The sequence below is a fragment of the Echeneis naucrates genome, chromosome 9, assembly GCF_900963305.1.
Source record: "Echeneis naucrates chromosome 9, fEcheNa1.1, whole genome shotgun sequence".
NCBI lineage: Eukaryota > Metazoa > Chordata > Actinopteri > Carangiformes > Echeneidae > Echeneis > Echeneis naucrates.
The window spans coordinates 7,000,219-7,144,397 of record NC_042519.1 but is presented as its reverse complement, the minus strand read 5'-3'; the positions used below and the strand labels follow the sequence as shown (position 1 = coordinate 7,144,397).

General features: G+C 41.1%; 2 protein-coding genes across 3 annotated transcripts; both read left to right on the top strand.

Annotated features, from left to right (window-relative positions):
• Positions 1-50,920: 50,920 nt before the first annotated feature.
• On the top strand, positions 50,921-92,725 carry LOC115048784 (multivesicular body subunit 12B-like). Its single transcript, XM_029510536.1, has 11 exons — positions 50,921-51,047; positions 55,901-55,996; positions 57,775-57,865; positions 58,910-59,039; positions 59,190-59,300; positions 65,412-65,470; positions 76,151-76,206; positions 76,624-76,683; positions 80,437-81,079; positions 81,462-81,597; positions 92,599-92,725. Exons 1-9 carry the CDS (start codon positions 50,955-50,957, stop codon positions 80,482-80,484), a joined length of 744 nt encoding a protein of 247 aa, XP_029366396.1. The 5' UTR covers positions 50,921-50,954; the 3' UTR covers positions 80,485-81,079; positions 81,462-81,597; positions 92,599-92,725.
• A 1,189-nt stretch (positions 92,726-93,914) lies between these two features.
• On the top strand, positions 93,915-138,723 carry lmx1bb (LIM homeobox transcription factor 1, beta b). 2 transcript variants are annotated; one of them, XM_029510535.1, is made up of 8 exons: positions 93,915-94,053; positions 94,560-94,746; positions 131,722-131,954; positions 133,982-134,157; positions 134,679-134,756; positions 135,139-135,205; positions 136,357-136,518; positions 137,603-138,723. In XM_029510535.1, the coding sequence occupies exons 1-8, from the start codon at positions 93,915-93,917 to the stop codon at positions 137,758-137,760; spliced, it is 1,200 nt and encodes a 399-aa protein (XP_029366395.1). In that variant the 3' UTR covers positions 137,761-138,723. The 2 variants fall into 2 exon arrangements, with proteins under 2 accessions (XP_029366395.1, XP_029366394.1); XM_029510534.1 differs by having other exon boundaries at positions 135,139-135,244.
• Positions 138,724-144,179: the final 5,456 nt, after the last annotated feature.

Sequence of the window (144,179 nt, the reverse complement as noted above, 5' to 3'; positions counted from 1 at the left end):
ATGCATGGCTGGGATCCAGGTCAAATCAGAGCGAACACACTGAAGTTGGGAAAAGTGCAGGGGAGGAAACTCGTGTCCCTGCATTTCAGCAAACTCGCAGTGAGATCCAGCTAACAGCTGATACTGAAGGACAGTTGTGTGAGGATGGCAGTCAGAGGGGAGAGGTACAAGAGCAGATGATAAATACAAGAGATTTACAGGTCCTGGGAGTGTCAGATGCACGGTGGAAATAGTGCTGGGTGTGCTGTTATCTAGATGGGCCAGTTAGTGGCTTTTGGAGGATCCCCTGTTCTGAATAGGGCTGTAGTTTCGGAGGGCAGCCTTTATGGCTCACCAGTGCACTGACCACAGCCCATTAACTCAAAGAGCCTCCACAGGAGCACTGGAGCAGGGAAAGGGGCCGTGACCTGCCCGAGACCATCTTATTACTTTAACACATTATGTCTCCCACTGCGATCTTTTTATTTAAGTGACTTCAGCAGAACGCATCATCTCGGGCCATGTCGGGGACAGACAGGGGTTTCTAGACATGAAGAAGGAGGAGGGGGTCAAATGATTTATTGGAAACGTCTGCTATTGGGTGCCACAGAAAAGGAGTGCAAGGATGGACAGTGAGCAAATGTGTAAGTGGGAAACAGTGATGAACCTGACTGTGATGGGAGCTGTTTATGGCGTGGGGAGGCCGAGCTGACCCCAGAACAGCTCCTGGGAGGATTCTCAACTTCCCACTGATGAGCTTTCACTGTCCTGTGATGGCCACATGGCCCAGACAGTAAGGAGCAGGAGGGGTGAGGGTGGGGGTCGGGGTGTAGGGGGTTGAGCGAGTGATTTATTTTACCATCATGTCACGCTTTATGGGCCACACTACTAGAGATGGCCTCAAATGTTACTGTCCTCAGGAGGAAGATCAGTGCGCTTTGCCTAAGTGTTACAGCAGCTCGGACAGACTTACTCACATCAGCCACCCCCCCCCACCCCCCCCCCACCTCCCTACCTCCCCAGGCGTTGTATGTTTGCATCAACCAGAGTTCACCACTAAAGGGCAGCTGACACAATGTGCATCTCAGAGATGCATGGAGGAAGTCAAAGGTTAAGTTACAGCAGTGCATTTAAATCTTGTGGTATTTTGTCAACACAAAGAGAAAAGGGTGTGTCCAAGATCTCTCAAGGAGTCTACAGTCTGTTTGTTAACTTTCTGACCCAGCATCCTTTGGAATAACTTGTTTAACCGTGCCAGACAGTCCTTCACCTCATTACTTCTTTTATTGGCAATGTTAAGAGCTAAGTGCAAAACTGAAGAGACTACAGTTCACATGCTGTCCTTTAGAAAATTCATAACAGAATGTAAAAACAGTCTTCCTGGAGATATGGCATTGGACATAACAGCAATCATTACCAATTAATTAGCTATTTCTATTAGTTATTTTGTTTATGAAAGACGCAAAAATATATTTTTTTATGCATAACTTGTAACAACCAACAAGACAATGATATATGACAACTGAATGGTCCAGAGCCTCCTACGTCCCCTCCCTATGGTGGGGATAGGGTTTGGGTTTAAAACCTACACACTGAAATTAGTTATTCACGTTAGAAAAATTGCATATTTACACCAGGTGCATTCTTGTTTCCTGGCAGCCTCGGAGCCTAAGGAGTCCCAGAGCGGATACACTCCCCTGGAAGAGCTGGAAACCGTTTCCTCTTTCTGCTCAGAATCTTACAAGGCCCCTCAGGTTCATGACATGGGTCATGGACATTCCACTATGGCTGATTTATTTCAGCCCATTAGGATTACAGAGACAAATCTCCAATCCTCCTATTTTCTGACACCGTCCCCTCTTTTTCACCGAGCCCTCCCCGACAAGCCACACATCAAAACTACCATTACGTTCTTGTTAGTTCACACTGTCGATTAGAGAAGGGCAACACAGATTCATGCCAAGGGCTAAATGTGTTTATTCTAATTCCTCCCCCGTCTCTGCTTTGTCAGAGACAGACACCCACAAACACAGAACATCTGAACAGCTCCAGCAGCTCACATCAGAAGGACTCAATCCTTCAGGAAGTGGAAGTAACCGATTAGATTATGTCATTGCCACAATCTGTTACGAAAAATAAACACTGGGCCTTTTCATTAACCTAATGAAGACGAAGCACGTTGATGAGCTCTTAAGTCAATTAACGATATTTAAAAACAGGCGGTGCAGCCCCAAGGTAAATTAGCATGCAGAGAGTGAGGAGGACCCAGGTTCAAACAAATTGTGCGTGGAACCCTCTGGTTCAAGCCGCTTGACTCTCTCTCCCCTAATGTACACCCCTCCTCTGCTGCTCAAACAAGCTTTCATTAGCCATAATTAACTGCATGCATTCTGTCTTTGCAATACCAAGAGAGTTCAAGTTGAGACTGAGGGTGAGGATGCAGTGAAGGAAGCGTGCTTTGATGCTCCCCCCATTTATACTGGCTGGCTGTAGTCTTCAGTCAATGTGTGCTTTGATGGGAGAATGATGCAGTTCAAGAATAATCTATAAGATCACAGTACACACAGAGCATGTTGACTCAGAAGTCTGCTGGCTTTGTTTTCATGCCTTTCTTCTCTTTTCCTGTTTTTTTTTTTTTCTTCTTCTTCTTTTTTTTCAGTCAACTTATTTGAAATGCTCCTGAGTTTTAAAGCTCTCCCTCTTACTCTCACTTTCTCTCTCTCATGCTCTCTTGGCTGCAGCAAGGTCTGAAAAGATTGCAGTTCATTTCGACCCACAGTGGATGGAGGCCTCATTTAGTGGCTGCTGGCAACTCAATCAGCCTGCCTCACACTGATGAGTGAGTGACTACTTTCAGTGCACCAGTCAATATGTGTCTGCTGTGATAGAATGTCAGCACCCATGCCCTGTGTTCTCCTGACCCAATGTTATGGCTTTTTTTATTTTGTCTAATCAATGATATATGAAACAACGCAGACACATTTCAACTGCAGATCTGGGGTTGGTTTTTCTTTCCCTCCTCACATACACATGCCCGGTCCGATTTCTTTTCATGCAACTGCTGCGATGCTCAGGATTAGATAAGCAGTTAAATTTTTTTGTACCTTTTTCCCGGCTGCCCGAGTGCAGGCAGAATTCAATATAGCTGGAAAACAAGCAATAAGCTGTGTGGCTGGAGCAATCCAAATAAATGAAACACTTGCCTTTTTTCTTTTATCCGACTTCCTTCAGAGGGGCTGTATCTGAGGTGGCACCTTCTACTGCACAGTTTTTGCTAATTACAAAGGAAAAAAGATACAACTATGATATTACTGAAATGATTACATATCCTCAACGTGTCAAAGCAGTAACAACAACAGTGTGTTGGAGCCATGCTGTTCAATATGAAAAGCAATATCGGTATTTTCTTCCCTAGTTTGTTTATTCTGTTTTCTGTGCTGTGAGTAAAGAGCAGCCCATATTTTGAGGCTGGTCAGATGAGCTGAGCTCACTGTCCCCTGTGTCCTTTATTTCACACAGCCCACTGCACATGCTCTGCAGTCTGCTGACCTCTTGACCTGCCTGTCACTGTGATGGCCTCTGTTATCTGGAAGTAGTTATTTCATATAGACGGTTTCCCTTACTGCAGGTCCTTTATTGGAAATAATCTTTAGAAAGATTACCCCGGGAGGAGTTGTACCGATGTTCTTTAAGACAATATTTTACTCAGCACTGAGCGTATTTTTTCAAATTTAACTGTCTGTGCACCTTTATAAATCCACAGGCAAAGTCGGCCATCAGAAATTCTGACTGCAAGTTTCCAGCGTTTTCAAAATGTACAGATGTAATCAATAATAAATAGATTTTTTCTTTTGGATATTTTGAGGTTGTTAATCACATTTTGGACTGTGACATGAGGTTTGACATGTAATATACAAAGTTTTCCCTTTTGTCAACCAAGCATCTCTCTCTTTCTTCATGCACGCGCACACATGTACACAAACCACAGATATGATTTAGACTCCAGATGAGCAGATATATATCTGTTTAAAAAAATGCAAAGGAATGAATAGTAGTTTTGATTCAACTGTAAAAGTCTGAGGTTAAATTAGGACAATTAATTATACTTTTTGTTACACAAGGAAAGTTAACAACTGTGTGCTGTTTTTTTATCAGGAAGGTGGCATGACACAATATCCACTATAACCTATTAAACAATTATTACTACAGTCAGCAGAAATCTTTGCAATGTCATTTTCAGTTTTCCTGACTTCCATGTTTGCTTGTGGTTTCATGGTTTGGCCATTGACCTTTGACATCCGCAGCAGCAAAAGCTGGGGAAGCAGCGGGAACATGAAAGCTCTGCAAATGTTGCAACAAAATAACAAGATGAAGCCATGCTAACACACACACACAAAAACTGTTATTTGTGTAACAGGGAATAATTCACAGCCAGAAGAGAAGGCAATATTAGTCAGCAGTAGGACATGGCAGTCTTACCCTGAGAAAATGACCTGATTATGTACAGACTATGTTAACTTCCTGTTATTCCCCAAAGAGCTGGGGTGCTTTGAATTCATGTGAGGCAGGGTTGGAAATTATATCACTGGAGATCAAAGATTCTTCACCCAGTCTGATTCCTCCTACAGACCTTTAGGTTTAATTGAACATTACCAGTGATGAATACAGACATGCAAGATAAATCAGAATGAGTGGTCAAAGGTCAGAAACCTGCACGAGAAAGACATATGTATAGGAAGAGAAGGCGAGGAGCAGTGAAACCACCATCAGTGTCCGGCTAGATCATTAGGCTACAGCAGCATGAGACCGTCACTGTCATTCAGACACTGTGGGCTAATAGCACCGAACGCCCAAACGCTTTTGATTCAAGTGCACGGAAAGGTATTGTAGATACATGACATTAGGGACAAAAAACACTAATAAACAGAAAATCTATCAACTTCAAAAGTCATCATCGATTTGCTTTTTGGATGTCCCAGCTTCCTTGTCTGTCTCCTTTGGTGTGTCTATCAGTAGATGCATTCAGCGGAGATTTCCAATTTATTTCTAATCAAGCTTTATCTAATATTCTCCCAACAGGCAATTAAAATTCAAACTACCCTGAAAAGCCATTGCTCACTTTTCACTCTCTCCCAGTGTTCATTTAAGGATGTTATTTCATTAAAAGCTCGTGTTGATGAGGTTGAGGTAATTTGCAAGCACATTTGATTACCTTACACTGCGTTCAGCATCACCACGTTGTCGGCTATTGTTTTATTTTAGGATTTATTTTATTTTTATTTTTTTCAAAGGGGGGGGCTGCTAAACTTTGTATCATCTGAAGAAATATTAGCAGTGTCACACTTTAAAAGGTCTGCAGTTCAAGTTAGGGTGACAAGGACAGCAATAATACCTTATATACATCCGTTTTATTAATTCGAAATGCTACCTTCAGAAAGTATATCGCCGCCGTGCCTGGTGCACCACTTCGCCATGTTTATGGCCAACCATGCACCGATTGAATCCTCTCCCCACCAGATAGAGCTTTGAAATGGCAGCAAATAATTGCAAAGGGTGAATTTGTCATTACAAGTCATAATGAGATTCTCCTGGCAAGAGGCTTTGTTTGGTGGTGTGAGAAGCTGCTCCGTTTTTTAAAGCATCGTAAACAAAATGCCACAATGTGCTTTTCTCTTCCGAAAGGATTAGCCACACACTCTTGTATTCGATACATAATTCCAACTTGTTTATTTAGAGAATAATTGTGTCCTTGTTTATCCTCTCAGGAGTGAAATAATACGGTCACAATTAAATTAGCAATAAGTCTAGAGTTGGTTTGGATTCGTACAGAGTAATCATTCGATGTTAGACCTTGTTAAACTCCTTGTTTTACTCAGGATGACAGTCGTAATCTGTGTTTTGGTTTGTTTTTTATTCCCCAGTTTAATGTGGTGTTGGTAAGTAAAATCTATTTGGGGAAACTAGATAGATAGATAGATAGATAGACCATACACTGCTTCGTCCAGCCATGATGTTGATCACAGGGGCGTGCAGGACCTACAGCTAATGTGAAATGAATGCCTGGAAGGGCCTTGATCAGTATGTGGTGGAGGTGCTTGAAGGGGGATGGGGGGGTAAAAAGAAAAAAAAAAAGACACATGGAAAACAAACCACCCTTGAGTGCTGCACGCTCTTCGCCTATTTAGGGCAGCCATGTCCAGCAGTGGATTTGAATATGCATGACTATCCCAGCTTCCCTCGCAGCACAACTCTGTGTCCAGGCACCAGCCTCTTTTCAAAGAAAGAATACACATGCATCTCATTTGAATACGTTACAGCCCCTGTCATTCATGATAAATACATGTCCATGTAAAATATTTATTGGGTAAATGATGGTGAAATAACCCAAAACTACTCCGAGCGACACATAATTCTCAGAAGGCAGAAGTGGACTATAATTTGATAGTTCTGAGGTTTAAAAAAATAAATAAAACTTCCGTAAAAACCGTGGAGATTTTCCGGTAAATGAATCCCATTCACATAGATTCTGGGAAACAGGCTAATTAGCTTTTTTGCCAAGAGAAGATTGATACCACCCCTTTGTTGCCCCTATAGTGACACTAGCATGAGCAGCATCCTGGTTTGTCTTGGCTTAGATACTTAGTATCTTTGTGAAAATGCAACACATCGCTTTTACACTTTGGTTGTTGTCCATGTTAAACAGAGAGAAAATGCACAGCACTCTAATTTGTTTCTGATTAGTGAGCTTTAGGGGTGTTGTTACCTGAGAGCAGAGTCCTGTCAGTTTATTTGGCTGCTGGTACCGGCTTCAAATCTACCCCGCAGATATGATGATTGGTATCAATCCTCAACTCTCAGCAAGAAAGCAAGGGCACAAAATTCTTCAAATGCTAAACAACCTCTTACACCATATGAGATTATGACATAAAATCACATGTTAAAATGTAACAAGTGTCAGCAATACAAACAAAATTACTAACTCTACTCTCAAGTGAAGCCACTTACGTTCCTCAAAGAAAACTTCTGCCAGCAGTTTCAATTTTGTGGTATGTTCATTTCTGCTTTACTGAGGTCATGTCTCGATGAGTGTATCAGCACGGCCATTGCCTCAGATCCCTCTTGAGCACTCAGCAAAGATGAATCTTGAGGGTAGCTGGTAGTAGAGGAGCCAAGTCTGCCACATTGTACCTCAGAGCCACAGGGTTTCTGCAAAGGATCCGATTGCATTCCAAGCAACAAGTATTTGTATAATACACTACTTGTAAGGCAGGGAGCAGGAGACCTCCAGTTTACATTTTGGAGACTTGGAAGGTGGCAACATAGTGGATGTGAAGCTATCTTCCACGGTCCCTGTGCTAGACTGGCTAATTAAATACGAAGGAAGGAATAAAATCTTAATGAGAAACACAAGCTTGTTGTGGTGTTTGGCACTGACCAGCTCCCTCTTATTAGGTGTACTTGCCCATATGTGCTTGGGTGAAGTGCCCATTAGAGCCACTCTAATGGATCTTCATCCATGGCACTGAGATGCTGGTGGAATGTACATCTCTGCAATTTCCAAACTTGGCAGGTGAGGGGGCCCTGCTATGAAATTTCTTCCCCACAATAAATATTTTATGCAAATCAAAATTAAATTCTTTGCTTAGTTTAAGCAATTTCTCCTGTAAGTAGTGTATCTGTGAAGGAGATTACAACATTTGCTGGTTTGTTTATAATTTAATTTTTTATGTTGTGGCTGGCGGTGGGGAAAGACAGAACACCTGTGAGTGTTTATAATGTCCCATCTCCCTCACAGCTGCTCCTTTTCAAAACACCTCACTGGTGCAATAATTTCATAAAATTTCATGATTTACCATCTGGTAGACTGAGCTATAAGCACATGCAATAAGCATTTGTATGGCGCTGGTCCCAGAAAGGTACAATAACTGTATATTTTAACTTAATGGCTTTTCGGGGCATGCAAATTTCCACAGAGCAGATTGCAGAGATGCTACAATGTAAGTCTGGTCCCGTCTGTCTGCCTCTGTCTCTGTTCCTCTTTCTCTCTCGCTCTCTCTATCTCTCTCACACACACACACACACACACACACACACACTCCCTCACATTTCTGCCTATACAGTACATACCTCGCCTATCATGTGCTATAAAACATCCACACACAGCAGCCCTCTATTGCCTCTTGTCTTTGACTGTGAAGCAGCCCACATCAAAATCTAGATATCAAACTCGGGAGAATGAGAGACACAGTAGGAGGTAAAAGCAGATTATTTTCCTTTTAGCATCTAATGTCTCTGCATTTGGGTAATTAAAATGATTACTACAACAATTACACCAAGTAATTAGAAACTAATTACACTGGCATTTTTTGTGATTACAGGAGCAGATGAAAATAGTGTTCAAAATTAAATTCATTGCATATTCATGGAAATGAAATTAAATAGTGCTGGGTGGATGAGATAATAGAGGCTCAGAGAATGGTGTTCTGAGGGGTTTGGGGGACCGTCTGTGGCTAATGCTCTGAACAGGCATTTTGTTAAATCAGTGATAATCTTTTAATGGCCTTAAAAGAAGTTCATATTTAGAATACTGTCAAATGCACTAAAGGGTGTGATGTTTTTCTTTTTCTGCCTCTTCTCTATGGCACTGGGAGTGAGTAAACCTTTCAGCTGTACAGCACAATAGAAAACATTAAATCATTATCTATTCAAATGAATGAAGAACCGCAACTCTTTATGCCTGCTTTATGTTGCTTCATGCACAGTGATTAAATTAAATATCCATTCCTGGATTCATTTTTTTTCCCCGCGCATCATCTTCTTTCTCTGCGATCCTTTCCTTTCTTTCTCCCCCCTCCCTCCCACCCTCCCTCCCCTCCCACCCTCCCATCTATCGACAATAGTCAGGGCTTTAGCTGCTGCCATGATCGTGTAATGAGATTCTTCAGATTAAATAGATTTCCTGTTAAACTTGGGGCTGGGTAGATAGGGTGTCAGGAATGAATGGTTATTAACATTTAAATATATCACAGAATAAGAGAGAGTGGGGTGTGAGTGAATGAGTGAGTGAGTGAGTGAAAGGAGGGAAGAGTAGAGGAAGAGCGACAGGGAAAGATGGGGGGGAAAAAAGCAACAATATGAATTTTTCATTGTTATCGAGTATGGATTTTCCTCTTCACCAGATTTTTTGTAGGACCTGATGAAACCGAAGTAATTAGAGAGACACAAGTGGGCCACACAGGAGCCCTTACAGCAAACAGAGCTCAGTGTTTATGGAATAAACGCTAATACAGTTTCACCAGTTAGAAAAGTAAAATGTCCATTCTTGTGCTGTCTGCCATCCCATCCCTGTGCTGTAGATTATTACATAATATTAACAATGTTAATTCCTCCGACTGGCTTTGCTTGTGAGGGGACTCATAATGAAATTGATAGTCTTGTGATCTATCACCATCTTGTCAGTACAGTTTTCCCATTTCACTATTCCTCAAAGGCAGGACGGAGCTGGAGAAGGGATTGAGAGCGATTGCAGTTGAGCATCAACACTTGACTGCGATGGAAAATGACAGCATTTGTCTGTGTTAATACCTCTGTGAACTGCTAATAGACATTATTACAACTAATAGCACCAGCACAGGTTGTAGGTCACGTCAGTTCATGTGACAACCTTTCATTCAGATGATTTTTACACAGCCTTGCTAGCTGTAGTAAACATTATTATTCTATTTACAAATAAAAGTTTGACTTTCTTTTCAGTTTTACCTTCATTTAATTATTAACTGATGGTAATTTTTTATGTTTTGTTTTGTTTTTTTAAGTTGAAAGAAAATAATATGGGGAACGTGAATGGTTTTGCGTTTTGCGGCTTGTATCTTTATCCCCAGTGCAGTAGATAGAGAGTAGGAAGTAAAAGGTCCAGTCAGGAGTTGAGCAGGCAAACTTCTGTTCAGGGCTCAGTGCGTCCACACAGTACACAACTTCACCACTCAGCAACCACACCTGCTTTTTTTTTTTTGCCCTTCCCAGTAATTTTTAAGAACTCCCTTATTCAGTGTGCTCACAGATGGTACCAAATGCTGTGCTTATACAATATTTCAACCCCAAAAGACAGGTTTTCTATAAGCCAGGCACATCAATGAGCAGACAGGTGTGCTATTTACATAACACTGTGACTTGCCGGCAAGCAGCCTCTGTAAGTAAATGTCACATAGCAGTTTTCACCTCCAGTCTAACAGTCCCAGCTGACATCCGTCCAAATTTAGTCCAGTCCAGTCCGTGATGTTTCTGCATCCTCTGACGTTGTTCACTGAGTAAATATCAGGTGTGGTATTTGATCCAGAGGGGTCAAAAATAAATGTTGCCTCTCATATTCTGTGTCTGTCAATCTAAGGAAAAACTGAGAGCACTTCTTTTTTTCAATTTCTGTATTCTGGAGAGAGGGAGGTATATTTCTGAGGACGATGCTATGTTGGGTACTCTTCAACCTGGGATACATATATGACTGCAGTGACCTCACCTCCTTCAACACTCAACTCAAAAATGTATCTTTTCCGCTCTGCATTTAACTCCCACATTCACCCTGTCTATCTGATTATTGCTTTGCCTTTGCACTGTTATCTGTCTGTAAAGCCTGTTTGAATCCTGTTGAGCGCTCTACATATAAAATGCATTATTATTATAATTATTATTTTTAACATTAACATTAACAGAGGTAAATCATCTCAAAATCCATCATATCAATTGATGAAACATGACAGCGGTTAAAATTTTTGCTTATTGTAACAAAATTAAGAGAAGCCACAGAGTATGAAGCTGATAGAACCATGTTTTGAATGGGTTCAACATTTGGATTTATCTCTCTTCAGATCTAGAGCTGGCATTCAATCTGACACTGTTATGTTTTCACTTCACATTGGGGAATGTGTTTTCTGTATTTACATAGTAAATGTAGAAAATGTTTTCTGTATTTACTATGTAAATACAGAAAACAAAGTGTCCATGTAAAACTGTTCTGTCATAAGTAATATTCTTGCATATTATTCTCCTGGAACTTGTGCACAGTGTGTCAGAATACTGACAAATCAGACACGTAGACATACCCGTCATGTTCTCCAGTGACAAAAACTCCCATACCAAACTGAAAACTAAACTGTAATTGTGTCGTCGTCAAAAACAGTCCTGTGTCTGCTGTTTTGATGGGACTAATGATGACAAAGCTGCAGAATTCAGCGGTTTTTGTGGTCCTTGGCTATAGACTGTTGTCAGAAGCTCTTGAATTATCAAACAAACAAGACAGGAGAGCCTGGATTGCTTTCCCTGGAGTTCAGCTCACTACAAGTCATCCTTCATGCCCAGCCAGCCTGGCTCTGCCGGCCGTGTGAATGTGGAAGCAGGTGTGGCAGCAGGACAGTGGAAGGCCTCTCTCCGGCTTTGCCTTCACTGCTGCCCACTTGTTAATGACCGGGCTGTGGAAAGCCAGTCCTTTGTGTATGGTGTTATAAAGCACTCAAAGCCTCCAGGATGGCAGCGAGCTCACTCCTTGGCCCCAGGGCACACTCTGTAGAATAAGACACACCTCATGCTTTGTTTTCCTGCACCGCGGGATCCCACACCAGAGGAGGAACAATGTCTCAGTTCTCTCTGTTAAAATTATTCCTCTGCTTACACATTCTCTCGGGGAAAGAAACTTTTTTTTTTTTCTCGTCACGCACTGATTCTGATGTGTGAAAATATGGATTTAAAAAATTAGCTTTACGAGTAATTGTAAGAGTATTAAAACATTAACACAAATTCCAGCTGACTGCTTCCTGAAAGTTTAGATTGCTCTTGACAAGCTACAATTTCTCTAATAAACTTTTGCATAATTTAAGGTCATTGCACAGATCCAAGACAGTCAGGTAGTGCAGACTGGCGTTGGCATCACACAGTTAATCTCAATTATATCTTAGCATCCCTCGGTTTTATGGCCATAGCTTCAGTGTCATGCAGACAGCATACACTTTTTGGTTTCAGTCTCACTGTTGTAGCTTTTGTGCTTTTTTTTTTTTTTTTTACAGCCAACTGTTATTAGCAACAACAACACACAAAAAAAAAAAAAAAAAGAAAGAAAGAAAAGAAAGAAATGCTCACCAAATACCAAATGGCAACAGCAGCAACTCAACAGTCAGCAACAGTTTGCAGCTAATTGGGAAGCACAGATGAGCATTTAGCAGCAAAGGAGCCTCAGGAGTGGGCAGAGACCAAACACAGAGCTAAAAGAGCATGATTATTAGCTCCTAACCACTGGATGTTTAAATAAGCAAGGCAAGAAATTTTCTGATGCTGCCGCTTTAAAGATGAGATGTGCCAGATGTTATGTTTATTAAGATTATTTCCTCGCTAAGGGGATGTGACTAAGCTATTATAATTAGCAAGTGTCTGCCACACCTTTGGTTATCCTCCAGAGACTGGCCTGTAGGTCGGTGCCATTCAGTTTTACGATGTGATGTTCAGGTGTTCTCAAAAGTGTGTGCCACAGATTCTTATAAAAGTGTGATCTCATTGGATTTCCAAGCTGTGTGTCCCTCTCAAATTTTCTCATTTTCTGTGGATCAATAACGGTTTCGGTACAAGTTCATCAAGTTCAGCTTCTGTGTTTTGTTTTTTTTTTTTTGGTTGTTTTTTATTTATTTATTTTTTTACCACCCATCACAGACTGTGAGTTTATTCAATTTATATTTAGGCTGTAAGAATTACACCCATACATTCATTTGACATTGCTATCAATATTTATCGCATTTATCGCACAAACATACAGGAGTTCACTGGTCAGTTACAGAGACAATAAGACTGCGGACCAAGAACTCATAATATTTTGGTTCCAATTACTATTGATTTTACAATTGGTTTGCAGCAGGATGTTGTTTTATTACTAATATATTTAATGTGCAAATCAATATGAACACTTGCTTGGCTTATTCATAGCAAGGCCATAAAATCAAAGATACGGACTTCAAACAGCTGTGGACGTTTTTGATCCTTCCAGTAAATGACCACAGCAGATGCTTCAATGCAGTTGTTAAGGGCTTGGGCCTGAATAAAAACAAGAAGGACTCATTTAACCGCTGGATTATAAAACAAACACACATTTCAGCAAATTATTATCTTTACACTATGCAGCTAGAGAGTAAAAGATGTGTTTTCGGCTGGTAAATCGTCGCATGTATGAGGAGCACAGTTACTCGATTGGCTCGTAGCACGGACTAACAGAGAGCCAGCTGTGTGGTTTATCTCAACAAAAGACCGTCAAATGTAAGTGCAATTACTGCCACAACCAATAAAACAGCCACTGCATTCCATAGCAACGGAGAGAGGGTGCATAGGAACCTGAGAGCTCTGGCCTTCCCGTGTGGGCCTCAGTTTGAGTGATGACGGCACAACATGATGGAGTAATGCATAGAGAACCAGACCGTGTGGAGTACATTTATAATCTGTAATTGATAATGCAATAAAGGCTGTGAATAGGCTCAGAGTGGCTTCTCTCTGTTTGCAGTCACTGTCATGGCAGACTTGTGTTTTTCATGGCTGGATGGAGGTTGCTTGGCGATGCGGGTTCATTCTTCCAAAATTACCAGCGTTTCTCACTCTCTATCACTCTGCTTTCTGTCAGCTAAGGCTTTATCACGGGCTACCTCTACCTCTTTTTTCGCTCCGCGGACTGTGTGACACGGAATTGACACGTAGGTTCAGAGGCAACATGATGCTATTGAGTTGTGATGTAAAGGTAGCTACCAGGCTTCCTAAACACATCCATGCTAGAGCGGGCATGGAGCAGAGGAGTCAGGCAGGCAGGCAGGCAGGCCTCACCGCTGGGTTTAGCTCAGCTGTAGGCCTGTTAGATCAAATGAACCGCTCTATGCTTCTGCACCAGCAAGGTCAGGCCAGGGATCTGTAGTGGAGGAGGTCGCGTCACCGTATGGGATTTGAGGCTGCCGAGATGGAAGTCAACATTTATGAAAGCTGACAATTATTAACTGTGTAGGGGTGTTGAAAATATGGACTTTCAGAGGGTCCATCGGTGTGACACAATGGATGGCACTGTTATGTAATTGGAGACATTTGGATAAGATGCCTGGGACATATAAATGATCGTTAAAAAGGAATGGCGCACAGCTGTGTGAGTGAGTGCCAATGGACTCTTCTGAGGCCGCTTGCTATTTGACAGTGTGTCTCACTAAAGTGTCGAGGTTGGGGGTGTTGGTTGTAGGGCTCTAAAGTGAGATGGAGGTGCACACTGGTCAAATCGAAGGGTAAAGTGGTAGCTTTGGCTGCACTCCTTCCCTAATGCCCTACGGCACCTCCACCATTAGCATTCCCCACTGCGACTTGAGTTCATAAGACTAATGGAGTTGCTACCTGGGGACATTAATTGTGCGTGACACCACTCGGGGGCTTTTGTGCACTCACACTAATATCACTGCGCCTGCCTGACAAAGCGCCCAAAAAGATTACAAACAAAACCCAAATAACTGCCAGTGTTGTGTTGCTATTTGACAGGAGAGGATGTGTGAGTTTGGTACATGTGTGCGTGAAGGATTTGGGGGTAGAAGGAAACTCAGGTCCACTTATGGGATGTTGTACAACCTAAAGAGCCAAGTGATATGTTAAAGGGAAAAATAAGTGTCTTCCCCGAGCGTAGGGATGACTTCATCGTTGCAGGGCAACTCCCTGACAGTGTTACGGCTCACATCAAACTTCTCCTTCGCTGTGACACGGGTATGACATCATACTGAATCAGGCTGCATGTAAAGCTCCTCTAAAAGCAAACCTCAGTCCGCAGGGCTCAGCAGGCAGACGTGTAATGGAGGAGATGTACTTCAGCATCTGTAAAAGTTAAAGCACGTGAATAAACACCGCTCTCCCAGTTTATTTGGATCACTTGTGCAATCTTGTTTAATCCATTACAACAGCCCTGCAATAAATATGTAAAAGCGCCTCACATTTATACTTCACTTATACTGTGTCAAACTTTGAGTGATTTCTTTTACTTGTCAACTCTTGTTTATTTTTCCACCTTTGCGTACATGAAGGGGAATGATTATTAGTAACACCTCTTGCATCGTGTGCTGTTAAGACTGATGGATACAGGTGTCGCAAATAAACTGTCAACGGATCATACTGAACTCATTTTAAAGCAAATAAATAAATAAGCAAAAACAATAAAATGAAATAAAAGCTGCGTTGTGAATGGTAAGCATAGGTGGATAAGTGGCACAGCGTTATGGGATAACTGCTATGAGGCATTAGCATTAGCAGGAACAATATAAGTGTTTATATCGTATGGCATCCATGTGATCATGCAGCAGTATAGCCTTTTCTATAATCTATACCCAATAGACGATATACTGTAATTCCCAGAATATGTCCAGTGACGCTCTCAAGATACAAAATCTACGTTATTTTATTTCAAAATCAAGCCATCCATCTATCTTCAACCACTTATCTGAAGTCGGGTCACGAGGGTAGCAGCTGTAGCAAGTAGCCCCAGACTTCCTTTTCCCTGGCAGCCTCGGCTAATTCTGACTGAGGGATTCCAAAGCGCTCCCAGGCCAGTGAAGAAATGCAATTTCTCCACCTGGTCCTGGGTCTGCCCCGACGTCTCCTCCCAGTTGGACCCACCAGGAGCACCTCCCTATGGAGACAGCCTATTGGCATCCTTATCAGACGCCTGAATTGCCTCAACTGGCTCCTTTCCATGCAAAAGAGCAGCAGATCTACTCCAAGACTCTCCCGGACGACTGAGCTTTTCACCCAATCTCTAAGAGAGAGCCCCGCCACTCTGTGGAGAAAACCCATTTCAGCCACTTGTATCCATGTTCTTCTTCTTTCAGTCATGACCCATCGCTCTGGACCATACGTAGTCCTTCTGGCTCCGCTCCCTACAGCGAATGCAGCACCGCACCAGCTGTCCCGATTCTCCAGCCATCTCACTCTGAGTTCCCTCACTCATGAACAAGACCCCAAGATGCTTGAACCCCTTCATTGGGGAAAGGACTCATTCTCCACCTGGATTCGGCAATCCATCGGTTTTCTACTGAGGACTGAGGCCTCAGATTTAGAGGTGTTGATCCTCATCCCTGCCGCTACACACTCAGCTGTGAGCTGATTTAGTGAGCGCTGTAGATCTTAGGCCAATGGGGCCAAAAGGACTACATCACCCGCAAAAAAAACCATCCAGCTACCGACCTGCAACCCCTCACCACAGCTGTGCCTCGACATCCTGTCCATGAGTATCGCAAATGGAATCATAGAGGCCAATCATAAAGGCCAGAAACGAGTCCGACTCACGCTTTGGGCATATAAGGATTGGCTTGCCCTCAAAAGTGACCCCTCACCCCATACTCCCACAGCACCTCCCGCAAAAAAATCCCAGGGAACCCATACATACACATTCAACAGATCCACAAAGCGAATGTAGACTACTTTCACAGGGATCCAAAATCATTCCATTCAGTGTAGTAAGAAGGAGTTGGCAACAGCGAACCCTAACCCTAACTCCTCATCCAGTACAATGATTAAAATGTTAAAATAGTGACATTCCAGTCTCTTTCTAGACAGATGGTAGTCTGTTGGTAGTTTCTGACAGAGATACTGATGCTGTGGAAAAGAGAGAACGTTTGCCCGAATGTGTCAAAATAGGGAATATTTATAGAAATGCACTTATTTGAATTACATTGACATTACAAATACTGGAGAGTACATGATCTGAGGTGAAAGAGCTGAATAACACACATGTAACTGATAAACTATATCTCCACTGCATGTGCACATACAACAGAAAACAAACGCACAATAAAGAATATTCAGTGTTCAATGCTGAATAGTGCTTAGATATTAAAATGAGTAAACGGAGGAGACAACAGGAAGTGTTCACAGTTAATACAAAAAATTAAGCCATAAAGACAGAAATATAGTAAGAGGATTAATTCCGTTAATGCCAGCTGATATTCTCCCAGGATTCAACAACTTTGATGAGACAGCACAGTGGCTGTGCAATATCACTGTGTGTATTTGACAACAAACAGGACACAAGGTAACAAAACTAATGAGAAATCCAAGATTTTTTTGTTGTTATTTTCTTTGTCACATGTTCTGGCAGTTTCTCGCGAACAAATGGGCAAAGGGTAGTGGCCTCTCGCCAAAGAGTCAAACCAATTTACACTTGCATAATTGCATTTGTATTTACTTTAGGACACGGAAAGTTTGATCTGTCATTTCTGATCCATTTTTTTCTTTCACGTCCATTCTCCTCATTGCCGGCTGGAAAATCATTTTCCTCTTTTGTCATAGCATGTACTAGCAAGCCACAATAAAGCAAGAGTCATGTAATGAATGTCAAAACTATTTCCATCAGATATTGTGAAATATGGGTTCAGAAGACCCATTCAAAGAGATAATATGATAATTTGATTTCTCAGATAGGCTGAACGGAAATGCCTTGTCTGGACATTTTGAAAAGCAGAATCCATTACTTATTCTTAATTCACCCTGGCATAAATTAAAGGATTTCTGCAGGCCATTAACTCATCCATTAATACCCAGGGTCAAGATTATTGAAGCCCAGGGTAAGGCAATATGAAGGGCTATTTCTTCAAGATGTGTCATCTAATAATTACAGTAGGGTTCTGAATCCTCTGCCATTAATTGTAAAATTATCTCCTCCTTTTGCTCCAGATAAACAGCAGGGAAAGATAATAGTCACACGGGTAGATAATCCTGTTGCAAAAAATTAATTTCCATTTCATTTGTTTTGTTATGTTTCAGGCAATTTCAGGGCTGTGCTTGATTGTTTCAGGGGATATGAAGTGTAAGAACAGGGGAAACCGCTGAAAAGAGGTGTAAAATTAGGTTTGTGTCAGCACAAAATAGAAACCTGCTGAGCTCTTTTTAATTTGGAGTGTTGGAGTGTATGATGAAGGTGGCTCCAAATGCAGGGGAGTATGAAAAGATAAAATTAAGGGTGCAGAGGCTCCGCGTGTGCACAAATTGCTGTCCCGCTTGCCACCATAGACATGATGTATACTCGTCCTAATTTGTCTCGTGTGTCCCCGCAGTGAAACACAATTGTCACGCAACATGCCTCTCACTCCAGTTTCTTGAGCGCTTTACTTTCTTTTTTTGTTTATTTGTTTGTTTTCTTTTGTTTTCTGTTTCTCAGAACAACAAACACACACACGGAGAGTAAAGCTTGTGGAAAAGCCGAGCCGGAGATGCTGCTCAGGTGTTCAGCAGCTGATTTGGGACCTGTGCAAAGGAAGATGAAATTAAGGCAAATAAAAATCATATTAAAGAATATTACAGCCTAACTGCCATTAGTCTACAGCTTCCTGTCAGCTTTTGATGGATTCCTCACTTAGTTCAATGAATGGTGTAATGACATTGATAAAATCACCTGCAACCAAATAGAAAGCCAGTGTGTTCCACTGATGCACGTGTGATACAGACAGTAAATTCACTTAAAATGTTTCCACTGATTCATGATCTCCTTTTTTTTTTTTTTTTTTTTTGTACACACACAATATTTACATCTTGAGAGTGAATATAATGCAAACAACCCCCACAGAAAAAGCTCCTTATATCTCCCCACTTACTCCCAGGATCTTCAGCCACACTCTGACACACTAAGGGGAATTAATTTTACAAGCAGGGACTTCCTCCTTATTGCTTCCTGCTAGTGCTGAAGCGTCTGGCTTCAAAAATGATCCTGACATACACATGCACAATAGATGAGCTGTACGGATGCTCACAGCCCATGAATACAAAGCCGGAACCCGCTGCCAGCAGAGTTGAGTGGACTGGAAATCCTTCAGTATTCACTGACCTCTTTGCTATTTCATCCTCTCCCAACTATTTTTCTAGTTTGGGGAAAACACTTTCTATCACTGTCAGGTTGGGCAAGGATAAAAACTCTCTACTAGCGGATTAGCTGTCTGCCCACTCTCACTGCTGTACTGCAGCAATAAAACAGCTTGCACAGATCTCGCACAGCTCCCTTACCTTTAGTGCGAAAGCTGAATTGGGAATTGGATTTATTTTGTTTCATAATTTGAGCAATTTGACAATGCTGTAAGAGAGAATGAAATTGTGACAAAGCAGGCTAGAACGTTTTTTACAATGGCCGTGTAAAAAAATAAAATAAATAAAAAATAAAAAATGACTGGCCGCAAGTCGGAGTTCTCCTTTTTGAGGGGAAGCTTTAAAGACAGAAAGCTTATAACCTTTCTTCCGGCTTTTATCACGTACATTATGAGCGAACAAGCTCTCTCGCCTTGTTTGTGTTAAAAAGTTGCTCTCAAATGTGAAAATATGATGCCACATTTCTCTGCACCCTGCAACATGACGGTGCAAAAAGATACGAAACCATTCAATCTATTTAATTAAGACAGCTTAGTAGTAGCACTCGGTTGCAGGGTGTTTAAGCTAATTACAGTATTAATTACAACATTAATTAAATGACATAATTGCCTTTCAAAACAATGACTCCTGTATCCCTGGTAAGGTAAAGGGTTAATTTACTGTGGAAGCAGGCATGCATTATTTACATGCTTGGATGAATAATACATTTAAGAAGTGGGCTTATAAATTTACTGGCAGAAAGAAAAGCAAAGCTTAGTAGCTAAGCAAGACTGATTTAAATATCTGTCCTAAATGAATATTTCTTTGAGTTACAGTCACACCACAGAGGGGTAAATCTGTGTGGTTATCTCAGGGGAATAAACTTCACTGTGTAAAGAAATCAAATGTGTAATTTCATTATTCTCCACTCTATATATACAGCTCTGTGTAATGAATTCAAATATTGTTTGCAAACATAATCAGAGATATAAAAGACATAGTCATAGTATCTGACTTGGTCCTGGTGACGTGTTATCATCCTTACCTGCACTTTCTGCCAAATGCTAAATTAGGATTTTTTTTCCAAATCCACACAGCAAATCGCTGCTGTTGTTGGTGTAGAATAAACTTTTTTTTTTTTAAAACATCTAGTGTGTTTGTGTCTTGTGTATTTTAGATTTACAGTTTGACCAAAAAAAAAAAAAAAAAGTAGAAAATGTTGTTTTGTGTCTATACATAAAAAAGCATGTTTTCCAAAGGCATAAAAACTCGCACAATCATACACACACACACACACACAAATAAAAGAAGAGGGAGTGAAAGGTAGAGCTGGAGAGGTACCACACTGAGCCAAAAACCACTTTCAATTTCCATGGCTCAGACACATGAAGGAAAAAAAAATTACATCTCAGTCTGACGAGTGACTAATCAAGGCGAGTGAAATGCCGTTGCAATAAATTACTCCACTGTGAAATAAACCACACAAACACACTGATGATAATAAATGTAAATTATTTCTGGGGAGAAATTTTCCTGGTACATGAGTAATATGAACCATCAGGAAGGAGTCTTCCTTAACATTAATTACAGAAAATGACAAGTGAGCTGACAAGTAGGAAGGCTCATTATCTGAAAACATATTCACAACTTCGCAATTTGCGCAAGATGGACTCCAGCTAAATTAATCTCCTTTCTTTGCATGAGCCCCTTCTAATTTTCATGTTATTAACAGGTTTGCAGTATCACTCAGTGCTTGTCACTCTAATCAGGTTTTTCGGCGTGTTCGGGAAACCGTGGTGTCATTTGAAAAGGATCAGGCCTCATAATGTGCTCTCCATCATGCGTCTGAATCTACAAGGTTGCTTTTAATAAGGTTCCTTAATCATTTCTCCTTTTTGCTCAACTTTTGGCCTGGTTGGCTGCTATTATCACTCTTTCCATGGAGAGGCATCATTAAAAGAAGAGCTGGCTTATCGAAGAACAGGAAGCGTGGAGGGGAAATTCAGTGGGTCGTTACTGGGATAGAAATTTGTTATGACCTCCCACATTCCACATGCAAATATGATAAACACATTGTCTACATGTGAAGCTGAGTTTAGTCCTGAATCAGAATACATTGATCAACCTGAATCAAAGATGAGCAGAAACACCTAACTGGAATAAAAAAGAAAAAAAAAACAAAAAACAATTGACATATAATATAAAAAATAATGTATCTTGCATGGCCACATCATTTGTTGGTTAATGTATGTAAAGTTCTGGAACGTCAGCACATTGATAATCATTGTTTTCATGATAAACCAAATATTTAATATGTTTGTATCCTAACTAATACAATTTAAGGGCATTTTAAAGCAAACTCTGTTTCCTAGAGATTATATTTGCACAATATTAATCTTGAACTAACTTCCAACAACAAATGCATTTTAAAACAACTGTCACACAGTTTGTATTTTCAGTCAACACACTGAAAATGGATAAAATGTTAATACTGAACATCTGTGTTGTTCACTGAAAACATATTTCATTCAAAATTACAGACACAGGATCTGCCTTTAGCAACTGAAGCCTGAATTTCCTGCTTTGGTTCAGGCACCCAGAGATGCGCATCAGAGCAACGTGAGGTTAAAGTAAAATAATGAATAGTGATTGAAGAAGAAAAAAAGCATGTGAGTCAACGACTAAACTCGACTTAGGTGTAACTGAGGATGTAAACCTCAAAGAGGGACTTTGCTGCTGTAAGCTAAGGGAGAATTCAAAATAAACTTTGCCCTCAAATATTTTTCTTCGTGAAACATATTTCTCGTTGCAGTTTCATTTAATAGAAACAGCCAGGGTTGTTCTGTTTGAGGTACCCATCCATTTTGGTAAGAGAAGAAAAAAAAAAAAACATACAACTTCATTTTGTGTAGAACTACCATTCCACACAAAACTGAAGTTTTAAAACTAAGTTAAAGCAGTGATGACGAAAAATATCAGCGCAGGCAATGTGCTGCATATTTAGCCTGAATGTTTGCATTTGGATTTGGATGGAATATGTTAATATAGTTTTGTGGAAATATTGCAATTTATTTCACAATTTCAGAATTCCCTTATGAAGCAGTTTTTGTATCAATCATCCTGACACTTTGTTCTCTCCTCTATCCACCTCATAACCTGCATATGCACGGGGCCCCAGCAGCCAACAACTCCAAGCAATGTTGTGAGGTTTGTCTTGTTTAAATTAATAAATCATACCAAATATGAGATATCTGCATGTCCAAAATGTAATCTGGAAATTTGCTGTATTGCAAACCCAGTTTAATTCACAGGTAGCCTCATGATAGCTGAAGCAGAAATGCAATATGTCATGCAAAATTAGTTCAGAGAGAATAAGTTTCAGGGGGAAGCAAAATGTTATGAGGGAGTCCATAATGGCAGAGGCAGCTTTATCTGTGCTGCTCTCTCACACACACTCTAATTACATTTCACAGATTGTACTACAATAGCTGCTGGTAACCTTTAGTGGATGGGCTTTTCAATAATGCAAAGTACACATTTTCATATCTATTTTTCCCACTGTGCCTCCCATTTATTAATTTGCTGAACACAATAAAACAAAGACTCAATGTAATGTGCTCCTTTGCTCAAAAGGCACCCAACAAGATAAAAACACAAAGCCATCTCTCTGTAATGAAGAATGGGCTAGCATGTAAACCAGCAGCATAATGTCTGACGTTTTCAATTGGAAAGGCCATTTGGTTGGTAACTGCAACAATGCTTTGTTCCTCAAACTTCCTTTTCCATATTTATTTCCCCAGTTCAAAATAATTCATATCCTTGTCCCACTACTTACTCTGTAAAACCCAAATAAAACGCTGCATTATATACAGATAACACTGGGGCATACATCAAGTAGAAATTTAGAGAGAAATTTTTCACTCACAGCAGCCTACAAGTTTATTTGTTTGCTGACATATTGCTGCAGAGTTAGGGGGCTGACAATGTTGTAACTGGACATACTGACTCTTGCAGTTGAGATCAGAGGCACTGAAAGGAGTCAGTGGTTTGTCTACAAAATGTGTGTGTTGCCATTTCTGCTCACCAGATACCGAAACCATGTCACACTCGATGTCTCCATCCATACCTGGCTATTGCACAGAAATGGAAATTTTAGCCTGGTCTCCTAATAAATGCAGTGTTGCACTTTGTAGGTGCATTTTAAAGAAAAACACTGCCGCAAGCAAAATGTAAAGTTTAAGTTGCGAGTCCACTGCTTTCATTGTTTTTGGAAAGTAATGTAGGCAGAAACTGAATTTCCTCAAATGTTTTAATTTTTTGAAGTTTAAATAGGCAACGCTTGATTAGTTGTTACTGTTTATGAAATGCTCTCCTGTATACTTAGACTCAGCATATAAACTATGTTGAAATGATGTGTGTGTGCGTTTGTGTGTAGTGTGTGGCTCATGTGGCAGAATAACATTAATTGTCACCAGTATATGAATCAAAGCGGGGAAATCGTTATGAACATATTTTTAAATGGCACAGTCTGCAAGTATAATTATAGATGACTCTCTGCAGAAAGGCTGGATTGTGGCCCTGAGTTAAACAGTTTGCCTCATCCCACAAATAACATGTTCCTTTGATCCAAATCAACTGTGGCAGCTGCTACAAGGGATTTTTAATTGAATGATTATTGTATTAAATAGTTGCTTTTAATGGAGCGTGCACCTCTGCAATTATTTCCGCTTTAAGAACCTGGACCCTGGGCAGGTCTTTGCAGCCACGGGCGTTTGGTTCGCTTCCAAATGAGTGGTCACCGTTGGTGAGGCTGACTCCACACCAACGTAAACATTAGGTAAGCGCTGCACACAGAGAGATGCTAACACAGTTATAGGAAGATGTACACATACACCGACTGTACACAACAACCTGTAAACAAAGTTTGTCTGGAAATGCTTGGATGTGACTTGGGCCTGGCAGCAACGAGGAACAGTTTAACAGCACAGAAGGCCCTTTCAAATATTATGACTTTTCCAAGAATAACAAAAAGTAGTCTAATAACTAGCCACTAATAGAACAAATCTGAGTAAGTTCCTTAATCCTGTGATATTTTTCCATGATAGGATCAATATTTACCGGAAGAGTTCTCTTATCCGCACAGTCTGATGGAACACTGAATGTATGAAAGAGGTGATAATGTTAGCCGTAGTCTTTTTCCGAGGATGAGCACAATCCCAGATTACGGACTCATTTATGAGAGATCCTGCCGCGGTCGGAGATGATATTTTACCTGACATCAGATAGATGGAAAACCTACATGACTGAACATTAGCAAGAAAGTCTTGTACTGCAAAGGCACTTAGAGAGGCTGCCGAACCTCTTTTCCTCTTTTTGTCATCTCACTGTATGCATACATATATATATATATATATGGTAGTGTGTGTATTTATATGTCCAAATGTAAGGATGTACTTGTGTGCATACCATGCACACAAGTACAACTTTACATGCTATAAAACTAAAGCTTTGGTACATTTTTTCACCATTCCTTCTCAATTAGCAGGGAGGTCTCACAGAGCACGCTGAAGATGATGCTTAGACACAGCTCTCTTTTGAATTTATGCAAAAGTCATTCATGTTGTAGGTTGTTTGGTTTTAGGGAATGGAAAGCTTTAACTAGAGTGTGAGCTACAAGCTGATAGATGATATTATCTCCTGTGGAAATTGCTAAGTAAGCTAAAAAAAAAAAATCGTTTCACATTTTTGAAAAGTGAAAAAGCCTCCATAAACAATAAATTGGACAGGGCTGAATGGTTGAAGAGAGGTTTTTCTGAAAAAACAATTTAACATTTACCAAATTGAGTTTGTCTTAGAGGGTAATTTACGATAGTGTCACCTAAATTCTGTTTTATTACAGAATCAATGAGGAGAGATCCATTGATTCATTTACAGTAAGAAGTATCTTCACCTAGCTGGAAAGTGAGAAAACACTCAAAAACAAACATGCCAAAAAAAAATAAAAAAATCCAGAAACACAAAGAGTTCTGCAACACATGAACATCACTGTCCATTACAGTTAATCTGTTCCCACTGTTTCATTACCAAACAAAGCAATGTGCGGTTTTCACTTCGAATGTGAAATATAAGTCTTTAAATCTCACCCTTTTTTAATGTCATCCCAATATCGACAATATTTCCTTTAAAGAAAGTGAAGTTTTTTGTCTCTCAGCCACGTGACTTTAAAAGCACCATCATGCACTCAGTGACACACAGCTATGCTAACATTTTGCATTAGGCTCACTTTTTGGAAGGAGCTTGTATTTGATAGCTTCGGTTATTTGGTTATCTTGGATCACACCGGACTCTTAGTCACCCCCAACTGTGGGCCACAGCTTGGCGGTTTATATGGCTCACAACTCTATTAAACAACATTTGCCAAATAGTTTTTTTTATATACACACAATGGCTGCCTCATGGATTACAATGCAAGTATTGCCAGGAGACAGCATGTACTGTCTAAACTGCCAAACTGTTATTTCCAGCAGCCAAATAAGTCATATTCCACTTTTCTTCCAAACATTTCATCAAAGTGGTCGCACTGATCCCCCCATCCAGCGTTGCCAAGCTCAAACAAAGGTTGATTAAACTCATCACTCTAAAGTTAATAGATAGCCTTCACCTTCCAAGGATTTACATAAAACAGAACCATACAAACTCTCACAACTCACTTCAAACTCGCTACGCAGCGAAGCCTCAAAGTATTTTTCAATTCACTCACTAATAAATGGATTAGAGTTACAATACAATGATAAAATAGTGGTATTAATGCAAATGAATCAAAAATCCCGCTTTTTGCTGGACAAGCAAGCAAAAATATCATCTGTGTTTGGAGATCATCATTATTTTCAACTTGGCTGCAAGGCCATTGTGATGGGACAAACAGTGCTATGGCTGCGGGGCATGGAAATCTGAAGGTAGCAGGCAGAGGCTCAGGGCATCAGCTGTCAGTTCTTTTTTTCCACTTTCAGCTGCTATCCTTTTGAAAGTACGTGGGGATCACGTGACCACAAAAGCCAGCTCAATATGGAGATCGTGGGAGGAATTACGATGAAAAGAGACAAAGCTCAAGTGCAATTCATTCAGTACATTTACTTATAGTATTGTTATGAAATGAAGTATCATAGGATCATAATTTTGGGGTTTTCAGGAGTAAAATGAGAAATCAGATATGGCCAAATGACCAGAGTAGCACTTGGTGGAGCAGGGGTAACATTAAGTAGAGACAATATTATTTCCTTCCTACATATCTTCGAGTCAGACAGGACCCATTTCTCATTTCACTGTCTTTGATTTAATAATGCACCTATACTCTGGAAAATGAGAAGCACGAGTGATCGCTTTCTTACTTTTCTCTGAAGTTAGCTTGTCATCGCTCTCTCTCCTCTTTAACAGCCCTACCCAAACTTAAGTCCACCTTTTCCCCACTGCTCTAAAATCCATCACCACACATCTCTGTCAGCGCCGGGGAGACTCGGAGTCGGGTGCACTGAGTTGTCCATGTTCACCCAAGCACCAGTGGACCTCCGATGGGGAAATGCTTGGCTGCAGAGAAACCTGCACGAAATTAAATTCTCCACTTGGCTGACTAGGGTGACTCGTCCTGGTCTGCCGGACTGTTCCTTCATTATTCCTGGGCTGATAACTGACTGAACGGGATGTCTTGTCTGTTTAATGCCAGCTCAGCTGCTTCATGGGAGGAACGGGCTTGTCACTCTCTGCTATAACACACTGTATTACCATCTCCACTTCATTTATTTGGCTGAGATTCTGTGCGCCCGTCAAGTCACCCGTCCCCCCAAAGACACTTGCAATTCACTGCTGCTCAACCTTCTGCATCTTTTAGGAAACTATTCAAAATAACCTGTCTAAAAATTTCATTAAAACGTCATTTAGATGTCACACCGATGATTTAAATTGGAAACAATAAAGGTGACCTTAATTGCAGCTATTCATACCCCAACTAGTTCTCCATGGGTAGTGTTGGGTGGTTCATTTTTTTCAGTGTGCACCTTTTATCTGCAGATGAGAAAAAGAAAAAGAAAAAAAAAAAACAAAACCTCGTATTAAAGCACAAAAACAAAGCAATGAAGGATACCCACTGACCACAACAAATATAAGCCAGGGGTTGCTGGTGGCGGAGCACACAGTAAGCTTTGCTTCCCTGCATTTATGAGCATTGAGTTAAAGGTTTCTGCATGAGGGCACTGCATGATTGAACGTTGTGATATGGAAACACAGGCAGGCAGCCACTGTCAAAGACACAGCTTGCACTTGACCCCGCGAGCACTCAGCCCCTGGCCCCCACCCACTTTAGCGGCTCCAGAAATGGCTTTCTCTTCTCAGCTTGCTTTGTGGCATTTGCAGAATTAAAATGAATATGTCTCTTCCTAATGCACTGGTATGCTGTATACTAATCATAATTCATAGCCTTAATGTAGGCTTTTAAGTGCACATGGTGGTGTTGAGCCTCCGGTACTCATAAAGGCTAATCAATGGCAAATGCTATTGTCTTATTGGCACATGGTCGCTCAACAGAGAGCATCACACATAATCGAATGTTTGTTTTGCAGCAAAGCCCTCTCCAAATGAATGGTAATAAGTGTTCAGATGAAAAAGAAGAGAGAAGTCAGTATTTGGAAGTCATTAAACATCCAACGCCCACCCCATCTGTGTAACCACAAAGCCGATAGCATTGTGGAACAAAATGCTTTCCAATGTGACAATTGATTGCTTTTTGAGGTAGTTGTTGGTTGATTTCATAATTGGTATAATTTTTCACAAGTACTTGAGTGTCATGCCATGATGGGCTTTAGAATCCTGGTAATGCAGTGGCCCATAGTTCAACCTTTAGATCAATAATGTATTAAAACCAAGAGCTTATTGAAATAATAGAAGGGTTTTCACTGGAGAAGAAAGGCAAGGAGAGAAAAATGCACCAAAGAGAAGTGTTTGAGTCTCTGCCAGGCCGTGACTGTGAAGTGCATTGTTTTCATGCCAGTGCTTTTACTCCAAGAAATAAAAGCACAGGGAAAGTCTTCGTGATGTGAATGCTCTGGACTCTGTGCTATTGACATACAGTAATGTGCGAGCGGGATAAAGCAGCACTTGATAATTCTGAATCCAAATGAACTGCAAAAACCAAAACTGTGAACGCAAACTGTTCATTTTTTCTTATTTGGATAGCAATAAGCGTCCTGATGAAGTAAACGATCCCAGACCGTTTTGCCTACACAGGTCATTATTTGCAGTGTCTGATCAGAATATAACATTCGGCAATCTGTGGTTCCCTGCTGCTATCTCTTCCTGTTGGATCTCCCTGTTTTGACAGTGTTTGAGAGAGGAACACTCTGTGAGGTGTCAGGTGAAGACTATATGTGACAGATTTGGAGGGGAAAATCAAGAGAAGACAAACAGGCAGCTAAATGCCTGGGAAATGTCTCAGCGCTCAGACAGAAGGCGATAAGTGCTGTTGACGTGGACATGACAAGCTAGCAACAGTAAACCTCAGGACACGCAGTCCCACCGGAGGCTCGAGAGTGGACACAATTCTTGATGACTGCTGAATGCGCTTAACGGCTCTTATGAAGAGAATTAACAAGAACTGGGAAGCAACCACCACCACCACCACTCTTCACTACACTCACATATACACGCACACACACACACACACAACTTCAACCACCTCTGCCTCTCTACTGTAGGCTCTTTGATGTTTCCCTGTTCCCTCGTCGACAGTCAGCTTTGGTTTTGATCAAGGCTTGATTTCTTGTGACATATCTGAATATCTGATACATATTATGAAAGCAATACAAGCCCTCATAGAGAGGCAGGGTGCCTCTAAGCTTTAACTGTTGTGGAGCAGAACGCCGAACAGGGCAATGACAGAAGTACATCTTCTTTCCACACTGGTGAAGACAAAAATAAAAGATGAATCTGCTCGTAAGAAGTCATACATGTGAAATGAATATATAAAGTTTCTTCACAGTGCAGTTGATTTCTTTTCAAAGATGTTATGGCTGGGAGTCTGACAGGGTGCATTGTGCTTTCATTCTTAAGAACATCAGCGAACCTCTTTCCTTCTTTGTATTAAAACTTGTATTAAAACTGAGCAGCACGTTGCAAAATCAGCACCAATGTCATATTTAAAATTAAACAACTGGACCTGTCGTTGCTTTGTGGAGTCAAAGTTTGGTTATGATTATCGTAATTATAGCAGACAATGTTAGAATCTGATGTTGCAGGGTTCATTTTGCAGCAATAAAGAGTTTGTCTACTATCAAGTTCTTATGCTGTTGTATTTTAGGTTCCTGATGCCACATTACATTTTTAAATGGTGCTTTTTAACATTTGTTTTGCTATACTTCAACCTGAAGTGGCAAGATTTTTTTCCTCCTCGTGCATTTAAGCAAACAGCAAACAGTCACTTCCTACAGTTGTGGATGAGCATCAGCTGATATGTCGCGCCATATATAGTCTTCACATTTAATCCCCTTTTAGCTCAGTCATTAGTCTCAACAAAAGTCCTGAGGAGAAATAATTGGCGTGGTATAGTCACGAGCTGTGTCTGCCATTAGCTTCTAGCCAGAGAGCATACATTCAACACACACACACACACACACACACACACACTCACACACACACACACAAAAAAAAACCTGCTGCCAAAACTGTGAAGTAACCAAAATAATGAGCTGAAAAACACTAAACTCTTCTTTGTAGCTGAAGGAAAATGACTTCATTGTTACATACTTCAGTTCATAAGATCCACATAATATAAAAACAATTTGGCGTTGGAAAATTTGTTTCACCACAAGTAATTTCTGAGATTTGGCAGATGTCTAAAAGTCCAGCTAGCTTGGTTTCACTGTGATGATTCCAATGCTTACACATAATCACAGACAGCTTCCGTCTGAAGGTAAAACACCTAAAAAAAATAAATAAATAAATAAAAAATTAAAAAATAAAAATAAAATAGGTGTCTTGGCTGTTTTTAGACATCTGCACAGAATTGTTCAGTGAATCAAATTTGGGATAAAACATTGGAATTACAGAACACAACTGTGATGTCTGCCCTCCTGGACTGCCAGATCATGAATATATATTGCATTATGAAGATGTGATGACATTTAGAGCAATCACATTTAACCCTCTCCTCTTGTGTCTCTGTTTCTCCTCTCTCCACTAATGCATTTTGCAGCAAGGGATGCATCTTAAAAGATTCAGGGAGAAATGTCAGCCAAAGCAGACGCTGCTTGAGAGCTGAGGTCATTTCAGACTGGTTTCTGAATTCTGGAGAGCACACATGCACACACAAGGGTGCTCTATCCTTCACTATCCCCCTCCCACCCCAACCCCCCCCATCTTTTTTCCTATTCCAATCTGTCTCAGCCCCCTTCCTCTAAATATTTCTGTTGGTTTACCCCTGTCCATGAGACTGCGTTGGAGGTAGCACAGACTCACTACTATGAGAGAGAGGCTTGACCAGTTGGGCGCTGTCTCCCACCTCATTACCAGATGCAAATGAAACGGGTACACATGTTTAATATTTAGTGGCAGCAGAAATGTCAGGCTGGCACAAGATGGAATTAAACAGCACTGTCAGCGCAAGTGAACTCAAGGCTTTCTCAGCTATTTCACTTCATATTGAGTTACTGTCACAATTTATTTCACAGCAGTGGGACGACTAGTGTGAAAATGTTCTGTGATGCCTTTAAGGATGGAAGGGGAATCAAGGAAGAAGTGTGAAGGGTATTGTTCTGATGAGGCTTTGTATTTATTTCTGAGTTCTTTGACAAAGCTTTATTGTCTTAACAAAGCCCTGCTATTCATCAGGATTTTTTTTTTCTTTTTTTAGATTATCCTGATGACATTTGTGTTTTACTGGATGGTATAATGATTAAACACAAAGGAGTAGGTTGGAAAACTCAAATTGTTGTTAAGTACAGTAATATTATGCATGTTGGGCTGGTGAGCCAAAGACCTCCCAAAAGTTGGGTTTGGTTTAGCTAATCCTGAAGCTCCAAACACGTTAAACATGTCACCCAAGACAAGTAAATTAGGAATGGAAGATTGCAGACATGATAGTTATACATATATTTCAGAAAAAAAAAGATGTGCTCAAAAGCAGTGGAGTATGGTGTCTGCAAAAAGAAATCTGATTGATTTTGCACTCATGTCACAATACAGTGAGGAATATTATCAAACTCAGGGCTAAAGCAAGTTCATGTTGGTTCTAATCAGCATGGCGACTAACAGTGGGACCCGAAGGGACCTAATTACAGATGTTGTACATGAGGGGTTTATCTTTGCAGCAGTGACAAAAGTGCCCACACTGGTTTGCCTTTGCAAAGAGGCTGGAAGTGGATTTCAGCTTATGTTCACGTGTCATGTGCAGAGGCAAATTTTGATTGATGCTGTGGTATTGTTTTAGAGCAATTATTCTTTCATCAGATCGTAGTTAATGGGCTTAATGAGAGGTGAGGTGGGCTGATGGTAGGCACACTCAGATAAAAGAGAGAGTGGACCTTGGAATGAGAAAAAAAAGTACTAGTTTTTGTTTTTTATTAATTAAAAGCATTATCGCAGTATATATTGAATGCATGAATGGAAATAAGAAAGTTTGGCTGTGGACAGGCAGTCAATGAACTCCCACTGCCTTCTAAAAAAAAAAAAAAAAAAAAAAAAGAAGCGTTTCATTATTCCAAGGTGAGGCCTTTAAAACAGCATTTTAAATGTTACCCCGCTGTTCAAGATCATGAAAACCTTTAATTTCATGCAAATGAACAGCAAGGAGCATGGAGCTTAATGTAAACGAATGCTTCTTTTGTGCTGTTGTAGAAGTGAGCTGGAGAGAGAGGCTAGGAAAAAAAAATTCCCAAGGATTCTTTAATTGCTATCTGAAATTATGTAAATCCCTCTGCTAGGCTGAGTGCAATTATCCAGCTCCTCTCGCTGCCAGCTTTACTAATGTCTAACAAAATATCGGTGGCTGACATTTAGACGTGGTAATGCAAATGAGAATTAATTTTTCTTCCAAGACAAAGGGCAGTCGAAAGATCGCACCATTTTATACAATAAAGGCTGAAAAAACTGGGGTTTGCAAGATGACAAAAAATGTTGATCAAGAAATGAGCCAAGCATTGAAGCCCAATTTGTATCAGTGCACCATGGCACCCAAAAAGACTATTTTCTCAATGCTGCACTATTAATCTTTTTGTATTGCCACAGAGAGGTATGCTGCAAGCAGCAGACATTCATTTAGGGCTGGAATTAATTGCAGTGTGTGCCTCATTTTTAGTGATGATATGGGAACCCTCCCCACTCCCTATTGTTAGAACACGATCCTGCCATGACTATGATGTTGGACTGCTTGGGTCACATTTTTCCATTCATCTCCTTCAGGTACAGAGATGGATGTAGGCCAGGGACTGCAGCCTGGTGCGACTCCCCCGCGTGCAGCTCGGAACACCTGTCCCACTGTGCGTCGGCACCCCCAATCTTTACCAGGACAAGGAACACCATCTCTCTGTCTCCGGAAGGCATCCGGGGACAGGGTGTTTGCTGGGAGATCTGCTGCCAAAAACCACATTTCTTAACCAGAAATCAAATTACAAGCTGCTGACATGGAGGAAAAGTGGCTATAAATAATTTAATGAGGGTATGATGAGTAAGACACACCCTGTTGTGGGAATTCTCAGACGAACACAGGAAAAAACATTGTGATAGACCAACAAGTGCCTGTCCTCTGAGCTATTCCATAATGCCATATGGCTTCATACAAGCCTACCAAAGAATGTGATAGCAAAAGATAAGCGCACTAATAATTTTCACATGTAATTCTAATGCATAATGCTGCTGTCCTATGGAAGTCGTGTATCTCCCAGTCTGGCTATGATGGGTGAAGTAAAGTAAACAATTATCCAATATAATGTGTGGAGAAAAATGGAATTCTTCAGAAGTCAGAAAAAAACTCCCTCTGCTTGGCAGGGAAACGTTTTCGACACTAGTGTTTAACCTAGCCAGTGCGTCAGATGTAGCACGTGTTCACACTTAAAAAAAAGTTTGTGCGTCAGCTGCTCCGTTTCAAGAAAAATGTGACTGACAGCCATTTCACACATGACTTCCAGGAGAAATCAAAGATGGTGAAGACACTTGTAATAATTTAATGCCATTATGATTTTTTTTTTCTCTGTAAATGTGAACAGTCTGCACTCACTGACCAATTAATCAGGTACACAAAAACAATCCCAACACAGCTGTTGGTTTATTTTATCGGTGACTCTAATCTTCTTTATCCCTTGTCTATGATTCAGATGACAAATGGCAAATTTAATATTGAGGTGTTTGAGAGGTGTCTGTAGTATGAAGTAACAATGATAAATCACCTTTAATTATGACCTTTTTAATTAACCTGCCATTATATTTACATCTCTTATGATGCTAAACATTCAAAGTCGATTTTTTTATATTTGTTTATCCCAGAATAGGTCTACCTAAATCCTGAGTATATATGGCATTGTCACTCTTTGACTGACAGTTATTTGGATTTTCTAAATTACTTTCAAATGGGTTGTTATCATCAGTCTGTTTCATATAGCCAACAAATCATCGCAGGTCACAAGAAATGGGCTTTGAAAATTCACCAGACAGGACCTTTATTTTGTTGCAGAGATGGCCTGTCCAATGGAAAGCTTTAACATGCATGCTAATGTTATCTCAGGTTCTGCACCTACTGCTAATGTGCTTCTTTCGTAGGTATTTACTATTGTATATAACCCCCGCCGCACCTCATATCACCCTCCTTCTTTCCTCATCTCCAGCTTCTAACCTCCATCTTCCCTGCCCCTCCACCACCCATACATCCATCAGAGCGCTGTCATGGTAGAGGAGCTTCGATGCTCCTTCCTGATGCGGCCATCAAGGCCCTCCATCTAACACAAGCCGACACATCATAATAACAGTAAGAGGCCTTTCCTGTCCAGTGTCATGCTTGGAGAGATTAGTTCCCCTCCACAAAACCCAGGTAATTTGCTTTTGCTGAAACACATTTGTAGATCGTATTCTTTCAGGTTAACTAGTTCATGAGAGGATATGAGACACTTGCTGCACACTGTTTGCTTCTATATGCCATTATTCCTCCCAGTCGTTAAAACTACAAACCAAACTGCTTTTCTTACATTATATGGTGTGTGTGTGTGTGTGTGTGTGTGTGTGTGTGTGTTGCTGATAGCATGAATTTAGACATCCCTGCTTTACATACACACATATTGTGCTGATGGACACATTCAAAGCCATTTGTTTCTTTTCTAAATATTCCTGAATCGGAACTGGAAAAGAAACTAATGACAGCTGTATACGTAAAAAGAGTTTCCTTCAAAGACTCTGACCTCAGAAATACATATATCTGTTTTACTTACACTAGTGTCCATGTTAAATCACAGGTAGCAGAGAGGATGACCAGTGAGGGACGGGTCAGTAAAGCATAGCTGCTTTATTGCTGTCATTTCTTTCTGCCGAATTATTGAGTGGGTCAGTTGCGTTAAGGTGAGGGTTTGAATATGTCGCAGACATAATAGGACATTCATTTATCTATAAGTTGTCAAATACCAAAATTGGTTTTGGCTTTAAAAAATATATATATTTTTAAGCAGGAAGCCCAGGCTGAAAGTGAGACGACAAGTCAGGAGTTTACTTCAGCCTGTCTCATGTCTCTTTCATTCTTTATTAATCACAGAGGGTTGCTCTAAATCCCCTCTGTGTATGAATGGGCTGTGCTCTGTGTCTTCTCACATTTGCTGCATGATCATATTTCATAAACACTGCATTTGAATTTTCATGTACAGAGTATGCAATATTCATGATAAACTGAATATGTAAATAGGTAACCTTTATTTATGAGTCCCTGCCAGACTCATACTCTTAAACATTCCTTTGGATGATAAGATGGATGGAAAAAAAATGTTAGTTGGGGGAATGCTTGGTCGTGGAATGATTGATAATTAACAGCTTAATTGTACAGGTTAGGGGTCATTATTTACCTGCTTTCACATGAACAAAAATAAATCATATATCTAATTCGAAAGAATTAGAAAAAGAATTAAAAAAAAAAAAAGCATTGAACTTTTAATTGTTCCTGTGAAAAGGAGGAACAAAAAGATGTGCTTTTATTCTGCCTGCTGACTTCTATTAGGATGTATAGCTCTGCTGGATAAGGCTGAGAATATCTACAAATTTATTTGAATGAATCACCCCGGAAAGAGCCCAAAACTGACTAAAAGTCTTTTAGTCACACATTTAATCCTAATGCTACATTCCATTGCATTCCCAGGCTGTAAGTGCCTCAGAATTACCCGTCCCATGCTGAAGGAGTCTTTTTTTTTATTGTTTAGAGAGTGGTTAGCATGCCGAGGATGCTCCAAATACGATTTTACATCCACTTATGGAAATCCATTGTTCCTTGAACATTTCCACATACAAACCAATATATGCTTTTCTAAGAGGTCTTAGACCTCAATTACATCAAAGGCAGTATGTCCTGCTGCTGGGCTGCCTGCTAAAGGGCTTAAACAACTGTGTCAATGCTACCCCCTTGTGACCGCACTGCAGCAGGAACGTTTCCTTGCAGCCATCTCTCACTGCAAGAAATACTGTGGAAATCATCCACTTCAATAACATAAAAGACCAGCTATGCATAACAGTTTTGCCTCTGAGAAATATCACAAGGAACATATATAATGCACATTAATTTCATATCGATGCTGCGATTATAATTTCCATGATTCTGCGCAAGTATTTCTATGTAACACCCTTATTACAATCTTAGAATCTGTGTGGTGTGCTTTGCTTTGAAGGGCAATTGTCTGACATCTTCACTGCAGTTTGGACTGAAGCAGTGAAGAATAAAGATTAAAAGAAAGTCTGAGAGATTCTATTTGCAACAATAGAAACTGAAATGTGTCATCACAGCACCGACTGCATTTGTAGTTCCCAGATCTCTTTCATTAAAACCATAGACGTCTAGAAAGTTGCTACGCTGACGTGCAGACAGATGTGCATGTCAGAGGCATGAGAGGGAATATTTTGGAGGGCACTCCTCCTGCTGTCCTCGTCCCAGCAAGAGAAAAAGCATGCAGTCTTCTATTGTATGGACTTGAAAGGAAATAATTAGACACACAGATATATAATTCTGCAAAGCTGCATGGCTCACTTGTCACATGTGGCAGGAATAAAAAGGGGCTGAATTCTCTGAAGTGCAGTTTGCCATAGGCCGCCACTTTTATTTCCCAAGTTTGCTCCACCTTCAAAGACAGCACAGTATTGGGAAGTTAGAGCGCATGGGATTTTTCTTCTTTGTTATTGTAGTGGAGTCTTGGGGAGCAGGAGAACAGAAGGATTTTGCAAATATTAGTATTTCATTTGAGGAAGAAACTGAAATTAAAACTAAAAAAATGATCATTTAGATAGCCTACGAATAAATAGATTTTAACCTAAATGTGCTCCTTATGATCGATTAAAGATGTGCTTAGGCTAATAAAATAACAAGCACAATAATCATAATAATGGCAATTTTTCATTATGCTCAAAATAAGTTATTCATTGCCAAGAAATCAGTACATGTCACTGTATAGACAGGAAGATTACATATTCCATCAATGTCACTAAAAAGTAAGACGTATATGGTCAGTCAGAATGCTTGTTGTGTCTGTGCTAATAAGCCTGTAAATGCATTAGCGATGCCACTGTGCTTTCCAAATAAATCCCCTTTAATCCTTTTTTGTTGTCGTTGTTGTTGTTTTTAACATATTGCAAATATTTCAGAATATAAAATACAATAAGATTTAAAAACAAGCCCAAAATATTTAAACGGAAGTCCGTCATTGTGCCATAAAACTAGGCAGTAACAGAGATGCGGTGTGGGCATGTGTTATCTCGTCTTTGTTTGTAATTCTCAGGGCTCCTCTGAGGGAACTTTAGATGAGGCTGTATTAGGGGAGCTGCTCTATGCTGATATTTCACACACGCCCCGACCTCCAGGTTAGGCCATGTGTCTATCAAAGGACATGTGAGGCAAACATGCAAAAGTCCCCACCTGCCCTCTCACTGACACCTTCCAATGACTTTCATTCACGCAGATCACTGCACCTAAACCATTCCATTCAGGTTGGCCCCCCGCTACCCAGTCCCAGGCGATCCACCCACCACCGCATCCCTGCACTGGACAGCTTGATTTGTGCCTCGCGGGGAGGCTTCAATGCAGCTATGGCTTTTATCCACCTAAGTATGTATATTTCACCTGCCTGTGTGGTTCCATCTCTCATTAATAGTCTGCGCACATTGGAAAGCATTGCTCCTAGCACCATGTATTCATGCTACCAAAACAATGTTCACTTCAAAAGAAGAGAAATAGTGTTTGAATTATTTCCTTCCCTGACCTTAGGTCCATCGATGTAAACATGTGACCTAATCTCATGCTACTGCACTGTTATTTATGTCACATAATCATTTCAACTCCCTCAGGATACAGTCTGCAAACAAACATGACCAAAATACATATTTAGATTTATTTGTCTGCAACTGTCCAATAAAACATATCCTTTGCATTTCCATCTCTGGGCTTTAGTCCCAGTGGGAGTTGCTGGCTGAGAAATGTTGTGCTTTCAAGCTTCAGGGAACAGCGATGTGAGCAATGTTCAGGGTGGAAGAAAAAAAAAAAAGTGGTGCGCGGCCTAAGTGTTGTACTATAAAGAGAGAAGAAGTAGGTTTTCACATTTCCAAAAGCCTCTGAGGGTTTTCGCTCCGCAGTGGAATGTGGGTGCAATCATCATACTCATCTCAGGAGAGACTACGGCAGTCTCTTAACCACTCACTCCATCTTTTTGTCTCACTTTCCTTTTATTTCTCCACGGCGGCATCACTTTTTTGCTTCTTTGTAGTTTGTACCCCCTTGTTGCTCTCCGTCACTGAAGGGAGCCATGTGAGCGGCATGTTTCCTATCAAGGGGAAGCATTTCAAAATCCACCAAATTGAGCTTCGGTTCTGTTGTCCCCAGTCGTGGAAATAAAATGTATAGTTTTGTAATGAAACAAGTCGATTGTAAAAGCAGAATGAAATATTTTATGATGTGCTTATGAAGAGAAAGAGAATGTCTTGATGAAAACTGTGCCCTTCGGTGCATTGTGGATTTCATCCTCATGCCATCCACACATGTTTTAGGGTGTTTGTGGCAGCAGAGGCATCCCCTCTGTGACCAGAGTCGTAAATGAATTACTATAAAAAGGGTTACTCAAGGGCTAGATGGCTTTTTACGTAATTGTGCAGTGGTGAAAGGGGGTAAGGGTCTTCCATAAAATTTCAATAAATTGTGCATTTTCCCAATGACTTGGTGCCCTAGTGAACAGTACAGAGAGAATATGAGACTGGGACAAATGGGGTGCAAACACTGGCAGCAGCAACGTAATTTTGAAAATCTGAACAGTTTTATTTGTTTATTTTTTAGTATGCTTATTTAAGCTTATTATAATGTCACCAGAGGTCACCTACATATGTGACATTGGTGTAAAATTGCCTGCTAAGAGCACCTCACATTCAAAGATTGGGGCTAAATGAAATTCATGGCCAGACGGCCAGTCTCCCCCGAGCTTTTCACTTTTAATTTATTTCTAAGTATAACACCAAGTTAACTATGTTACAATATAGAAAATCTGTAGCTCAAATTCTCTTATTAGCACTTTCAAAAACTAAACTGAAGTTAATTCATTCAAATTAAAATATAATTCAAGCAGATTAGTCTGACAGAGGTGAGTAAAAGATCAAAATGAAAGTTCAAAAGTCCTAATCATTTATTATTCTCTGAAGGTCAAATAAATGTGATCAGTTGTAAAGTACAGTATATGACATCATTTAGTTCTGCCCACGTTTCACACCAGTGAAAAGAACGGAAGAAAAGAAACACAGAAACAGAAATATGTTTTGGTGAAACACTAAAACTGTCCTAACTTTGCAGAGCGTCTGCAATTATACGACATTAGAAGGCTGAGAAGAAAAAAAAAACATTCAGGGCTTTTAAAGTTGTAAGTATTTGGAACTTAGATCACACTAATCATTAGATGTAATTTTTCAAACTCGCTGATATTAAAGCATTCAGTCCCCCCTCTCTGAAATGGCTGGCAGCTGCTCTCTGGGTATCTGGAATATTGGTTTCTCCCACTTTCTGTAATTAGCAATGATCAAGAGGAATTATAAGCGGCGGTTAACAACATTGGACTCCTCAGTGACCCTGATAGATGGTCAATTATAGTGATCAGGTCATGGCGTTTATTGGATTTAAAGTGGCAGTGATGGGCCCTTTTGGCCTAGTGTGGGTAATTATCACATTTATGCATGATTTAAGGCGACAGTGTATAACGAGAAAGACTTGACTTAAATTTAATCATTTCCTTATCTATGTATTTATGCAAGAGTTAACAATGGATGGCCTTGAGTGGAATAATGCAATGAGACCAGGATTAGTGTGATACCCACGTGCTGTACAGCTTCTGTGCAGGGCCTGTCATATCTGAGACTGGAGGAGAATTTACTGCTTCAGACAACTTGTGCCAGAAACCGGCTGATATCTAGAAACATCTTGCTTTGCTTTCCGTTTTTCTTTTTTTTTTTTTTTTAACTTTATAAATGTATCAGTATAATTCACTTCAGTGTATCAATGATGTGTCTTTAAATTACGCTTGTCTCGGAGCTCTGGTTCTTCTGTATTTTATTGTGGCCTCCATGAGGAGCTACATTTTTACACAAAGCTCACACTAAAACATCTCACGGTCAGCAGCCTCGAGTTTTGCCAGCAGGGGAAATATGCCAATAGAGAGCAGATGCTATACAACGATCACAGTTGTCAATAAATTTTTTCTCTTCTTCCCCGTCATCCATTATTCTATGCCTGTTCAACAGAAAAAGGCATCTCGCCACTCTTGCTTAGGCAGCCATACAGCTTCCTGAATCCAGACACCTGAATATGATCAACTGAAAAGCTGCTGCTCAGCTTCTCTGGTAAAGCAGGGAATACATCAGTGCCTTGTTTATTTACTTTTTCCACATGCCAGAAAAGGTCAGAGTCAGAGGATCATACTGCACGGCCCAAGTAGAACTCAATAAAAGCCCAGCAATGAAAACAATATCATCCATATTTTAAACAGCTGGCACCAAGCAGAGGGAGTCTTACACTAGGGTGCCAATTATTCTACTTCTCAGGGTTTTGCAGCAAACCACAGCAGCCCAGGTGTACTTCTAAAATAAAACCATTATTTCCAGCTGTTTTTGAAAAAACAGAGACAAGGAACCAAATATAGTCACTATCATCTACATGTAGGTGTATTTAAATCATCAACCACTAACTAATACTAAACTCTGAAGGGGGGATGCAGATTTATTGGTGTTTAAATACAGATGTTTTTCAGGCAGCAAGTGTGTTTGTTTTCATAGACTGGGTTTGTTTTTCCTCCATGGACTTATTAAAGTCAGTGCAGCACAGTCTGTGCTCTATAATCCTGATGTATTATTAATCATGTCTTCCCATGCAACTCCAAAAAACTTCTCTTTTTGGTTTTTTTTTTTTTTTTTTTTTTTTTACATCAAAGTGCACTGAATTTGCAATGCAGTCGGGTCCAGGGTGACAGGATGCTTCATTTCCTTCCCATTACAGAATCCAAAGCAAGTTAATGCAATGGCTGCATTGTTTGCTTTTTTTCAGGGGGGGGACTCTGTCCATGTAGAACATGTACAGGGAGCACAGTGTTGTAAGTTCACAAGCCCTGTCATGCTATAGAGTTGGCTCCAGGCACTGAGAGGTTATGATGCACACACAGAAAAGATATCCAGCTTTGTGTAAAAAAAAAAAAAACTGTCATGCCAACCAAAGTTTCATCTCTAATAAGACCTTAACTCATCCATTGATCAAAGGGACTAATGACTTGTTTCATTCATATTTTGTCAAAATCCTCCCATGGGAAACTTTCTAGATGCTGTCAGCTATGATGCTAAAAGCCAGTACTTTGCTCTCACAACACCCTCAAGCATACACCTACTAGGAATCATGTTCCTTTTGAAGCTTCAGGCTTTGTCAAAATAAAGAAAAAGTGCGATCCCATTTCATTTTAATCACTCAGAAAGGGTTTTTATCTGCCTTAGTCTGTCACTGTGACATTTGAAGACGGATATTTCTTTTTGTCATGGCTAAAACACAAATGATACAGATGTCAAATATGACTCTTCGTCTTCTTTGGCTTCTTTTATCATAGTTTGCATATGTTTTTTGGAGAAAGTGAAATCTTCAGTAAAATCTTCTCACATGTTTCTATAGCACTTGGAAATGAATGGGTGCCAGATATAAAAGTGTGCGAGGTGATCAATAGCGCCAAGTCTTCAACAACGTGGGATTCTTGCTCACATATACCAGCCTGCCATCATGGCAGGTGCTCATGGTATTTTTTCTCCCTTTTTTTTGACTTGCTTGGCTAAGATGATAATCCAAGCCTAGTCCACTGACAGACTGCAACATGATTCACTTGGACAGTGACTGACTGCACATCCAATTTGTTTCAACTCCAGAGCAGCAGCTTATTATCTGAAATGCATGAGATGTCTGTGCATGAGAGGCATGATCAGCTGGGGCATGCAGCGGGGCTGCTGGGAAAGTAATCAATAAGGGATTGTCTCTTGTAGTTTAGGCCGACACATTATGACAGAGCTGGAAATTAAACAGGCAGATATTAATAATAATGGAAATTTGAGGCTCATGGGTGAGACCAGGGGGAGGGGTGAAACTCAAAAAATGTATCGTGTTCAGCAGCGGGTGTGTGTGCGTGTGTGGGATGTAGCGGAGGATGGGTATCCTTGGTGTTCTGTTTTGTTTAGTTTTCTTGCCTTCTTCTTCTCTGAAAATATATGAAATTGAAGCATGCAACAGTCTTTGGAAATGTCTTACATGAGTGGAATTGACAGATATCACACTTCACTTATTAAAAACATTCACCAACCTTAATGGCTGGAAAGTTGGATTTTCCATTTTTAGTTTTATGGTATTTCAGGTCACAAAAGAGAATTTTTTTGGCAAATCTTTTGATCCCACTGTGGGTCTGGCATGCAGTTAATGGATAAAAGTCTATTTGAGATTGAATCCTATAATAGGCAACAGCTGAAAGAGAAATTAAACCAGTGGAAGAGAGCACAATCATGCTGTAGACTGCAGGCTGCATGGAAAAATTATTATATATGATCTAAATTCATTTTACTTTCCATTTGTCCACTGCATGTATGCTTTTACTGAAGAAACATATGCCGTATAGTGCATAGGACAAACATTTGTGCTTGATGCTTAGTTTAAGATAATGGAAACAAAACAAAAGGGTACCTAGCTGCATGATATAAGGGGCGTCATGGGCAGTAATAGAAACACAGTGAGAATCAAGAGACAGCTACAGAGACATTCCCCTGCTTTGTCAATTAGCCGTGGTGATCCGTTTCTATTGTTTGAGCAACAAACGCGACTCTCTGGGTGGGGGCAGGGTGCAGTGGGGGAGTTAACAAACTGCATTACAGGCCATTACAGATGCAGTGTCATTGATTATTTATACCCTTATAAAATGCCTGGCTCCCTGGTGGACCAGGCTTGCTTGGCTAGCTGATAAAATGTTCCCCTTAAATCACCACACCGGGCAAACAACACATTCAAATACATAAGAGAGTTGACTGACAAAACCCTGCATGTGTTATAGATGCGTCCATCACCACATTAAGAATAAGGAATAAAAAGAAGGTGCTCTGATAGCTAAAGTTATCACGACATCTTATGAAACTAATAACTCATTGTGTTGCTTGCTTTTCTTGACGCAAAACTGATATGTGTGATTTGATTCATTTTAGTTGGAGGGAGCTCTTTGCAAGAAAAATTGGACAGCACCTCACATCCCTCCTGGAGATTTGCTCACAGAGGATATTTTTGCATTGGTTAGCAGGGGAGCAGATGGCTGCTACACAAGCTGGGCTCAAGAGGAAGTCAGCACTTTTTTTGAACTTTCATGTTTTAGGTGTCTTTGCTGGATCTTCTACATTCAGTCACCTCGCCATGGGAATGCTCCTTCTCTTATATTAATGGTTGCCCTTGCTGAGCTGACCACCTCAGCATAAAGCCCACTGGGACGCGCAGAGGCAAATGCCACACCTTTCAAAGCCTTGCTCCTTAATGACACTCCACTGACATTGGGGTGCTTTCAAAAACTTCCTGAAAAACATATATCAACCACTTAGTCAACTAAAACACAGTGCAGTCATTTGACACACTGCCCTCTAAATATTTGTTATCACAGAGATATGTCACTGCACACAAAATGCATCCTCTATCATGCAGGTTAGAGGTCTGCATGCCAGATGTCCTGCAAAACAGCATGTGGAAAAACATGCAAGAAATACACAGTATCTCTCGATAGTGACAAACGCATGCCAGCTGAATTGCAAAGAGGTATAGTAAGTCCGTATTGGACACACTTCCCAGAGCACGGAAAGTATGAAAGAGAGAACAACATCTTGTATCATCTATCTTCCTTAAATGCTGAAGCCGTGACAAAGTGGATGGAGAAATTATGATAAATGATAAGACGTATTTAGTCAATATCTGTAATTCCCTTTCTTCACTCTGCTGTGTTTTTATCCTCTCCTTGTTTAGTTGAAAAGACACCCGCTCATTTAAATTGCACTTTGAAGGCCAGATTGTGATCAAATTGAAATGGGCATTGTACATGTTAATATCAATATCTCCCTCCGGGTGATAGATTGTCACAGGGCCTGTTTATGAATTTATATCTTATTTACACTGAGAGGGAAGCATATCTGGAAAACTATTTCTTTTGGTCTGGACCACAAGCATTTTCTAAGGATAAATGCCTTTTTCTCCTAATTATTGGCACAAGCCACGAGTTCAGTTAACAGACAAGATATACTTGACCACCGGAGTACAGGAATGTTTTTAAACCATATGTACATCGTGAACAGTGTAGGCATTTGGGACAGTGTTTTTGATTTGATTTTATGTTTTTATTTTTGAGTAAATACTAAGAGTTTCACAATCAAAGTGCTGTTAAATAATGTTAATACACATGAGGAGGATGAGTTATGTATCCATCTGTGACAGAATTCTCATATTCCCTGGAGGTTATAGACAGAGGCTCTTTCTGGCACTCAGGATTCAGACGTAAAAAAACATTTATTTGGAATCTCTTGGCTGGAGTGAAGCCAAGATGAGCATTGATATCAATCTTTAAAATAACAAATAATCAGCACAAAAAATTGTCACTTTGACACAGTATATATATTAATAATATTAGCATGTTCTATTCATTGTCTGTATTCATGTGTCTCAGTGAGCCTGCTTCCTTAATGCCAGGACCTGGAAGCCAAAGAAATTAAATTCAGTCATCATTCATTTCACTTATTCACTTCTGGGTAGAAAAATACACACTAAATGCATACAGGTAGAGAGAAAAGTTAAAGAGAAATAAACACTGAGTACACACCAGTACATACAGCAAGTTAAATCCTGAGTACCATTTCAGCAGATGAGTGGGTCAGAAGAAGGACTGTGACGTCTGCCCTGAAGAAGAACGTGAGCCAGCGAAGCCTGTGAAGTCTCTGGGGTAATAGATAATGTTTCCACATTGTCATTAGGATAATAGCGGCACTATTCTGAATGTGCAGGAGGTTTCTGAAGACTCCTGGCAGACCTCCCAAAAACAAGAGGACTGCAGCAATAAAGCCTTGTCTTGTCCTTCCAGAAAACCTTTATTGTAGTGTTCTTAAATAATATTTTTATGTGGGCCATAATTATGATTGTGATTTTTAATTTATTTTTTTTTTTTTACCAAACCGGTCCTAAAACACACACTTATCAACTTAGCTGCACACTGTCTTCAAGCAAAAATCTTTTTTAATATAAGTTGTCGCCAATTCCACACTAATTCTATCACAGGAGCTACTGCCTAGCACATATTTTCTCATCAAGTGCAAAATAACTGTATTTAGAGCTCTTCCATTGTCTGCTGCTTCACTCGCACCATTAATGTTATGAGTAACATCTGTGCTTCTTCTATAGTCCAGTCATGTCTGCCGTGAAAAGGGTCTTTTAATGCCTCGTGCTCATAAATTCATGGAGTTTAGTGACCATTGCTGTAATGCGCTGGATAGCAGTCCTATCCAGCCAGTGGGCAGGAGTTACACCTCTTCTCTGCTGGAAGTGTGCTGAGTGAGATGTGTGTCAGAATGAGGAGCCCTGGGAACTGAGAACATGACAGGAAGATGAGTGCAAAGTATCATGCAACACAACGCAACATTCCCTCCAAGGAGAAAGACTTCATGATGGCTCATAATGTGTAATGTCTTGTTACCCTGCACACACACTCACACACCTAACCCAACTACTCAGAATCCATAAAGAATTTCAATTTCCTACACAAGATACCTGAGAAATATCTAATTACATGACTGAAGAATGATTGAAGGGTGAAATAATGGACTGAATGGTGACACCGTGAAACATCTTGTTGCAAAGTGTTTGCTGGGTGCCATCAGTCAAACAGAGACGGGCAAATATTGTAGCAACAAGTGGCTCACTGCACACAGTCAGTGGAGCCCAACCTGCCTGTGTGCTTTAGCACAGAGAGAGGGAGAATCCTAAGGAAAGGACCAGAGCAAAGGACAAGGGGATCGTACGGCCCAAAAAATGTTTGCAGAGTCGATACTGAACACCGTTGCTGAGGTTACTATTTATCTCATGCCAGCCAAGTTGGCACGCACATCTGGCGCTGGGTACTTAGTGCAATTATTTATGATTTCCTCCAAGATTTAAAAGCTCTTCGCCCGGCCTTGTAATGCAGTAACTGATTGCACTGCTAATGTAATTAAGGGGAGATTATGATGTCCACGTGGCACACCAGATGGTGGCATTCACAGCGATGGGGGAAGGCACAACTGGCACACCACTGCACAAGGGCAGTGAGGCGCAGTCAGTCGGAGCAGTCCAGACTCCCCACCAGACGGAGGAAAGTATATGTGTGTATGCATGCGTGTGTGTGTGGTATGCACTCACGTGAGTGTATGGTTGTACGTTTGATGATAAGTTGAGCAATGGAGTGTAAGCTGGTAAGCATGAATGTATATAAGAAAGTGGCTAAGCCAGACTGACTTTCTATGAAACACACACACACACACACACACAGATGCACAGTAAAAAAAGCCCCATATAGGTCAAATAAAGACGCAATGTTTGGCTTTGGAAGAAATATCTTCTTCTACTACTTCTTCCTCTTCTTCAGATGTGATGCATTTTTAACTACAAATGTGAAGAATTATAAAATGACTCAGACATTTTCAACTTGCAATTCAGTACTTTAGCCAAGAACACAGATGGCATAAATGGAAAATTAAATCACATTTGGCAAAGCCATCATGTTTCAAGAGACTTTTCAGCCAAGGCAACAATGAGACTAGACCAAACTGACCTTTAATTAGAAAAAAAGCATGATATTATAGAGCCTTGCAAGGCTGTGTCCTATGGGGGCACTAAGGGTAGACTTCTTAAAGCTTGTTATTATAAGCTATTCAGGAGACACAGGCTTTTTTTATGTGTAGACAGAAAAAGTGGGTAGGGGGACTGTGTGGGGGGGGTCATATACAAAATGAGACCTGCAGATTTCTGCACAGCCCATAATAGGTTCATGCGGGTGACGGGACATTGGGGCTCAGTAGATTTCCCAAGTTGAGATAGGGATATTATTACTCTCAGGGTGGCAACACAGAAATCTCCATCTTCAGTCCCCAGACTGGTGTCAGCAAATTACAAAACACATTGAATGACCTTTACACATGAAAAGAAAACCTTGCTGTTTTTTATCATTTGGGTGCAAAGTCAGTCACAGAGGTATAATTTTGGTCCAGAGGCTCCTCTGTCATCCACTGATTACCGCTCAGGAGCACAGCATTGTTAAGACTTACCAGAGTATGTGTAGGATATTTTTCACATCATGGGATGATCCAGTGTTTATGGTGTCGACTTGAACTGAGATGTGTCATAAAGTATACATGAAACAAAGCATGAGCAAAGAAATCAGAGTTTTAATGAACCTTTTCAAAATGCCAGCTGTAATGTAATTCTACACTGGCTGCTCCCCCACAGAAACCTGCCACAGCCATCATTCATCTTACACCACAGACCTCAGCGTGTGATGCGCCGCACATTAAAACACTGTAATAGCTGATGGCTTTCACAGTTAGCATGTGTTGCTGATACCTCCAGACTAGATGAGTGTTTCGTCACCTATTCCATAATTAGACCATTACTTTAGCAGGTGTAGCTCTTCTCAGCTGGAGCATGTGTTGGCTTTTTTTTTTTTTCTTTTCCGAAAGACACCTGAGATTCCATCTTATCATAAAAATCTACATAAAATGAGCCTACCTGTTTCTGAAGCTTGTCAGCACCTTGAAGTGATCACATGTGTTGGTGGGATCGAGGAATGTGGTGTTGATAATGGGGGGTGTCACATAAGCTGGTGAAGTAAGAGCATTGTTAAAAAAAAAAAAAAAAATCTTTCACCATCATAATGTCTTTAGCAGGTAATACGCAAGGAATTATCAGTTATTTGAAGTTGAAATTTTAAATCCTTCAGGTAATCTATTACCTGAAGAACACTGTAAGAGAGCTGGCTGGGATCTTGAGAGTTGCTCAGGCAACCATTGCTGTTCCATAAATGCATTCACACCAAAAATGATTAACTCAGATGCTCACTTAAATAAATACAATCCAGTTGATCCTTTTGGCTTCATCCCACAGTATAAACACTGCGACTCTGAATTGCCTATAGGTGTGAGTGTGAGTCGGGAAGGATGCTTGTTTCTGTATGTCAGAATCAGAAAAACAACTTTTAGCAACTGGACATTTAAGTTTTACTGATTCTGATTATCTATATGACAGCATTGCACTACTTTGGTGACCTGTCCAGGATGTACCCGTGCCTTTGCCCTAATGTCAGCTGGGATTGTCTATAGCCCATCCTGCAACCCTGCACAGATAAGTGGGAAAGATAATGGATGGATGGCTGGAAAACATTACACAACACATAGTGCATGTTCATAAATGTAAGAATTGCTTTGTTTGGTCCTAAATGATTGCAAATTGACTATATGGAGGGGACTTATAGTTGGCCAGTAGCTCCATAAAGTTTATACCGAAAAACTATTTGAAAGATGGCCCACTGATTTAATTTACTTAAGCCTCTTCAGTTAACATCAACAATGTCAGCTTTCCTTTGCATGTCTCCCAGTCTATTATTATACATTGCGAAAAGGGGAAACTGATCACTTTTTGCAAGACAATAAATACACTTCACTGTGTGTGGTCCTGGTGAAGACACCCTCCTAGCATATGGCACCATGTCACAAAACAGAGCAACAAGTCTTTGATTTGAATAAATTAGGATAATAGTGGCACAGTGAAATAAGTTGTATGATTGGTATGATCGGGGTAGAAACAATAAACTTGGTGATGGGAAAGCATCTGTCGCCTGCTGGTGATTTGGACAGCCTACAAAGTGGCTTTCAAGTTTTGCGCTCTGGGAGATGTACGTCCTAATGTTACAGCTAAGCTAATACATTGCTCTTTATCTTACTTTTATTTGATTAAAGTAATGACATGTGATGATTAGAGAGACAACCAGCTGTCAGAAGGCGTGACCTGTAGATACATCCATGTAATGATGAGTTATTTAGTGGAGCACAAACTTAATTTTGTTACAATAGCCAAATTGGCTTTCAAAAGTTATTGCGAAGAAATGCACCCACTAGTCAATGAGGCCCAGGTCTTTATTCTCAATGTGTGCACTCTGTTCACTCTGACATGGTACACTGCCATATTTGCCGCTCATATGGATTTTTGATGGTGCTTTCATAAGATGTCCTCATTTGTTGAATTAAAAGTTTCTACTGCACTCATTGGCTCAGTATGATAGGCCTATTTATCAAGTATTCATGATAGCTATAAGCATATTATGATCTAAACTGCAGGCTGGACTCAAGTCACCCCCCTTAAGGGATTGCACAAGACCAGAAGAAAAAAAAAACAACCCATCAACAACATCAACTGCAACAACAACAACAACAAAAAAAAACACACACTGACACAAAAATTATTATACAGGAATTTCGTCCAGGAATAAATACACACATCATAATGATGATAGTTCTTTTTCTATTTTCTTTCGTTAAGCATAAAATAAAATAGACATGGTAACAATGATAGTGTAGGTCAGGGTGTTGGTCGGAGGTTAATCATCTACTCCTCGTGATACCCGGAAGTGTTTGGCTCCCTCGGGCTCGCGGGGTGAAGTCCAGAGTAGTGCTGGTGGCCGCTCGCAGCAGGACGACACCGTCACAGGTAAAAAAAAAAAATCTAAACAAAAAATAAAGAAAAGATAAACGAAAAAAGACACCGTTTTTTTTCTTCACTTCTGAATGTAATGGTGAAGGGAGTTTGTGCTATATGTGATTCAAGCGCTCCACATTAGCTTTTATATAAAGTTAGCTGCAGTAACGTTGTCCTCTGTGACACGGACACTAATAACTCAGTGCTAAAGTTTACAGCAAGTTTTTATTTTATAAAAGACCATTTTATCAAAGCTGAAACTAAGTTAGCCTTTATCCCTCAGGTCCTCAGGGACTGAATAATACTTGTTACATAAGTCTCTAAATCTGAGAGCACAGACTGCACAGGGATATTTACAACGTAAACCATCTTTGTTTTGAGGTTTGTGTAAATTGCATGCACCCAACTGTTGCTGTTCGACTTTAAATCAGCTGCCTGGCGTCTCATTATTTCAGTGTACACATATGACTTAAAAACGTGCATTAGACATACCACGTTAGCTAGATAACTAATGCATTTCTTTTCAACAAGTGATATGTTAACTTCCTACATGGATGCAAAATAAGACTAGCCCTACAGTTTATTGACATTTTTATTAATACAATATAAATCTACTTGTTAATATCAAAGATAACAGCAGATTTAAAAATACTTGGGTACTGCAGTATTATCACCAATGGTCAATTCTATATTGTATGTCTTACTCCTACATTGTAGACTTTACTGCCTTATTTTTCATTAAGGCAAAAGTTTTCTACAGTCATTGTTAACGTGGTCTTGGATTTCACAGACACACTATAAAAGTTTGTATACTGTCTTTGAGTGCATGGTGGTGTTTTCCATGGGAGACAGAAATAAGTTTGGATGGATTTTTCTTTAGTGTGCCTGGATGAGTCTCAGCCCTGATGTTGTGCTGGAAAACAAAGCTCATTTTGAACAAATTAATGTTACAAAGAAATCCTTCATCCTATTAGCTAATTTGCTATCCTGTTTCATTTGAATAAGTACAGCTATCTAACATTTGTTAAAGAGACAGCTGTTTCTGGAGCAAATCCCCTAATTCGATCAGCTTAATTGCAATAGATTTTGTAAACATCAAGATTGAATGCAGCAACTTTGTCAGTTAGTACAAGAATGCTTTAAACCTAATCTAATAAAATTGCATAAGGGAACCTTTGCGAAGCCACTTACCCTGTTAAAGGCTTGCATATCCATTAGGCAAAAATTCCCTTGGACAGGAATAGATAGCAATTGATTGGGACTTCCTTGAAAATATGTGATCACTCTGCCTAATTTGTGATTTGGTGAAGTCATTGGGGGGGTCTCCAAATGCTGTTTTGTCACTGGTCTCACTTGTCATTTGATTCTGGATTAGGCAGCCACTTTTTCTTCTAGATCCTAATAAGCCTCATCAAGAAGTCAATAATGTGGTCATTTCAAACAAGAAAAACTTTGTCTGTTTTCCATGCATTGACTAAGAGGGATGCACTTCTCATTTTGGTGAACTGTCTGTATTTTCTGTATTTTTCTGTAATGGAATAGTATTTAAAATAATCTATATTCTTTGTTAAACAGGTATTTTTCCCACTTTTGATCTCATATCTCCAACATGTCTGAAGTCAGCCACCAGCAGCCTGCAGACCCGATCTCAGCTGTTGGAGTCATCACATTGCTCAACAAGGCCCCTGATGGCTACTATGTTGTGAGTAATAATTTTAAAATATAGGGGACTTTGTGTTTTCCCAGATATTGGTGTTTTAATGGGATGAGCTAAGCTTGGAATAGGCTCAGAAGTAGAAGTAGTACTCTTTGCGGCTGGTTGTACATGTAATTGTTGTAACTGTCATCATCATCATCATCGGCGGTCACTCGGGGGTCGAGTAGGACCATCCTCCTCCTTGGTCCTTGTGGGTCTGCAGGTGGCAGAAGAGGCCAGTCCTGGAACCGCATATTTTTGTACAATGTGGGCAGGGGTAAGTGGTGGTGGTGGGTTTGGGTTGGGCCTTCTTGGCAGAGGCTCTCTCCTTCTGGAGTCTGCGCTTGTCCGCAGCATGGCAGAGGTCGCTGTTGTACTGTGCAGCACCCTCATGGACAAGCCTACTCCAGGTTGTTGCTAGCAGTGTCTTCCCAGGACACTGTTGTAACTGTACAAAACAACACACTGCCAGGATGTTGGCAGCTCTCCAAGGTGTTTTTGTTGGAGCGGTTGGATGACTTATTCATTAAGTTTACTTTGATGATTAGGAGGATTCCCTTCCTGACAGTATTACACATACTCCTGAGGCAAAGGTTTAATTATGTGTGGTTGATGCCCACCAAAGTTGTCTTTCTTATACACAAGTATGACAACATTGATGCTGTTAATGGAAATGTATCACTATGGGAAGTAGTGCAGGATGGGCATGCATCTATCCATGAACTTTCTCTCATTTTGAAAGAACTGGGGAGGATAAAATATTAAAAGATATGTAAGTTTAACAAAGCACAAAACCAGCTCAAGGGCAGCTCTCTCTTCCTCTCTCTTGCTCTTCCTATTCAGACTTCTCGCTATCACCCTACGCCCCCAAACCCTCCTTCTTCCTCCCAGTTCTTATCTCTTCCTGCTCCACCCTGCACACCCAGCTTGTTCTAATCTGTGGCAGATGATGGTGGGTTGGCATCAGAACGGAGCCACTGGCAGGGGAACTGTGTACATACCACACAGTAGTGACAAACGGAGCGAAACCCCATCAGACTTCCTCCTCTGCTGCTCCTGTGTGCCAGTATATTTCAGCTGACATGCAAATGTTATGCCTGTTCTGGGGGACTAAAAGCTGAATGTGGCAGTCATTTTCTCAACATATACTCATTAAACTGTAAATACCTTTGCTGTTAGCTTGCAGGTTGTACAGCAACGGTTGGAAATAGTGTGGACTGGCTGCATCACAAATGCAGATATAGTGATAAACATGGGAAACTGTCATCTCACTACATGCATCAGCTCATTTATGTTTTCATATTGATTATGAATTCATGCTTCCACAATGCAAACACGATTAGAGCATTGTCATTTAGCTGATTCATTAATTGAAAAGCCAGAGTCAGCTCACACCTATTGAGACTAGTTACTTATTTGTTTTTGAACTGTCTCATAGTGGGAGCAACAGTGTAACTGGCTATAAACTTTACAGACTGGGGCTTGTCTTGAATTGACCAAACCATAAAATAACTATAATGGAGTTAAAGATAGGTGACGAAAATAGGGAACAGCACAGCAACAGACGAGATGTTTACGCTGATGTTGGCCCCTCCAATAATTTTGCCTCTGGGGTCTGGCAGACAGAGCTGTCCAGCACCCTGCAGAAGAGACACTTTGCTGTGCTGCAGAATTTTATAACTGAGCTCTGACCAAGATGTAAACTTTTACTTTCTGTAGCTATTAGAAAATCTGGTGTGTGTGTTTTGGTTTTTTTTTTAAGGTTAAACATGACAGTAGGGTTACAATACAGATAACCAAAGCTATCAATATCAACAGTATACTTATGACAACTAAAAAGTCAACTACAAATCATATTCCAAAACATAATTCAAGGCTTTTCAGACTCTGGAGCACAATTTCAAATGTATTTGTCTCATCTCCAATTGCATCTTCTGAGCATCACTATGTGCTCTTTCATCTACAGGCTTGAAATACAAACACAAATTTAAACACTCGTATCACTGTTTCTAATGCAGCACTGAGAAGGGGAAGTCTCAGGATATTAGCCTGTATTGACTTGTTTTTCCTTTCATACCAGACTTCTGTTCAAATGCCTCTTTGGTTCTGACTGTTTACCATACTTACCATACTTTTTATACAGCAGATCAAAGAGTTGATTAACTCTTTTGCTCTCTGATACAGTGCGCTTACATCTTGACACTTGAGCAGGTTGTTCCAACACAAGAGAGCACAGGCCCAGATCAAACACTGTTCCACCGGGATCAGGAGCTTTGCCGAAGCACCAGCAGCCACCCAACATCAAACGCCACGAGTAAACCAGTGCACATTCACACACACTCATAAGTTGCAAAGGAAAACTGTGTATTTTGAATTTCAACCCACCATTTGATGTAAATTAATTCGTGAAACATAAGTTTATTTTAAGAAGCCTAGCTTCTGATTAGCTATGATGCCTAATAGCTGTCTGGCTATTTTTGAGGAAGCACTGTACTTAAAATGTGTTGGTTGTTAATAAGGAGAACTCATTAGTTATCTTGGCAAGAGAAGATGAATACCATTTTTGTTTGGGAGCTATAGGACAGGAAGGTGCTTAGCCTAGCAAGAAGACTGGAACAAGGGGAAAACACCTAGCCAAGCTCTGACTAAAAGTACACAGCAGCACAACTAATTGATTAAGAATATGTTTAATCTTGTTCCATTTGTATAAGCACAAACAGAAATGTTACAATGTTACCACAAGGTGGTGGACTTCTCAGGAGTGCTGGGCAAGCAGTTGCGCAAGTAACAGAAGTAGCTTAGGAGTTCCTTACCGATTAAATGAAGCTTTAGAGTTGCTGTTAGATGTTAAACTTTGGAGAGAACCACCCAGATCCCTAAACCTTTGCTTCCAATGTTTAGCTGATCTAATCGCTCAACAGCACCAGCAAGTAAGCGAATGACCCCATTTCCAGAAATGTTAAACTGTTACTGAAAATGAAGCTTTCAATAATGCTGTAGTTATTTAATATTTCGTTTGAAGGCAGTTTATCTATTTTCAGTTGATTAAAAAGGATCCAAAACTGTTTTTTTTTTTTTTTTTTTAAGTTTCAGTTTTTCTGTTCTTCTTTGAACGGACTCCCCCCCCCGCCTTGCACCTTTAATATGTTGTCTCCATCTGGTTCCATTCTCCAGAGATTTTTCATTGTATGCATTACGTCTTTTTATTCACAGCTGTGCTTCTCAATGCTTCATGGTAACTTGCGGGAGATGTCGGTCTCCAGAGATGCTTCATAGGAATATTCAGCACCCCCTAAAGACTTATTTCATAGGTGGGCTTTTAGATCAACGTAAGCGTATGATTTTTGGAAGTGGCAGTTGAATCTGTCGCTGCATTTTAAATCAATTGATGCAGCAATACTTTACTGTCACAGCCATGACGTCTCTTATTAGACATGTGGCACTTTTCTCATTGAAGTCTGTAATGACAGAGCTGGGCAGTGGCAGCCTTAAAATCATCGCAGAAGAAGAGCCCCCACAACTTTACCCATGCCTCTGCTGCCGTGGCTCAGCAGTTGGCGTTTCACATTCAAGCTGCGTAGCATCCTTGCTGCCGGCAGCTGTGGCAGGATGATGCCTGAGGTGCCTCCAAGGAGGACTGTGCCCTCGTTACTCCTCAACTTGACTTTGGGTTTCACAAAGCGAGCCCTTTGTTTACGCTGACAGGATGCGCTGGCTACTGACCTGGAAAAAGTGGCCAAGACGGGTTGTCTTGTAAAGAAGAGGGAAGCTGGTGATGTATAGGCTCCTTCTGGGGCCTTTCATGGAACTGCTGTTGGAGACACCCCGCAATCCCTCTCCCTGCTCATCTTGTGCTCTTTCTCTCTCTCGTCCTACTATCTGTCTCTGTTCCCCACTCTCCACTCTCATCCCATCAAGTCAATGGTGGTTTTGCATGAATCTCCCCATACCATGTTTCCCCCCACCTAGTCGTTGGGGTCATTCATCATTATTGTCAAGGGGGTAATGTGTGTGGGTGGGTGCAGAGATCTATGACTTCTTCATTTGAATGAACCTCATTAGATTGACTCTTCTTTGTAAAGGATCCCTTTAGAAAACAACTCTGGCAGTTATTTCAGTGATTCTCACATGATAGCCAATGGAACATGACGTTTCAGCCAAGCGTATTTGCTCGAAGGATGGAGGAGTCTGTGTGATGCAGTCTGCAGGTTATATTTTGCTTTATCGTTCTGCCCTCCACACCTACATTTACATAGCAATGTTGTTTAGGACCTTGAGCTTGACTTGTGGTGCCCACATGCTGTCAATATGATGCAGTCTATTTTTTTACTGACTCCACTGATCATTTACAACCATGAAATATCTTGTTGTACAAGGACAAGCTGCTTAGGTCTCTGGATTTTGACTTATTTAGACACACACATTGAATTACAGTGAGAGTACTAAAGGTGCAGTTTTCTCAGTTTACCTGTGTCTTGGGATACAACTGCAGGTTTTCTTAAAAATATATATATATTCAACATTTACCCCAAATGTGATTGTTGCTTTCCCACAGAAGCACGTTGAAGTTTGGTTTCCTTATTAGAGCAGATCCTTGTCAGGGCATCTTTAATCAGCCTGGTCCTGAGGGATGATATTTTTAGCCACCTTTTTGGAGGCTAAGACTCTTTTACCCACGCAGAGCACTAATGAGATGGAGTGCTAGTGTAGGCAAGCGTTAATTAAGGCTAGTATGCAAGGGAAGAGGCAAAAGAAACACGCTTGTGGCATACATACATTAACTTTATCCCACCTCCTGCATGTTTTTTTTTTTTTTTTTTTCACTCCTTGTTTTTTTTTTCCTCTTTTTTTCCACATAGGTTGCAAAAACAACAGATGGCTCTGACGCCGACCTGTGGAAGGACGGCTTATTCAAATCCAAGGTCACTCGTTACCTCTGTTTCACCAGAAATTCTGTAAGTGTGAACATAAACTTCTTCCTTTCCCTATGCATTCCAGAATAACACATCATCTACAGACTTTTTTGTCTGCGAGCATCTATTATCTCAGTTTTCTTCTGCTAGAATATCTTTTCGCACTTTGCACTTTGATCAGTGAAAGTCCCATTTAAATAGACTATCGTAGGCCGTGCAATTTTTAACTTTTATATATATATAATGGATTTGCATTGTATATTCCAGATGAATAATACCTCTGTGAGATATTTTTCATGTGTTGGCCCTCCTGAGGATATAATTTATGTTTATTCATGAAATAACAATGAGCTGTATTTTAACTATTCCAATTTATTCAATCAACTGTGTCCCTGTAGAGAAAACTGTAACCAAACAGTGACTCTTGAAAGCTGATGTACATATTAGTGTGAATATGAAAATACTGCTTTTATATGTAAGAAAATAACTTGACCAATAAAACTGCCTTTACTGTAGTTTTGCTATATATAGAGTTCTCAATTTCTTATGTGGTTGAAATGATCTTTAAATGTTCCTCATAATCTTCTGTAGCCTCTGTAGTTATAAACACACTTCCTAACATCTTCTGGATTATCAACCTGTCTAACCTCAATTCATGCGTTTTGGTATTAGCTGTCTATTAATTTGCTTTCCATGGTTGCAAGTAGATAAAGTAGAGAGTGCTATAAACAAAACCTAAATTTTTGTTATTATTTATTATTATTTTTTTATTATCAGATCAACTTTAGGACTTAATCAAGCTTTGTTTTTTGTTTTTTTTTTTATACAATATGCCCTTTAAAAGCCACGCGATTTGGCAGAGGCTGCCTGGTGCCTGAGCTCAATCTGCTCCACAGTTTTGTATATAGCATACAAATAGCCTCCCCCTAGTTCCTGTATATTATCTTAAAATGTGTGTCCATTTTGTTTTAAAGACTTTGACACAAATAAAACATGACAGAGCCATCAACAAAGGCTATTTTGTCTGCCAGTCAATGGAGCTCCCACTGTAATTGTCTATGACAAAAACAGATTCTGTAAAATTAGCCCCTGAATTATGTGGGGGGAAATAAATAGTTTGTGATTTATCATACTCTAGGTTGGAGGTAGATAGCCCCTTTTGTCAGGCCCTGATGGAAAAAATCTCTCCAGTAAAAAAGAAAAACACTAAAAAAGGTTCCATGCATAGTAATAACATTCATCCATATTTCTCCTTAAGTCAGTATAAAAACTATGAATAAAAAATGTCTCTAATGGTAATGACTGTCGGGCAACAGTAGCAGTGGAATCCAGCCTTTTCGGACGCATCAAGTCACGGCTGGCTCGCCCCACTCTGTACTGCTGCTGTGTATTATTGCAATTTATTATGACAAAAAATGAAAATGTAATGGGAGGCAGGGAAGAGTCATGCTTGAAAATGTCAACTACACAGTCCCTGATTGTTTTTAACCAGTCCCATTCAGTTGATCAGACTGCCTGCTCTGTCTCCCATCATTCCACAGCTTCTCGCCAAAAGGTTGAGAATGATTACAAGTTCACAGATGCATTCTCTCATTGCAAGAAAAGGCTATTAGAGAGTAATTACTTCAGCTATTTTGTCAACCCTTCTCTTTAGAGACTTCCTGAGCTTTTAGTAAGTCATTGACTCTATTATCTCTAAATTTTCTTTTCCGAGCCCCCCCCAGAAAATCACTAACCTTTTTATTTTTCTTGCCATGTCCTTTTCGGAGTTGAATTTACATAGATGACATTCAATTTCCTGCATGTGCTCTGTTTTTCAGGGGCCCGACGTCATTGTGGACATGAAACTGACTGACATTAAGGACACGTTGCCAGAGGGCTTCACACCTGTGCAAGAGACAATGGACACAAGTAAGTAAACAGTCAATACCAACCACAGGCTCACTCCCTTCCTCTCCTCGTTTGTTCACTCCCCGACCAGCTTACACAGAGGTCCTCAGGGGCAGCTTTGCTTGAGATAGTGAATGTTTTATGGGTGCAGGTTAGCTTAATTTATGGCAGACTGTGGGAATAAAATAAACATTTTGCCCTGGAGGTATAAGAGAAGAGAATCATGAGTCATTGTTTATCTCAGCTGGAGCTGTGCTTTTCTTTATGAGGGGCTTATTTATTTATGTATTTATTTGGGGAGAGGACGAGTGGATGGGGGTTATCTAATATTAATGAAATGCATTCCCCAATGCTTTAGTGCTTTTTGAGTGCTATGTATTTCCCCCTCACTATCCATGGCTTAGAAATGTAATAATATTTTGGTGTGGGGAGTGAGGACAGCTTGTTTATTATTTTTATTATCATTGCATTTACACTGCACTTTCTAGTGTTGCTGGGGAAATAAATGAGCAAGGCACAGATGCAATATAGGAAAGCATGGCAATGTTTTTTCTTTTTATTATTTATTTATTTCTTTTTGCCAGAATGAAGAAAGGAGATTATGTTTTGTTTGGCTATGGTGTAATTTAATGTTTTATTACTTCATGTGAATCCATGTTTAATGTATACATGTGGCATTATGTATGAGTTTCTATCTAGAATCTCCACTTTAAATCCCTGTTGTGCACTAAAGCTGATGGAGGATTCACTTGCTTCTGTCATTTTACCTACTAAAATGATGAAAATGATAATAATGCATGTGGTTTTTGTGGCTTTCTGCTGTCCAGCGATTTCCCTTTGAGCATAGCAAGTCACCCACAAACTGATATTAGCTCATCTCTTATTCTGAGGCTGGGGAAGACTAAATAGCAAAGCACAAACAGGATTTATGAATATATATTTCTCCTAAAGGTTCAAAATGTCTTTGAAAGGTGATATCCTTTAGCCTGAAAGAGAGAGAAGGCAGGACTGAATATGTGACCTCGTATTCCTGTCTGACAACCCCATGTGTACCTGACTCATCAGAGGAAACTGCTATGAGGAAGAAGAGGCTCTGTGTAAAACTCAGCCCTCGTGCAGCTGCTGAAACGGCTGTATGTGACATCCAGGTTGTTGCGAAGTCCAAGTACCATCTTGTTAACTACACCTGCGTAGGGTAAGCTGTTTGGCACCTGGAATACATGCAATCATCATGTTTTGTATCTTCTATCAGTCACTATTTTGTGAGATTGTGTGTATATATATAAAGTCTAAAACTTTCATATTTGCATGAAACACTCTGAGTCTTTTCCTCATCTTTACACAGTGAGATTAATAGCATGGGGATATGGTATCGAATGGACATTGTTCCTCAGCAACAGTTATTCAAGGAAACACCGATCACACCCATCACTGATACCCCACCCAAAATACTAAGGTAATGTCATACTTCAATACTAAGCAGCACCTCTTGAAGTTCAGCTTTCTACCTTCCTATCTTTTCTTTTTAATACTCAGTGTACTCATGCTGTTGTTGCGCTTCTGTACCATATGTACCACAATGAAGACACAAGCAATTGATCACTCCCGGGCAATCTGCCGTAAAGGTTGTGGCTGGACAACGAAGTAGCGAGGGTGAACTGGAGAGACAGGCTAACTAGACAGGATCCCCTGAACAAGAACATGAGTTCAATGAGGGCTAAACTACTGCTATTTGTGGTGTGTCCCAGGAGGCAGAGGCAGGTCGCTCCTCTGACTGTGTTGACAGGAGTGTTGTTCTGTGCAGACAAAGAGGAGGAGATGTAGCCTGGAGAGGGAACGACAGCTGCAGAGGAAGGGAGGAGAGCTTCAAGATCTCCACCATGCTAGAGAGAGAGTGTGTGTGTGAGTGAGTGAGTGTGTGTGTGTGTGTCGCCTTCTCTTCTCATGCTGCTCTGGCTTCCTCTGCCTCAGGCCTCTCTGAGAATGGAGCAACCCTTTGTACTGTGTCCAGATCAAACAGCTCAATTATTTATTGCAATGAAGAACTTGGGGATTTCCACAGCAAATTGTAAATAAACAATTGAGACTCCTTCACTGTGGCGGTGCCGAAGTGAGGGAAGCTTGGCACAGGGTGCTGTTGGCTTTGCCAACTTGAATTGCTATGCTTTGCCATCCTGTGCTGGGCTGAGTAGAAGCCACTTAAAAGCCACAACAGGCCGGAGCAATGGATGCCAGCAGGCACATTCAAAACAGAGCTTTTGTTCACAAGGTCATTTAGTGGGATGAAAAAGTGAAATGGACAGCCATGAATTGAAACCCAAGTTCAAACTGCATAGACTTTTGTGAATCATCCATATTTTGGAAGTCAGTGGTCAATAATCTTTGATGTATTGAAGTGATGGCGAGAGCTCAGGCCCATGTGTGTGCCTTCAGAACTTTTCCCGGTAATCCTCAGTTCTTTTGAAGCCCAATTTCAAGTTGGTGAGGCTCAGAGGCTAGAATAAATTGCACCTCGAAGCGACTCACACCCCCCCTTGATGCCTGCTGAGATCACAGGCTGCTGTTTTTGTATTAACATTAAAATTCATTCCACAGTCAAAGAGTCTTCCTTTTAGAGTATTTCCATCCATAATGCACTGACATATAAGGACGGGACTGTAGGCAATTTAGACAGTTGCAGTTCTTTGACTGTTTATCTGGCATCCACACTGTGTAGTTACATGAACTTTAGACAGCCATACATACAGCTATAAATACTTCTGTAGTTATTTCACATTCACAGATTAGATGGTTTGACACCCCATCATTTATACACATCTCCTCAACTCCCTGATTGCCTAAGTAGGTACAGTATTACAGTGTAACTGTCTCTGCAGTATCACCCCACTATTCTTTATTCATATTCAGCAAGAGAAAATTCTCTCCTCCATGCCTCCTTCGGGCTATCTATAACAACTTTATGGCCTTTGGAGAATAGCACCTCTTAAATTTAAGTGCTCTTTACAGTCAGTGGAAAAGATGTTTTAAATACAGTCAATAATGTGTAAATTTTTAATGGCCCTTATAATTTTGAAAGCTTCAGTGATCCCTCTCAAATGTTACGTTGCCTCAGGCAGGGAGAACTTGTTAGAGTTGTGTACAAACGTAAACTGTAAATCAGGTTTTTTCAGCAGTGCAGAGCTGCAGTACACACTAACTACGGGGTGTTACATCATTATGAGATGCACACACTTATTGCATCAAGACTAAGGTGTTATATTTGAATTGTTTTGTCAGCTATACAGGATATCTGTAGGTCCTGAAAACTTTTCAAAAGCTTTAAATTCAATTTCCTCAAATATGAGCTTAAGAGGGTATTTAGTCTGAAATTGAATTTACTAAAGTCATAGCTACTTTCTTTTGCCTGCTGTAGGCTGTAATGTTAGTTTTTGTGTATGCGATTGTTGGCTGCCACACTGCTACTGTTATAACTTATAAGTGGGAGCCCTGAAACAGTGAATTGTGCTGGTATGACACTGCTCCATCATTACTCCACCAGTTTCATGGGCAGATGTCAGTTTTAGCAAAAACTTCACTCAACTTAACAGAATTATGAATGAAGATAATGATTATTTTCCATTATCAACTATTCAATTAGTGTAATGAAATGTGAAAAGTAGATAAATTTGTTGCTTGGAAATTCCTCACAGCCCAATGTGACATCTTTGTATTGTTGTTTTGTCTGTTCAACAGTGCAAATCTGAAGAGATCCAATTTATTGTTACATGTAATAAAGAGAGGCAGCAAGAACTAAAATTATCTACTATTTACTACTGCTAATTATCATATTTTTGATGGAATTGTGACTAAACTAACTGATTTAATATCAAAATAGCTACTAATCAATTGATGAAATGATTAGCAACTTTAAAAAGTATTTAATTAGTTAATCCATCCATCCTTTTTCTGCCAACAATCCAAATCCAGGCTTCTCTAATTATTGTAATTATACAATTTAGGATTAATTTTCATATTCTGATATTAAGCTCTAAAAAAGTGATAAAATAATAAAGAATAAATGTTCATATTGTCCCTACTGGTTGCCTGTCATGCAATCACATCTCATTTGCTGCAATCATGAAAAAGGTAAATTCTGTGTGGTGTTAAAAACTCAGAATTTTAACCTGCCACAGAAACTCTGGGAAAGGGAATCTTGGGGATTATTGAATCAAGTAGTAATTTCTTATTGGCTCAGGCTGTTGCACCATACTAAGCCACTAAAACTGTAAGTGTTAGGCCCTGGTGAGCAGTCTGCCATGCAAATGCACCTGAACCTTGTGTGTTTAACGTCTTTTTATCAACTTTGTCTGAAGCATTTCAACCAGCGACAGTGTTCTGTTTTGATTCATCGCTGCAGTCTGATGTCAACCACTTTGGCTTGTTATCTGTCAAGACAGACCGTATCAGCCGCTCCCTGACTTTATAATGTGAAAAACCTGCGCCATCCGGTCAGCTTTTTTAATGTGTCCAGTAAAGTATCCCCCTCCCTTCTTCTCCCGGCCTACGCTGCCATTTGTTCTCCTGATAAAACTGTCATTGCTGAGGCTGATATCTGACCTCTACAGTGACTGCTAGCATAAATTAGCCTTGTCCTAATATTGCAATTTCTTTCACTTCACTCAGAATCAAGGTTTTTGACATTTTTCTTAGAATAATAGGCTATTGTACACACAGACACTTTTTAAATCAAACTGTACAGCGATAAAAATGTCAAGGCCAAGCATCTTTTTTTTCCCCCCTTCAACATCGTATAGCTGGCTTTTACTTTAACACTTGATGCCTAGAGAGTCATCAGTGTCAGAATTGGCATGCATATCAATACGTTTTGGATTGCTCTGTCTTCTACCTGTGACACACCACACATTGCTGCAGCTCTGCAGGAGTATTGTATCAGCTTTCATTGCACGCTGGTTAACCAAGACTTCCCACTGCACACGACTCGTGAGAGAAAGAGACACTGTGACTGTCAGTGTGTCGCCTGACAGATCTCCCATCTGAAGTGCTGAAGAACAATCATTCCCCAGCTCAATCTCATTCATTACTTTGTTGTGTTCAGAAAAGTTGCAAAAAGTAGAGGTGATCAAGCAGAGGGATACAGAGCAGTGCCAAGAATGATCGAATGATCAGCTAAGATCTGATGGGCTCAGACTGTTTGGTGATTTGCCACCAAATTCAGAGAGATTCTCTTTTCAACACCTGACACCAAACTTAAAGGAGGATAATGATGGGTGAGAAAGCAGCTCCCACAAAGCAGCACTGTCGGCACATAGAGGAAGGTGTGGAGATGTTTTCACGGGGAAGACTGGATGTGTGTCAAAACAAGCGCTTCCAGCTCTCTGTATCGGAGCTCTGCCTTTTCAGTGATATTACTCTCATCCTCATCTTACCTCTCCACTGACTACCACTTGTCTGTCCCCACTGTCTCTCCCACTTCCTCTTTTTCAGTTTTTTTTTTTCCCCCCAGACAACTCTTTTCCTTATTCCGTGTGGAACAACACAAAGAACACCATATAAAAAAATTGTGGAACTGAAATTCATGTTGTCAAGTAATCCTTAGTGTCTTGGTTTGTGTTACAGCACTAATATGATTTTAACTCTGGCAGATTTCAAGGGAACATAATACTCTTGATCTGCGTTGTAATTACGTAAATCGTGCAGGCCGCGTTCCCAGTTTTACTATAATTTGATGAGGAACTACACTGTAATTGAATATTCAAATTAGAAATATGTGTCAATATGGCTCTCCTTGCCTGAAATGAGGATTAATTGTTGTCAAAACTCCAGTGGCCGACATAATATGAGCCCCAACACTGCTGTTGATTAGCAAATGCACTTGCTATGTTTTTGTTTTAAGAATTAGTTGTCTAATTGAGTTGCCATATGTTCCTCTCTCCAATGCACCTAAAATTGTATTTAGAAATCACCAGTTTGGATTGAGACAGTTTGTGTTGGAGACAGATGGGAAAAACAACCCTGGAGGTTGCTAGTCGAAAAGCATTTCTTGAGCACATTTTCCAGGTTTAATGTGTAGTCTTAAGGAATTAAAGAACCACTTTCACTCTTTAGATACATAAATAGATAAATAGCCAAACATAATACTTTCTTTCCCTCTCTGCTTTGTTTCTTCTCTGAGCTAATTTAACAACACAAACACAGATGCCTTAAAAGACATTTAAACCCCCCCCCCCCCCATGTTATCAGTCCACAGGATGTCTCTGTGCTTTGAAAGATGTGTACCTTTCTTCCTCAGCAGTGGAATCAACCTTTGCAAGGTAAAAGAAGACTGCATTGAATATGGCAATCGTTCCCACAAGATTGATGCCAACCTTTTAAAAATTCACCATTGGCCTGGGTTTAACATGGCCAAATGCTGATGTAAATGAGAAGGAGAAAAGTCGACCCTTTCACTGCAAATAAATCTGAGTTGCAGGCTTCAGCTCATAAATACCACAGCCCGTCAGAAGTCTTGTTTTATTGCTCTTGATGGAAATTATTGCATTTATTTATCTCATCCAAAGAGATAAGGCTTTGGAGCCACAACTCACATGCAGCACTTTCGGAATATATGAGCTGTACTAAATTTAAAAAAATTTGGATTTTACACCCCTGTAAGCGAGGATTGATTATGTTATCCATAAACAGACCAAACACAGAGCATGATACACACTTCATTATTTGCAACTTAACACCTGCTCATTTCCAAAATCTGTTCTCTTTGTTATTATTCAGCACTGTTTTCCTGCTCTCCCTATCCAGCTTTCCTGCCTTATTCGTTTGCCTTAACAGCAAACTCTTACCGAACACCTATATATTCTCTAATCAAAGCAATTCACTTTTTTAATGACATTGCCAAATGCTTTGCATTATCATTATAAGATCATTTGTTTTATAATGCCATCCCAGACCATTCACTTCAGAGCATGTCATGTTATGCAGCTCTCTTGAAGCTGAGAATTTTTTTTTCCTGCTTGCTGTGGATTTATCGATCCATAGGGGTGAGTCACAGGGTGTAATTCATGATAGCTTGATTGATGAGGATTTCAATCTTATATGGTTTGTTAACTTCAACTGCCCACAAAGTGCATTCTGTGCTGTTTTCTGTAATACAAGGCCATGAAACGGTGAAGGGGGGGGAAAAAAAAAAAACAGACCCTTGAATAATGGAATCTCTCAGTTCCTCCAGAATTAACAAGATCCTGCTCCAAACCCCCCACCGCCTCTCCCTCCCTCCCCCCGTTAAAGGTCTGTTTGAGCCCCTGGGCAGCTGCGGCACAGTTTAACTTTTACCATATTTCTCTTCAGCCTGTTATTTCATTGCAGTGTTTTGCCTTTAGACAGATCAGACAGCCTTTTCCATACCTTAGTGCAAAAGAAATTTCCTTGTATTATATTTTAATGTCTGAGGCATATGTCTTGGATCTCAAGTGTCACTGTCAAATGCAGTCTTCATTCATTTTGAGTGTTTTTAACATTGTCAATAAAATGGTATTGATCATGACTGAACATGTTACTCCTCTGCTGCCAGCAGGAGGAACACAGGCAGGCCAGATTATGAGCAGCAGAGCAGTGGGAGCTACACCATGACAGGTACGCATCCTCACACTTTAAATGTATGCAAGTCAACACCGTTTTTGATAACCACTATAGATAATCAGAGGAATTCAGTTGTTTATCCAGGAAATAATTGTTTTTTGTTTTTGTTTTGTTTTTTTTTTATTGCAGATCCTAATTTAAAAAGAAGCTTAAAAGTTCAATACTTATGTTTCCTATTTTTCATTTCATATCTGTGCAAAGAGTTTAGTCTCCACGCTAACTTAAAAATGCTTCCCTAGTACTTGATCTGCAAATGCTCTGCAGCTAGCTCTTCTAATTGATGGATGCTGCACAGAGCTTCGCTTATCTGAGCAAACGTGACCTACCAAAAGAGCTCTGCATTACACTCAAGAGAACATTTAACAGCTGTCAAAGATGATCCATCACATGCCATACTTACATATGTAATGTGCATGCACTGGACGAATTCTCTTCTCTTTATCAAGGAGAAACCCGACTACAGTACAATGCTCCATGACTAAAACAGCAGAAAAACTAATTCGTTTGGAAGCAGAGCTTAGCTATGACAAACCACAGAGTCAGAGTCGGCTGAAATGCTCTCGTCTCAAAGAGCGTGTGATCCACATGAGGTGAATGAGGCAGGCAGGTTTTTTATCCAGCTGGAGAGAGACACCATGTGGTGAGGATTCCTCCTGCTGCTCCAACAGAGGCACACCCAGGCTATGGCCACATTACACCCAGCAAGTCAAGTGTTCAAGAATTGCTTGAATATACAAATTGATGTGGAGCATTCCTGAATATAGAAATTATTTTTAAACTTAAGTCTGTAACCAAATCCAAAATTGCCCAATGTTAAGAAAGGAACAAAACTAAAAAACTATTTATAAATCATAGTGTTGGCATGACAGTCCTGTTATAAGTTAGTCAAGACAAGTGTGCAAAGTGTGGCCCTGAAGGAGCAGACATTAACACACAGCTCAATGGTTTGTGGCATTTGGTGTGTGATTTCTCCTCTGGGATGGGCTTTGAGTGACAGTGAAGAACATGCACATACTGTACAGCGTGCTGCCAGCAGTCATCATTTATGCCCAGAAAGCTGTCCTTTGCAGGTGCACACGCTCCCTCTTTCTTCTACCTTTATGTGTCCCTTCATGAGATTGGAAAGAGAAGAGGATAATGTAGTTAGCCTGAGATGTTTCTCTCTTTATTGCTTAAGACTGTGTACTCGTCAGCCTTACAGCATCACACTGTGAATGTGAGAGAACGCAACTTCCCTTCATTAACAATGTGATAGCCTGCAGACCAAGTGTGAGGTCGTAGCTGACAGCCTATTTGTGTTAATTGTTAGCAGTGGTGGTAGCACTGGTGTGTGTAGGCACCTGGGTGTGTGCGCGTGTGTGCGCGCACGTGTTTGTGTGTGTGTGTGGGCTGACAGCTGGCCAGGTTCGAGTTGGTCTAAAACCATGTGCGCTCTGTCAGGGTAGTGCAGGCGCCTTCTTTAGGATTGATGAATTGCCTGCTTTCTTGATTAAACCCTCCGTCACTTCCCAACAAAACAAAAAACCCCAACGCCAAAAAAAAAAAAAAAAAAAAGAGCGAGTTGAGGGGAGGACAGGTAACATGTCTGGAAAATCTGTCATCTGCAGTCACATCATGTACATATGTGATGTGCAGGTGCTTTGACATTTATTACGAGAATATTAAAAACTAACTCACATTTACTTTGCAGCCCTCTTTGATTTGACAGTTCAAGCTCATTTGAAAAGTTATCAAGTTTTCACAGCAGCTTCAACCTTTTGCTTTCCTTTATCAGCAATTCTTTGGTCCATGCAAAGTCCCTTTGTCAATTAAGTCTATTATTCATACACTGACAAGAAAGCATGATATTTTAAAGGTAGTTAAACTTATTAGTTAAACTCTCATTTATGAGATATGTCTAAAAAAAAATGTTTGATTAAAAAATAAATGTTGCCGTGCTAGAGAAAAAGACCAGACTAGAGAAACTAGAAGATAAACCTATGTGACATTGTCTTTTTCATAGCTGTCTCGATATTACCTACACAGCAACATATAGTATTCAGCAGACATCCACCTGATAAAAAGGTAAACGTAATAAAAAGTAATGCATTTACATATCTATCGCATTAATCAAAAATAAATCCTGACATTGGCCCTGATCTAACGTAATATGGAGAGCAATTATTTCCCTATCCATTAGAGGAACTTCAATTAACAGACACTAGACAGTTCATCCTTTAGAGGAGGAGGAGAAAAATAGGAGGTTCAAAATTAACTTGGGTTTGCAAAATATCTTGGCAGGGTGACAGTGATTTTTGATTTTCAGGAAACAATATTAGAATTCTTATTAAACTATGTGCATCTGCTTTTAATTTGCTGCAAATAATTGGAAAATGCAATGGAGCTTTCCAATTAAAGCTCCACTTTATGCTGTTTAATAATACCCTCATAATATTATAGCTTATGAAATGACAGGTGAGTTGGTGTATGAATAAAACATAAAGCCCTGTAATAAGAGACAGAAAAAAAAAAAAAAAAAAAAAAAAAAAACGAGACAGTTGTTGGGGGGCTTTTAAATGCTCGACATAATTTGCATATATTAATCTCCTCTTTTCAGCCTTATCAAGTATTCCACTGTATTTGAAGTTAAAATAGTCATGACAGGCAGGGGTACGCTTCGTTTTTCCAAGGATTTATTACTTGTATAATTCTGGATCTTTAATAAGCCAATATGACTGATCCTCTGAGTTCTGTGGAATTTGGTTAATTGTTCCAGATGGTGCTCACTGATTATGCAAAATTACTTTCTTTTCTCCTCTTTTCCCCCAACTACACCATTTCTTGATTGACTAACATGGAGAAAAAAGATTATTTTTGGCGCAGCACTTTCATTAAGAGGGTTCTCATCAGGTTTCAAACAAAAGTTCCATCTTATCTCCCTATGTAGTTCTGGGCAAGGCTGCACAGAGGGAGGAGATCAGCGGGCTCTTATCTCAATCCGTGATGGATCTCAACTGCTTCTCCACCGCTGGGGTTATATTTTAGAATAACACAATTCTTTAGGCTGTGGGATTAAAAAACACGACCTCTGGATAGTGACACAAAAGTTATTATTAGTGTACGCTGTTCTGTTCTTTCTCTTTTCTAAACTCTTTCTCTCCCCAAGATTGATGAAATTACTAGGCAGCAGGGTTGGTCCCACACTCGCAGCTCAGGCTCCATCCACAACTCGCTAACATTCTGTTTTGCATCAGCTAAACTGAGCTGAATGAATCATTTATGGAAGTGTTATGGGGGAGGTATGGGCAGATTTACTGCCGAGCTTTTACTTTGGATGGAATGGGATTTCTATGAAACCAATCTTGATGTCTGAAGTAATGCCAAAGTTTACATCAAGACATGAAAGGAACGCTCTTAAAACCCACGATTTGCTTCTTAATTCCCCTGGTCAGCAAAAGGCGAAACAGAGACTGAGAGGTTCAGCCCAATACACCTAATGTAATATATATATATATGTGTGTGTGTGTGTGTCCTTAAACTGTTTACCACTCAAAGCAACTAATGATGTAAAGCTCTGCTAAATTATATTTTAGTGCTTGTAAATTACTCAGTGTTTAATTTGCATGAATTTAGCAATTAGTGCATTTTCTGTATGGACATAGCAGCATAGTATCAGTGGCTGGGAATGGATACTGTAGAAGTGAATTAAAAAAATCACACCACCATGCTGGGAGGAAAATTCTTAAGAGCAACTGTGGAAAAAAAGTTAAAAAATTTCTGAAAAGAGTCGGGAGAATTATCGTAATTGTTGTAAGGGGAAATAAAGTCAGAGGTGTCTGGGCAGAGCATGTATGTAATTCTTTGAATCTGGTCCGTTTGTTAGCAGAAATTATTGAGGAAGTAATCCTTACATTTGCCATATTGTGATCCTGAAAAAAAAAAAAAAGCTACCTGTTTTTTCCAAAAACATTTGGAATAATTTTGGCTGTGGAGTTGCGAATATCATTTGAAAACGCTGATATATGTCTGAAGTGAATCCAGTGATGACCACAGTGAACTGTGTTGAAATAAAGTCTTTTATTTTGTATAGTCTGTGAATAAGCCCCTAGTCAAGAAGCTCTTTTACACTCTAACAGGTAAAACACTCTCGAGAGAAAATCCTTTTGGAATTCATCCAGTCAAAAATTCAATTTGACTTTACATGTTCGATCCCAGTGTGATGGTGCCATTAAGTATTTGGGAATTAATCCTGTATAAATCCTAATGGAATTTTTGACTGCAGCCTGGAGGCCCTCTGGCATTTTTGGACCTTTTATTACAGTCAAATAAGGGGCTTTACAAGGCTTTGCATTTGCAGGCCGGACTGGACTCTCGTGTCTCATCCCTCATTGCTTTCTATCCATCCCTGAGATAGAAGCAGTGCTCCATTAGTTTCAGTGTCCAGACGTGGACAGCCTCAATGGATGGGCCTGTCACGGCTCCCTCATTTGCCCCATGTACAGCAGGGTTTGTTATCACACATCTAATTAGAACTTGATAAAAAATATTTCACAAAAATCCAGTCATTAAATATAGTTTAAGGAGATTTATGGTCAAATATGCCTTAAAGATCTTTTAATGGCTCTGCTGACTTGTTAAGTTTGCAATTAATGATCTTCTAATACATACTGTGGTGTGATTTAGAAAGCACAATGAGATTCTGGGAATGAAGTCGTTCTGGAAAAGGGCATCTGGGGCTCCCAGAAGCTCTATTAAATAGTTCTTCTCAGACTGGTTTGCTTAGAGCCATAAAGTCTGCTGTGAAAAAGTTCAAACTCATCAGCATCTTTACATAGATGTGGCCATTTTTATGTTAGGGTGCAAGGAGCAGTGCCTGATTATGGGGTTGTTGCTTTGTCATTTCATAATAGTCAATTAGTGTGTAAAGAAAAGTCCACTGCTCCTCTGCAGTGGTATATACAGTACATTGTTTAACACTTTTATTTAAGCAATGGGAAATATCTCTTTTCAAAGTGCAAAGCGAAACTAATAAGCAAATGCAGATGTATGAAACTGTAAGTGCATAATACTAATAACAGTTCCCTGTTTCATCAGGAGACTAATGGTGTCCTTATTAGCATAATTAATGACAAATGGCGGTGCAGCATTGGTGGATTGGTTCTAGGGGATGATAAATTGGTGGATGCCCAGGTTAGTGGCTGCCAAGGAGGCCTCTTTGGCTGTCATCCCTCCTGCTTCCGCTCTGGCACAGTTCATTACTCACCGTGTGAGATGCCACTTTACATTGCCTGGTACTGTGAGCATGGAGAACTTAATAATGCCACCCACAACCACATAGAGCCTGCTGTTTTACCCACAGTCCAGAGGGCAAGTAGCTCAGCAAGGGCTAGGGGTTGTGGGGGAGCAGGGCAACATGGGAATCATCTCCTGCAGCTGTACTGATCAAAACAGATCACGCGTCAGTCCCTACTTCAGGGGAACCGGGGCCATATGACCCAGTCTCCTGTGCTGGTGAGTGTTTCTTGTTAGGATTTCTGGGGCTCGCCACATCCCTTGCATCATTATGGGTTAGTTTGCCCACAGAACCGCTAATTAAGAGGGGATTTGTGTAATTGTGCCTTCTGCTGTGTCCCATCCGGCACATGCAATTTACTGTCAGCCCTCTGCCAGCTTTTACACTTGTCCAGAGAGGCGTACCCCATTTATATACACATTCTGCTGCACATTTACCAGCAGCCACAGCTGGGGATCAATGCCAGTGCCATGGAAATGTCTTAAAAGACACTGTGCTGCTGATTAAAGTCTGATTGTCCATTTAATTTCATGAGCACTCAATAGCCAGCAAGCAGAAAGGGCTCTTCCAGTATTTCTACATTACTGCCTGCTTCAAAAAACAACTATAAAACCAGACTTATCATGCCAAACCATTCTGTTCCTTTACATTAAATAGCCTACATCATGCATTCAAAATGAGCTAACATAAATATACGTGTATTGGAGACATTATTGTACATGTACACTCCTCCTCAGAGTAATCGGTGTTATGCAGAGGTGTTTGTGGCCAACTCACTGTAGGTGTTACTGGCTCTGCCCACTTTCTGGAAGACTGATGGACCAGCGCCCAACTGGGACTGCCGCCTGGCTCCCTACCCACAACCAGATTTCAAGGACTGCTTGTCACAGATGGAAAAGTAAGTGGGTCATTCTACATAAGCTTGCCATTTTACATTTCTGTGGTAGCAAAATATATATATAATAATAATAATATTGGTTTAACTCTAAAATAACACCTCTTTTCCCTGTAATTTAAAAAGAAAAAAAAATCACCACAGGATCTCATGTTGATGATCTCACTATTGTATTATCCATTGAAAAGGTTCAGCACTATGTAACAGGTCGCTTTATAGACCGACTTTTACTATAAAGGCCATCCAGAATAACTATTATTTAGACACAACTATTTTGGATGAAGTATTGAGCAAAGCTGAAGATAGTAAAATCCTTTTTTTTTTTTAGCCCAAATTTAGTTTTATAATAATTTCTGTTGAGAACAAAAGGCAAGCTTGTGTCAAATGATTCAGCTTCTTTCCACTCACTCTGTTTTGCATCCACACTTTCTGAGTGTTAAACCCAGCCAGTAGTATGTAGCTATAATAGCATGCTTTGGATGTCTTTGCATACTGCTCTTGCTATTAAGAGCCATTTAAATTTGTTTACATTCCAAACATTTGGCTGGAGTGTAATTAATATTTCAATATAAAATAACTGATTTGCTGTCAGGAGAATTGTAGCAGAAGCTTGCGCGCACTACAGTGAGACAGGGAAAACAAGTTGCAAACAGCCGGCAGAAAAAAACAAAAATAGATCATCAAAAACTCTCAACATCATTTCAGCGCATGATCTATTTTAGTATAAATGTTATTCGAATTTCAGAATGTTAATTGACTCCCCAGTAAACATCTAAATAATTCAAAAGTTACACTTCCACTTTTGCAAGTAAGATTTTTAATACATTGAAAAGTTTTTTTTTTTTTTTTTTCACACATCTGTCTAGAGGGTTTGAAAAAATGGGAAAAAGTTAAAAGAAAAAGAATGGGTTTCATAGAGCCATAGTCATTAAAAGAATCTGAAAATAGCAACTTGCTATCATCTGTTCTCATAGCACGGGTCAGGAGCTCTGACACCTCCAAAATTCCTCCTGTCAGGGTAGGGGGCCATTTGTATTCTCTCTCATTAGGCAATTTGACTAATGACCTGCCGCGGCTGCAGAGCTACTGAGGGACCCAGAGCCTCGCGCCCTCTCTCTTGCAGCAGCCTGAACACACACCCTCTATTGGAATGGCACAGATGGCATGCCCGGACGACAAAATAAACTACAATATGTCTCCGAGATGCTGTCAGGCCTGGGCACTATTTCTCATGTCAGAGTCGGGCTAAGGGCTGTGAGTGGGCATAGGGGGTCCTCCTCCAGCTCTCTGTTCATCTACTCACCATTATCTGCAGAGGTGACAGAGAGCGGGGTCTGCAACTAGAATAGCATCTCCATGGTCTGCATAAAGAATCCACCTCAAATTGAGAGTCACACACCGACAGGAAAGGTATTGCAATGTCTAGCCAGGGTAGACATCGAGAAAAGTCAACATCCAGTTGTTTGGAATATGAAATATAGTGTGTTCCCGATAAAGCTTGAACCCATTTTAAGCAGCTCTAATTAACAATTATTTTTTTATTGTTTTATAATACTAAAAAGTTGAAATCAGATCAATCATCAGTTAAAAGCCTTTAATAGATGCTTACTCTCTCTCACAGATTTTTTGCCCTAGCTGTGACTTCCTCACTTAATTCAGGTGCGAGACAGATTCACCCAAGTAATCATATTAGACAGAGATCAATGCCATTCTGCTGAATTAGTGAAGTGTAAAATAAAAGTTCATCAACATTCCCAAAGTGTTACTCTCGAGTTGTGGTTCAGGTAATATGGGGTATGCTCGATCACCCATGCATATTTTTCCATCAGTCAGTGTCGGAGTACAACTCGGTCTGCTTTATGCGTATGTATGTGTGTGTGTGTGTGTGTGTGTTTGTTCGCCTGTGTGCATGGCCATGTCTGCTAGAGCCCTGGAAATGCAATGTATGGCGCTGTTGAAGTCCTAGGTGACAGTGCATCCAACAATGGAAGAGTGAGGGATTAGTGCTCAGCCCAGCGTACGAGGGAGCCCTTCCCGCCCTGAAACAGCCATTCATCTGTGCCCAGGGGCTGGAGATGACAATGCAGCCATTGCTCATCGCACCTGACGGAGCCATTAATAAGGCAATGATCCACAAGGGGCCTGTGCTGACTCCGTTCTTTACACTACAATCACTCAAGCCACAGGGTCCTCCTTACTTAACGCCACCTCCGCACTCACCGCCGGCATCATCATCACCATCATCATCTCATCATCACCAGCATAGTCATTGTACCAAAATTCCTGCCAAATGGTTTCGTATTGACTGCTCTCATACATTCCAAATGCCAAATAACTGCCCAATTCTCCACACTGCAGTACACTCATGAGTTAATGGACTGTAGCCTGCCCATTTGAGAGGCTAGAACATGCTTCATCTTGGGGATTCCTGGTCAGAAGATTGGATTTACATTATTTTTGCCCTTTGCACCTTCAGATTTCTCCACAGTACACCATTCATTCCTTAACGCCAAGTCATCTCCTGTGCCTCTCCATTTGTCTGGATGTAAGATAGCTTCTCTAGTATAGATGGTGGAGGAATACAAAGTGAGATCTGGTTTTAAATGTAATCCTTGAGCAATAAAGAAACTCTCTGGCCTTCAACTCTGTGCATTCATCTATCCATGCCATGCAGATCCATCAGCGGCTACAATCTCAGCTTTCCATAGGTGGCTGTTGATTAAAATGTATACTTCCTTCCTGCCTTTCCTGGTGTAGGCGCTCCCTGCGACACAGAGGTGTACGCTTAATTCACTTGCATGTATGAGGTTGGACTAACTACTGTATTTAGCTGATCACCTTACTTTCCCTGTTTTTCCAAATAGCGACACATCCAACATCTACGCTGAGGTGGTTGTCATGCAGCCACTTTTGTGTTCGGGTGAAAAGGAGTGAGGGCCAAACCTTTCACTTATTTATTTATTTTGTTTTCTCCAAGCTTGTGCTTTTTTTTTTTTTTTTTTTTTTTTAACTGGGTTGGTATTTTTCCACTAAGTATATCAAAGGCAACTGGATGTTTTTGGTGATTTGGTGATCCTCACTGAGCCACACTGAGGTGGACATTAGTGGTCTTGAGTGAACTATCTACTCTTTGGAAAACACACTCAGGTCCACTGCATTTATTAAACCATTTTGCCTTGTTGGAATGTTTTCAGAGCAAAATCGAAAATGTTAACATAACGAACAAAGTAAACAAATAGGCTTAGCCTAAACCTTTTAGCATTTTTAATTGTGAGGGTGTTAGCATGCTCATCTTAGCATTTAGCCTAAAGCACGATGGACCTCTGTGAGCTCTTGTTTTTATAACAATTTTACTTTGGGAGATGACTGGAAGCAAAGAAACTCAATAAGTTTTTCTGTGGACATGAGGGTGAGGATCATGCTTTGATTACAAAGATCACATTGTACTACACTTGTGTGGAAATTGCCAAACCGTGGATGAAGGTAAGATCCAAGAGACGAAAAGCAAAGTCGCGTAGGTGTCAAAGTGAGTGATACTTTAGAAGTTTATACTTTTAAATATTGTCGTGGACAGGAAAGACTAAAAGGAGTGTCAGGTCCAAAATGATGACTCATGAACAGCTTCAGCTTACATTTATGAGTTCCTTTTCCTGTGCCAGCAGCCTGATGGACTGTGGGTAAAAGAACACCAGTTGGAAGCTTGGCCTTTTGATATTTGGGGGCTCTTGTCAAAGCCAGCGGCAGCAGAAGTTTTGTGCTTCCAGATTTAGGACTTTTATAATGAAGCTGAGCAGCTGCAGTGTTCCCTTCAGTCTGGAAACGAGAGGTTTTGTGTCCCTTGTCACCCTGTGTTAATTTGGGCCCTAATGTATTTTATAAACAAAGGGCTGCTCTCTAGCCTGACAGTCATGACACCTTGATTCCAGTGCAGGATGCAAGCAGTACGGGGTTACACCATTAATAATCAACTGGCAGCCATCACACCATTTTAACCACGATCATTATGATAAAGGGCATACACTTAATTACAGGCCTGCTTAATTATAGCTCTGTTGAAGCTCGTTTGTTTGGTCAAATGCTAATTATACCACCACGCTCTTGGCAAGTCCTCATTTCAATCCACTTTTTGCCGGCTGAACAGTGTGGCTTATTTTCATGCAAATTTGATATCTGGTGAATGTTTTGTCTCTCTTCTTTCCACTTTTCTGTGCCTAGTGTGAGTGTGTCTTTGTTTCGGAGGTGAACATCTCTCAGACAAGACAGAATCGGGAATAATCAAGAGTAATTAAACTGGAAGAGGGTTGGAAAAGGGCTGGGTTTGAGGAGAGAGTGGAGGTGCTCAAATACAGTGAGAATTAAAAAGCCTTTCATCTCCTCTCCATAGATGGAAGGAGGGGAGCTGTCTGGGGGGGGGTGACTGGAGAGGCTGATAGCTTTGCTGTTTTATAATCCCACATTTACAATAAAAGTCAGACCATAAACTTTGTTTTTTCTTATGTTTTTGCAGCTCTGGACAATGTGCCCTTTGTGATCTCTCAGAAGTTTTTCAACAAACCCAACAAGGTAAAGACTTTCTGAGGAGCAAGTGACAAAATGCTAAATAATTTACTAATTTTGAATATCAGAGTGGTGGTGACTGTACTACTTCCTTCATTTCTTTTGCTTTCCATTCTTATAATTTCTTTTCCTTTTCTTTGCATTTGTTTTCATTTTTCCTTTCCTTTCTTTTTCTTTTCCTTTCCTTTCCTCCAGACTGAGTGATGAATGCATGCAGTCATGCAGAGCTGGCTCAATGTAGTCCATTTGGCTTGCTGGCGGCGGTTGTCACTATAGCCCCGTTTGTATTGACACAGAGAGGGAGAGGATTAAAGATTTTAAGCATGCTTACTTAGCCATGAGCCTAACCGCCATGTTTCTTGTGTGTGTTTTTTTCCCCCTCCTTCTTCTTCTCCCTCCTCCTCTCCCTGCTTTTGATTTCAGATGCAGCAAGTCAATTTAATGGGCATTACGATCAAATCCCTGGCAGAGATCGAGGAGGAAGTGAGTAGAGGCTGCAACGCTCGGCTGCCGCTGACGCTGCTGGCCCAGAATGCAAAGCAAACGGTCTTGGGGTTGTAATTAAGTGTCTGAGACAGCAAGGCCCTGTTGGCTCCACTAAGCCCCAATTGAATAAAAGCATGGCCAGGCTCGGCTTCGTCTTAAAAGCTTCGTCTCCTGTTCCTAAACACTTGACTTTTATCCCCCAATTCTTCCCTCACACAGCTCAATCTAGCGTCTCACACTGTGAGAGGAGCTTTTCTGGTCAGATTCTCCAAGTTTTACTTTTTTAAGTTTCCAATCGGCTTCATCTTGAACAGTAAAAAATGAAGATGAAACATTGTAGTATGTGAGCATTAGTAGGAGGAAAATCATCTGTGTGCAGCTTCTTCTTCTTTGGAGCCAGTGTGTTTGTGAGAGCAAGTGAAAGAAAGTCAGTGTGTGTGCTGTATGTGCGTGTGCATGTGTGTGTGTGCTTTAAAGAGAGTGACAACCCCCCTTCTCTCTCATTAGCACAGTATCTTGGTATCAGAACTGCCAGGAAGTGACAGACCACTGTAAAAGAACAGGTGCTGTTGGGTTTGAGATGTGTTACAGAGCAAACACTCCCTCATCAAACTGGGTGTCTGTTCTGCACTCTGCCTCTGTCTTCTGTCACATACTATCCAAATCACACAGTCGCCATCTTGTCATATGGTCATCTGAATGAAGCTCATTGTCAGCGCAGGTATTAATGGTGTGTATGTGTCTGTGTATGTGTGTCCAGGGTGGAGACAGGCTGGCTGCTCGTTCTATATGCTCTTGTCTTTTTTTTTTTTCTTTCTTTTTTTTTCTTTTTTTTCCCTCCTTCCTCTCCCTCTCCTCCTTCCTTTCTTCTCAGAGTGTGATTAGCAGGAGGACACATGGTGAGCTGAGCTGGGGAAGGGAAGGGAAGGGCATGAGAAATCATTAATTACAGCCGCGCTGGAGCTGATGAAGTAAATGTGAGATAGTGTAACACACAGGATTTAGTGAAGTGGACGACAGCACAAGATTAATGGTGGGGCCAGGCTGATGAGGATGAAGTCACAGCTTAGCTTGATAATTAGTTTCCAAGTGGAAACATCCCTCACCATTGTGTTATTTTTACTTCTCTCCCCTTATTATTATCCCACGATGATATCTACAGAACAAGAGCTGGAAATACAGTTGGTAATATTCTCACAAAACATGTCCGTAGTACAAAATGTTTTATTTCTATTGTTGTACTTGTTTTTCTCTGTCTGCCTTACACTATAAATTTAACGTCTATGTTTTCTCTCTCAGAGCTTCTGTTAAAGTGGCTCATGAACAAAACAAGTCACAATATTGAGGTTCAAAATAGGCTGTTCTTAGCATGAAACTGTATGCCAGCTTTCTAAATGCTGCTGGGTGAAATTCTTCCTCTGTTGTCCAGGAGAGGTCACTGTCCATGCTTGATGTGTTGGTCCCCCCCGCCTCTTCTTCAGAGACTCATGGCGTGGTGCTTTGGGCAAAGACTCTTAATTGCTTCGTTTCTAAACCCATTCAAATATATAGATTCATGAAAGAGATGTGCTTTCTAGAGTTATACATATGCACATGTAATTGAGGAAAACTGTTGTAATCACAGCCACAGTTGTAGATAAGACCATTTCCTAACAGGCATCACTTAAGCCATGTCTCAGATGATGTTGGTTCCAGCAATTAGGCATTCTTTTCATTTCCCAAATGACTCGCAAAACTTGCGGATATTATAATTGCTTTTAGCCACGCATATCTAATTTGTGTCTTTTTAAGTGTTAATTAGTAAGCGATTTAAAGTGACATCTTTATGTAGTTTGCTCTGCTGAAAAATGTTGTTGGCAGCTGGCTAATGATTTGCAGAGGGAGTATGCTAGGGTGGAAAGAAGACTGTATGCACACATGACAAGATTTTCATTAACACCTATGTATGATTGGTTCTCAGTGTTTGTTGGGCGTTTTCTGTGTGCCTGCGCCCAAATGTGCTTGTGCAGGGGTGTGTGCATGTGTTGTGAATGTATGGTGGGACAGTGGCATACAGGTGTATGTGAGAGGTGTGAGGGAGAGCTCCAAATAGAGGTGGAATTAATGAAGACAACATGTCACATATTTTTGGCAGTGGAGCAGGGACAGGAAATGAAGCTCGGCTCGTCTGTGTGACTGCCGCCCATGTTCCAGTGTGTCACTGTCCTGTCAGCCTGTGTGTAAAACTGGCAGACATTGATACATGCTCTCCCTGATAACACCCCATTCCCCCATCCATCATCCACACACACACACACACACATATATACACACATGCACACAAGATTATTTATTTACTGTGCCAGATGTTGAGACTGAATTTTAGTGTGGTGGGGGGGGGCCTGAATTTCTTCGCACCTAGCAGGCTTCTGATATGTGACAGGTTTTGGGTAACTTGCAGCTTCCCCTTCGAGTAGATGAAAATCGGGAGGAAGGTGGTATTTTGATGGAGAGAACCTGCTTTCAGCCATTGTGGTTCTGTGGCTTCAGTTAGACATTTGGAAACTTATTTCAGTGATCATACAGCATCACCTAGTGCTGTGTAGCAGTATTGCAACTATGTAACTTTGCAATGGGAACAATGCTTAATGTCGCTATCAACTAGTGTACCTGCACCTAAAAAATTATTTATTTTTTTTTTAAACAGTTTGACCCTGTTTTCTCAGAATGTGTTTTTCCTTAAACTACACTACACTCTGCACTAAGAATTGCACTTCTGTTGATCATTTCTTAATAGTTTCAATGGAGAAAATACATTTTGGACAAATGCAAGCCTTTTTTTTATTTGTTTTTGGGGACACAGGTTCAGACTTTTTCTTTGGGTAGAAATATGTTTGACTACCTCAGGTAAAACTATCTGATGATACCAAATAACATATGCCCCTCTGATGCATTCTTTTCCCCCAAACGTCACAGCTGCATTCCTCATTGTGTAGAACTCGTGGAATTTTTAATTGTATTTTGAACATTAGCTAACTTGAGGAGATTTGAGATTTCGGCTGACCTAAAAATCAACTGACTGTAAGGAAGTGCCGCATTTTTGCTATCAAATTAACAAAGCATAAATATATATTATTTATATTGTTTTGCAAAAGCTATGCATATAATCTTATCTAATTTTTGGATTTGAGCCAACGTAGAACAAAATAGGTTTCTGGCACCAAAACTATAAATATCTGGAGGGCAAGGGGTACCAATTTTTTTTTTTTTTTTTTCAAAAGAAAAAAGTTAATATGAGGATTTATGTAGTCAGCTTTTAGATATGTTCTTGTTCCCATGCTCTATTTTATAATGCCAAAAGCCCTCTTGCCTTTCAAAGAGTCATAACCTGGAAACCCCACAGGGGGGCAGTGTTTCTTCATATTTTCTTCAGCCCAGAGGCCACAGAAGCATTCTGCTCTATGGTCAATTTAATGCCTGTGGCCTCCAAATGAATGAATATTATTAAACAGATAAGTTTTAAATCTATGGATCATTTGCTATCAGCATTGAGTAAATAACTAACTTTAATTATTAATGTATGAGTCTGGAATTTACTGCAGCATTTCTTACAAAGGCAATGCAAATCATTTAGTGTGCTTTGGGATTAATCATTTAATACTGCAGTTTATTTATTCATGCAGTTTGGTGTAGTTTTTTTTTCTGCAAGACCACATGTTTTCAATCATCAGTACTTCCTGCTCATCTTCTTTTTTTTTCTTCTTTCTACAGTTTCACTACAACTTCAGCACAGAGAAAAGCATTGGTTTATCACTTTAATCCCAGCCCTCTCAAGATGTTGGAGACACAAGGACTGGAAATATACAGATGGACAAACTGCATCATTTATATAGTGAACTAATGATAAAGAATTAGGATAGAACACATATGCATGTGATTTAATTTTAGACATAAGTTTGTATTTTAATTCTATGTAAATAATTAATTTTTATATATTTTGCTAATATTCAACTTCAAACATTAAATTGATTTTGTTGGGGGGGTTCCCTCAACTTAATTATCTAGCATGTGTCTTTTCTAAATTCAAAAGAATTGTTTACAGTTGCATCATGCTCAGAATAAACCGATTAAATGGTAATAGTATGTTGGCTGTGACTCACATTTTGCTCGTCAGAATAACAGGACTGTGCTGTCAGGGAGTGAGAGGACAACAGGGAACAGAGAAGCAGCCTCATCACACACACAGACAGGCCCCCTCTGAAGTTCATTTTCCAGCCGAAGCACCTTTCCATCACAAAGTTTGTCAAGAGCAGCGTGCAGCAAGAGTGAGTGGTGCTTTGAGACACGGGTGCCTTTTACCTTGGATGCCCACCCACGTCAGCTGTGACACCTTTACTGAGTCAGACAACAACACGTAAGCTTCAGCTCTGTAATCTGCAGCTTTGGCGAGTATGATGTTGCTAAACACTAATTTTCTGAATATCCAAAAAACCCAAGTATATGATCTGTTTAACAAACTAACAATGACTTACTGCTACTTCACTGCCACATTCAGAAGAATTTACACTTGGATGCCAAGAATCACCATCCTCTCACTCCCGCTCACATGTCATCTGCAGCTAATTAAATTGTCAGAATCCATTTGCACATTTTTCCAGGTGTAATTAGTATCAGAAACTCATTAATGGATTAATGTCCCTCTTGTTAATTAGACTTTCCTGCTAAGTTTGTGAACTTATGCATTCTGCTAACACTGCAGGTATTCTCCTTTTCCTAATGGCTTCTGGTATTCACAGGTGTTTAATGAAGCATACAGCAGATGACAACCCTCGCCGAGCATTTGCGTTAACTCCTCTGTTCTGCTGCGGAAATCAGAGCGACGGTCTGAGGAATCCTCTGCAGAGGGAACAGCTTTCATGCTCCTTCATGAAGGTGACACTCATGTCAGTGATGCCCTAGAGCGCAGTGACAGAATCCAACAGCCCTCCTCCCTTCTTGGCTTGAAGTGCATATAAACAGTTCGCCATATGTATCCACACTATCCACATTCTACAATTACTCATTTTACTAATATACAGTATGTAACAAAAAATGTAAAAGTTTTACTGCTTAATGCTAATTCCTTTACCCAAAAGATTTATTTAGTTAGTTAATTAGTTTTGTGATTTTAGATGTATTCTATCAGGTAAATTTGATTTATCCTACACTTATTGATAGTAACCAATCCAATAAATAGACCAAAACAAGCCGGCACATCCTACTTAACGAGTACTGACTAAGTGATTTAGTATATTATATTCCTGCATACCATAGACCTCCACTCTTGTCCAAAAATAGTGACTGACTCAACATTCACACCTCCTTTTTAAATACTCATGAAAGCAAAAAGTATAAATCTTCAGCTGAAACCAGACAGATTGCAGCAAATGCATTGTTCAGCCTTGTTTAAGATTTTCCAAAACAGGAGTTTTATCAGCCTTTTAACAAAATTACAAGTGTGTACTGCTGTTCTGTTTTAAAATGTTTACTTCCTAACCATGACAAAATGTGATTGGTGGCTGAGAGCCCAAGAAAAGTAGGGAACCTACAAAGTATTGACATTCAAACAACCCTTGATGCATTGCTGCTTTTGGTCTTTTCATTTGAGGTGTTGGATAATAAATAAAATCTAGCAGTCTTATCCTTGTCATTACAGTCAGGCATTGCTGCAGCAACCTGAGTCTGACATTAGCTCTGCAGGTCAGATGTAAGAGCTTAGAGTGAAACTGATCATTAGTCGGGTGTTTGTGTTGATGGCGAGTGAAGCAGCATAGCCAGACTCTTTCGATGGGCAGAGAGCAATCTCACTCTCAGAACCACAACTCCTCATGAGCCCTGCCCAGTATCACCCATCAAAAGTCTGCCTCACATGGTTTCAGTTTTCCTTTTACTCCACTTTATGATATGAAAATTTAGATTTTCAAAGACCTCATTTTAAAATTACAATGGTTACAACTTTTTTTGAACTGTGGCAGTTTAACTGATATTGGAATAGCTGGAGGCTATTGTCTCTGAGCCTTTCACATATGGTGAATCTGTTTTAAGGCATCTCTTCAACTCTCTCACTATCTCTAACTGACCAGGCCCACATTAGGCTCCTCAGTCACTGCTGCTGCGTTGCTCAGAAGATTTGGCTCCGCTGAAGTTGAGCTAATCTGCAGAGCAGCACATCAAAGCCCCACCCTCTGTGAGACTGCCAGATGTCCCGTGGTCATTTTTAAACTCACACCCTGGCGCATGACACGGAGCAGTGTGTAAGCATGTAGACAGAGGTGGATGGGCCGCTTGGAAATTGGAAAAGGAAGCCTGTATTTATGAGGTGGTTTGAGGTGCTGTGTTAAGACGGGCTTAGCCTGCCACTCTCCCTCTGACAGTCCTGTTTCCCCCTGTGCTGGGGTGACCAGAGACAGAGAGGTGAAGGAGTGAAGGCAGGAGGCCTGTCAAAGCAGGTCCTGACCAGAGCTGGACCCATGGTGAACAGACTCACAGGCAGGTGGTGCAGCAAATCACACGAGCAGAAAAAGAAAAGGCACATTTAATGTCCACTGGACTTGTGCTTTCATAACAAGAAAAGTGAAGTTGTGATTCCTAATGTCATGCCTGGGGGCTAGTGCATGCTGGGATATGTTCAGTGCTCCGTGATCTTAGAGGGGAAAAACCTTTAAGAAAAATGGATGAATAAGTAAGTGCTATATTTAAGACATAGATTGGAGGCAGTGAAACACTAATTTACCACTTACCTCCAACAGCCTCTAGTCTCTTCACCCCGTGTTGACATCATCAAAAGTTGGAGTGCCCCACTGAGACTTCAAGCGAGAGGTTAGACGTGTGGTCGGCACCGCCACCTTAACAAGCCCCTGGACTGCAATCTGGGGGGAGCAGCCCATCAAATCTGTCTCTCCATACTTCAGCTAGAAGTAAGATGAGTGATCTCCCAGAGCAGAGATCACCCCTCCCTCCCTCCCCAACACAGCGGCTTGCCTCCCCTCCCTCTCAGCCATAGCGGCCAGCGCATATGAGTCAAATTATTGTAATTGAGCAGGGATGGAGTCGGGTGTGAGGTGATTTCTCTCTTCATCCTCTCTCTCTCTCTCTCTCTCTCTCTCTTTCAGATATTTCTGCACGTACTGTGAAATGACCAGCAAGCATCTTCCCCCTCACTCACTCCCTCACTCCCTCCCTCACTCCCTCCCTCACTCCTTCCCTCACTCCCTCCCTCACTCCTTCCAACACTGCCCTTAACACAGAAATCAATTAACTCCTTTTAAGTCAGATCAAAGGCCCAATACACCATTCAGGTCTCTGCATAACCTGTGGGACAATTAACTCTCCCTTTGTTAGCAGCCAGGCTGGACAGATGATGGGAGGCTGCTGCCACTGTGCACATTCATGTGAAGTCGTTGTAAACAACAGGAAGTGATTGGGCCAAATTCAGACATGCACCCCCCTAATTAACCAGTCAGTTATTCATCAGTACATCAGGGTGAAGGTTTTCAGTCATCTGCTGAGGACGTCATGACAAAAGGAAAATCGACCATGAGGCCACTGAAACCAGACATGTAAAAGAACCCCACACCCCTCCTCTACATATAGAATGAAAGTGGAGGCAAACCGTTCCGTTTTACGCTTCTTTGTGGTCATTTTGACTCTTTATGGTTTTTTGTGTGTCTTTGTAGTCACTTTGCATCTCTTCATAGTTGTTTATTTTTTTATATCTTTTGTAGTTGTTTTCAGTCTGTTTACAGTGGTTTTGTGTCTCTTATTGGCCATTATGGTCTGGGCTGCGTCAGTGCTTTGAGCCTGGGCTTGTGCCCACAGTAGGCCTGTCCAATAATCCTTACAGACATGATGGTAGCACAACATGCGAGTGTGACATCAAACTGATCCGCCACAGGGGAGCGAGTGGAACTTTCGTCCACAGACAGGTGCACTGACCCTGTCCACCCCTGAAGGTGCCACTTGCATTTTATTGGACATTTATGGCCGGCCAGCATTTTTTAACAACCACCTGGATGCAATAAAGGTCCAGCTCCTGAGCTCTGGCTGCCCAAAGGATTTCCCAGCAGCTCCCATGGGACCTCTGGCTAGTTAAGATGTTTATTAAGCTGAAAGTGGTCCAGTGGGAAAACACAGCACTTCATAGAGATTCAGGCCAGCAGTTTTCTTGTTAGTCGGAGCGCTCCCCAGAGGATTGGTTTTCTTTTCCTTTCAATCCTCAGAGGGAGGACAGGGTCAGTTCACAGGGCACAGGGTTGACCAACTGGTAACTAGGCACATGAACCCCGGAAGGAAAATATCTCAAAACTATCAAGGTCAATCTGGAGTGATTCCCACAGTTGCATAAAACATATACAAGCAAATTCAGCCAAAGAGATACACACCGTAGTTAGCTGCAACCTAAAACAGTGCAGCCACGGAAGGAAGTAGATTGTTTTCCAGAAAGTATTTATGGACACAGCCACAACAGTAAAAATACAGAAAGTGCATTTCAGTGGTTGCAGATATCTGTAAAAGTTGTTTCAACGCCTCTTTGCACTTTTAAAACTACTCATTCTATGAATATAAATTGCAAATGGCTGTGAATAGTATATTTTGAATTGAATTCACCACTGAAGTTCTCCATTATACTCTTAGTTCTGCTTGCTGTTTGACAGATCTTGACCTCACTAAGCTCTGCTGGACCTCTAGTTCAAAGCCTTGGTTTTTAGCCTCAGGCACTCACTCAGGCCCTAATAACTTCAGTTAGCCTGTTAGCCTGTGTTTTGCTTCCTAAATGTTTATCAGCTGTACTTAAGACCAATTGTAGAATAGTAAAGCTGCAATGGCATCTCCCCTTCCCAGCTACTTTTTTTTATACCTCATTTAATGTTGAACTTTCTTTGGGCCAGACTGCTGAGCCTGCGTTGAGCACATTGTGAACTTAGCAGCACATGCAGCCGGTGATGGGTTTTTAGTGTTCTCTGCCTAATGTTCAGGACAGATTAGAAATGTTCGCCTGTGACAGATGCTGTCTAGATCTTCACTACCAGATCCACCCAGCTGCAAAACATCTGGTGGATTTCTACCTTTTTCTCTGAAGTGCAGCCTATTAATGACACACTCATACATGTGCACATACACTGAAAAAACACATCCAACATCTTTGATTGAGGCAGCGAAGAAAAGAAATCACAAGTATGCAGATGGTTGATTATAAAGATATTTTTATTACCACTGGCCCCCGGAAGCTGATCTTCTTTTTTTCAATTATTGCAGTGATTCATTCGTCTTTCAATTTTCCCTATCATTTGTGCACAACATGTGATGCCTGTATCACTGCTGGTACTAGGTTCGACTTATTTCTCCAGATATGCGTTTGCCACAAAAACAAAGCCCTTCAATTCCAGCTCTGTAGCAGCGCCAGCATCTATGTATAAGTATTTAGACTATCTTTCACTACTTCAGCCGCAAAGTCTGCGAGTACATGCAAGTTAGTCAGCAGACACAGAATTTATACATTCCACATGAGGAGCGGGTAGAGAAGGCCTTTGCTTGTTGTTAATGGCACACATCCTAAAATTATGCTCCTGGTCTCCCGCAGCTCAAACATTTTTTCGTCAGAGGAAACATTATTTTTGTGGAGACAAATCCAGTGGATAACATGATCATCTGATGAAAGGTGCTGCAAATCTTTCCTGAGCTGTGACACTTTTGCTAATGATGAAAACGGTCATGTAACAACAAATGACCTGTATCCCACTGTGGCATGAAAATATCATTTTGGTTGTCTGATAGCTGCATGAGCCAAAGTTTTTCAAAGTTTGTGTAAGAATCTTCTCAGCGGACGAGTCATTGTTTTGTTTTTGTAACTTGTCTACTCAGCACCTCTGTGTGGGAGATTGAATAGTCCTTGTTGGAAAGAGATTTAAGATTCTTGCGCCGATCATCACTTAGACAAAGCCACTTATACACATGGGTCTGTGTCTCATGGAGATCATTCCAGTCCATGGTTTAATTTTATTTAAAAGAACCACGCTGTAAAGTTGTTCCTCATGTGCCTGAACAGCTTAGGCTCTCATGAAGACTTGTTTGTCCTTGACTTGTGTGTGAAATAAAGGAGAACAGAAAGAGAAATTCCCACATCACAGAAAAAAAGCATTTGTTATTGCTTGGTTTCATAATGTATCATCTAATCCCGTCTGTGATCCAACTTTGAACAGCTTTTTAAAATGTTTTGAAGAAACACAGCACTGAAGAAATGTGATTATTAGGCTTTTGCAAAACATTTGATCTATTTATGTTTTTGTTTTTTGTTTTTTTTAATCACAATATGCCCATAACAGAATGAAGTAGAACCTCATTAAATTTACATTTCTATGTTTGGGATTTTTCCACAGAAAAAAAATCTTGATTGAAATAAACTAACCAGTACTTTATAAAGAGAGGGAACATGTTTTGTTTTTCTCAATTGTGCAAAAAAAACCAAAAAAAAAAACCAAAAAAAAAAAAAAACAGAAATTAACGAATTATACATAGTTTTGTTTGAATATCCACTAATATGTAAAGCAGCTTGTCATAGCAGTTATCTATTTCTCCCAAAATGTAACAAATGTGAAAAGTCATTGCAATTTCTTGTTGGAAATAATATTCCTAATATTGTTAGAAATAATAACAATAATTATTATCATTAATAGGAGTAGTAGTAGTATTAAAGAAAAAACATTTCAAACCAACACATGAAAAAAAAACTGAAATGAAGTCAAAATATAAACTGTCAGAGAACATATTACAAACTTCAGTAATATACACAATGAAAATAGCTCTTTACATATATATTTATGAAGACAACTATTTAATACATCTGTAGAATTTTTATCAGCACAGCAGCACAGGCACATCAGAAACAGAAATAGTGGAATTTGTGTTTCTATTATTGTTTTACACAGCACAAACAGGACAAAAGGACAGATTTCACTCATTAATATACAAAAGCTTCTTTGTAAATGTTTCAGTGAGTATTTAAAATAGTGCCATCATATAATTTTGTCTCAATCATAATCAATTTAGAAAAGAGGCAACTTTTATGTATTTATTTTATTTTTTTTTTATGAAGTAAAAATGAAGACTTTGTATTTAAGACCATCCAGCTCTGTGTACCTCAGTGGTTTGACAGCCCATAGCAACTCCAAAGAATATATTAACAATGTTATCTTATTAATATAGCCTTAGAGCACACAATGATGGTTCATTGAACTATTTTATATTGAGGTGAATAGTTTTTAATTTGCGAAGAAGTTTTGCAGAGTAACTTGTACTTCCCCCTTTAGTCCAGCAGGGCGCGCTGTTGTAATTTAGATGGTGCTTTTTGGGGCTTTGTGATGTTATCAGCATGCAGCTGTGGGTTGGTAGGTGCTGCAGTCGGGACAGCAGCTGCATTAATCTGACTGCATCATGGACCGCTGTCATTAGATCAACTGCTCCTTCACAATAACAAATGAATCACTGGACGGTTAATATAATGGTGACGCTGATGATTTATGACAAAATGGCAAGAGATTTGAATACGCAGCCAAAATGTATTCTGTGACTTTACTTTTTTGCAAGGTTTTGATTAGATTCTATTTTCTACATAGTGAATAGGATTTTTTGATTTATTGATTTATTGACTTATTTTTTACATACATCACTCTAGAATAATACTCAACAACCAGAGGGCGATAAACTTTAAACAGGAGTGTTTATTTTACATCAGCAGACGTTATATGGGTGGTATTTAGACATTTCATTGTCTCTGCAACCGCGCAATGTGCGCTTTTTATATAATCAAATGATTTGTAGGCCATTTTTACGTTGATTTTAAATTGAAATCTATCAAGCTTTCCCTCTATCTATCCACCTGACCGTCTTTCTTCCTTTCTGTCTGATTATTTACAATTACCTGCATTTTGGTTTTCAATTTTAAATGATTAAGTCCTGCCCGTGTTAGGTGAATTGTGAATTGTGAATTGTAATTGTTGTCTGCAGATATTAATTTGTATTGCTGTATCTGCGTTTGCATTATTGGTCTATCCCTGTTGGAAATGGCTCAGTATTATTAGATCTTAGATAAATGAAATTACAGCTCAATGCGTTAACAAACTTGAGCCTACAAATGCAGGTAAACAGTTTTCAGACTCACATTTCAAACCTCTGTGTCAGCTCGCTGTCACACAGGGCCCTGTCAGGCCATCTGTCAAGAACTCAATAAATTTGTCAGTGAGAAAAAAAAAAGAAAGCTGAATCCAATAAATCATACCATAAACAAATCTACCCGTGGGTTGACAGTGCTGCATTATACTTTGGCGTAATCCTCCGGGAGTTGGGATTATCCTGCAGTATCATATTTTTTGGCTGTCTCGGTAAGGTAAGAAGGACCATGTGGCTCAGGCGGAATAAAAGCAGAAATATGTGAGTGGGAAGAGAGAGAGAGAAAGAGGCTGGGGGGGGGGGAGGTGACGTAAATATCCCCACTGTTTATCTTCCGTGTATCTGAATTTAAATTAGCTCAAATAACATTGTATCGTGTAAATAATGCTTACAAGAATTTACCCCTCAAAAAAAAGTAGAATATCAGATGGACCGATTTGTGAGTCCAAGTAAAAACTTCAAATCAAAGCGAGTTGTTAGATGCAGTCCATCCAGGGGACCTCGGGCCTGCAGGGCCCTGGGCGAATCTCAGAGCCTATTTGTTATTACAGCGGCGCACTTCCCGTTTGCTTGCTGTGTGAAATCCCATCATAACGATATTCATTCTTTTCAAAGTAGGAAAACATGAAAAGAAAAAAAGAAAACATTAAGACTAAAAAACGAAAGCAATAAAAATAAATAAACACCAAAACAGAGTGAATTAGAGAGGATGCATCTGAAATTCCCGACGTCCAAAGCCTGAATAAGGCTCAGTGTTGATCCGGCCAACGGAACCGTGTTCAGGCTCAAAGAAGAAGAAAAAGATCAAGCCACAATTTATTTTTTCCTGAATTCCTACAAAGTTTCTTTAGGATCAGTCGCGATTCGCTGCTGAACAATGCCAGTCTGTGTTTTTTTTTTATGCTGAAGTGCAGCTCGCCAGCAAACAAGTTAAAGGTGTCTGTTATGTGCGTTTCTATTTTTTTTTCCTCCCTCATTCGAGCTTTTAAAGAAAAGCATCATGGAGGGCTTAGCAACACTCATTAAAAGATCAAAGTGAGTTATCAAAGTCCTCTGGCCCTGCAATTTAGCGAGCCATGATGTCTTTGGTTTGCTGAGTTTCTCCTTTGAGGATGTGAAGTGTTGCCGCTTTCACTGAGGTATTTTATTTAAAATAAAATAATGAAAAATGTTCAGCTCAGACAAACCTGCCGGTTCTGTAAAAGAAATAAATAAATTATGTTACACTGTTACATCATCGCATCACATTTGAATCCGTTGTGTTTTTTACGCTTTAAGTTGATTTTGGTTTGGTTTTCTGTGATTTCGGTCAAACCTTTTTTGGAGTGAAATGAATGCATCATGTGTGCTTTACCGACAGCGTGATGCATGTGTAATTAAAAAAAAAAACTGCCAATATGTTCACTCCAATATTTCAGTTTGATTGACACATTTGTTTCATTTAGATTTAGGTAAGTAATTCAATTTATGAACTGTATTATATTTGGAATCGTTTCTGTTCATTAGTTGGCACTTTTTGAACCTAACATAAATGCGTGATGATGCATTTATTTAAATGCACCCAATCAGATCATCTCTGAACGATCATCGCAGGTATGGTGATGTGTAGATGTTTGTTTTTAACGCATTTTTTCTTCCCAAAATGATCCTTTTTTGGAGGGTGTGGGGGGGTAGTTCTACACTTTACCTCCACCCCAGCATTTACGCACAGTACAATGTATTTTCTTTGTAAAAACAATTTGCTCCTCTCTTTCATTTCTATTCTTCTTAATATGCACTCAGTTACTGTACACTGAGAAAACTAATCGAAATCCCAGCAGACACGCAGTGATCTGGCCTGCAGGAATGTGCATTGCCTTTGGAATGGCCCGTTGTAATAGTCTCTTACCTTTTCCGATGGACGCAACAGTTCTGGTGACTTTACAGTCAATTCTTTAACTTTAGGGGCCTTTTGCTTTCTGTGCTGCACACCTGCTGCAGCTCTTTTCCCTCCCTCGCCTCCTCCGTGAGGGAGGGCTTGTCATGTGCAGGCTCATTAAAAACACCGCGGGCTAAAAGTTGGCGGATTGATTTATTGAATGAATGTTTGATGTCCTTATTCACACGAGTGACCTGGCCAATAACTGCTGAATGAGCGGAGGGGTGGGGGGACGGGGGAGGGGAGGGCAGAGGCGGTGGGCAGGCTTCATATGTTTCTGAAAATGTATTGATTATATTATATTGATAGTGTCCAGCTCATAATGGCGCTCAGTGCTGAGATCATTCAGTATTAGTGTGAGGCGGAGGTAATTGACCCCACGCTGAGAGAAGCGCTGGAAACAGCAGGCAAAAAAAAAAAAAAAAAAAAAAAAGCTCCATGACTGATAGCTATTGTCTTTTAACAAAAACTATAATCATTTGAATATATATGGTGTATTTTTTATGTAGTTTAAACAAGTCTGGTAGTTGCAAAGTTGCAGTGTAAAAAAAAGACAGAAAGATAAGGAAAAGAGGGAAACTGAGAGTGTAAATAAAGTATCCAGTGTGGTGTTCTCTCTCTGATCGGCAGAGGGCAACGCCAACAATCTCTTCTGTGTTTCTCAAACTGGGCTACAGGTCATCGCCTTGATGCTTCACAAAGGACATCAAAACAAAAAGCAGAGGCCACTTTGGACTAAAGTTAGAAACTGAAGCTGTGCGCACACGTTTTTTTTTTACATTATTTTGCATTGAATTCCTTCATATATGTTATGCTCTTTTTTGCTTTATATTTATTTTCTTCTTTATCTTGTGGCAACATTTATAAAATAAATAGTTCATTTTCTCTGCTTATATTTCATGTATTATTATTATGCTTCTTATTTTTTCATTATTATTATTAAAGCTATTTAGATCATTATTATAATTACATAACAGCGTTGTGTTGTCTCCTGTGTTGGAGTCGGTATTATATAGGCTATGGCTTTGTTCTCTTTGCTCACCTGCATGTTTTTTTATGTTGTTGTTTTGTTTTGTCTTTTTCGTAATTGAAAATCAGACGGATTCCATATAAATTAGAATGAGCTGATCTCAACATCCGACAGATCTACAACTTTATGTTTCCTTAAAACATACAATTGTTCGATGTGTCCTTCCAGTCGTCTTATTTTGTCCTGTCTGAAGTTGGGCATTTGCTTTTGTGTGTGTGTGTGTGTGTGTTGAAGTAGTTGATAACAATCAGCCCCTCACGCAGCGTGACTTGGAAGCTGCGCACAATCCCATTAGCAGCCCTGTAATTTCACACAGACCGGCCTCAGTGCATCATACTCCTCCGCACCGTCCCAAACGTCTTGATCACACCCTGACAAAGAGATGAGCTCATTCCTTTTTTTTCAATTAATTTAATTTTATTTTTACTGCACATCGGCATTATATAATAATAATAATAATAATAATAATAATAATAATAATAATAATAATAATAATAATAATAATAATAATAATAATGAAGTTTTTATTTTTATTTGTGGTCCTGGTGTTGGAATTTTCAGTTCAGAGTAAATTTATTTTACTCTACACGAGAGTTCATTCCTCAAATCAAAGATTAAACTAAGTAGTCACTGATCCGTGATAATAAGAGATGATCGACACCTGCAGCAAAAATAAATAAATAAATAAATAAAAAAGTCGAATAAAAAAAAAATAGAGCAAGTCTGTATAATATCACCGTTGCTGTTATTTATTTTGTTATTGTTGTTGTTGTATCGGCAGGTTTCCCTGAGCAGCCTGGGCTGCCGGTGTGTCCATGTCCACCTCAGAGCTGGACAGGCCGCTGTTATCACCGCTGATCGCCAGGTGCATCAGCAGCTTCCACCAGAAACAATACACAAAAGAGCAGGGAGGAAAGCATGTGATGGTCCAGAGGACACGCAGATATCTGAATTTCATCTCACTGAGAGAAATGCACCAATTCATGACGACCAACCTATGGAAGGTTTTGATTTATATTAATTTATGATCACTTGTTTGTGTTGGTGGGTTTTTTTGTTTTTTTGCCTTTTAAATATTCTAAAGTCGCTTTTAGAGACAGATTACCCAGATTTAGCAGAAAAGATATGATGCAAAAAGCCTAAATTCAAGAACAACGTTATTATTAACGTCATTGTCATTATTTTTATTTTATTATTATTATTATTGTTGTTGTTGTTGTTGTTGTCAGCCTGGCTTCTGTGAAATATCACATTTCTCCTTGTAGTCTTGTGCTCTTTTCGGGTCGACTCCATGTGTGTGTTGTTATTGGACTGTACTCTGCTCCAATAGCATCCCAATGGCGGTGAATGGGGGGACTGAAAAAAGCGTAGCCATGCATGCAGGAGTGGGAGGATCCACTCGGCTCAATCTCGATCTCAGACTTTTTGCAGCGACAGGAGCACAAACCAACCAACCGTCTCTGTGACTTCCTAAGAGTTACTGCCGGGACATCTTATCCTCATAAAACCACCTATCTTTGGATTTGCTGTCAACTTTTTCTCACTATAATTTTTTGCCTTTTTTTTTTCGTGGTTAATCCCCCCCCCCCTCCTCCTTGACGCAAACAAAGTGTGTATTCCGTGAAGACATTTGGCAGCTTTGACTCCCAGCGGCGTGAGGACGGAGAAGATAAAGCTTCGGGTCCTCTGATCATAACAGGTGACTGTTCCGACCCAGTTTCCCACCTTTATTGTTTGCTTTCGGTTTGGCTCTGACACGCCGGGAATTAGTGTAGCCGGCTCTCTCACACCGCTTTTTACCTCTTAACTGTTGGCAACATCCAAGTCGATTTTTTTTTTCTTTATTCTTTTTTAATTTTTAATTTTGACATTTTTTTTTTTTTTGTCTGTGTGTGTACCTTCCCATATAGCTGAGTTGAGCTCATTTTCTAGCCTCCCGTGTTCGTCCTGCGGGCTGCTGTGTCACACGGAGCTCAGACGGTTTCTTCAACAGGTCGTCTCCCCCCGTCTTCCTCCTCCTCCTCCTCCTCCTCCTCCTCCTCCAGACAGACAGCTTTGTGTGCCGAGGATTTTCTTGTCAAGTCTGACCGTATTCTTATGGATATTGCAACAGGTCTGGTGTCACTGGAGCGCCTCTCCGCGGGAGAACAGTCCGAGACTTGCATCATGCTGGACGGCATAAAAATTGAAGATCACCCCCTGCGATCGGGACAGGCCACTCTCGGCGTCATGCTCGGTGAGTGTCCTTTTCCTTACTCTTTTTTTTTTTTTTTAATTTAACGCCACAAACATCTGTAAACCAGCCTGCTCGGCCAGCACTGATCAGAAACACTACTGTTCTGAACTGAGTGCCATAATTTTGCATGAATCCCGACTGCTGCATTGTTTCCTGATCTTTTTCCCCCGACCCCGATCATGCAAAATCACCAAAAGGTCACATTAATACGCTCAAATGGATAAACGACTAGAGGCGATGATCACAAAGGTGGTGTTATTTCCACGGTAGTGAGCAGCAGACACATCCTGCGCGGCTGCAGGCATCCAAAGGCCGGATGAGGGGGAGATAGTGTCAAATCCTCCCCTAAAATCTGCATTTTAAAATCTGATCAACGCCACAGCTAGTTGCTTTATTCGTGTGCGTGTGGCCCGCAGTTTGGAGTTTTGAATCAGACATTTCCAGCTCCTGGATGCGGGCCCTTTCTCCTCTCCTGGCGTGGCCCTAACCCTTGATGCGTTTTCCAGGGACTGAGTGTCACCATCCGTCCGTGTGTGAAGGATGCCAGCGTCCCATCTCCGACCGCTTCTTGATGCGAGTCAACGACTCCTCATGGCATGAGGAGTGTTTGCAGTGCACCGTGTGTCAACAGCCCCTCACCACCAGCTGTTACTTCAGAGAAAGGAAACTTTACTGCAAACACGACTACCAACAGTAAGCCTCTCCTCCTGCATTTCTTCACATTGCTTTGGTTGGTGTGTAGTGATTTTCTTTTTTCTTTTTTTCTTTTTTTTTTTTGAAGAATGAATGCAAGAAAGAAAGGGTATGGTCGCTTTGGTTGGCCTGAAGGCCTTGTGTACGTGTGTGTGTGCGCGCGCGTGTATGTGTGTTTACTTCACACTCATTCAGCTGCCGTGATGTCTGCATTTGGGTTTTTATTAGATTTAATCAAGTGAGTTTACACATTTATATATCTATATATCTACCGCCATGGAGAGGTGATACAAGTGAACCTGTTGTCATTGCTTGTTGGGCCGTAGTTTAACAATGATTGAAGTTTCCTGTAAAAATTATTCAAAACAGTGAGAGGCAACAGGAAGGAGAGCAGGGGCTTTAATTGCTATGTTGTTTTTTCTTATCTCTTTTTTATTTCCTTTCTTTCTTTTTTTTTTCCTTATTGGAAAGTTTGTATTATTATTTAAAAAACCGCTCCCATTGGCAGAAGGTGTCCACACATTCCTATTATTATTATTATTATTTTAATTATAATCGTCTGCTTGGCTTCATTGTTGTTATTGTGGCTCATCATATTTCCACCTTTGTGTGTGCGGAAGCTGCACGTTTCTAACAAAAGGGAATGTGGTCGGAGCAGGCGGGTCAAGATTCGCCTGTCTGTCTCTCCTCGTTGGCTCTGTCCGTCATGGAGCATCACATTCATGCAAAATTTGGGAAAGTCTGAACCCGAGCACAGCTGTTAGACTCACTTTGCGATCAGCCATTATCATTCATTTGTTCTTAAAATCAAAAATCACACACATCGATTCGCCATCAATATTGGATTTGTGATTTTTATGTATTTATTTATTTCATTCTCTGCGACTTTTGGGAGGAGCCTTTTTAAAATTGCATTATAGGCCCTTATTATTTCTCTTAATTTATATTTTTCGGCTGTTTTATTGGACATTATATGTTTGAACATATGAGTCATGACATCTATTTAACGCCTTAATGGAAAACAACGAGCACTTTTTTCTCCATAGGACTTCCGTTTAGCAGCAGGGTTTAACACGGTAATGTGCATTTACAAAAGAGAAATACCTCAAAGTTCATATATTTACGCACGCCTGATTTACACACACACACACACACACACACACACACTCACGAACGAAGGCAAATGCACACAATCACACACACACGTTACTAATTTAGAGTTAAATTGTCTCCTATTACTTATAAATGTATCAATCTATCTATTTATTTGAAAAAATTCTGTCATTTGTTATTAATTATAAAGCTCCAGCGCGATGACAAGAGCTGAATGCAGGTTGGTAATTTGAGAATTTTCCTTGCAAAATTCAAAGTAGCACAGCAAAAAATAAAAAATTTAAAAAATATAATAATTCAATAAATAAATAAATAAAAAACAAAAATCCAGCACTATAAATATTACTTCTACTGAAATGATACATGCATAAATTATAGATAGGCCTAAATAAGCTTATTATAGAAATTGGCCCCTAGTGCTTTTTCACTTATAGCGAATTACAATAAACCTTCATTATATAAATTTGGCCTATGACAAAAAGTATTAAGATAATAAAAAAAAAAAAAAAAATCATTCCAATGTCAGTGGTTGGGTTTTCTGATGAAAAGGTTTTTGGCATGACAGCCATTTTTCAGTGGAGGGAGATTAATGAGTAAATTGAATTAGTAAATTATCACATAAAAGCAACAGAGATGGTAGATGTAGTGAAGCAAATGTTGAGGCTAGGTATTGAAAGTGTTACAATGCTGAGGGTTGCTGTTTGGCCTGGGAGGACCCTGGGGTGCTCTGTGTTTCTCATCGCATGAGCGCTTTTCATGCTTGTCACTAAATTTTCAGCTTTTTGTGTCCGGCCTTTTTAACAATTCTACTTCGATTACTGGGACATTATGGCTCTCTGCTAGATACCTTGCAAGCCACAAAGAGTTACATCTATTGCCATGCGTGCCATTCATCCAGCTTTGTGACAGCAGTGTAGTCGGCTGATAACAATGGAAAATTCATAGCAGTAACTAGGGGATACCAGAGTCACGGCGTCACGGCTCAGAGGTGGCTGGAAGCTGAGACAGTCCGGCAGGGAGAGGGATCTCGTTCTCATGCCTCACTTAACAATGTTTATACATTTATTTGTTTTATCTGTTTTTTATTTGACAGAAGAGAACAGAGGCAAATGCACACACAGTCAGGATCTGTGTTACTTCCATATAATTCTCCTTTCTTGTTGTTTTGCTTCTGACATGCTTTTGAAGGGCCACATTCGACAATCTCCATTTTTTCTCTGCTACATTTAGTGAATGCTGTGGCAAGTCCGGTCACCCCAGCCAAACACAACAACCTGCTGGTCCTACTCCCACGCACTCTTACTCATCACATCTTATAATTCTCCCCCCTCCTTTAAACTAGCCGGAGACTTCCTCCGTCACACAGACATAAGTATTTTGTTATTAATTTTTTTCTTTTTCTGTTTATACCATTTGCATTGATGGGATACTTAAAGGTGTAATTGGCACCTTTTTGACTTTTATGACACCCATTTAAGATGCATTTGTCAGCCCACAAACTGCTTTGGGCTGTGAGGAGAGCCCTTAGCCTTACAGAGGTCTATGTGCCTAATTACATTCCTACAGCAACTGATTCATGCCCCGTAATCAGCTCTCACTAGCTATAATAAATCAAGGAATTGGCAAGGAGGCTTTTTGCACACCTTTGGAACAGGTTTAAGTGCAGACGGGGGAAAACAATTGTGTACTGTGTTATTAAAACTCCCACACGGTTCAACACATCTTGCCCCATATAGTGCAATTATATAGTAACAAGATTGGATTGTTTTCACCTTTATCCCACATTTGCCTATTTTTATGTCATGTAGCTGGTTTGTTTTTATCATCCTTGTTTTGATATGAATTGGAATTTTTGCAAATCTTCAGTTCAAGACTTAAGGTCCAAAAAATATCGTACAAGAAATGTTTCAAAGATGGGGAAATTAGATCAAATTGTATTTTAAAAGAGGACAAATTCTGGAAATATAGTCCAGTTTGTTTGGTGAGAATATTTTCAGAGCAAGTTTGATTTGATAAAAAGAAGAAAAAAAAAAAAAAAAAAAAAAAAAAAGGAAGGCAAGAAGGCAGAGCTGTCAGTTGGACGGGAGCCGTAGCCGTAGAGGAGAAACAAGCTTGAACGAGACGGGTGGTATGTAAAAGGTAGAGTGGAATTACACCACCCCGAGAGAGTTTGTTGTGCCCTGGTGTTTGGAGGTCAATTATACATCATTAGAAAGTGGGAGATCTTTTCCCCAGAGGGACCTTTTCCTCTAACCAAGCAGATGCTTTGAAAGCAGCCATGTAATAAGGCCTATCACTTGACTGAAGTGTTGGACGCCACCCCTGTAATGGAGTGCCTTGTTGGAAACTGCCATGGGCTCCTTCAACAAAACATAACATTAACTAACTATATTATACACCACGCTGCCTACTTTTTGGTCCTGCTGATGCATGAAAAAAAAAAAAACAAAAACAAAAGAAAAACTGAGCATCCACATTATTTTTCTCCCTTTATGCCCTATAAAGTTTTACTATTCAGGAAAAGGTTGTTTTAAACTTATCCAAACACACCACCAGGCAGATTTTTTTTTTTTTTTCCTCAAATTTTCAAATTCATGTGCCACAAGCAAAATGAAATTCAGGTCACGGCAGTATGAGTAGTACAAAAACAGAGCTGTGATGTGATGGGGCCATAAAAGCAGAGCTCCCACAACCTGTCTCACCTCCCCTGTATGCTGGACGATCCCCCGGTGTGCTGAGAGCTGCTTTTTAGAACTGTTTGGAGTGCCCTCCTGTGGAATTGTTGTTTTTTAATTAGCTCTGTTTGGGACGCTGCAGCAGTCTGAGTGTGTGTGTGTGTGTGTGTCTCCGATAGGTGCTGACGGCTGGGTTTCTGTGTTAGCACATCGAATGTGGCTGTGTTTGTGCGTATTTGTATTTGTATTTGTGTGTGTGTGTGTGTGGATGTTTTACACAAGGAACTCCCGCATGGCCTGGCACTTTGTGAACGCTCATACACACAAAAACAAAGAGCAGAAAAAAAAAAAATGGAAGTGCTTTGTGTTGTCAACTCAGCCACGTAGCTTTGCAGTTAATTAAATACGATCTTATGTCCTGCTGAAGTGTTTCTGAAGCAGCTCTGTAGGCTGATGTGTGGGTGTACATTCCTGTATGGAAAACTTTCAGCTACTCTCTTCTACTTTCTTTCTTCTTCTTCTTCTTCTTCTTTTTTTTATTTCTCCCTCAAAAGGACAAAAATGTGTCTTAAGGCACTGCTCGTGGGTAAATAAAAGAAGACACATCAAACATTAGAAACACTAAGTCAGATAATGTTGCTTCAGCTTGCTTGGATTTTTAGTGCTCGGCGAGGAGCTAGCTGTAGCTGGGTCCGTTCCTCTGTAAGGAAGTATTGGGTTTTATGTCAACATGGCTCGGCCTGTCCCAGCAGCATACTAAGATGCATCATCTGTCATCTCATGGTTTGCTAACTGCTCAAACCCCCCACTCAAATACAGTGAGTCCCATTAAAAGACCTGTTGCAATGCTATTTATTTGCATCACCAGTTCCAACATCTCGTAACATCCCCTGGTCTTTTTTCCCTAGCTCTGGTTCCTACAAATAGCTCTCGTAGTGATAAATATTTGATTCAAACATATTGTTTTACATGTTCTCTTGTATATGTGAATAGTGCTGTTATAAATTTTACGCCATCTACATCCATAAAAGCTTCAATAGTCGGCTGTTTGTATTCACCCTCAGTGTTTTCATGATGCTGGCTGTAAATCTGGAGAGAGAGGAGTAACACTATGGAATCAGGTGACTTTGCGAAGGTTTATTTTTGTTGAGGCACTTCCGCTGCGTGTTTTATTAAAATAGTTCGGGTTGGGATGTTTGCGTGCGTGTGTGTATGTTTTTGTGCGTAGCAGCAGTTGGAACACAAAACACTTTGCAGGACACTATGGGAAGCCACAGAGGCTCAGCTACGTTAATGCCCATCACCACTTTAGAAGCCAGACTGGTGGCTGGGGATGTGGAAAGAGGTCTCTGTGGCTTTGTGTAGGGGAGCTGTAGTGCAGGGGAGGAGCGGGATCTGCGGAGGGATCTGCCTGGTGTGCTCACATTACACTGGATGATAGTGGAGGGGTGCAGAGGAACTCAAGCATGCAATTTGTTGGTAGCCACAATTTAACCTCATCTCCTAAAGCCGGCTGTTAGGCAGCCAGTGGGACATGTCAGTCAATCGGGAATGCTAATCAGTGACGGTGGAGAGAAAGCGCTCGGCTCGGGAACGCAATGATTTTCATTACTGGCTCCAAGTCCTCAGGCCTTCAGGTTTATTTTCACAGCATGACAACTCTTCATAACAAAAAGGAAGGCAACCACAAACCATTAAATGCAATTTACAAATTAGATTTTGGCTAAATCTCTGAAATACTAAAACAGGCCACTTAAAGTAGCCAGCCGAGAAATACAAACACTCAGCAAATGTTTTCAATTTCAATTTGCTAGATTACATGTTTAAATTTTCAGAGACTGGATTTTTGCTGCGCCGCTGAAATTATTCATTTCAAATATCATTCACGACGTGTTGGTAAAAAGTGCAACATTTACTCATTTATTCCTGCTCATTTGCAGTATTTGTAATCCCATTCCAGATGCAGTGTGTTTGACTCCCTTTGCCTTCTGCAGTTTGGAAATGGCCCACACTTGTTTCTTCAAGCAGCCTGGGCAAACGTGCATGAGAAATTGAGGCATGGCCTCCGCTGCTGGCTCACAGTATCGCTGCTGGCCCCAACTGTGTATATGTGATCCCACTCTGGAATGTTTTTCCAACACGTAGGCTTTTCACAGATACACTAGAGAGGACTGGCATCATAGTGGCAAGTGCTGCATTCAGACTGTTGTGTGCCCAAGGCTTACTCTCACACTCACGTCACACATTCTAGCTCTACATGGGAATGGGCAGTGCAGTGTGTTTGTCTAAATACACCCAAGGTTTTGGTGAGGGTGTGGGCGCATGTGTATGGGTGTGTGTGTGTGTGTGTGTACAAGTGCGTCCCCTTTTTGCTTCTTTCTTTCTTTGTCTCTCATGTAAACTCTCTCCACTGCCTCACATCCACTTTCTATATTTTAGCAACACATTTCAGCACCTAATCTCAGCATTCAGATGCCACATTTGGTTGACTGAATTTCAGCTTTATGTATTTTTGTACAGATACTGCAAAACACATTTCTTTGTCTCCCCCCCCTTTTTTTTTTTTAACCCCTTTTAATCTTCATCAAATGAGATTAGCCTCCAAATACCGGTATTTCTGCCCAAAGTGACTGACAGAGATTTGCACTTTTATCATTAAGTGTGACACTAAGCTGGTCAGAGCTTTGTCTTGAATGGAGGGTCTGACGGAAACAGGGGCTCCTAATCCTTTTATTTGTGTCAGGCCCAGAAAGAGGGAAGAAAGGGGCCAGGGTGGGACAGGGCTGCAGAATGCCACGGCCCTTAGTCCCCTCCAGACCCGGCCTCCACAGCCAAGTGAGCATGAGACTCATCTTATGTGGTCTACGCACTCCAGCAAGCGCATGTACACTACAGCAGACACACCCATACATATATTTGTGCATCCATAACACAGTATGCTCAAATGTTTGCACAAACACACACACAGTCACAAACACGCTGTCATGGGCAAATACATACGTATATGCATAGAGATAGAGGTGGTGGTTTTTGTTGTTGTTGTTGTTGTTTGGGTTTTTTGGCCCCCCCCTCCAAATATGTACCTGGTCACAATCACAGCTGAGCATTCATCCATCTACGAGTTCATGAATTGCAGGAGCTGGAGGTTCAGTCTAGGATGAGATTAATAAAGTTTGCCGGTTCCCTGGTTGAGGTCCAGCACTAGGCTTTTGTCTGGAGCTCACATCGCGTTGTGGGGTTTCAGCTCCTTTTGTGTGTGCACCCTTGTGGTAATCCATCTCCAGCGGGAGTCCCCCGGGCCACTTTATTTACTCATTCAACTGTTTGGAAGTCTGTTAGACTGCAGATCAGATGCAGTGAGACCAATGTGATTACTTTAACCAGCACTTGCAGATTCCTGCCCAGCATCTTCTCTCACCCTGAGCTGTTGTGCTCTGCAGGTGGGAGGGAGGGTCCACACTGAGTCATCCCTCTCTGTCTGTCCTGTTTACCAGCCTGGTCTAAAGGCCTGTCCAATATTTTCTGTTATGAAAATTCCGCATTAGGTATTGAAACCTCCTGTGCCCACACACTGTAGAGCTGACTTGATCCTTTTATTATCCTTGTGTGTTTGAGTTCCTTTTTTTTTTTTTTTTTTTTTTTTCCCTTGCATCTCAAAAATACAAGTTCCAAAACTGGTAGCTCACAGAATTTTTGCATTTTTCAGGTCTCTTCCTCAGTAGATCATAATTTACCTCCATAGCAAGTGTGGTGTCACGGTGTAAAAACTAACATCTATGTTTTACTGCAAACAACGAGATGGATTTGGTTATCCATCCATCAACATAAACCCAAAGCTATGTATTTGGGGCTAACCCCCATGTTAAACCACTGCAGGCTGTCAGGCTCTCTGAATTTACTCTCCATCTCTTTCCCCTGGTGTGGCTGGGGAATATGGTTGAGATCAGCTGCCAGGGCCGCCATCTACAGCAAGAGCTCCCTAAACTGGCTGTTTAGAACCAGCCACTGATTGGTGATGGCTGTCTTGGCAGGCAAAATAACCCCCGTATGAAAACAGTGCAGATTGGGTTTCTATGCTTCTGACTCGCCCCCGTCCTCTTTGACCGGCCCCACCACGGCAAGCCAGTGTGATTTGTGCATGAGGTCTCGTGACCCATGGAAGCTTCAAAAAGCAGCAAGGGGAAATATTTGGATGATCCTGATGGGGGGAGTGGAGACGTGGGAGGGAGGCAGAGGAGATGCGAGGGTGGGAGTGGGGGCGGGGCGGGGTGGGGGGGGGGGGGCTTGGTGAGAGCGGGGCTGAGAGAGGCAGATGTGGAGAGTCTGAAGTACAACTGTGATGACAGGGGAGTGTGTGTGTGTGTGTGTGTGTGTGTGTGGAGAAGATGTCCACCCTTTCTCTTACTCTTACTCTCCACCCTGCCCCATTACCCCCACCCACCCAACCAAACAAATCTAGACACCCACCACCACTGTCACTTGGGAGACCGGCACTATGTTCCACATAAAAATGGTGGAGGTGGCAAAGAGCGGAGCAAAATGTGTACAGAGGGCTGGGAAGAGTTGCAATAGAAAAAGCATTTTATCATCAGGTACCATGCCATGATACTGCTCATCTGTACCCCACCCCCCTGCTGTACACCCTCGATCCCTTCTCCTCTCCCTTTACCTTTCCTCTGCAGGCTCGATATTAATATTTCCCAGAAAGCTGCTACAATACGTCTTCTTGGGAAATTCCACAGCTCCTGAACGCTGCAAAATGATCTGGTGTCTATGAAAGGGATGGATAGGGGGATAAAACATAAAGATTTTTCAAAGCGTTTTTTGTGCAAATGTGATTTCATAGTACTCTCTGGGTGGAAATTTCTATTTGGTTGCCTTGATAAGAAAAATGTGTTGCTGCAGGTGAAGATTGAGTTGTTTGCTCTATTCATCTAAATTTCCCCCTCTAGCCTATACTTTTGTTTGATTCAACCTCATGGCCTCATAGAACATTATTTATGCACAGAATCTGCCTCTGGTGCCAGCTCAGTGGAAACCCCATTGAACAGAAATAGCTCTAACAGGCTGAGGCTTAATGCAAAACCCAAACTCAGCAGTTAAAAAAGCAAAGCTGGAGTCTGAAGCAGCCTCAATCAGTCTTTGGCCTCTGAGCTTGTCGCTGCCTCCTCCTGAGAGTGGGTGGGTTGACTGACCCCCTGGGTGTCTGTCTGCCTTAACGTTAGCCCTGAAGGCCCAGCCTCACAGGAGAGCGCCATCCCAACCCCGGGTCGGAGTTGTGCACTGAAACCAGAGCTCCATCTCTGTGTTGTGATCCCAGCTGGAGAGACAGCTCTGGCTCTGAGCAGAGCCCTCTCGCAGCATGAAGCCGGGGTCACCAGTGGCCTCTCAACCCTCATCGTGCTTCTGCACAGCACCGACTGAGAACTCCGTTATTTATTGACCCCCATGTCTTCTGGTTCTTCTGAGACTCTGTCTCACAACAAATATCAGAGAACTGAAGTTTTGACGAGGTCATGTTATCAATTACATCTGGCTTGAGAGGTTAAATGTACTAAAATGTTAGTTCAGTCTGCACAATTCTCTGGATGAATGTTTCACATGAGTTGTACTGGCAGTAATATCACTTTGCCAGAGACAATACAACGAGGCCGTCATCTGTTATGTCTGTGTTGGGTAGTCCCACTCTTAAACTTTAATCTGTAAAGTAACCATTAAATCTGGACTCAGGAAAAATGTCACTTCGAGAGTTTGTGGTGTGAATGTGTCTTCATATTTTTTTTGTAGTTTCTTAATACAGCATGTTTATATCATGGTGTCTTATAGTTTCCAGCTTTACTTTGCATTCAGTTGGGTTTCTTTGCATTCCTCAGTGTGTAGTTGTGTGTGTTCGTAGCGTGCCCACTTGAGTGCGTGTAGCCGGTCTGTCACACGGCCAAGCATTGGACATGATGTTGGCAGGCGACACAATCTGTGGATTCTCCTCTCGGTCGTGCTGCTCTGGAGGCAAAAAGTGGTGCGTGCCACCCAAACCACCAGCCACCAAACCCCCCCCAGCCCGGCTCCTACCCCTCTCTATCATCAGCCAGGCGGCCTGCTCCCTGCTCTCCTTACTCTCCTTTTCCTGGGCCCCAGAGCCTGGGCTGTGGCCTGTGGATGAGTGCTACATCCTGGCTGTCAGCACAGGGGTTAGCTGGGGATTGGCCTGTGGTGGAAGTGCAGTATCAGGCCCTGTCTGTCAGCTCCTCGTTCCACTTCCTCCCGCCCCTCAGTGCAGGCTGCAGTCAGTGGCACAAACATACGCTGAGCTGTGACTGACTCAAATCTCTGGCTTGAAAATGAAAGGAACACCATCAGAATAGGCATATTCATAACCATGCCAACCAAAAGGGGCTGTTAAAAACCCTTAAGTGCTTGGGTGTTGTGTTTTTAAACAGACCCCGAAATATTTGACAGATGGTTTACTGTTTCACCCAGTATTTCATTTCAGGCACTTTTAACTGTCACTATTGGACTTTGAAAGAGCAACTACTCACCCGCAGTGTGTATTTGCATACAGTTTCAGCTCCCTTGCAACATTTTTTTTTTTTTTTTTTTTTTCAGAGAAAACCCATTCCCATTTTTCAGATTGATGAGTGTTGGCAAAATGTCACTCAAGTCAATTTTTATAAATCTTGCAGGTCATATATTTTCTGCCAAGCCTCTGAATTTGTGCACATACAGCGAGTTGTACCTTCTCTCTGTGCAAATCACATTAGTTGATACATGCAGGTACACACACGCTTACACACGCATGAACACACATCTGTAGTGCACATGGTCACAGGCAGGCCTCCACATGTTGGAGGATTTGCGACTATAATCAGATTAATTGGTCCATCTCTCCTTGGAAACATCACATATACACATGAAGGCCTCTGTTAGCTTTCAGCTGGATGATGCTTACACTAACCAGAAGCCAGGCAGCAGGCACAAGGTCGCCAGGGTCACAGCAGGCTCCCTGGCAAGAGCATCTCTTTATGGCTTCCATGTAAGAAAAATTATTACAGCACTTACAGCCTTGTTCTGTCTGACAGAGGAGGAATTTCTATGTGTTCCACTTGATAGCTCCGACTTACTTAAACTGCACTTTCTTTTAGTTAAATTTGACACAGAGGGGCTTTTTTCCCCACAGCATAAGCACAAGAGTTAGTATTGCTTGGCACAAGGGCTGGCCTCTTCAAAGACAGTGGCAAAACATGCTTGGCCTTTGCGACGAATGTTATAAGTACATTAACCATAATCCTTATTAACATTCTCCAAGCTGCATGCAGGTTCAGTCCCTCAGTATGCTGTGTATGTTTTTCTTGTTGCCCACAAGTATGTCTATGTGAGGGACTATCAACACACATGCTGCCATTCATGATGTTATTGGAGGTTATAGCCTCACCACAGCTTATTCATAGGAATTACTAATTCTCGCTGTCTCCTTTTCTCCTTTTCAAATGGCATAACCTCCTGTTAATGACTTCGACTTCTGTTTGCAAGCATTTCAATAGTAATCAGGCCGACATAAGGGTTATCACGACTGTTCATGCTGCTTCAGGGCAGTGATGTTCAATCACGAGCGCATCTGCCGTCGAATCACAGTGCAAAGAAAGATGAGACTGCCCTGGCTTTGTGGAAAGAAGATGGCCATCTTCTGTTGATAGTCACATGAGACATTTATTCTGCAAAACCCCCGACACATGTTTTGTTCATGCACCAAAGCCCTCTAGTGCTAATTTTTAGTGAAATACAATTGGCTGTGTGGGTAGAGAGAATGAGAAAAACGCACATTGCCATTTTTTATTTTAACCGTAATAATTGTTCCATTAAATTGTAGTTTAACTGCATGTTAATCATGGCAAGCATGACAGCAGATATCGCAATTGCTAGCCTACATATTTTTTACATCTCCTGTCACCAATAGGGGGCATTAGGAGCTGCTCCTATAGATTGTAGGGATTAAGGTTTGAAGACTTGATGGGAAAAGTTGTTGAGTGGAATGAGGAATTTGATTGACTAAGAATGACAATTTGATTAAAAATTCTATATTCACGTGAAGGGTTAGGGTTAGTAACTGCGAGTGAATGGAAACTAGTGGTAGTAGAGAAGTTGGAATATCAATAACTGTCTATCCTGTGGCTCCGAATAGAAAGTTAAAAGTGCTGAACGAGAGTAAGAGACTCACAGTTGAAGGAAAAAGAAAAGTGAAGGTTAGATGTTGAAGCAAAAAGTTCATAGCAATGGATAAATGGCTCAAACACTGGCAGTTCAACTGTGTGAAAAAGAAACATAAAAATGACCATTAAAGTGTTAAATAACTGCAATGGGTACATTTAGAAGATGAGTGGCAGTGGGGTACATGAGGACATCTGACACGGCCGTGTGAGTGTGTTGAATAAGAAAAGGTTGGAAACTCCTGATTTACAGAGCAGAAACCTGATATTTTTACAAGCATCAACTTCCCCCATAGATAAAAGTAGGAAAATGTGTGTGTGAATTCCGCAAAAGCGTGTCATTCATTTTATCCTCCTCTAAACAGCAAGAAGGATGTGGTTTACCAAACAGGAAAAATCAGTTACTGTTAAATAAACTGTCAATTGCAAAAAAAGACCAAATTCACCCTCATGTACTTCCTTGTAGTTGTCAATTTTCTGTCTGACAACTCGACATCATGTGGTAAAATTCTGTGCTGCTGGAAAGACCAGCAAAGCAAGCCATTGGAAATATATTTAGAGAATACTATTTCGAGCCGTGCTGTTTTTTTCACACATTCTGGCACTAATAAGCCCTGACACACCCCAAACAACCACCTCTCTCAGAGAGCGCATCGAGTGTGGAGCGGCGGTTCGGGGTACAGGGGAAGCCTGCGGTTCTGGAGCCAGAGAAGGAGTCATGCCCTGCTGTCCCACAGAGATGACAGGAAGATAAGAAAGAGAGGTGGCCTCTCCGCGCAAAAACATCCCACCAGGAACTAACCTAACCTGGGGGAGAGACGGATGGCTTCTGGACTCTTGTCAAGATCTTTCCTTTTTGGGAGAAAATACACAAGGCAAAATAAATAAATAAATAAAACGCATTTCTCAATTTTCATCAAAATGTGGAACCACAGTAGAACCAACAGATTTTTATGATGTTCATCATAAAATTCTGTATCAAACTCGTACTAAGACAGCATGATTCTCTGTGTCAACAAGTTTGGCTTTGTGATCTGGATTCTCTTAATCAACAACCAGAGGAATAAAGGAGAGAGGGAGGAGAAAAACTAAGTGTAAGCGACAGGCTCTTGGCAGACATAGCCCCTGCTGTTACAACTTAAAAAAAAAAAAAAAATGCTTATAGTTTGCAATATTTGAGAAGGCGAAGTGAAAAGGTAGCCATTTTTCCTGGGCAATGCATAATGAGGGAACCATAGGGAAGGAGAAACAGTGAGAGGTTTTCTGGGAGCGGCACTAACACAGGGATCAGCAGCATTAAAAGAGATTTACACCCTCTGCGCTTAAACAGTTTTCTTTTGCTCAATGGCTCCTCTTTTACAGATATTTCAAGGAAGTAATAAACTGCACCAACAAGCGTTCGAGTGGCTTTGAAACATCCCTCATGGGCAACAGAGCTCCATCACTTCCATCACAGTGCCTTGGCCCTGCATCATTATTTCCATAGTTCTCTCTAAACAACATTTGGCCTCGTCTGGATATTATGATCATCTTGTTGTTGTTTATAACAAAGAAATGTTGTGTAACTAACTATAATACCTGAAGCATTATGTTCTCCCCATGGGTGAGTCGGTTAAACATTTATCTGGTTGTGAGAGGCGCTTTTGCCGTGTGGTTTCGGCCCTACAGACTGTTTTTCCTGACGATTAAGTTCTTTTGAAGCTGTCTGCATGGTCCAGAATGAGGCCCTGCACAGTGTAAGATGTCATACTCCCACTGTGCTGACCAACATGCTCTCTGGGCCTTGATGTTCCCATAACATTTAATGGTGCTTTGGCAAATGTTAATGGAAACTCTTACATTGCCTAGCAATCACATTAAGTTCCTTCTGCCTGGTTAGCCTTTATTTTTACTTACCATAATTATTCGTTTGCGACTTTGATATATTTAACTATGAACTCTGAGAGAGAAGAGTGGAAAAAATATGCATTATCTGCTAATTATTAAGATTAAGGGTGGGATAAATAAACCAGAACTAAAGGGAACATTTGTCTTGAGTAAGACACGGTTCCCCGTGTTCTGCTACCCCTCAGCAGTGATTTTTGTCATCCCGTTCTCGATGGCAGAATATCACAGATTGTCCGTTTTGGATTTGGAACTTGGTGGGGTACACCAGGAGTGGAGGTGGAGGAGGAGGAGGAGGAGGAGATGGCATAGGTCATGCTACAGCACGTTCATGTCTCGGTGTGGGATGAGGAAACATCTCCATCATGGGTTCAAGAAGGAACAGCCTGCTTCTGATTAGTCACTCTGATCTGCAGTGATAAACAATTCCTGTGGTCTCTTGCTCGCAGAGACATCACTGGCAACTGAGAGTTTGCGGGTGGTTTTTCTGTTTGTAAGTAGGCTGAGACCTGCAGGAGTTTAAAAATCTTTCCAAAATATGAAATCGAAATAGTCGGCATTTTACTGTTAAATAGCATGAATTTTGATTCGTCTGGTCAAATATGGGTATCGGTTTTACTTGTACAAGCTTGAATTGGATTAATGTGATTTTGTCATGGTGAAAAATGACATCAGCGTTGTAATTTGCAATCCAAAACATTCTTGGATTGGCTTTGTGGTTATTTTATTGACTTGACTAAGATGTCACATATTAAGGTAAAATAGATAAAAAGGCACTCATGATGTCTTCATGCCAAATATACAACCCACAACAAGCTGAAGCCATAACCAGAGGGTGATGACGGACCTTTCCAACATTTCACCAAGCTTATCCGTTGTCCTGCTGGTAACTGGCAAGTCTATCTGTTGTTGAACTTCGATGCCTGGCATCGAACCTCAGGTGATAAAAATGTCTTCAGAAGGTAAGTGTTTATGGTGAGGATCCATAAGGTTAGCAGGATCAAAGCTCTGTTGAAAGGACATTAAGCGAAGGAACAGGGATAATAAACAAAACAGGCAGTTAGTCATACAATGAGATTTATAACACGGAGAAACCACGTCAGGGAGAGGCAGGTTTCTGTACTTCGCTGTAAAAAACAGCCCCTAATTCCCCCCCCCCCCTCCCCTTTTGGGAAAAGAAACAGGTCTGTTAAGTAAAAAGAACAATAGCAGGGAGGGAGAGAGTGAAGTATTTCTGGTTCTACACTACAACTACACTCTAGGTCTTTGTTTTGACACTTAATGTAGCACTGCTACATTAAGTGTCAAAACAAAGACTGATTGGACTGAGCTGAAAGACTGAGCTGATTGGAGAAAAATTTCTTTTTTTTTTTTCTTTTATTTTCTCAATGAATTTCTGGGTTTGGGGTGGCTCAGCAGTCCTTCTGTCTGTCTGACAAGGACAAATATTTCAGCAACAGACATGAGTCTTGTGTGCGACAGTCTGGTTTCTCTCTGGCGCTTATCGGTCGGGAATGGCTGATTGGCTTGACTGTTACCCGGGTATGTTCACAAATGGCCATAAATCTTCCAAACACAGCCCACAGGCCAGCACCAGATTACACCAGGGGTGAAATTTATAGATCATTTAGCAGTTTTTGACCTGAGGGAACTTAATTTTTTATTTTATTTTTTTTGTATTATTATTTTTTTTGTTTGGTGTTCTAGTGAATACACATGCAAATCAGGACGGTACACTCCTGCAGGAGTGGGAGTGGTGTACTGCCCGGGCCTGCCGTTCCCGTCCTGTCCAGCCATTTGCTTCAGGCTACAGCTGTAAGTGGGAATTATTACTGGCGCGATAAATATGGAGATAAGCTGGTGCTTGCCTGCAAGATGTATGAGGTGTCTGAACAGTGCAAGAGGTGCACCTGACCTGGAAATGAATGGTGTGAAGGTACAAGTGCAGCACATGAACCTACTTTTTCATCTGGCCCCTGTCTTGGTGAGCATAACGCCCCAGATGAAACAGATATTACAGGGTTTGTTAGATCATCCGCTGCTTTCCTTAAAATCTCCACTTCGTATATTCTAGTTGGAAAGTTATGAGTAACATTATATCAAATTATTGGTATGGAGAGGGGGTCGGGGGTGGTTTGAACATTTTGTTCAAACGTTTCACTTCTTGTAGATGTTATTAATATTTTATTTGGATCCTCCCCTTGGCTTAAAAAAAACCCTGCAATACTCTCCCTGTAATAACATTAGTATGTTAATGGGATAGTAATAATTTTCATTATTGTCGTTTAATTCTTTTTCTCATAATTAATCTGCAAAGGAACATTGAAATAAAATCTAAATATGTGGTGATGAAAAAAAACTGAAGGCCCTCCCCTTCTCTTCCAAAAGAGAGTTAAAAAAAAAAATTCTTCCTTCAGCAAAAAATTGAATACCTACCTAACAAAAACCTCCCTTCTGCTAATTTTCAGTCAGTCCCTAAGTATTGAATTAGTTTACTTAAAAGAATGTGAACATTTAGTATCTTAGCTGCCATAAATGCAGATAAAATTCAGAGGTCATGTCTAATAAGTTATCTGTCTGATTTATGGACAAACACACAATCACAGGACTGAGCTTTTTCCTTAGATTAGGTTGCTGCCTCACTAAGGTGTGTGGGAGAAACATTCCTCTCGCTCGGTATGTTAATTCACAGCTCTAGGCTCTGTACCAGCCTTCGTTCTTTGAAGTTCCTCTCTGCCCTGTCTTCTCCCAAGCAAGTGAACTTGTGGCCGCTCAGCATTTTTATTTATTAGACAATCCCTCACATGTAAAAGATGATAAGGTTGACATGTTACATGCATCTGCCACTTTCGTGCTTTAAGGAGAGCATTTTGTTTAACACCCCAACAAATTTGTGCTTTAAATTTGATGACAGTTTACATGCCAAAGGAGTTTGCTCATTGGATGCCTGCCAAGGTGCTAAAAAGAGTCCAGACCAGATCATTTTGAGTTTACAAACAGTGTCAGTGAAGCAAAGAACTTGAGGATTATTTTATATTTTCCCATTGCCAACTACTCTATTCTATTCTTTTAGTGACGTACAAATCTCCTAAATTCATTTGATTCATTTTAAAACTTGTGGGTTGTGTGTTTCAATATTCGTTCACCTCTCATCTGTTAATATTGCTTTTTCCAGTTTCCTTTCTGAAAGTCACTACTAAGAATCATTGTCAGGCACACGGTTAATGTCCAAAAAGGTCACCTGCTGTTATGATTGAAGTGAGCACTGGTGGTTTGACCCACCGCACAAAGAGTTGTAGGTGGCCGGTCAGCTTGTCAGTCAGGTTGGGTGGTTTTTTAATCATTTCATCTTTGCTGGGGGGCTCTCCTGAGACCCCTGCAACGTTTAGCAGTCTGCAGCTCAGGACCCCGGGGCTCGTCTAAGCCCTGCCTGTATCCGAGCTGCCATTATTAGCTCTGCTCTCCAGAGCACGCCGCTCATCTCTCCCCTGAGAGAGCTGCTGAGAAATGAAGCGCGTTGGCTGGGCGCAGCAGCGGAGGGCCAATAGCCCGACATGGAACAGTAATTACTCCATTGATATTCCTCACACAATAACACTGTCATCTCTAATTTGCATAACCTTGCTCGGCTCGCCACAGCAGATGAATGCATGTGATCTTGTCAAGAGGCAGCAGGAGCTTAGATGGCATATGAGTGGAGGGGTTTTTCACCTCCTTCCAGGTGCCAGCTTTATTTCAAACACATTGGATAAACTGTTTGATTATGATTAAGTTAGTTGGATGAAAGCAGAAACCACCTTTCTGCAGTCCTGTATATACACAGGCTCAGCTGTCTTTGTGGTATTAGAACATAAACAACAAAATTTAGAGAGGAGGCTGTGATGTTTCAGGTTTGCAACTGTGTATGTGCACGTGTGAGTCTGCCTGAGAGAATGAGAGTGTGTTGAGGGGGTGGGGTGTCAGTGGATGTCATAGGGCCCTGTCTCAGTCCTTGGTTAATGGCCATTGGTCATAGGCTGTCTCTTCCTTTATTTCTTTTGCTCTCCTGCTCTATCCTCCCAGGTCTCCCACTGGAGCGGCGCCCTCAGGCACTGCATCATTTATTGCTGTCAGGAGTCACAAGGGAGGGGAGGGGGAGGAGAGGAGGGGTGAAGTACAGGAGGAGGGAAGACAGGGAGAAGATGTGCTGCAGAGAGAAGCCAATGGAGGCGATGAGGAGAGGCAGGCACACTAGACTGTCAAATCTCAGTCGTTGAATATTTAATGGAGCCTGGAGTGTTTATTTAGTTAGCCTGTCGATTTTTACCGCTCTGTCAATAGCGGCTCCCGTGTAGCCTGCTGATGATCTTTAGTGTCTCTTCCCCCAGGAGAGGCCAGGCACTAAATGCAATTATGGATTTTCCTGCACCGCAATGTGTTTGATATTTTTACTGATCTAATTTGCAATCTGGTAGTTTATTGTTTGGCATTTTAGTGGCGCTCAAGTGGCGAGGCAAATTTGATTTCCCCTCATAATTCTTTATAACTTCATTAATGCTGTTAGCACATTGGCACAGATCTTAAATAAAGCTAGAGAATCATCCCATGGATGAATGCATTCCTCATTTTATTGTCTCCATGCCCCATTCTTTTTACTGATTCTGCTTCTAATTAAAAATCATCCTAGTGGTGTACTGTCTTTGTGAAATATGAAATCATAATCCGATTTGAATGGCTCCCTTCACAGAGGCATGCATATTCAACCATACGCCCAGATCTGTTGTGGCAGAGCAAAACAGAATCAAAACAACTTTCTTTCAGTGGCACTCGCCATCTTCCGAGACAAATGAGGGTATTAGCAACAGAGCAACAAAAGTAACAGAGGCAAAATAATGTGGCTGATTGTCTCGGAGAGACGGCGAGGTTCTGTGTTTCTGCAGAGCCGTAGGATTTCAAGCCCTATGACGGATGTGTTAGTTAGAGGGGCAGCATTAGCCGTAATGCTGTTAGCATGTAGCCGTGTGAGTGATGTGCTAGTTAGATGCCCAGCAGTAGAGCTAATGGTGTTAGCGTGTTGAGCCTTTAGAGGGATGCAATCGGTTAGGCTGTGATGGATGAGTGTCGTGCTGCAGAGGCCTGCAAGCCTCCTCATTCGCCATGCTGTCAGCTTCTTAAGTGGACGTGCACAATTAGTGCTGTAATCAGAGACTGCCTAATCTGATGGTAGGCTTAGCATTCAGTAGGAAAAATGGCTCATCTAGCTGGTGGTGAGTGAATGATGAGTGCTATAAAAAGAAGATACAAAGCAGTGTAAGAGAGAAGGGGCTGATACACATCTCTCTGAACCATTCAGTATTCCTGCAAACGTACAGTAAGTAGTACACGATGCTGAAACTTGATCTTGGGAGCATTGACGGGAGAAGCGTTTTATCCCACAACACTATTTCCTCTCTGTTTCACACAGAAATAAAAGTATCCTGGAAAAGGATTGAATCATCTGTCATCACCTTGGCTCTTGGCTGACGAATGACTGAATGACAGACGGACGATGTCATATGTCAGAAGGCAAAGCGCACATTCCACTTCAGCAGTAATGAACAGGGCACGTTGCACACTCAGACGCAGTCATACGGGACGGGACATCCAAACGCATCACTAAGTTTCCAAAACAAACAAAGGAAATATCAAAGGCAGGGGAAGTATTATGCCTCTCTACTTGAAACCAACAAAACCTGTTCTCACTTGGCTATGTGCTGTGCAGAGACACATAGCTGTCTTCCCTGGTTATCAACGCCATTTGGCTGTTGCTGTTATGAGGAGAACCGCAAATTATCTTATGATATTTTTCGACTCATTTATCTTGCCTGGTTCTGGTGTTTAATTGACATCTTTAAGGGACTTGATAATAAAATTTTGACTTGATCAATCAATTTATGAATTAACTTTTATGTTTTTCCAAATGATGTACCAATGAAGTGTTGGAATCAATATATGAGTGCTTTGATGATTTATTTGTTTGGCACATTTGAATGAGAGGATTGGACTGATATTTGAATGTTGCAGTATGGTTTAAGTAGGTCGAGATATTATAAATGCAATGCACTTATCTTGTTACAGCAAATCAGATTTATTTACGACGAGAAAGTGCTTAAAAACCCTCTGAAGATGCTGCATGCTCATTAAACTCTGCTATAATGCTGTCTCTATTAGCCATAAATTATGAGACTCTTATTTCAGACCTGAACTATTTGTGATGATTCACTCAGAAAAGATCTTCATGAAACTCCCTGTATCGTCGCCATATGTGCTTTTCCTACACGACGAGAAACATGTTGTTTTTATTTGTAGTAATTCTCTCAGTCGCTGCAGCTAAATCCCAGTTTCAGCATGTACTTAATAATTTGCGAAGATGCTCCTGACAGCAGAGATTCCCTCTAATTGAGGACTGTCATCAGATCAGCTGCAGCTCTCGTTCCGAACCCGATTGCATCATTTGTGGTTTTAGAAGAACGCGGACGCTCTCGGCTAAATCTTAATTATATGAGCAGAGATGAGAGATGATTGTAGTCCGGCCATATAAAATTCATTGTCCTTATCAGCTGATATGAGAGGGGGAGCGAGGCTGAGGAGGATTTCTCTTGGAGCAGGAAATGTCATTTCTCCATAATAGTTTATGATTCATTCCTCCACCTTTGACTAAATAATGAGGGATGACAATTACAGCAGGCCATGGGAGGAGGAATCAAAGGGCTGAGATTCCCCACGGCAGAGTCGGGCCTGTCTGAGAGCACTCCCAGCAAACTGGATCCAGATGTCGAGGTCTGTGCTGCCATAGGCTGCTGCTGCCGCTGCCACAGCCTCACAACAGGGTCTTTCTGCCAGCCAGCAGCTAGCCAGCCAGTCTCTCAGCCTCCATGGCTGCAAATATGACAGGAGACTCTCCCAGTGAGAGCCTGGGACAGAGGCCCCTGCTCCAAATAAAAGAATTCCAGCTCGCGACCCTTGCGGAGCCAAGGGCTGCAAAGTATCATTTCTTTGCATGCTGTGATTTATCTAACCCTTGGTTTGTGTCTCTATCCCCTCTTTGTCTTCACTCTTCCAGTGGTGTGTGTCTGTTCCTGCCCACTGTGGATGTGGGCTGGCTGGTGAAGGCAGAACAAAGTTATGTGTGTGAATAGGCTTTTAGTATGTGTAATAAAATTGCAGATTGACATGACTTTGTTGCCAACACTTATAAAATTGATGGATTCAGTTGTGCTTCAATTATCATCCAACTTTTTCCTTGTAAAAGAAGAAGAAGAAGAAGAAGGAACATGGCCCATAAATTGTGAGTGAATTGATGTGTCTGTTGGTGGAGGGCGGGGGGCACAGTCAAGGGGGTCGGGCGTTGTCAGTCAGCGCAGCGGCTGAATCAATGGTCTGGTGTAGCAGAGAAAAGACCAGCAGAGCGCTATTGATATGTTTAACAAATTAGCCCTGATGACGGCAGGTGTGATTGTGAGCACGGCTCTGGGGTCAGCTCGTCATATGGTGGCTAACAGACACGATATTGCTGCGTGTCCTGATCTCTCCATTCCCTCACAATGGCATTAGGGGCACCCCAGGGAAATAAAGAGTCCCACTCCCCTGTCCCCAGTGCTCTTCAAATTAACTCCCCAGAAGGTTAAGCTCCCTGATTCATAATTATTCAAGCCCACCACCACCACCACCACCACCAACAGCAGCCCTCTCCACATCCACTCCGCTTCCCAACCCCGCTCCCTCTCGCCTCTCTTTCTGGCCCTTCTCCTGAGTGGCACTTGGCTTTTTGTGGGAAAGCCCAGGAATTAGATTAGCTAAGCCTGACCTGCGAACATACAGCCAGATGATGGGAGCAGGATTGGACTTGATCTCTGCCTGTCTAGCTGTCTCTCTATTCAATCTAGCTGTCTGTCTCTCATATGGTCTGTTATTGCTTGTGAGCGTCCCTATGGATAAGACATTTTCAGCCAGAGCTATTCAGCAATTGCATATATGGCTCTCAGAGGAGCGGCCAGTGTCAAGGGTACATCTCACTTGCGTGGACATGATTTGAATGATATGAGGTGTGAATGGCCTCCAGTTGTCCCTCTGTGGGCTTGTGACAGTCTCAGTGCTGGTCTGCTCATTAAATAAGTGTCAGCATCAAACGAAGCATGGTGAGGACAGTCTTCCCACAAACTATAAATGCAAAAACACTCTCCTGCACTTGCATGATATATATATATATATATTTTTTTTTTTTTTTTTTTCTATATCTAAATTCTTAAGAGGAATTTGTGTGCTCAACTGCTCTTAAAAGCCTTTTAATTTCCAATGAAATGCGCCATGATTATCCATGGTTTTGCAAGAATTTGCTTTTTTCAGAGTCAGAGCTTACTCAGACTTCACTGGAAATCAAAATTCACCGGAGTTGAGAGAAAAGCGTAAATGCTGAGGGGTTGTGGTGAAGACAATTTAGGATACAAGTGTCAATTAAATCCAAGAGTTACACACACTTTGCTGGGATGAGGAGTGTGAGAGCGACTCCCAAATCACCATAAAAACTTTTAAGCACATTGGTTTAATTGTGAGTTGCTGGAAGTGGGAAGACTACTACTGGGCCCATGAGGAGTCAACTGTTAATAGTTGTCATACTTCTCAATCAGTCTGGATCTTCTGCGGAGGATCCACCAGCCTTTGAAGTCAATTGGGTTCCTCTGGAGGACGGGTTAATGTAATGAGGGACCGCTCTTACTGAGGGCCAAGCTCCTTCCTCTACAATCACATAATTAATCTCCTGATTCTACCACTCACCGTGTCATGACAGATGTGTTTGTGTTTGGTGCATAATGGTGAAGCATTCTGCTCTCTCCACATGCTTCTGTTTTGGAAAATGGCTATAAAGCCCCATTCCTTTACAGCCTACAGAGGGTTACATACAAAACAACACTCCCTTTGGGCCCCATTAGGAGACAAAGAGAAACACACACTTCTCAAGCAGGTATCCTAATAATATGTCGGCAATTTAGATAATGACTGGGAGTGAGATAAACTGAAGTGTGTATTACAGGTAATTGGATCTGCAGTGTGTTGGCTACCTAAGCATCTATGGGGATGTGTATTGCGAGTTTACCACAGGCATTAGGAGATGGACTGTCAATGATAAGTATTGTAAGGCCTTCAAGCACATGCAGTAATAATGGCTGATTTGAGATATTTCATGCGCCCACACCCACGGACATCATCAGAACCCAAAGCGAATCAGAACTGGCTTCGGATATCTGTCTTTGGACAAGGCGGACTTTAAATCATTTCTCTTCAGATCCCCAGCTCTCGCGAGCACGTCCAGTTAGTCACAGGATGACAAATACAACACCGAGGGCTGTCAGAATGATCAAGTTGAGGGAGGGGTTTTTTTTTTTCTTCTTCTTTTTTTCTCCAAGGTGAAGCCTAGAAAAGTTGGAGCCATAATGAGAGTTGTCAAGCCTGGGAGGTGAAGCTCGGTGTATAGCAGGTGGTGGGAGCAACGGAAAGGATGCCTTTGGGGACCTGGAGGGCTGGGTCTCCTTGGCCTTTAAAGAGATTACCTTGGCAGTGTAAGGAGAAGATCTACCCGGAGGATTTAGTGAGAGATAAACCAAGCAGCCCATTACCAATACTACAGAGGACCCTCACAAGCTTCATTAATAATCTGATGATGAATCACGACTTTAATTGGACCTTTATGGCTGTTACCTAATCCCTAGTCCCATTTTCTCAACTCCATTCGTAATGGTTTGATAGTTAGTTTTTATTTCTCACAATAATAATTTTTTTTAATTGATTACGTTTTTGTTACTTATTTCATGAAGGATGGGTTCGATAACGAGTTTGTGATCGTGGCTATTGTTACAGCGCTTTCACTCCTTTCTTTGACAGTTGTTCATTTGCAGTCATTCTTTAGATATATCCATATGGTTCAAAGTGCTCCCTGTTTTAAGACTACACACAGGGTCAGATTTCTCCCACTCTTAATTAGATGAGGGATGGTCTAATTAAATCAAATTCATTATCCTCAGCTATAGAAATCAAGAGGCTCTATTGGAAATAAGGTTAGGTTCTCCCTCATCCATCATGCCCTAACTAACCAATTTACAGGCCAGCCTTTTGCATGAGGCATTATTACCTTGTCATAAACTGTTACCTTTAAAATCCTCGAATCAAGCCGTGATATGCTAAGCTTTTATCACATTAGCTTGTGCTACTGTGTCAGCCTCTTTCGGCCTAAGATAAAGTAGGCTCCCGAATAATTATGTTAGCCACATAAGGTGGAGACAGCACAAACGACTGCTATTTAAAGCTGGCTGATAATTCTGTATAATTAAGACATAGTACAGTTCCTCTCACAGAAGAGGAATGGAGGCGTTTTTCTTTTGTGAAACAACAGAAAAACAGACCAAAAGGCAGTGTTTGTGAGACCAAAGAGGCTCCGCAACCTGAGCAGAATCGCATTTCTCTGCGAAAAGTTCCACCTCAGTCATGAACTATAACTATACACTAGGCCAAGCTCGCTCTTGTTCCTGAAACTGTGAGTCACTTTGCATCCATTGTCTAGGAAACACAAAAAGCTGCCGGCCTGATTATTCTGAATTCAGCTGATATATCTGAGGCGACGAGTCATTCATCATATGACTCGTCTTTGATATTACTGATGCCGAAGCTGATTAAAATGCTCTGTTTTAATAAACTGTCGCAGCAGTGTCTCACAGTTTGGATCTTTGCATATTTATATCTGATCTTGGCAGTTTTCGCATGTGAATAGGATGGTAAAGATGTTTGAGTGCTGTTACTTCAAATTTATAACAGTCCACCGTAGGGCCACAAGCCCTTTAAATGCCACTCGGTGTTGGAGCCATATTCTGAAACACATGAGTCCTGTCCTCTGATCTGTGTTGGAAAGTGAATTAGTAAGCTCCATTCTAAAGCCAGTGATAGCAATGGGCTGAGAGCAGTGATTTGTTGGCAGTGTATATTACAGCCCACGGTCAGACAAGGAGGGATCAGAAAAGTGTGTGTGTGTGTGTGTGTGTGTGAGGGATAGGACAGGGGGCGTTATCACTCAGTGTTTACTCACAGTAAATTGAGTTGAAATAATAGTCTTTCTCTGAGGCCAAACAATGGAGCAGGCTGCAGGCCGAGGGCCCAGGCTGGTGCAGCGCCGGCCTGCTCCACTTCAAAATGAAAGACTGAGCCTGGGGCCATGGGGAGGAGGCACGGCGGGAGGGGAGGGGGGGCCTTTATGTGGACAGCTACACCAGTTGCGGAGCTGACACCCCTCTGACAGGCACCTGGGTAGGACAACGGGGAGAGAGGAGCATGGAGCTGGGAGGTGGGGGGGTGGCGAGGTTACTGGGGGTGGAGTGATGAGGCCTCGGGGCTCTGTCATTAGGTTGGTGGTGGAAAGGAAGATGACTGCCCTGAGGACAGCGCAGCGACAGGGCCCCGCGGGACAGAGACCGCAACCTCTCATCCCCCTGGGTCTGCACGGGTACTGGTGGGACGTGTCAGTCTGTTAGCCCCCCCTCACTTCAACACGCTCAAATAACCTCTGGCTATGGGTGAGCTCCAGGAGTCCAAACTGCAGAGAGAGACAGAGAGCGTGTTTGTGTGTGTGTGTGGAAGCAACAGAGAGGCAGAGCCTGAAAGAGAGAGGCGTAGAGAGCATATCCATGTCGAGCATGGACCCTCCTTTGCCATTGTTTCTGCGTGTGTGCGCTTCAGCTGCACCTCAGCTCTGCCTCTTCCCCTTCATTTATCATTCTGCAGCATAAAGTGCTGCCACTGCATTATAGAAACAGCTGCTTTTTTCAGACATCCAGAGAGAATGGGTTGCTCCCCAGCACACAAAGACACTCCTGGACCTAAAGAGAGTGTAAAATTGGTGGGTGAATGCAAACCTTTTCCCTTGCTGAGAGGGCTGACCATGGGTGTCACTGTGGCGGCAGACATTGTCATTCCAACTGAAGACAAATAAGGATCCATATCGGCCCAGTCGTGTGTACAATGAGTAGCAGGGGCACCAGTGAGATCGGCCTTGTTCACAGTCAAATATGCATAACTACAGCTGCTGTCGGATCACGCTCTCTTGAGAATTCATGAGGTCGTTCAACCAGGCCCCGAATGTATGAATCGGCCGAGTCGAGGCACCTGTATCTCTCTGCGCTTCGCTACAATGCAGTGTCAATTCATTGAATCCTGAGCTTGTGCAAAGGGAAAACAAACAATGTCAGTGCTCTTGTAGGGGTCATAATGCAGTCACTGAAGGACAGCAGTAAGACCACTGAGCTGCCGTGAAGTCGGCAACGCGGGGCCTGGTGATATTCGGTTGGTTTGAGGTGAAACTAGACGTGCCGTGCCATGCTTCTCCATTGCATTCTGCCTTAGGGGCTCCACATGGAGAAAAGGGAATTTTGTCGAACCTGTTCTTTTCCAGCTGGAGAGATGAGATTTTACACTCCGCCAAACACATGACAGAGAAACACTCAGTGTGTGTGTGGCTGTGTGGGAAAGACAAGGGTAAGTAAAGAGAGAACGAGCAGAGAAGGCATCAGACAAACTCCTCTGCCAGACCTCCTGGGGCAAAATGCATGCTTGAATACTTTAGGACATGAACAAAATAGTTTCACAGTAACATTAGCTAGTACCACAGAGAGAGAATTTTCCCTTTCAAGATTAAAGACAAACATGCACATACACAACGCAGGTTGCAGCAAGTCCAGACAATTCATTTATTGTTCTCTCAGAGATATTTGTCCCCAGTGTGGAATGTATATCCCAGATAACAATGATGTAATTAGGCACAGAAATGTTGTGGACTTCAAGGGGTTTCTCCAGCTAAATGTTGTTGTACATATTTCAGATAGAAGAATGAGCACCTGTTAATGCAAGATATCAATGACCATCAGAAATATAGATGCAGAGAGTAAATTATTGTGATTCTTTTTTTTTTTGACAAGTAGCTGCATTCATTACTCTAGCAAAGGGAACAATATTTAAAGAATATTCAACATTTAAAGCAAATAAGATGTAAAACAAAGTTTGCTTAAACTATGAAGAATAAATAATTCAGTATAGAATTCAAAATATATTTAATTTGAATGTTTAGTTTTTGAAGTCTATTATTTGATTTTTAGCAGCATTTCGCTGTATTTAGGTTAATATGTGGATGTAGAATAATAAGTAATTGTAAGTGTAGAGGAGTTTCCCCTCTGGTGTAGAGGTGACATTAAATGGAAAAAGTTCAAGCACCTTAAAGTGACTAAAATGAAGTGAATTAATTTAGTTCCACCTCTCGCCGTTTGTGGCCGACACTAAATTGGCACAGATCTTCAACTGTGCTTCAGACTTAACAATTATTGGTCTTGTATCTGTGAATATTTGCAAATAAGAAAATGGAAGCCGTATTTGTGCAGCAACTGAATATGAATGAGTGTCTCATTCTAAATTGCTAAATATTGGACATGTGTAATTGGATCATTGTAGCCTACATATATTTGCTGTGTGTGTCCTGGCAGAGCTGAAATAAATGTTGCTAGCTGTATTATACAACAAACCTCAATCTCTCTAACTAAGAGATGTGTGGAGCATCTGACATTTTGGTGAATGCATTTTGATTCTTCGGTAGGGCCGGAGAGCTTCTTCTTCTTTCTTTCTTTCTTTTTTTTTCTCTCGTTTAACATGAATTCATCACTTTTATGTTTGACTCCCTCAGCCAGATACTCTTAAATCAAACCAATTGGGAAAGAATGCATTAAGAAAATAATAATGACGATTCAAAATTACTTTTCCCTCCCTGTCGACCCTCAGCCCCCTGGAATTTGTAGGTGGTCTCAATAATGTGGCTGACGGTCTTTAGTGAAACAGCAGGTTTAAGGTTTGCTCTGCGGTGTATGTGCGCCCCTCTGTCTGTTTGACACATTCCAACACTGCACCCCTCTCCAAGGCTCCTAACTACCAGGCAGTCGCCATGGTTACAGCCATACATCCATGCCAGCCCTTCACACTCAAAGACATATTTGTTTGGCTAGTGTAGCTACGTTCCCGACAAAAAAACACAGCTTTTTAGCATAACACCTGCTAATCTTGGGATTTAGCTCTTTGAAGAGGATTGCTGATCAGAAATTCAAATATATTATTTGAATGCTAATCTGAATGTTAATCCCTGGCCTCCGGGTCTTAAAGCATCCTGTCATTCAATAACAATGTTTATTTTTCATCTGCCCCCCCCCCCCTTTTTTTTTTTCATTTTCTCTCACCCCTTCTTCTTCCAGCCCTTATTATATCTGTGATCTATTCCCTCAAGCATAATATAGGTGGAGTCATCTTTTAAAGTGTGTGCCAATTTTAGGAGCATTGATGATTTGGATGCTCCTTGAGAGACATTATCTGCGGCTGCAATGAGAATTTTAGTTGACGGTTAAGGTTTCATGCGCTGAAATATGATACATTTCTAAGAGACTGTGGTTTTCAGGATCTAGTCAGAATTACCTTTTAATAATAATAAAAAAAAAAGAAAGAAAGAAAGAAATTTCTCTTTAGAGGACAAATATTGTGATGTCGTGAAAAAAGACACTATGATGCACACTTGCTTTCTTTTAGTTTATTTTATTCTGTTCACCTTGTGTTACCCCCCCAGGCTCCCCCACACTTCTGGGGAGGCAACATTTTGTTTTTTGACATTATTTTCATATCTATATTGTCTGTTTTTTCTGGATGTTATCTGCAGGGCGATCTATCTGTGTATCCCTGTGGCTGTGCGCTAGCAACTACAGGAGATGAGTGGGTGGCTGATCTGTGTGGTTTAAACAAATAAATGCCAAGAAAAAAAGCACTATAAGATAATGAAAGAGAGACCAGACCAAAACATTTACATCCTTATCAAAACTACTGCTGCTTATTGACATATTTGAGTCATGAATGTGGTGTACGTTACTCAGTAATTGTCACATTTCCCCATCCAGTCTACAGACCTTCATCGTATTCTGCTCTCTTTTCATGTCTGCTCTGATAGCTCTGACTTTTGTCTTGGTGAAGACAGAAAGTTTCAAGGGCAGCAGGATCAAAAACACATGAATCCCGATCATGTGAACAACAACTAATTCCTGGTTGCCTCACATTCTCTCCCTCCAAAGTAATTTTGGGCTTAGGTTGAATCTCTGGTAAGTAAACAGGGCCCCCCTCATGCAACCTGCTTCTACCACAATGATCACCAGATCATCTCTGTCCATTAAAGCCCGGGCAAACACTACTTCACACCAATATACTAAAGATGGGAGGGGTGGGAGGGGACACAATCTTTCCCCAGACTGTCTCTCTTTCTCCCTTTCTGCCTATTAATCCAGTATCTTTCAGGCCTGGTAAACTCCTCAAGATGGACATTGCTTGGTTCAGGGTGGAAAGGGGTCAAGCTCCATTGGCCTCTGCACAGAGCTGTGGAATTTTTCATTAGTGCACAGCTGGGTCACAAGTGGCTCCAAAGCCGTCTTAATATTGTGTAGGCCCACAGATTAGAAGCGGAGAAAAGAAGCCAAAGCGTGATGCTCTCCACCAGACGCTGTCTTTGCATATTTGCAGACTTGTGCTTTAGAACACCTCATATTACTGTTTGTTTTATTTCTTAGACCCAGAACCTCTGGGTCAATAGTAATTATAAAGCCCTCCAATCCAAATGTTGTTTTTTAACCATTCCAGGACTGCATCTGTAAGATGAGTCCATTTATTTTCTTACATTAAAGAAAGTAAAGTATCTGAACACTGGTCAAACCCTCTTGCACGTACGACTTATTGCTGTATGACTGGACATTATAGTTTTTTGTTTTTATTCCCCCAGAAGTGATACAACTGCAGTGACTTGTAGTGAATATCTGAGTCAAAGTCCGTCATCAAAAAAAAAAAAAAAAAGAAATAAACCTGTGTATCTGTGGGCAGTTATAGCCAGCTATAGCTGTATAACATGTGATAGCCATTACACTTATTGTAGCCATCACTCTCTTTCAGAAGCGGCAATCACTCGGGGTGGTTCGTAGAGCGGGCCAAGCCCTTTAATAGCAGGCTCTGCTCCACCTCACACATATTAACTTGGAAGGGTCGGACAAACAGACACCCGTGGAATTATTATTAGAATATAGAAAATGGGTGCACCTATTTTTAATGGGTGCAACTCAGACCTTGGTTCTTTGCTTTTAATGGGGCGCATGTTGTAAACATGTCACATTTCCAGCAGTGATGGTCCTCACAGCTTGCAGCTTACAGCTTACTGAAGGAACGAAAGTCAGAGGAAAGCACTTTATAGTGGCTTTGTAACTCACAACCTCCTAATTTATTTGTCCAAGGATCAACATGGCTTTGGGAGCAGGTGAAAAAAAGAAAAAGTGCAGGCAAAAAAACAACAACAAAAAAAACAGACATCTTTACAATCATAATTTCCTTGCTGATGTTTTTGCACAATGTCTGCAACCACATTATTTGTACTGAGCTCTAAAAACTGAGTCTAAATGTGATGTTGCACTCATTTTACATACTCAGAAACACCAGCTGTCCAAACAGCATCATGTGTGCCTGCCTGCTTACTCTTGTATTTAGATGTGTACTTAGCCTCCTCCGCTGCCCAATGCACTGTCCTTTTCACTCCATGAGCTTTGTTCTACCTGTGTGGCTGGGGAGGAGGGTGAGGGGGGATTATTTCCATGCTGTTTCCCCAGTGACTCATTAGCAGATACATGTAGAGGAGAAGCAATGAGTTGCTTGATGCGGCAAGATAATTCTCAGCATACGGCTGTTGTTTTTAGAGCGCTGCATTTAGCTGAATGTAGCACTGACCATGAGACACATTTACTCCATGGAAGACATTTGCAGTCCGAACATCACATTCATCCTTAACTCTGTCTCCAGTGTGGAGTAATCTGTGAAACCCCTGGAATGAGATCATTTGAATAAGGACTTAAGGGTTAGGATTTCTTTGTGCAGCTGTGCAGTGCAGCGTTATGTACAAATATGACTGGGATGTCTGTCTGGCCGGGGACTGGAATTAGGAGCTGCACATTCCAGCACAGAGGAACTCACGCTGCCGTAGAAATGAAGTGGCCATATTTATTTTCACAATAGCAGACGTGTGGGATAGATGATCTGGGAAACACTTCGCTGCAGATTAACTGTAACCGGCATCTTTTTATAGATTCACTATAGCTCCTGCTCAGCAGCTATTACTAAGTGCGCTCCCTCTGAGATGCAGGGCAGGTGCACACGCATACACTAAACACGTCCGACACGTTTCGGCTATTACCTTCGCCATGCCAAGAGCAATCAGCTCGTCTCCTTCCTCCCCTGTGAGCTCGCAGGCAGTCGGTGCTGCACTTCAGTGCGGGGAACAAGCAGAACCCTGTGGCCAGAGCTGTGTGATGAAGAAGACACCTTTGGGCCATTAGTGGTGTACACATCTCCTGTTAATGTGTTTTACTTTTACCTGCTGGGAGTTTAATTAAAAAACAAAGAGCCTCAATTTAAAGGCCATTATTATGCTAATGTGGTAAGCACGAGATGGTGATTAAGCAGCTTTTAGAGCTGACTGGAGCTGGCCCTTGGGAGCAGAAGGATGGCACTTTTTATTTGGCTTCATTACTCTCCATGAATCTATGCTCCAAAGAGAAATGCTGATACTATGAAACAAGGTCAGCTACTGAGATCATTTATGAACACAGTATCATCACTACCACTTTTTTGCACTTTACTACTCATGCCAACTGCTGAAATGCTGAAAGTTTGTTTTAACCTTCTCATGGAGGAAGGATGTGAAAGGATGTGCCTTAGCTGCATTCATTTAAATATGCAAAGCCACTGTTTTAAAGTGCAACTTTCTTTCAGGCTCTGCTTTTATCTTCAGCCCCTCTGCAAGCAATCAAACACTCCAATTAGCCGAATACAGGGCGCTATTTTTAGGCCGGTGTGCTCAACATGTAGCGTCTGCTGCATCCAGAGGACATCAGCACTGTACATAACAAAGCAATTTTCACAATGTCGATGCAGAGTTGAAAAGGTTTGCCTTCGTTCATCCAAAACATCTGGGCATCAAATGTTTTCCTCTTTGACCAAAGCTCTTGATACTCTTGCTAAGAACCAATTTTCACACACGAAGGCGTGTCTCGTGTGGCGCCCAACAGTTGGGAGACCTCTGGTGCCTCTGTGAGACAGAGCCATTTGTTGTCAATCCAGACAACAAACAGAGCAAGAATCTTTCTGAATATCTGGGGAGAAAAAAAGAGCAGTTCATTAAATACAGGCACGTCATTAAAAAACAGTAGTACTTACAGTAGTTACTGTAGGACAGTAATACTTTTACGGCAGGTTTGATGACAAGGTCAAATGAGATCAGGATAAATATCTAGCCTTTTCCAGCAGTCAGTCAGCTCCTCTAAATCTTACATGTTTTAACATGTTTGTTTGATCTCTGCAAAGACTAAACTGTAAAAACAACAAGATGTGGTTTTACGAGAAGCTTATGTGCCAAACAATTTTTGGTTACATAGGTAATATTAGTGATGCTGACTGGGAGAGAGCTGTTTCCACCATCCCAGTATTTTGATAAGCTAAGATAATCAACTGATTTTATATTTGCCAAACAAGGCTGAAATGGTTTTACATCACTGTCCGACCAATAAGACAGTACTTTTGATCTTCTCGTCTAACTCTCAGCATGACAGTGCATTTCCAAGAATGTGGAAACATTTTCTGCATCTTTCACGTGTGATTTAGAAGCAAAGAAACATTCGAAATTCCAGTTTGATCCCAGATGTAGCAAAATTCCGAGATGTATGCAGTGGGCGGAAAAAAGGAAAAGAAAAAAGAAATTGGAGCCACAGAGGTTGCACAGCTCACCGATGGCTCCACATGCCCTTCCTCCTGTCCGGAGGCCCTGGTCTGACCTGCCTCTCAGGCCTCATCTCTCACCTCAGCAATGATTGGCATGGCCGCAGGTTTCCTGCCCAAACACGAGAGCCTATCTTCAAAGTAATAGTTTACAGCTGCTGTCTGGATAATCCTCATCCCCTCTGTCTTTGAAGGGATGTGGTGACATAATAGCCCAGGCTATTCTTCCCTAAATTGTTATGGTATTTCTCCAAGTGTTGTTCAATAGCAAAAGGGGAGTAGGTGAGACTGTTGCACGTGTTGCTAAATGTAGCATGATTATCAAGAGCCATAAGCAGCTCCATAGTCCCCCTCACACACACATCCCGCCCCACCCCATCCCCCGTCTCTCTTATTCTTCTTGCCTTCTTTTATCCTCCCCAGTCCTCCTGATGCTTATCACTGCGGCAGAAGCATTAAATGTAATGTCTGTAGAAGGGAAATCATTGGCAACATGTGGTGAGAGCTTAAGATGTTGTCACACTTTAAGTTGCTTATAATCTCTTCAAAGGGAGAGTGCAGTTCTCCAAAGTGCCTGAGAAAAAAAACGAGATGGGGGGTGAAGAAGAGCAGCAGTGAGGGCGAAGTCTCTCAGCTGCACTTGGCTCGGCTGAAGTGTTCATCAGAAAAATAACTGTCGGTCCCTGTTGGCTTCTGTCTTCTTCATGGACCCCTTTCTTTTTTTCCCCCTTTTTCTTTTTTTTGCATTTGCTAAAAACACAGCTTGTAGTGTTACAAGCCTCAGCAGAGTGATAATCTGTTTCGAGGGATGACCATAGATAACGTCAGAAAAGACAGACAAGGGATTACAGGTATGTGGACACAGGATTAAAACGAGGGACGTAATGATTCCTGTGGGAGGGAGGTATGTGCTGAGATGGGCCCTTTTTTTCATTTATGAGCCCGGTTCTGGGGAGGCCTGGGTAAATATTGACAGTCCTCTCTGCTTGAGATGCAGCATTGATCCACATGGGAGGGTCTCATCACTTGATCTGTGCGCTCAGGTGTGGGAGGAGGGAACGGGAGAGCAGGAACACGGCTTGTCAAGCTGGTGGTCCTCTTTGTGGTGTCTTTTATAAACAGGCTAGCTTAAAGGTGCTGATTGGCCTCTGCAACACTGGGAGTTGTGTTACCAAAGCAGCAGAACGCCCAAAAAGTGGATTCTAGGTGGCTACAGTTAGTCTAATGGGTCCCTGGGATCAAGTAGAGGCAGAAAGTGGTAAATGATCACCTAAATCACTTTACGTCTGATTCCGGTTGCACCTACAGCTTCTTTGATATCTGTAATGTCCCAGCAAAGCTGTGTGATCTCCTCTGCAGCTAATGCTATCAGCAACCCCTGTTGATTTGCTTTTCTGGATATAAAATCATCATTTACATCCTGTCCTCTGTCGTCCGTTGGCATGCTGGCCTACTGGTCCACTGGCCTGGTCATCAAACCACTAATCAGGTAATGTTGGGGAGGTTGAATGGCGTGCCTCCCCCTGGTCAACCTTCACTGCTCACACAGTGGTGTTGTTTTAAAGAGCATTCTTTAGCAGCTGAACTTGGAAAGGTATTAAAGTGGGATTAGGCTCCTCCACAATCCACTGCTTGTGTCATTCAGGGAGTTTGTGTTCTCCTCTCCCCACAGCCACCTCCCCACTCCTCCTCTGTTTGATTGTGGCTAGCCGCAGGAGTGGGACTGGCTGTGCCTTTCAAAGGAGAGGGGTAGGGTTAAATCCCTAGTCCACTGCTCCCTGCTAATTCTCCTTGTTCCTTAGAGAGGGATTTACTTCTGCTGCCAGCTTCTCAAAGGCCTTCTCTGCCCATCCGAAAAGTCGCCGTTGCCTTCCTGTGGAGGTGTGGTTGCCATAGAAGGGGCGTCACGCATGGCTATTCCATCTGAACCCCGCTGAGAATGGGGACCGGGGACTGAAAACAGGCAGAAAGTCCGGATTAGACCTCAGGACAAAGCAGGACAGGAAGATTCCAGAAGGGACGAATAGGAATTACAGCAGCAAAAATAATGCAAAGTGACAGAGAGGGGAAATAGAAAAATAATGGCTTACAAGATTAGACTCGGCAAGGAGAAAGAAGAAAGGAAAGAGGGCTGAATGAGAATGTTTTCATCTAGATGAGAAGATTTGAGAGAGCGGTCGTAGGTGAATGCAGAGTCTTGGACGTATCAAAACCGTGCTAACAAGTAATTTCCTCAACTTTTTTTGCTCTCTTTCTCAGCTTAAGCCAGCAATCATTAGCTAAACATTAGAGTTAGAGCTGGGAACTTGTCTTGACAGATTCATCACCTCCTTTCCCTGATCCCAGCATGTAACATGCTAATCCTCCTAAAAACTAGAAACAACTGCCTAAATATTCAGTTTATCTTTCCAGACTTCAGACAGTGTGAGATTTCCTTCTTTTAATTTTCTTTCTTTTTTAAATAAGTGTTACTCTTTTAATTCTCGGCGACCTAACTCAGAGATTTGTTTGGAAGATAGATCCAGGTTGGCAGGTCACTTAAACGAGATCCCTGCTTGTTTGAGAAACATGCCAAAATTTCTTTTAGAAGGGATTATCCTTGAGGTTTTTCCATAGTTGAATAATAATCTCCTTAACTTATTGTAATAAATGAAAGATTAAAGGATTTTATGAACCCTTAGAGTGCTAGCTCTGATATCTCCGTTGTTTAGCAGCTTCACGATGGTTAAAAAGAAAATAAGCATCCATGTTCTGAATCAGATACTGGTTATGATTTTGATTATAATGAATGAAATTAGCAAAATAACCTATTAATTGTTAGTGGTGTAATTAAAATAGTGTAAAATTTAGCCCCCTTGATGCTGCTCCAATGAGCAATATTGCAGTAATTATTTTCAAAAGCTGCATAGACAACAGAAAACCACACTGTCTTGTTTCCAGCATGCATACAGCTGCTCACACACATGCACTTACATGTGTGAAGTAGACTCGTGCGCACACACACCATATCACTACTCAATCAGCACCTATAACAGCATTACCATAACAAAACCATCCTTTGGTTTCCCTCCTCTCATATTTACACATTATATTCATCCCTATCGCTCATCCCTGTCCCCAACCAGCAGATGATGTCAATTGCTCCTCTCGCTGCCTCCCTGCCCTGCACAATGAAATAGATGTTCACCACAAATAGATAGGCGGCTGCCAGCTGTCTTCCAGACCAGGGCAAACAAAGAGGCCGCTAATAAATCCAGCTTTACGGCTGGACAAGATCAACCACACTCGCTGCCTCCTTGCTCCATTTAATGTGGCTACTTCTGAACAACAGAGAACGAATTAAATGCCTCTCAGTCACCAATAAAACAATGCAAACATCTTCCTGAAAGGATATAAAAGAAGATGGAGGTGTTGTCCAGGAAATGGTGATAGAGGCAGTGTTACAGCATAGAGGCATGATATTAGACAGTAAGATGAGATATGAACAGACTAGAGGGCGGCCCAGTAGTCAGCAATGAATCATAGTCTCTGATATTCTGATATGTTATCTGATGCATAGAGAGCATCGTGGATATGAAAGAAATGTGTAAATTGTCCGCAAAGGCTTGATTGGGATCGGTTTTCACTGGTCACTACACTAGAATGGGACCCAGCCTGCTTTTTTTTTTTTTTTTTTTTTTTTTTGGTGGGGGTGGGGGGGGGGGTTCGGTGGCCATGACTGAGCTCACTTGGAGCGACATGGATGGGGCCCACCCTAGAAATTTTAACAGATGAGCTGCTGCCAAAGGAGTCACCTCTTGGCTTCCCACTGGATCCGTCAGCCAATTTCACTCTTAGTCAAAAGCCCTCGATGGTCAGCTGAAGTACGAGGCCAAAATAAAGCCACACACCTTGCCAAAGAAAAGCACTAAAAGTGAGACAGCTTCACTTTTCATTCGCAAGAGAAATGCATCGTAATAAGAGCGCAAGTGTGGAAGACATCTGATTTCAGTTAGCTGTGCAGCATTATAGATTTAAAGTTTGCCAGCTGTTAGACACTGGTCATACCAGACCAAGTAAGGCTTTATCAGCTAAACCCCCTTAGTGTGCTGGATTGACCAAGGGAGCACTCAATTTGTCATGAACGAAATTCATACATAAAATAATCAACGCTTTATCTTGTCACACAAGATGATGCTGTAAATCAGCTTGCTTAAAGTAGTTTTTTTTTTCTTATTTTGCAGGTTGTTTGCGACCAAGTGCAGCGGCTGCATGGAGAAAATCGCCCCCACGGAATTTGTGATGCGTGCGCTGGAGTGCGTCTACCACTTAAACTGCTTCTGCTGCTGCGTGTGCGACCGCCAGCTGAGGAAGGGCGATGAGTTTGTCCTGAAGGAGGGTCAGCTGCTGTGCAAGATCGACTATGAGAGGGAGAAGGACTTGCTCAGCTCTGTCAGCCCAGATGACTCAGACTCAGGTGAGCCCCCCTGCACCCTGTCACACCAGAGTGGGAGCAACACTGTGGTGCTATCATCGTATGGCACTGGGGTGTCGTATTCTGTATGCTCTGCTCCATCACAGTGGTAGCCAATGCAGATATCCGACGTGATGGAGCTAAACTGAATCTTACTGGTTGTTACTATACATTGAAAGAAACAACTGGTATTCATTTGCCCTTAAACTAGCTGCTGGAGATTCTTCAGAGATGCTGCATGCAGTCCAGGCTGTAAAATGTTCCAACTCAGCTCCATCTGCAGCTTTTCAATGGCTGACTTTGTAGCATTCTAATACAAGCATGGAGCGGAGGTTTATGGTACAGTAGGAAGTGGAAACAGGACGAAGCCAAGCCACCCCGTATTAATGGCTCTCCGTGCATGGGCAGGATCTGGTTCTGGAATGAATTAAATCACTGTATCATGGTGAGTGACAGAGGGATTTGGGGCCTTTCGAGAGAAAGCCTGTGCCTCCACTCTTATCAGCTCTAGTGTTCCTCGCCTATAGCCTCCACACACAATGAGGCATCTCGCCAAGCCTCACTGTTCACTACCATCTGGCTCACATTTAGACATGCACAAAAGCGGGGAATTTGTCAAATACATCTGTGCCTGTGTCAACTTTTGTCAACTTGTGGGAATATTTGCTCTGCGTCTTCCTCATTCAGTTGTGTCCCAGTGTATCGCGCAGGCATGTCTTTTGTGTGCGTCTCCAAATTTCAAGATGGAGAAAATGTTGACGTGAGCAGAGGTTAACCTCGGCATGTGGCAGACGAAATGTAGGTTTTCAGCGCAGAAATGTAGATACATATCAGAACCAGATGATACGAGACACCGAGCCATCCCGTGTCTGCCTCTCGTGGCAGCCTGCGGATCCCAAAATCATTAGGGTTTGTTAACAGCACTGCTGCTTCTGATTTGAAAGCACTTGACATCCTCACATGGAGTGATAATTGACAATTTCTTTACGCACTGACTTATTTTTCATGTGACGTTAACATAGCTTTGTGGTCTCTGTGGCGTTTGTGGAAGGCAATATTGAAATCCATGAATTTAACCAACAGTTTACTTTGAGTGGCACATACCACTGCCTGTCATATGATATTTTTCCCGCCAAAGCCTTCAGTGAAGTTAAACCATACTAGAAATGGTGAAAAGTGAAATCAGGCTAATTATAATTCATTAATTTGCCACCGATGCTTTCCATATTTGGTAAACAAGTTTATTTCCACACACATTTTAGCACAAAATATTTATGATCATTACAAAAAAATTTGAGAATTCCTCTAAGTGAAATGAATAGCTCTGGGAGAGTATTGAATGTGTATTTATTGTTTGTGATGACTGCAAACAGCTTGCTGATTTTAATCTAAAAAATAAACCTTCAAACATATCTCAGAAATCTAATAAAACCAAGTTATTATTTTGTTTTAATGCCACATCGTAAGCTAGAAGCATAAACATTGCACCAATATTACTACCCAAAACTGTAATATCCTGCTGCTGCGGCTGCTAGTAAAAATCTAACAATCCATATATATTTTGTCATTATTTTAAGGTCTAAAACCCAGCAAAAATTTCATTTTCTTGCTCTGTCATGGGAGATGCATTTCTCATATGCACTCATGTTGGCTTTTTTGTGTTGTGCTTGATGGAGTGGTCTTATCGGAGACTGATTTAGTGTAACTCAGACAAAGCTGAGAGCAATAAATTACAAAGTGATGCAGTGTCCAGTTCGGTGACAAATGTGCATATTTCATTGTGCTCTCCAAGCAAGAGCCATAGACTCCTGTAAGTCTAATCGTACATGTGGCCCTTTCCTTTTGTAATAGATTGATAACAATGTATCAAAAACACATGTGTCTCCTTTGATTATACACTTGTGGTGTGTGAATCTGCTGGAATGGGGAAAAGCGAAAATATATTTATCAGTGGACTGTCACTGACAAAAGGGTGTAGTCAGTTCAAGTTCGTGTTGCTGATACAGAGAAATGACTCTCCCTCTCTGCAGAGAAAAGTGACGATGAGGAGTTGGACATCAAGCCGGAGAAAGGCATAGGAGGCCAGGGGAAGGGAGATGATGGGAAGGATCCCCGGAGGCCCAAAAGACCACGAACCATCCTGACCACTCAGCAGAGACGGGCCTTCAAGGCCTCCTTTGAGGTGTCCTCAAAACCCTGCAGGAAGGTAAGTCTATCTCTGAAGAAGTGAGGAACATTTAGCAACTCTTTCTTGTGATATAGTCTCTGGTCTGCATTTGGAGTAATGAACACATGGAGATTTAGATGCCGACCACGAGCCCTACAGTAGTTCCACAAATAAAGTTCTCAAATTAAAAAAATCTCCCCCACCTCAGAGCTTGGCTTTGAAGTGGCGAGCAGCATTCTGTTCTGTGTTAACTGAGGCAGGCTGTTGTAACGCAGTCCGTCTGCACCTAATGTCATACTGAGATAGGAGAACTGCCTCCATAGCCCTGGCCCTAAAAACAGCCGCTGCACCCGGTCCAAAGCTTTGAAGAGGCAATAACCAAGACGTCCAAAAAAGACCACTGCATTCATTCAACGTTTACTGAAATGAAAGAGCCGACATGCCTGTTGGGAAATGCGGCAGATACCATGTATAAGAGGAACAAAATCGTAGTTATGGGAGTCATGACTTGTTTCATTTTCTTGCATGATGCTGGAAATCTTTTGTGATCATGTGTTCAGGTGAGGGAGACGCTGGCCGCAGAGACGGGACTGAGCGTTCGGGTTGTTCAGGTGTGGTTTCAGAACCAAAGAGCTAAGGTGAGAGCCGCAAGCACAGGATGGATTAGAGTTTGTGTCCACATACAACAGCCTTGTTCCATCTTAAAGAGTTCTGTTAATAAATCACTACAACTATGTGTGTTAAATCTATCACTGCATTCCTTTTACAAATGCAAAAAAAAAAAAAAAAAGAAAAAGAGCAAGGAGTTGCAACTATAGCTCACTCTTACATTAAAAGTCTAAACCCTCCCCTTTTCTGATTATTATCTTGTGAAAACCTTTGATACTTGACAATGAAGTGCACTCAGATACAGATTTTACACAGTTCATTTGAGGGTGAACAGCGAGGAGCATCCTTTTTAAATTAAAGAGTGCATGTTAGTTTTGGGAGTTCCTCACAACTTTGACTCCTTCGTTTCAGATGAAGAAGTTGGCAAGAAGACAGCAGCAACAACAAGAACAACAGAATTCTCAGAGACTTGGCCAAGGTACGATATTGTCCATACCCAACAGACACAATGGAGGCCGTCCGCTCAAAGCTTTTTCTTTAGCTGCATATTTAGTGCTATTTCACATATTTATCATTGACATTTATCTGCATTTTAAAGGCCCTTTTTTACTCAAACTTTTAGTATTCTTCTTTCACCTGGAAGAGCAGAATGATGTATGTGCAGAGTTGACACCGGAGGGCTGTTTTCACATTTATCTGCTGAAGGGTTGGGGGTGGCTGAAATCTCATTTTAACACGTGGCTAACTTTGGTATATCACACCTAAAAACCATTGAATCACTGTCAATATTGAGCCAGATTCTGGATTTTTCAATGAGGAAAAACCTAGCACAACAGATATTTCATTTTTAAAATAATAAAATTTCCGTGACCCGGAAATGGATAATTCGATAAGTTAAAAAGGTTAAAAACATGTGATGGGGCTCTTTAAATTTTCTTGCTGCTATACTGTGGTTTTAAATGTTGACACCCTGCTAGTTAGAGGCTGTAGGTGGGGACTTGTTTCTGGAGAGCGCTAAATAGGAATAGTTGTAGTAACGCACTGAATGAGAAAATATTTCCATCTTCTCTTGTGTATGGAAATTACAAATACAACGTTGTGTAAACAAGAAGGTTTCAGATCACAAAAGAAAGCTGGAAATTCTCTCTGGCAGCCAAACAAAATGAACGGCAGACATCACTGATTCAGTGGCTTCCAGTGATGAAACCACAAGAGCTTTGTGTCCATCGCACCAATCAGTTAGCCAAGAACAGTGTTTGTGAAGGGAATTGTGGGAGAAGCCAAAGGAAAGACTACTGTAGGTTTCCATGGAAATACTACCAGGCGAGCGAGCCAGGTTATTGTTGCTATTTCGCAAACACTGGACTCCTCTCATTTTTATCACATTTTTCAGATCTGCAGAACTGTTAAGTCAGATTCAGGTGAGCTTGTGAAATCCCCAGGTATTAAAGGGAGTTTACAAGGGAGAAACACACTTCTATTGTCAGCTCTCTCCTTATCGGCGGTTTTCCCCCTTCATTCCCTCATTTCTGTGCGAACCCATTATGCTTGGTGGCTGCAACATTCTGCAGATTCATCCTTGGTTTTTTCTTTTGGTTTTTATTGCATTTTCTGTGATGCTTTTTTCAGAGGTGATGTCCAATCGGATGGAAGGGATGATGAACTCCTTCACACCGCTGGCTCCGCCGCAGCAGCAGCTGGTCGCCATGGATCAGAACAGTTACAGCACAGACCCGTTCCAACAGGGGCTCACCCCCCCACAGATGCCCGGGGACCACATGAACCCATATGGTGAGCATCCACCAGTCCCCACCCCCCCACCAACCCCCACCCCCATCCCTCCAAGTCATTCCCCAAAACACCCAGTCTTGCTCTCAAAACACACACATGCCTTGTCCCTTGATCAACCTCACAGTTCCCAGTGCTGAACATGTGCTCAGGCCGCAGAGACGTACGAGCAGTTTCTCCTCCCTCGTGAGATAACACAAGCGTCCTCATAAGCGTTGGGGTTTTGAAACTCATTTTCAAATCTGTTTAATATGGTTTTCACTCTCCGCCTCCAGTTCTGAGACCTGCCCCGTTACTAATGATATTTTCCAATGTTGGTAAAAACATGTGGTCAAAGCAGGCGGAGTGCTTGTGTGAGCTAATGAATCTGAATGGGTAAAATAACAAGTCTCAGATTTCTGCATGATGCGAGGAAGAATTAAAATGCAAACACGGAAGGAGAGAAAATATCAGTCAATCAAGCGTTAGTTCACAGGATGTAACTGGAATAACACATTTCAGAGTGATGTCCTCAACAAGCCCCAGAGGGACCATTTCCTGAAGTTCATAACTTCCTTATAATTTGCCTCCATTTAGTTCTTCTTGGTAGTGAGAAACTAAATCCCCAGTCTCATCACTCTCCTTTGGTTTGGGGAAAAGAACAATATTGGCAAGGCATTAAAAGATATGTCTCAAAACACTGTCCCCATTTTGTGCAACACTATCATTAAGATCCAGAGTGTAATAAAGTTAACTATTCCCTCTAGAGAAATAACATGTTGAGGTTTTATGAAAGGCGTAAACAGTTGCTATTAACCAGATCTTTTCAGAAGATGCCCCTTGTTTACATGCTCCCTCACAGACGCCAATTGTCCCAGTGAGGGCAGCAAAAAGTGAGCTTTGATGATATCTAACAAAACAGTTCTCACAATTGTGATGACACACAACAGCAATTTCTCAAAGTGACTATAAGTAATTATAATTTCCCAATGCAGCTATAAATCTCAAATACAAGATTGCACAGATTTCATAGTCAGGTCGGTTGGTTTTTAAATGACGCCTCTGCCACCGGATCCTGACGGCTATCTCTGTAATTGTCTCTCTGCAGGCAATGATTCTGCATTCCATGACATAGACAGTGACACGTCTTTAACCAGCCTCAGTGACTGCTTCATGGCGTCGTCAGAAGTCAACTCCATGCAGGCCCGCGTGGGGAACCCCATCGACCGCCTCTATTCCATGCAGAACTCTTATTTTGCATCATGAAAGAAAGGAGCGAAGAACATCAGCACAGAATAAACTGCCCATCTCAACCTGAAGTGCGATGGCCAGGGGTTTCTACAATAACACGGACACGACAGAAGAAACACCTCCTTGAAGTAGCTCCTGGTTACGTGCAGAAGCTTACTCAAAGATAGTAAAACCACTTGTTGTAGGACAGTGAACATTCCTGGGGAAAAAGGCTTAAATATTGTTAGAGATTATTTGGTCTGATTGCGTATCTGTCACAGGAGATATTCCTCTTTTCTTGTTCACTTAAAGAGAAACAAGTAGATATTGAAGCCACTGATTACACACTCTCAAACCAAATAACAGTGAATTTATACAGTGCATGATCAATTGTAAACTAAACTTTTTGTAAGCCCCGCCCCCCCTCCCGGTTAAGATGTGGTGTTTGAACTGTTTCTTCTTCACACTACATGGATTTCCATGTTCACCGTTAGCATTTTGATCACTTTCAATAGGTTTAGATATTGTGTTAATAGTAAATAGGTGCAGCATGTCTGCAAGAGTGGCTGTACATTTGTGTATGTATGAGAGTTTGTGGTGAGAAAGAATTGTTTAGAGGAGAAAAAAGTGGAGAATTGTGGTGGACAAGTAGGATCAGTGAAGTGTAAATACTTTCCCCAGGCAAATTGGATGTGCATGTTAAAAATGGAGAGCATTCTATTTATTTAACTATAACAGGCTCTTGAAGGTACATATTAAAACTGAAAAAGCTTTATTTAAAAAGGAGAGCAATTTTTTTGTTTTGTTTTGTTGAGCAATTAGTGAGTTAATGGGTGTCACAACTCATCTGTAAGCCTTTTTAATATGAAGATTAACCCTTTTGTTTTTGTTTTTGTTTGTTTTTTTTTCTTCAGCCAAGCTGTAAATGAGCAATGTTGCTATTTATTTCGTACAGACCATAAACCTTTTGTTGTCATTGTCACATGTGCATTCTCAAAATGTTAAAGTTGCTAACTGACCAAAGTTTACTGGTTTGATGAATAAACAATGTCTTTCTCCTGATAACATTAAATAAATGCCATTCAATGATCATTCACATGGTGACGTTTCACCCGTCACCTTCTTCAGTTCTCGGCCATAAACAACAATGATCAACTCACTTCGCGCTAGAATCTGAGTCTGTCATTTTCACCGACACCAAACTAGAGGCAACATACCTTTTCACATCTTTGTACTAGAGAGCATATTAGCGTGCCTCTGTCGGTGTGGAACATTGCTAAAGTACAGCCCGTCAGAACTGTTTGCTTGGACGCACACAGTTTGTCTTAGAAACAAGTGCATCCTTGTGATCCATCTAAGTTGGGTATTGTTTGATTTCAGCAGGTCAACCAATAATTGTCAGAGAATTCTGATTGTTCCAATAAACTATGGCCTGTATGTAAGAGTAAGAGGACAAGGAGGAGAAAAACATGTGCATGAAGTGAAACTGAGGTCGAGGAAGGAGTTCAGGTGACATACCAGTACAGTTGCAGGAGCTCGCCCCACCTATAGCCTCAGGGCTTATCGGGCGGTTTTTTGAAACTACCATCTGGGTACTCCTTCATTTGCCTGACAGCTTCTAAATGCGGCCAGGCATGCTCTTATGTGACTAGGCAGATATTTGTTTGTGATGTTCAGCATAACGATGACTCAATTTAACGTCATACTCATCGTTTAATAATCCTGGCTGTTATTCCTGAGCTGTAGGAACATTGTCAGTTGTCAAATCTGTGAGGGTTAGCGTATGAGCACAGTGCTGAAGACCTCGCACTATATAAATATATATATATATATATATATATAGATAGTGATACTATCAGGTCTTCAATCTGACAGCCAGGCGTTGCCAAGGTTACACTGCCATTTATCTTCACATGTCAAACCACTAGGTCAATATAATCTATATAATAATATAATAAAAAGTAGGATACATCATTTTAGTTTAGAATCCGATTGGATGAGATTATTTTAATCATGCAAATGACTCAGAACTGTATCTATCCAAACACACAGTGGTTTCTAAGTTTTCTTTGTTTTCATGTTTGTTTGGAAAAGCTATGACAAAAAATACTACACAAAGCTGAAACCAGAAACCAGTGTGTGTCTTTAAGCAGAACTTAAAATGTCAATGAACAGGCTTGCGTCAGGTTTCTAGGCAGATTAAAGTGTGAAAGACTAAGTAAACACAAACGCTACAAAGGCTACCAGTTACAGTAAACATGGATGAGGTTGCTGTGCATACATTGTGTTTGCACGGGATAGACAGTACAATTTGTTTGAACCTCCCTTTTCAGGACAAGCCAGGTGAGCTTACAGAGAGGTGTTCAGGTGTACAGGAGGATAGAAGCCTCTGCCGCTGACACTGTAGTAGATATGTGAGAGTTAACCTCCTAAAACCATAAATTCTGCTGCACAGTGTTTCTGCTAAAGTATCACTGTAGTTAGATCTGCAGTCCAGAAACCACTGTAAACTATAATTGTATGCGTAATATATTGTATCCACCCAGTTCTGACATAAATCACATGCAAATACAAAACAGACCAGTTACTGATTAATTCTTGGCAATTTATCAAAAACCCTGGAACATTTCTGCAGAGACCTGTGGTATATAAAAGAGAAAAAACATGTTGGACAACCTTCACCCATATGAATAATATTTGGTAAGACCAAAATAGTTAAGTAGGTACACCAGTGTGCTTTCGTGCCAAAGAAAGAAAAAGAATTACTGAGCTCGTTTATCTCCAGAACATACTGCCTTTGTTTGGCAGTATCATATTTAAAGTATCACATTAAAGTCACCATAAATTAAAAGTATACAGGGTAAAAAAAAAAAAAATCATTTTGTTCAGGCTTTCTTTCTGGATTTTTTTTTTCTTTTTAACTTCCTGTCCTCACTTTCTTCAGTTCAAGCCCCCAATTTGCCAAACAGTAAAAGTCAATGAGTGAATATAACCTATGTCATTGCTTGTTCGCTGGCACGCAGATGTGAGTAGGCCAAAGATGACTGTTAGAGGTTGAGGTAAGTGCGGCCTCGATATGAAAACAGTCGAGCTGAAACCTGAGATGAAGACACACACTTGTGCACACACACACATTCAGAGAAAGTTAAGTCGGCCTTCAGTGAACTGTTCACACATTTACTCTTCTGCCGTTCTGGCACCATATAGGAAATGAGTCTAGTGACAATATTTTCATTAGATAGCCAAAATCCTGAAATTTTCCACCTGAGACACAATTGAAGGTTTGTGATTCATTTTCTCACTCAACTGTTTGCTTCTCCTACCCGACCCGTGAAAAACACACAGAGCTTGATTTGTTATTGGGGCTAATTTAAAACACGATTCTCACCAGCTGCCCCATAAAAGCACAGCATGACTTAAGACAGTAGCTGAAAAATAGACAACAAGGCTGATGATCCCACCGTCGCCTCATCACAATGACTCAGATCAGGCAATGACTCATTCAAACCACATCGCACTTCTATTTTGAAATGGCAATTGCTTTGAATTGTACTTGTAATTGTCCTTCCCAATTCATCATTTCGCAGGATCATTTTTCAACACGTCAGTGTTGAATTTTTTAAACAGCCAAGCCCAATCGATAGTTGCTATGCTGGATCAAAAACATTGACTTTTTCTCAGGATCAGTACAGTCTAGATTTCTTCTCATGATTTCACAGGGTTCACAGGAGTTCACGGCATGTCCCCAATGGGATGCAAGGGGAGGGGGGGCATTTGGGTGTTTTCATTGGGCATTTTCCATGGCGTGTGGTTAATTGTTAAGGGAGACTTTTAACCAGCGTCTGACACATATTCTTTGAGCCTTGAGGGTTCGGGCATAATCAAATGCTGTGGTTTTGACCATAGAGATGGGTCAGGGCCAAACACGAGAGCATGCAGGCATACCCTCACAGCGGTGCATTGCTTTATTGTGTCAGTCAGCAGCACGAAACACTGAAGCCACTGTATGAGGCATCCTTTGCATGCTACAGGTCCAGCATGGATGCAGTAACAGTGGTTTACAGTTACTTTATTGATTCCACAGGGTTCTACCGAAATACCACAAGTGATGCAATACAGACATTTGGACATTTGTAATAAATAAAAAATACAGGAAAGACAAAATTCAAAGGGAGGTTCAGGTGCAATCCATTACACTCATTCCTTGCGTGTTCAAAACAAAGGAGCATTTGAAAGCCTCCTCAGACGGTTCTTGGACGTGCAAACATATTGCTACAACTGTTTTTTCGCCTCTTGCTTTGGTTGCTATACTGAGAAAAAGATGGTGTGGGGATTCACCTCGCAGCGCCCAGGGGTGCAGATAGAGCCCTGGATAGGGCTCAGTAATCCCCACCACTATTGGAGCCCATCTGTTTCGGTTTTCATTTTCCTGCATTATTAGTGCTTATTGGTACATGGTCTAGGAATGTAGCCAGAGTGTTTGAAGTCAAGGAGGAAGGTGATGCCAGGGGCATTAGTTGAAGGAATGATGACCTTAAGGTCTAACCCGAGCCAGCACTCCTAACCTCCAGGAGCCTCTCCTTGATGTTGGAATCTAAAGTCTTGCTCTCCCTCTCGCTTTTACATCAGACCCCTTGAATTTTAGTTTGCTATTTCATCTGCCAATTGTCTAGCTTCTGTCATGATGCAGCATTGTGACAATGCAAAGACAACTAGAAACTAGTGCTGCTTATACGCTGTAAACTAACTTGATTGTGGTCATATATTTTGTGCGGCCCAACTGAAGTTGCTGCTGCTAGTGTGTTGCATAACTTTACAGCAGCAACAACAGCGAAACACATGAAACACATGAAGAATAAGAGTCTATCCGCCTTAGTTACTGTACTTTGATTCAGCGGTGCTGCAAACAAACTGCTGACACCAGCATGTCAGCATTTTTAATGTTTATCAGATTCATTCCAGGATGCTAACATTTGCTAATTAACACTCGCAAAATAATATGTGACTAATGTGGGAGTTCTCGTGATGAGACACCCTACTTTCTGTTCACCAGATGCGACTTAGTCAAGATGAAAAACCACCAAAATTATAACGGTATATCCTCTGGGGGACATAATTGTGCCAAAATCGATTCGATAGTTTGTGAGTGGACAGACCAAAAAAAAAAAGAAAAATGCTGTCTTTCTTAGTGTTGTTCTGCTGCGTTTAAAAAAAAAATAATAATAATTTTAAAAACACAAAAAAGAAGTCTAGTCAATATTGATCGGTCTTTACGCAAAAAATAACATCTGATGCTGTGGGGCCTTAAAGAAATGAAAATTCAAGCAAATGTTCTAATTGACCACAGAGAGAATTCAAATTAGTGCATCAGCTTCATTAGAGCTGTAATAGTGAATATTAGAACCACGATTCGGTACTTTACCTCCTACTCTGGCAGAAAATAGTTGATGTGCACAGTTACCTGATACCTCTATGTTTATCATTATTCCTCGACTGAAGGTACCTTCTGGCAAATAGACAGCGCCAGCGCTGACGGGGCAAACGGCTGTTCAATGAGTGCTGCATTGACGTCTATTTGTCATACAGGAATGTAGAATTAAATCTGTCACTGGGGTAGATGAAGCCAACAATCAGCTTAACCACAAGAGTTGGAAGACATTATGTAGTGACGTTCAGGTTACTGCGGCAATTTAAAATTTATGTCAGAGAAGATCTCCTCTTACTTGTGTTATTCCTCTACCCGAAACATGTTTGCATGAAGACAGGTAATTTATATCAGGGCAATCTAAAAAGGTGTTAAAGTTTGAACTCGGAGTAACTCTTTTTTTTTTTTCTCTCCTCTTCTAGATGAACTTGAAGAGGAAAGGGGGCGTTCTCCTCTGGCTCCCACATGACTTTGGGCAGAAATGCCGTTCACAGCAGCTCTCACAAACTTTACCCTCCAGATGTGGGATACGGTGCAGGACAAGGTGAGCCCTGAGCTGTATATTTAAGCCCTGGATGTTTCGACAGAACTCACCTGTGAGGCAGATAAATCACTCACAGTGTAGCCTCGGAGTTGAGCGTGGACAGTAAATCTGAAAGTCAACAGTCAGTGAGAGCTAAACCAAACTGTTAGGAATTCTGTATTTGGCAGACTTCCTGTCATGTACGGCCTGTTTATTATATACCCTTAATGACTCCAATGAGGGGCTTTCTGGAGACCATCAACGACTTGAAATATCTACACTTGCTCTGAAAAAATATCTAGCCTGGGTATAAAAAGCTGTAAAAGAGTCTATTTGTTATACAGCTTCTGCTTGGTTAAAAAATAATATCCTCAGATCTATATAGAACTCTTAATCAGTATCCACTGAGTGCCACATTGGCTATTGCACTGAGATCATCTAATGACCTCGGGGCCGCGTTTGACCTCCTGGAAGACCTGCTCTGACATGATAATCAGTATTTTTAGT

What these genes read in the sequence shown, in the direction of transcription:
- LOC115048784 (XM_029510536.1), top strand. Translation starts at nt 50,955, where the DNA reads ATGTCTGAAGTCAGCCACCAGCAGCCTGCAGACCCGATCTCAGCTGTT. An exon ending in TGGGAGCTACACCATGACAG is followed by an intron (nt 65,471 to 76,150) that starts GTACGCATCCTC and finishes ATGTTTTTGCAG; the next exon opens with CTCTGGACAATGTGCCCTTT. An exon ending in TTTTCAACAAACCCAACAAG is followed by an intron (nt 76,207 to 76,623) that starts GTAAAGACTTTC and finishes TTTTGATTTCAG; the next exon opens with ATGCAGCAAGTCAATTTAAT.
- lmx1bb (XM_029510534.1), top strand. Translation starts at nt 93,915, where the DNA reads ATGGATATTGCAACAGGTCTGGTGTCACTGGAGCGCCTCTCCGCGGGA. An exon ending in CACTCTCGGCGTCATGCTCG is followed by an intron (nt 94,054 to 94,559) that starts GTGAGTGTCCTT and finishes TGCGTTTTCCAG; the next exon opens with GGACTGAGTGTCACCATCCG. An exon ending in GGACCACATGAACCCATATG is followed by an intron (nt 136,519 to 137,602) that starts GTGAGCATCCAC and finishes GTCTCTCTGCAG; the next exon opens with GCAATGATTCTGCATTCCAT.